The following is a 144,179-nucleotide window of genomic DNA, read 5'->3' on the forward strand; positions in this document are numbered from 1 at the left end:
TAACTAAAAGGCAGGGGTTTTAATCCATTAAGGATTCTTGTGGCTCTTCTATGAACCCTCTCCAAGTTATCAACATCCTTCTTGAATTGTGGACACCAGAACTGGACACAGTATTCCAGCAGCAGTTGCACCAGTGCCAAATATAAAAGTAAAATTAATTTCTCTATTCTTACTTGAGATTCCCCTGTTTATGCATTCCAGGATCACATTAGCTCTTTTGGCCACAGCATCACACTGAGAGCTCATGTTCACTGATTATCGATCACAACCCCCAAATCTTTTTAAAAGTCACTGCTTCCCAGGAGAGAGTCTCACATCCTGTAAGTAAGGTCTACATTCTCTGTTCTGAGGTGTAGATATTTACATTTAGCTGTGTTTAAATGCATATTGTTGCATTTCCCCACCTCTGCAGCTCAGAGGTATGATATAGCAGACTGATGTAGCTCTATTGCTTGCGGGCAAAGGGGTGTTATTTGTGGATCCCCTACAGGTAGACCACACCTCCTTTTTGCCATGGAGCATAGCTCCACAAGGGATTCCTGTATGACCCCCCACAAGTGAGCAGGACTAGTGGATCTGCTGCTATCCATCCACCCACCCACCCACCTTGCAATCCATCCACTCACTTGCAATCCATCCACTCACCCACCCTTCCCCAGCAGAAGTGGTGGAAGCTTTCTCAAGAATTCATCCCCTTGTACCACTGGCCAACCCTCCTTGCATTAAGCTCAGCTTCTTTGCCAGGGTAAAAGGCAGAGGAATTAGTCATCGGTGCCTCAGTTTCTTCATCAGTAAAATGGGGATAATATTTACCTCACAGGGGTGTTGTATGAGTACATTAATAATAATAATAATTAATAATAAATTATTATTAATGTATTCATACATATTGAGATCCTTGAATGGAATGTATTATGGGAGGACAAAATATTCTTATATTTTGAAGGCAATGCACAGAAGCAACATTCCACTAACTGGCTTATCTCAGAACGAGATTCTAGGGCATACTTCCCATGTACCTTTTAAAAATACAACAACAGTTTTATCTTGCATGCCAAAGAAAGTGTGTTTATCCTTGCCTGACACTGTTTTTTAAAGTGTTGGGTGTTAATGAAATTCCTTAGCCCTAAGCCCTTCTGAAACATCAAATGTTGATTTAAAAAATATTTTTTCTGCAGTCTTTAAAGCAGCATCAAAACTGTAAAGGTTTAAAAACAAGAGAGAGAAAGAAAAGAAACTTCCAGGTGAACAAATGCTTTAACATGATCTCATATGCAAAATGGGGTGGGAGGAAGGATTATACTTTATTTACATGTGTATTTACATTTGGAACTCATTGTAATCATAATACTTTTGGCCAAAACCTGTTCACATTATTCACAAAAGAAAGCTTGTTGATTTTAAAATCCTTTCAGTTTTAGTAATATAGGGAAGCAAATCTAAATATTTTAAAATATGGAGTTAAATTCTGGCTCTGCTGAAATCAGTGACAAAACTCCCATTGACTTCAATAGGATGAGGATTTCACCCATGATTGGTAACCTCTGTCTTTCTTACAACTGTTTTATGAACTATTAGCTTTGTTAGAGTTGCTACATAGATGGAAAATAAATTACATATTTTAGGCCTGATCTACGCTGCACAGTTAGGTTGACATAAGCTGCCTTGCATCGACGTAGCTGTGGAAAAGTCATCACTTAAATTTAACGTAAGTGCCTTTTTATGCTGATTTAGTCACACCACCTTCTCAAGCTGCGTAGAGTCATGGTTGATGTAATTAGGTCGACACAGTGTCAGTGTAGATACTGCATTGCTTATGTCAACTGTTACTGGCTTTCAGGAGCCATACCACAATGCCCCACACTGACAATGCAATTGAAACAAGCGCTTCTGGTGAAGACGCGCACCGCTGACACAAGGAGCTTGGCTTAACAGAGAAATCTTCGGTGAGCTTAAATACAAAAAGGAAGCTTACAAGAAGTGGAAACTTGGACAGATGACTAAGGAGGAGTATAAAAATATTGCTCGAGCATGCAGGGTTGTAATCAGGAAGGCCAAAGCACAATTGGAGTTGCAGCTAGCAAGAGATGTGAAGGGTAACAAGAAGGGTTTCTACAGATATGTTAGCAACAAAAAGGTCAGGGAAAGTGTGGGACCCTTGCTGAATGGGGGAGGCAACCTAATGACAGATGATGTGGAAAAAACTGAAGTACTCGATGCTTTTTTTGCCTCAGTCTTCACAGACAAGGTCAGCTTCCAGACTGTTGCACTGGGCAGCACAGTATGGGGAGGAGGTGAGCAGCCCTCAGTGGTGAAAGAACAGGTTATGGACTATTTAGAAAAGCTGGACGTTCACAAGTCCCTGGGGCCAGATCTAATGCATCTGAGGGTGCTGAGGGAGTTGGCTGATGTGATTGCAGAGCCATTGGACATTATCTTTGAAAACTCGTGGCAATCAGGGGAGGTCCCAGACGATTGGAAAAAGGCAAATATAGTGCCCATCTTTAAAAAGGGGAAGAAGGAGAATCCAGGGAACTACAGACTGGTCAGCCTCACCTCAGTCCCTAGAAAAGCTCATGAAAGCTTATGCTCAAATAAATTCCTTAGTCTCTAAGGTGCCACAAGTACTCCTTTTCTTTTTGCGAATACAGAGTAACATGGCTGCTACTCTGAAACCTAGAAAAGTCATGGAGCAGGTCCTCAAGGAATCCATTTTGAAGCACTTGGAGGAGAGGAAGGTGATCAGGAACAGTCAACATGGATTCACCAAGGGCAAGTCATGCCTGACCAACCTGATTGCCTTCTATGATGAGATAACTGGCTCTGTGAATATGGGGAAAGCGGTGGATGAGATATGTCTTGACTTTAGCAAAGCTTTTGATACAGTCTCCCACAGTATCCTTGCCAGCAAGTTAAAAAAGCATGGATTGGATGAATGGACTATAAGGTGGATAGAGAGCTGGTTAGACTGTCGGGCTCAATGGGTAGTGATCAATGGCTCGATATCTAGTTGGCAGCCGGTATCAAGCGAAGTGCCCCAGGGGTCAGTCCTGAAGCCGGTTTTGTTCAACATCTTCATTAATGATCTGGATGATGGGATGGATTGCACCCTCAGCAAGTTCGCAGATGACACTAAGATGGGGGGAGAGGTAGATATGCTGGAGGGTAGGGATAGGGTCCAGAGTGACCAAGATAAACTGGAGGATTCAGCTAAAAGAAATTTGATGAGGTTCAACAAGGACAAGTGCAGAGTCCTGCACTTAGGATGGAAGAATCCCATGCACTGCTACAGGCTGGGGACTGACTGGCTGAGTGGCAGTTCTGCAGAAAAGGACCTGGGGATTACAGTGGACGAGAAGCTGGATATGAGTCAGCAGTGGGCCCTTGTTGCCAAGAAGGCTAACGACATATTGGGCTGCATTAGTCGGAGCATTGCCAGCAGATCAAGTGAAGTGATTATTCCCCTCTATTCAGCACTGTAAGGCCACATTTGGAGTATTGCATCCAGTTTTGGGCCCCCCACTACAGAAAGGATGTGGACAAATTGGAGAGAGTCCAGCGGAGGGCAACAAAAATTATTAGGGGGCTGGGGCACATGACTTATGAGGAGAGGCTGAGAGAAGAGTGAGGGGGGATTTGATAGCTGCCTTCAACTATGTGAAGGGGGATTCCAAAGAGGATGGCGCTAGGTTGTTGTCAGTGGTGGCAGGTGACAGCGGTCTTGGTTGGATATTAGGAAAAACTATTTCACTTGGAGGGTGGTGAAGCACTGGAATGGGTTACCTAGGGAAGTGGTGGAATCTCCATCCTTAGAAGTTTTTAAGGCCTGGCTTGACAAAGCCCTGGCTGGGATGCTTTAGTTGGGGTTGGTCCTGCTTTGAGCAGGGGGATGGACTAGATGACCTCCTGAGGTCTCTTCCAATCCTAATCTTCTATGATTCTAGGTGTGCACACACACACACAAGCAATTTAATAAGTACAGTGGCTCTATGCTATTGTAAATTAAGTTGACATAATTTTGTAGTGTAGACGTGGCCTTAGTGTGGGCTAGTTTAAAGCAGTCCTATGACCTGGAGAATTTTGCTTATTTATATAACACTTAAAAGATATGTATGCCTGGGCAAATGTTATGGAAAGATAAAGTTATAGCTGACTTGCAGGATGAGCAGAGTCCTACATCTGGTGGCTATGTTCACTGGGCTAACTGCTATATTGATTTACACCTTGTCCAACCCCACAGAAACAACAACAATTGACGTCCCAATGGATTTGTACAGGTATAACTCTGCTGATTTTTGCCTACTTTGGGGGCTGGGGGGGGGAGGGGCATACTCACTTAAGACTGAAACCTAGACCTTAAGGATTTGTAGACAATTTATCTATCAGGGTCTTTGCCAATGGCAAAACTACCATTCACTTTAATGGGAGCAGGAATTCTATGACTCAGAAAGGATCTTTCCTCTGTACTAAGCTTGTCTCTGCTGGAAGGCACTCTTTGCATGTTACAGAGTATGTTATATCATGCATACCTCCCTCTTTTTTAATTGCTTTAGAGTTATTTCACAATGTGATTTAGGGTTATTTACCAGACTCTAATAGAGAGCAAATCTTACAAATTCTGACTCCTGTGAGTAACCCCTACTGATGCAAGTCAACGGAACTAACAAAGGTCCTGTTATTGCAAAACATGCATGTGAGTAGTCCCCTCTCAAGTGTGCAAAGCTAAGCATATTCAGAAAATTTTGCCAAATTGGAGCCCAAATTAATAAGTGTTTACAGGACTGGGTTGTGTGATTGTACAGTCCACAGAGAATAAACACCAAGAAGTTGTAAGTGGCAATCTGTAATGAAAGGTAAAAATAAGACTGATAAGTGCTGAAAATCACATTGTTTGCATTGTCCCATAGGTGTAAATGAATGGCAGAGCCACAGGCATAGTGGCCACATGCTTGTTCAGACTCCATAATGGCATTCAGCAATGCAGTAGATCAAATGCGGAAGTTGTGTACATTGGAGCCATGTATAGGGATAGATTATAGATCTTTTCCATAGTACCATTTCTGAGCCAAATTCTACTGAATTTACTCACCAGTGTGATCCCATTGACTTCAACAGCATGGGGAAAGTGAATGCATTTGGCCCTTTGTTGTTGTCACTTATTTGTTTTGCAGTAGCGCCGAGGAAGCCCTAGCCATAGACCAGGACCTAAGTTCCCTCTAAGCTGTGCAGCAGCCTATTAAGTGCCATGCAGGCACTCAGGGCTGCGGTGGGGAGAGATTCCTCTCCCCCAGCCACGGCCCCAATCCACATCCCCCTCCCCCGGCCCCAATCCAGCCTGGCCCGGATCTACCGCAGCCATGGGAGAAGTGCCTCTCCCCTGATCCTAACCCAGCCCCGGCCTGGACTTGCTGCGGCCGTGGGAAAAGTGCCTATCCTGTGGCCCTAGCCCCGGAGCTGCTGCGGTAGGGAGAGGTGCCCCTCCCCCCCAGCCCAGGTGCTGCTGCTGGGAGAGAGAGCTGGGGGCAGTTCTCTCTCCCCATCACAACCCCAGGGCAGTCTGCACCCCAAACTCCTCCCCCCACCCTAGACCCTGCACCCCAGCCAGAGTCCTCCCCCCAACCCCAATCCTCTGCCCCAACCCTGAGCCCCTCATCCTTGGCCCAACCCCAGAGCTCTCACCCCACCACACCCCAACACTCTGCCCCAGCCCTAAACCCCTCAATCCCGGTCCCGCCCCAGAGCCCGCACCCCCAGCCAGAGCCATCACCCCCTGCATCCCAGCCCCCTCCCACACTCCAAACCCCTGGGCCCCATGCCCGCCATATGAATTTTGCTATGTGCACCTATATGGAGGTGATGTGTCACATATCACCTCCATATAGGTGCACATACAAAATTCATTCCACACATGGGTGGGAAAAGTTGGAGGGAACACTGATCAGGACCCCACTGTACAAACACAGAACAAAAAGATTGTGTCTGTCTCAAAGATCTGACAATCTGAGTTTAAGACAAGAGACAACCAGTAGTTATAGACAGGAAGGTACAAGGAAACAATAATCTTTTGCTTGGATTACACTGATAGGAACCTCTAACATCAAAAATTTTCTTTTAAAAGATGAGGCTAAGACAAAGAGTTACACAGAAAATGTTCTCTTTAGTTATTGTAAACACGTAGGGTTGGGGAGGTTGGTTTTTGTTTGTTTGTTTTTTTAAGATTTAGTAATTTTCTTTATCGTAGCCTTGAGATCATAATTGAGTTCTGACAGCCAGCTTCATCTGGCCAAGATAATAAAGGGAATGTTCTTATAATATGAAATATTCCCATCCCTTTGCTGATTCTTGTAGTTCTTCCTTGAAATTAATATTTTGAAAAAATTTCTCTTTTTTGAGAGAGATGGGCAATTAAGAATTTGAAAATCTTGTGATGTAGCTGTCAGCAGGATTTCACACTTTTAGATAAAAAGATTCAGAAATATTTTAAATTAAAGAAAGAAAGAAAAAATATTAATTAGGCCTTGATATCATAAACATTTATGGATATGTATTACTTTATGCATGTGTCAAGGGGGCTACTCAGTTAAGCATGTCCCTAAGCATTTGCAGAATTGGAGCCTTAGTGAAGTAATGTTTTAAGTGCACGATAAAAAATCACTGAGAACATTTACAAGTTTTGGTTCAGAATATTATTCTGGATATTTTAAAAAAAATAAAACAAATCCTGAATCAGCAAAAAGCTTCACTTATTATAGATAACTTATGTGCAGTCCAAGGGGTAGATCTAGGAGCAATGACATGAACTTGAGCAAAGGAAATTCAGGCTCGATACAGGAAGGCATTTTCAAACAGAATAACCTTATTAGACTGTGGTCCAATATTCCAAGAAACATGGTAGAAGCCTCATCGCCTAGGACATTTAAAACTGGACTGTAGAAAATACTTAAGCATACACCATGGAAACAATTCTGTATCGGCTAGGGGAATTGACTAGCTGAGCTTAGCAGGCTACAGCTCACTTCATCAGCTACTGTAGCTCGCGAAAGCTTATGCTCAAATAAATTTGGTAGTCTCTAAGGTGCCACAAGTCCTCCTTTTGTTTTTGCGGATACAGACTGACACGGCTGCCACTCTGAAACCTGAGCTTAGCAGGTATTTTTCCACTTCTTATTTATGAGATCCTGTGAAAATGCTATTGTGGTAGGTGCACTACAAACACAGAACAAAAAGACGCTCTCTGCCCCCAAGGAGTTTACAACCGAATAAAGGACAAGGGACAACAAATGGATACAGACCAGGGGGCACACGGAGACAATATTGGTGATAGGTAACGGTTTCAGCACGCCAGCAGCCCAACTCCTCAAGTTTTTATGGGCATACTGGCAAAGCAGAGTTTTGAGTGGGGATTTGAAGTTGGATGATGAGGTTTCTTTGCAGATGTTTCTGGGGCTGCCTCCCGAGCAAAAGAGGCAGCATGGTAGAAAGAACCCAGGTGATTTTTAAAAACTCAAGTTTTCCTCAACTCCAGCTGTTTTATTTGTAATATGATCTGACTAAACAGCATAATTAACACATGCAATGAGGAGGAGCACCTTGTGCATGCTTAGGGCCCAGTTTAGCGATGGTCAGGGAGCGGAAAGCCCTGTTGACTTCAGGGGAAGTTCCCAGCCCAAAGGGTTTGCAGAATGGGGTCCAACGCTGCCCTAGGTTGTAGTCGCAGGGACCGCCTGAATACGGGGAAGTCGAGGTGTGCATCTTTGACATCCTCTTTCCCCTCCTCTTTTTAATTTCCCTGAAAGATAATAAGCGACACATGTAAAGATCAAGCCCCTCTGATCCCCCCGGGATGTCTCCATGTGCCGCACAGACCCCTAGCGCCCGCTGCCCCCCCGCGTGACCCTATCGCTGGGCTCCGTGGGGCACCCGCGTGCCGGGCTGGCTGCGGGGCGGGTCTGGCAGCGGCATCCCCTGCCCAGGGCATGTCACGACAGGGGGAACGGGCGACGCGAGCGCCAGCCCCGGGGTTAGGGAGGCCCCGGCCCCGGCCCGGGGAGCGCCCGGCGCGGCGCGGCAGGAGGCAGCTCCCCGGAGCTGGCTGGCAGCCGGGCAAAGCCTGAGGCGCCGGCAGGGCCAGGGCGCCGCCAGCCGGCTCCGGCCCCGCTGTGCCCAGGGTCCGGCTGGCCTGGGCCCGCGATCAGCCCCGCGCCGCGCCCCGCCCCGGCCCGGCCCGGCCCGGCCGGCTGCCTGGCTGCGGCGCTCGGCGCTGCTGGGCGAGGTCAGGGAAAGTCCATGTGAGGAGCCGCTGGAATCACTTCCTGCCGCCGAGCCGGCCAGCGCCGCTAGGCCCGAGGGAGCCGCCGCGCGTCCATGGGGCAGCGAGCCCCGCAGGTAACCGCCGCCGGCCGGCCCGCCGGGAGCCGGCCCTGCCCCGGGGCCCCTGCCGCCGACACGCGCCCCGCCCGCGTTCGCCCCCCCGAGTCGCCCCCCTCGCCCCACTGGGTGTCGCCCCCCCGAGTCGCCCCCCGGGGTTCACTCCCCCCGCCCCCCCGAGTCGCCCCTCTCGCCCCACTGGGTGTCGCCCCCCCGGGGTTCGCTCCCCCCGCCCCCCCGAGTCGCCCCTCTCGCCCCACTGGGTGTCGCTCCCTCTAACTCCTCCCAGTCACCCCCCGGGGTTCGCTCCCCCTAATCCCCCTGCCCCCCCCGAGTCACCCCCCGGGGTTCGCTCCCCCGCCCCCCCGAGTCACCCCCCTCGCCCCACTCGGTGTCGCCCCCCCCGAGTCACCCCCCGGGGTTTGCTCCCCCTGCCCCCCCGAGTCACCCCCCTCACCCCACTGGGTGTTGCTCCCTCTAACCCCCCCAGTCACCCCCCGGGGTTCGCTCCCCCTAATCCCCCTGCCCCCCCGAGTCACCCCCGGGGTTCGCTCCCCCTGCCCCCCCCCGAGTCACTCCCCTTGCCCCACTGGGTGTCGCCCCCCCCGAGTCACCCCCCGGGGTTCGCTCCCCCTGCCCCCTCCGAGTCGCCCCCTCGCCCTACCGGGTGTTGCTCCCTCTAACCCCCCCAGTCACCCCCTGGGGTTTGCTCCCCCTGCCCCCCAAGTCACCCCCCTCGCCCCACTGGGTGTCGCCCCCCCCGAGTCACCCCCTGGGGTTCGCTCCCCTACCCTCGTCTCACCCGCTGTTGTTCCTGTGCTTCCCACGGGGCTCGCCCCAACCTCGTCCCCTCATTTCCCTTGCCCCACTGGTGTTCGCCCCCTCCTACTCCCCCCAGAGTCATCCTCCCCCGGTGCTCGCCCCCTGAGTCATCCCCCTCCCCTTCTCCCCAACCTACCCCCAGTCACCCTGCTTGCCCCACCACTGTTCACTCCATCCTACTCCCACACGGAGTTATCCTCCCCTGGGGCTGTCACCCCCACCCCTAGGGCTAGGGCCACCTCCCCTGAGGCTCTCGCACCCCATCCTGCTCCCCCCCCCGTGTTTACCTCCCTCCCCTGGGGCTCACACCCCATCCTACACCCACCCCCACAAGTCACCCCCTTGCCTGGGGTTACCTTCCATCCTCTCCTCTGAAGAATCAACCCCTTTTTTCCTCAAGGGAGACTTGACCCCTAGCTTATTAGTTGCAGGAACTCCCCACCCCTAATCTACAAACTTGCCCCCGGAGAGTCACCCACACCCCCAAAGGGGGGTGTCATATTCCTACCGCTGCTAAAGGGGGATTCATCCCTCCCCTGCTCACCCTATTCAGCAGACTTGCCTCCTCTATCCTCTCTCCGTATCTCCCCCAAGAGGGCAGCCATCCCACACCTATTCCCTGGTCCGTCTCTCTCTAAAGGGACTAACCCCCCGGCCTGGTGCTCTCTTCCTAACCTACATCCCAGAGGGGATTCACCCACCTCCCACAGAGACTCAGTCCCCACCTACCCTTCTCGTAATCCACAGCAGACTCATCATGAACACCTCCCCACAGTCATCCAGAGGACTTGCCTCTTCCCCCTCTGATGTTCTCTCCCACCCATAGGGGACTCGCCCCTGCTTGTCTCCCAACATGGGGATCACACCCTCCTCATTCTGCCCCTTCTAACAGGGAACTTGCCCCACCCACCTCTCTCCTGTACCAGAGGATCTCCCTCCGCCCCCCCATGCTACCTCGGGGGGGAAGAGCTCCCTCCCAAATGGGACTCAACCCCAACATGTTCAGTCCACTCACAGGGGAATTGGCCCCACCGATTGCACCCAAGTGCAGTACTTTAACAGCAGACTAACCCTTACCTGTCTGCACACAATCACTTCTCCCAGTCACCCCGGGGGAATTAACCACCTTAGAGGTGACTCTGCCTGCTCCTCCAACAGGGACAATAACCCTCCCATTCCCCAAGAAGGGATTCATCCTTACCTCTCCACCCAACATGGTAGCACTTGCCTCAGCCCTCTCACCCTCAGTCCATGGGTCTCAGTCCCAGCCTACTCCCGCATATGGCTGTCACCCCTTATTCCTCCTCATCCAATGGAGTCACCTGCCCAGCATACGCCCTTACACACAGCAGAGTCATCCCAATCCTCATTCCAGGGGACTCGTCCCAATTCTCCTGACACCCTATCTTATTGGAGTCCCCCCCATTTCCCCTGATCTCATTGGACTTGCCTCTGTCCTAACCCTAGGAATTTACCCTCCCACAACCTTTACCCAGAGAAAGCATCTCCTGTCATCTCCCACACCCTACCCCTGACAAGCCACTCTCCAATACTATATAGCTGAGGCACCCCCACATGCTCCATCCTCTCACTGTTGCTGGGGATTTCTCCCCACCTCCTCTTCCCATCTGATTCACCTATCCTCCCCAGGGAATAAACCCGGTTCTGAATCCCTGTCCTTCCCCCACATCCTCCCTGGGGAATTCCTCCTGCCCAAGAAACAGCACAGAGACCATTTTTTTTCACCCTGTCCATTGGTAGTGGTTGTTTTTTTCCCCCTCTTCACACCACATTCCTCTTCTCTAGGGGTATTGTCTTCTCCTTCCTTCCGCCCTGCCCTCAAAAGAACTGATAGTCCTTTGGTGCCTTTGATAAAAGGATTGTGTCCAGTTGTACATAGTAATTCATTGTTCTGTACAATGCCTAGCACTCTGCTAATGTTTAACAAATAGTTACGAGAGGTATTTTAATCCACTCTCTAATATGGGGGAAACATATCGTGGACTTTGTCTCTCAACCTCCCCCAAAAATTCCTTTGAGGTTTTGCGGCTGTTTCCTGCTGCTGGCAGGTCCAGCTTTTAATACAGTTAGTTTATTGAGTCAATAAAATATAAAACAGTCTTCTGCCCCATGTCGCTAATTCAGTGAGCATTCAGTAAACAGGTTTTTCTTTCCCAATTTTTTTTTAATATGACAAATACAATAGATTTTAGCCCTGATACTGAAGGAACAGGCACAGTAAATATTATCACAAACCCCCTTAACCTTTCATGGAGTCAGAGACACAAACATAAATTGATTGCTTCAAATAACATGATGAGCTGTGCTGTCTTTTTCTTAATTTCAACTTGCAGTTATTTGGGGATCTAGATAAGGAAGTGTTTTGTGTAACAAGGGGTAAAGCATCCATTAGGGTAAGAAGGTGGTATTTATTTTTTCTTTTTTTTTTTGTTTGGCTGGGGATAGGGGAAGAAGTTACTGGGAGAGGAGGGGTGCTTTGGGAAGTATTGGAGCTTTCCTGGAAAAGATGCTGATTGTGGTAGAATTTGATTAGGTCGTTTGGTCTTTCCAAGTCCTATTCACCTAGCAAAATGGATTTGAGAAATAGGTTATAATTAGAAACATGTTAATGAAGTGGCTGCAGTGCTTAGTTGATTTTAATTTCTAAGTGTTTGTATAGATGTTTGCACTCTTTCTTGGTATTGGAGGATTATATGGCCTGAAGGAAAGGGATTTTTTTAAAAAAATGAACACCCAAATGAATAGTTTATGAATAATGGTATAACATCATTTTTGCGAAGGATGCTATAATTCAAATGACTGCAGTTGTGGGTTTTGGGGGGGGTGTCGCAGAGCAGAAATGCTTTATAATATTCCAGTATTATTTTATGCTATATCACGTGGTCAGCAAGAGGCAGGATGTTAAGCAGCATGTTGATGTATAAATGTGGAAAATATAGTGGTATTGGGGGTTTTTTGAAGGGAGATAAGTGCCTTTCCGAATGCTGGTGTGTTATGGTACGTACTGCAGTAGGCAGCATGTTGTAGTTAAAGTACATTTGCTCTGTTCAAGGACTTCTCCGAACATCGCCACTGCTATAGGAAAATAAAATGACAGTGGTACATTCTGTACTTCAGTGGTGAGACTCACCCATATGTATTAACAGGAAAAGTATGGGAACACTTAAAATGAAGTCTCCATTACATGCTGCTTCATTAATTTGAATTTTTACTTGTGTGTTTCCTCCTTTCAAAAGGCATTTGTGAGATTGTGGGTAGTTTGATGCACTTCATGCTTGCCAAGTGTTTGTCTTGTGTCCGGAGTAATTGATGAACTGGCACACAGTTTTACCTTTTCAAACTAAAATATTAAACAGTAGTAGAAGTTGAAATCGGTAAGCAAAACTGAATTATTGCTGTCCTCTGTTGCATATTGGCTTCTACAAGTTAAAATTCCAGTGCATGAAGAGTGGGTTTCTGGAATCATGCATCAAATGTGATTGTTTCAAGAATCTAGTCATACTTCATACAAAGTGTTAGGATCCTGATGCTGTGAGATGCTGAGCACCCTCCAGGCCTATTAGATTTCAGTAAGAGCAAACAATGTTCAACACTATCCAGAAGCAATGTTAAAATGTATATATGAATATAGTTAAAATGAAACAAAAATACAAGCCCATTCAGCTGCTGAATATCTACTTTTAAATAGCTTTAAACAGACTAAGGCTAAACCTTTTGCTTGAATATATGTTGTTAGCCAGGCCTGGGACAGACAGCACATATCCTCAAGCTATGAACAATAGAGGTAATAATAGCTCAACCTCTAGTGAGAGGCTTTTATTAGGGATCTTGCCCCTATATTCCTGGGAATAAATGTCATTCCATGGTCCACTGAAGATTTCATGCCATTGTGTAAAAACAACAAATATTCTCACAATCGAGCTTTCATACAGGGTTATGTGAAAAAGGGGTGGTGGAATTGGAATGCCCAAGGGAAAGAATGAACTTGCGGGAGTTGAAATCTTTCTTCTTCGCAAATTTTAGCAACTTTTTAAAGTAATACATTTTCTTAAATGAACTGTGAATTTTTTTCTTTAGTTCAAAAATAGACAAAGGGGCATAGAACAGTATTAAAGGGACATTCAGGTTAATATATAATGTATATTTCAGGTAAACATAATTTTACAAAACAAATTTAATTATCCTAGTTAATAAAACACTATGGATTCTAAAATCTCACTTAATTTTGCACCATTAAGGTTTATGCTTTGAACTTCTCTTAAATTGGACTGTTGCAATAAACAAACAACTGACCCAGTCTATAGGAAGTTTTGTCTTCTGGTTCTCCTGCACTTGCACAATACTACAGTGTTTGTTTTGCAAATACTATAGAGGAGCACTGGAAACCAAACAAAAACATTTCCATTAGAATTTAAAGAAGAAAATGCCAGACATACAGACATTTCTATTAATCGAACCTTTTGAGAAACATTGTTTCTATAAGATTTAAATTTGTGGCATAAATTCACTTCATGGCCGCTCTTTAATGGATTTTGAATTGTGATATATTAGAATATATAGTGTCTGAAATGTAAGATCTTGCTGTGGATAAGAGATGGATGAAAACTTCCAGTAGTAGAGTCCAATTTAAAGTTAGCTTAATAATTTTGTTCATAGAGTTTAAGCTCCGTTGTTCCAGCTTCCCAGAGTTTGATCTTGGAAGAAGCCTTTCTGTGATTGTGTTGCTTATTACTAGGTACACTAATTCTCTCTCTTTTTTTAAGGGTATAGAAGACATGTAAGTTAAAATCATAGTTAGCATGTTGACAACATGTGTTTATATATATAAAGAGTACTCCTGCAAGTGATGGGGACCACTTCACACTTACATATTTTTCAGGCTATGACAATGCCTTCCTGCAAAATGAAAGCAACTTCACTCCACAATTTAATAATAAATGTGATCTGCCTGGATTTTCCTTACCCTGGGAATCTTTTAGGCCTCGGACAGATTTCAGTTTATATGAAATGGTGCCATTAGCACCAACTTCACATCGGGCTCTAATTCTGTACTCTGTGAGCCTGAAGATGTGAAGAGCACTGTCTTACTGCATTAATTGGCCTTTTCATGTGGACTTTAATCATGGATGTTTAAACTGGTTTGGAGAAGATAAGAATGCTCCTTCCCTCCGAATCTTTGTCCATTTCTAGGCCTGGACTCAAAACAAACCTCTCTGTAAAGTTCAGATTTTAGCACCAGGTTTCAGTTAGGACCAGGCAGCAAAGTGCCGAGAGACAAGATGCTGTTTTGTGGTATTTCCAGTTGGTTTTCGGAGAAGTGCCAGAAATATCACAAGAGAGTTTGTTCAACTCCGTGTTGCACCCCTGAAGAAATATGAGTAGCTTCAGAGAAACTCCCATGCTTGTGTGTGCTTATCCAAATCAGATTGCAGCCCATCACTGTGTGGAATGGAAATATTTATTTTAGACCATTTTCTTATGAAGTATGATTTCCCTGCCAGGTCTCCTGGACGGTTTCTGCTCTGCTGTGTACGTCTGCAGATATGTACTTTATTTGAAAGCTGGCTGTATTGACACAATAGTATTTAAATTGGGACATGGCTCTCTGACACAATAGGCTGGTGTGTTGCTCAGTGTTGTGTGGAGCCATTGGATTGCGGATAAACTTAGCAAAGCGATCTTACAAAATGATGATGTGACTTTACCACTGGCTGTCTCCCTACAGTGCTTGTGTTTAAAAATACCCAGGCCTGACAAAATGAGGTTAGAATGGAGATTCAGCTATAATGTTGAATTTTCCCGCATTTTGAGTTTAGCAGTAGCTTTCGGTGGGGTGAAAATAGAGGGGTTTTAGTGAGGTAGAAAGGAGTAATTGCTTCAGAGAGCTCTAGCGATGATATAAGTCACAAACCACTTCAAGGCACAGTTAAACATTTCAGATTGATTTGACCAAACTCACGCAGAGGTAGAAGAAAATGGAAGGTTAAAGGCACGTAATTTCTTCTTCCCATTTACTGATATCTTTGTTATTTATTGTTTCTTTTGATTATTTAAGCTTTCTGTAACACCTGATGGCCTGGGAAAGTGCTATGCATTGCTGTTGTTCAGTCCCTTAATCTCTGCTAAAAGAACAGGAGGACTCATGGCACCTTAGAGACTAGCATATTTATCTGAGCATAAGCTTTCGTGGGCTACAGCTCCCTTCTATAATGCCAGCAGAGCAACTCCTGTGAATTGCAGCCTTACAGTCACTCAGGGGCCATCTCTTCTGCGTTGCTTAGGGTAGTTCTGTGAAGTCTTAGCAATTCAGTTAGCCTTTGCCCTTTATCAGAGCTTCACTAACTAGGGGGCTTGTCCACACTGGCAATTTACAGCATGGCAACTTTCTGGCTCAGGGGTGTGAAAAAACAAGCAGCAAGTTTCAGCGCTATAAAGCACCGGTGTAGCCAGTGCCCTGGTAGCCGCACCCCTTGTGGAGGTGGGTTTTTTAGAGCGCTGGGAGAGCTCTCTCCACGCGCTGCGCCGCGACCACACAAGCCACGTTAAAGCGCTGCCGTGTAGACTAGCCCGAGGTTTGATGGAAACACCTGCAGTGTTTTTTTTCTCAAGCACATTGAGAAGTAGGTTAACCATGCTAAAGGGGTGAGGCTCTTTGTTTTCTTTCTACCTGACTTTATTTGCAAAGTGACAGGAATTTTGACAACCTTGTGTCTTTTTTAGCAAATCAAGTGTCATGCCACGTTTGCCTGTGGATGAGATCATTTGCGAAATATGTTTCCCAGCTTGCTTCAGGCATAATTCATTGTCAGCTGTAATTGCTCATTTGCTGGGAACTGTGATTTGTTAGCAAGTTTTAAGTTCAACTCGTTTTTATTTAAAAAAAAAAGTTAAGCAAATGTTTGAAGGTAGAGATTTTAAAAATATTAAATCGTGCACTGTATTTGTCCATAGCTGCTGTTCTTAACTTGTTAAATGACATGATCTGACAGAGGAGTAAAGAATCATGCCAAGACTTCAGGTGTGAGGTATTGCACTCGTTTTGTCATGTGGTTTCTCTTAAATGGGGACAGAGGTAATAAAATTTCCTACTGCTCAGCCAGATCATGTGACATAAATCAGTTCACAAAGGGAACTCTCTGAGCTTGGGTCTCCCCCTTCCTTATGGAGGGAGACTCTGGGCATGTCTACACATGCAGTGCTGCAGCAGTGAAGACGCTCTGTGCTGACGGGAAAGAACTCTTCCGTCGGCATAGTAAAACCACCGAACAAGTGGCAGTAGCTGTGTTGGTGGGAGAAGCTCTCCCGCCATCATAGGGCTGTCCACACTGGCGCTTATGTCAGTGTAACGTATGTTGCTCACGGGGATGGTTTATTCACACCCCTGAGCAACATAAGTTACGCCTACATAAGCTGTAGTGTAGACATAGCCTCAGCCACCTCTGGAATATCATGCCCTGTCTCTCCCTCCCACATCATTCCAGACTGGGTGGAGGTTTCTTCCCAGAATACAGGGTCTGTGTAAAGGGAAGGGTGGAAACTTGAAGGCCTGATGTGAGGAGTGGAGGAAGGGCTGCTTGGGAAACGGGGTGTGCGTGTGCACATTTTCTCCCCCAGCCCCTCCTCGACTTTAAGGCCAGGAGGAGTCGTCATGATCATATAGTGTGACCTGTACATTGCAGGTCACAGAACTTCACCCACCCACTCCTGTAATAGATCCATAACCTCTGGCTGAGTTACTGAAGTCCTCAAATCTTGATTTAAAGACTTGAAGTTACAAAGAATCCACCATTTACTCTCGTTCAGACCAGCAAGTGACCCATGTCCCACACTTCAGAGGAAGGCGAAAAACCTTAGGGTCTCTGCCAATCTGACCTAGGGGAAAATTCTTTCCTGAATACAAATACTAGACCCTGAGCTCTCCAGTGTCATGGAAATTAGGAAAGATAAAGCAGCCTAGAACTGTTATATTTTCCATGTGGCTTATCTACTTGGGGGTTCTAGGGACAGGACGGGCAGAGAGGAGGCGCTGGCAATGTGCCTGCAAAGGAGTTACACTGCTTGGGAGTGCTTGGGGTAGGATATGGTAGGAAAGTACTGGACTTCTATGTCAAAGGCCATGGCTTCCCATATATTTCTGGAGATCTGCAGGGGAAATGCCCCCGGTACCACACTGCTGCCTCACATGGTTTTCACCATATGGGGATATGATTTGGGACAGTGATGGGCTGTCAGTGACTCTGATTCATGGGCAGAAAAAGGTTTTTTGGTACACTTACTAAGACTTAAAATACCTTGCAACCTTATTGAAATACTGTGTAGATAATAGTACTTGGTATGTATTTTGTGCTTTCCATGTTCAGAGTACTGTCCAAATTAAAAATCATTTTCTTAATCCTCTAAATGGTCTAGAAATTTTACTTTTTAGAAACTTGCACTCAAAGTAAATTTTTATGTTTCCCTTCCAAACGGGACAAAAATGTTTCAGATCACTGACACCAGTCCAGGAGTCACAAGCAACCCTATAATAACAAACCAGTTTGCAGGCTCAGTAAATTAGCACACTTTTCAGGAGCAAGAGAGGCTGATTTTAAACTTCCAAGAGATTATAATAAAATCTACATTTAAACAAAAGTAACTTGTTACTTTTTTCTTTTATGTAATGACTTCAAAGTACTTTTAAAAAGTTTCTCTTTGTGTATCTTTTCAAAATCTTGCCAACTTTAAGGGGTGTTTAAAAGCATTAACTGGAAAAGGGGGGAGTTCATGGTAACATTGGGAGTCTGCTGACTTCTGGTTTAGTGGCACAGTTCCCAAATACTGCCAGTTTGCTTTGGAAGTAAGTGCCAGGAGTTAAGGGCATCAGAATGTAGGGGGAGGGGGTGACTCCATCAAAGTGACCATATATAGTCATTGGGATGAGATTAAATACTTTACCTCACAGTGACATCCCAACAGCAATAAAGCCAATATGGGGACCTATTAATCATTTGTAAAAACAGCAAAAAATTCACCTCACTTTGTAGCAACTAATTTGTAGCAATCAGGGCTCTTTGAGGATTCTGTTGGTTTAGGGAGAGGAGCCAGATGATTTCCATCCTTGGGAGCCTGGAGGCAAAAATTCAGCAGCAAACTGAAGAATAGCATGTGCAAAGAATTGTAAGTTAAATATGACCGAGCCTGTGCTCTCTCAGGCTAGTGGGTTTGAACACTTGTATGGAGTTGTGTCGCCCAGTGCCAGCAATGATTTCTTTCCATAAAGGCTTTAACACCACAATATTCGTTAGAGAGACATGTGACAGCCTAAAGCTACGTAGTTTGTGTGTGGATATGTGTTTCACATGCCAGTTCCCTATGCCACAGGATACTCTAGTTATGTGATGCATTAGAAAAACAGGAGTTAAGCTTGACTATATAACCCCTTGTAGAGGGGTCATAAAGAACATATTGTAGTGTCAATGTAACAATGCCAAAGTTACGGTGGGACAGCATTTCTCTTGTGAGTTCCTGTCCCTGCAAGGTGCTGAGTCCCTTATTCAAATTATGATATGACAGATACAGTACCACACAGGTGCATTAATAAATCATTGGAATTACAGAAACTTCTGTTTGAAAGACAACAGCTGTGTGCTTGAAAGACTTGGTGTGTTATGTTGGTTTGATAATGCTTAACATCACTTGATTTTAAAAGCTAGACGTAAGTAGGTTTGGCAAGTACTTGGATTAAATACCTCCAAGGGGAAAAAGGTCTATGGAGTGTTGTGTGCCAGCCTGCTGTTTACAAGATGAGGCTAGTCATTTTAGGGAGAGAATAAGCATATATTCTCCTTTCTGTCGCATGCAGAGGTTCGTGCTTCAGTTCCTTGATGAAATGGAATCCTCACAAATAAGGATAATCCTTCATTAGATGTTTGCTTACTTGGAAACCTTTCTGTATTTTACACTGAGCACATCAAGCTTTGCAACCTATATTTATTCCTGTGTAATGAACTTATGCATACCTGTTTTTATTATAGTTGTTGTTGAGATGGCACTTTTCTTGAAAACCTGTATTTTCACAGCTTACACACAATTATAGTTTGTGCTGAAAATTTCTCCTGCTGATTCTCACCCTAGATGACTTTTGTTCTGGGGGCTGGACATTCAGGTAAAGATGCATCTCTGAAAGTTTTGCACCATTTGTATTGCTCCCATGCAGCTCCACTTGCACTATCAAACATCGGTATAAATACCTGTTCCTGCTCTACGCTACTGTATCATCTAACCTTGGTTGTACAATGGAGAAAAGTCACCTAAGTGTGTGTGACTTTTATCTTCACATACTTATATGATCATATACAACAGGGAGAAATACTCAATTTACTGAAAAGCATCATGTAATAGACAATAATAATAATAGAACTCTCATCCTAAGATGCTGCTCTGTAAATAAATTAAACTGAACATTGGCATGTTTTAACTGTCCCTTTTTTTACCTTAGGTGTACATGTTGTAATACGACATGTTCTGTTGTCTTATAATGAAAGACTTTATTGTAGTGTGTCTGTGAAAGGGACAGCCTTAAAGTTGCAACCTTAACTTCGTTTTCATGGAAGAGTCAAGAAATTCAATCTCTACTTTAATGCAACATTAACATAGTTTTCAACATCTAATTCATTTCCCATTACAGCACTAAGTTCCTTCTGTTAAATTTTGCATGTTGATTTTTTGTTGTTGTCAGCAGTTTTTTTATTCTGTGTTTCTTTTCTTTTCTCATATAAAACCATTAGTGTGAAAGAAGATTAAAAAGATATACATTACAATTAAAATGTTAATGAAATCTACATTGTACTACTTTTGAAACCATGTAGACATTAATCTTTGTTGGTCTTGTGTTTGTTAACTTTGGTGATTTTTATTCTATACTGACTCCTGCTGAGAAAGTTGTTCTATAATTTGATTTTTTTTTTTAAAAAAAAAAAGAGCAAAGCTTTTAAAAAAATAGTTGAGTGTATTACTTTGGCTTTCTATATTGCTCTCCACAGAAGGTAAACAAAGAGAAAACAGCTTCATAGCCAGTTAGGTTACTAAAAAAACATATTTTGTGAGAGGTATTTTCTATTTCTGTCTCTTAACTCTTCCTCAGCTCAGTGTTTTTCATTCTCTCCTTATGAATACGAGCTGTACCCACTACTTTACCAAGTGTGCTTTTAATGAATGGGGCTATTATGACTTCTTCACTAACTTCTGATTAAGAGAGAAAGCTTTGACTTTTGTTTTAATTCAGATTTTTAAAAAAAACCAGAAATAATCATGTTTTGAAATGTAGCAGAGGGAAGGAAAAACCTTGAAAATGTTGTATAGCTTGAGATAATAGGTTAAATTTTGTTTACTAATTACTTGAGTCTGATAGACATTGCTCACCCACAACTCCTGTTAATCGCAATGGGAGATGCAGATGCCAGGTGCTTCTTGGGCAAGGCCTACGTATCCCACCAGTAAGTGTACAGCTCTTTGGCGGGGGGGTGGGAGGGGGAGTGGGGTTCAGTGGCTAGAACAGAGGACTTGAAGTCAGAATCCTAGGGTTCTGTTCTTGTCTCTGTTGCTGACTCTCTGACAAGATGTGGATCACTACTCCTGAGAATAGTAATATGGATTATTGTGCAGATTGTTTGTAAATTGTTTTAAGGTCTATGGGGGAAGGTTATAATAGAATGGCAAAGAATTATTTGCAGTAATTACCTCATCTTTTCCTCCAGAATAGTGAGGAGTGTCAGTGTTTCTTGAGGTTTTACAAGAGCCGTGTTAAGTGATTATTAGGGTTTCTGCAGAGTACACGGTATTTGGAATGGAGCCATCTTTTTTCCTGTTCTCCAGAATAGACTAAGGAGTAGGACTGACTAATTTTTAGGCTGCGTAATGAATCGAATCACAGAACTTCTTGACTTACCAGACAGTTCCTAGGAATCTTGCCATGTCCTCATCAGTATAGCAGACTGTACTTGTTCGGTTTAACATTATCAAGCCTCTAGATCATCCAGAACACTCTATTGTTTAGTCCCAAATTTAAACGTATTAAATTCTTTGAAGTTCTTTTGTGAAGTTTTGTTTTATATAATTAAGTCTTGAGTCATCTACACCTGCTACAGGATATTAGAGAAGTAGTAAATACAGATCCTTTGCTAAAGAACTGAACTGTCATTCTCAGCATCATGGCAGAGTATTGAATTGATAGGATGGGTGTGCTGCTTAATGAGGCAACAATGCAGTTCACGAGTGAATAAACTACAGAGTCAAAGGATGAATACGTCCTGATGAGGGAGCTGGATTATTGTAGAGTAAAATGGAACACTCAGCCCTGTTACCATTTATGCTGCAAGCATGAGTAAAACATTCTAAGACGAAATCTGCAAACCACAGAAGAGGAGAACTCGTTATCCCATCTGCTTCGGGTGAAGCAGGAGAATCTCCTCACTGTTCCTTCAAAAGCTTGTTTTGCTGCAGAAATAAATCTACATTGAAGACTTTAAGGTTGTGTATGTTACTGTGTAGTCCTCCAAATTAGGTGAGCAGCCATCTTGGATTTGTATGAGGCCTGTGACATCTTCAGGCCTTCTGAAGAAAACTTCAGTGATTTCTTGGAGGAGCGATCGCATCTGTCTTGTGTGTTGTAATATAATGACCACATTGTTGGCATTTAATCCCCAGTGCATTTCGTTTGTTAGGTGTGAGGCACTGGCGAGTTTGGACTCCAGCAAAGAGACCTGATTGCCCAAAACCAGCTCTTCAGATACAACACTTAGACATTTTTTAATCTAAAAAAGGGGGTAGAGAATTCATTCATGTTAATTGGTCTCAAGGGCCAAATAGAAGACGTGGGGAATTTGTCTAGTAATCTGTAATTTAAGGATTATGGGTATAAAAGAGAATTTGGGATCTTGAGGCTGCTTGTATTTCTTGAGTGTTTGAGACCTTAATGGAATAAGGGAAGTTGTTCACTTCATACCCACTAATAGCAAGGGTGCAAAAAGGGGTAAGGAACAGGTACAGTTATTTGTTACATGTTCTGCATCAATAGTGCAAAATATAATATGAAAAGCAACAGGAATTGCAAGCAGAGTTCTGATACAAGAAATTCTCAGTTTGCATTGTGCCCAGCCTATGTAGCTCAGCTGTTTAATTTTAGGCTTGCCTTTGAGGATGGCCAAAAATGTTTATCAGGATTTGAAATTGGCTTATGCCTGTTGTACCTGCTAAGGTTCTGGGGGGATGGTTGATGGTCAAGGGAATTTATTTCCCTAACTGATTCTGAAGATGATACAGGCAGGCTCTGAGGACGCTTGATTTCAAGAGTATTTGTTGGAATTGTATCATTTTAAATTCTGCAGAATACAGTCTTCATAGTAAATTGAGTCTGTGGTCATTATATCGTACATACAGTTAGAAATATATTTGTCCTGCTTTGCTAATAGTAGTGTGTGATTTTATGTAGGTTAGTCTGAGGTAAGATTTAGCTTTTGATGTCTTTCTGAGTGTGTATTTAGATTTTTACTTTTGACCAGGGAAGGTTGATTCATTTTTAAAGTACTGGTTATGGTTATTAAATCTTAGTCTAACATTATGCATTTAACATGAGAATGTATTAGCTTCCTGTTGGTGTGGGTTGACAGAAATACTTGGTCTATACCCACATCTGAATGGGATGTTATCCTGTATATGTGGTTAAAGAGCATCCTTCTAGGACTCTTCTTTTTAGGTTAAGTTCCTAACCTAATGAGGTACATAACCATGGTGCTGGTAAGAAGTGTTGAGGTCTTTTGTGACTGGATAAGATACACCTAACCCTTACAAAGAGGGTTGTGAAGCTATTTGTGGTCAGAGAACATATCTTTTTTTCCTGCACATGTTGTTTGTAGTATGCATTTACACATGAGAGCAGGTTCATTCAGTCGGAGGAAAGTGGTGGTAGGTCATAGAATCATAGCATATCAGGTTGGAAGGGACCTCAGGAGGTCATCTAGTCCAACCCCCTATTCAAAGCAGGACCAATCCCCCACTAAATCTTCCCAGCCAGGGCTTTGTCAAGCCTGACCTTAAAAACCTCTAAGGAAGGAGATTCCACCACCTCCCTAGGTAACCCATTCCAGTGCTTCACCACCCTACTAGTGAAAAAGTTTTTCCTAATATCCAACCTAAACCTCCCCCACTGCAACTTGAGACCATTACTCCTTGTTCTGTCATCTGGTACCACTGAGAACAGTCTAGATCCATCCTCTTTGGAACCCCCTTTCAGGTAGCTGAAAAGCAGCTGTCAAATCCCCCCTCATTCTTCTCTTCTGCAGACTAAATAATCCCAGTTCCCTCAGCCTCTCCACATAAGTCATGTGCTCCAGCGCCTTAATCATTTTTGTTGCCCTCCGCTAAACTCTTTCCAGTTTTTCCACATCCTTCTTGTAGTGTGGGCCCCAAATCTGGACACAGTACTCCAGATGAGGCCTCACCAATGCCGAATAGAGGGGAATAATCACGTCCCTCGATCTGCTGGCAGTGCTCTCACTTATACAGCCCAAAATGTCATTAGCCTTCTTGGCAACAAGGGCACACTGTTGACTCATATCCAGCTTCTCGTCCACTGTAACCCCTAGGTCCTTTTCTGCAGAACTGCTGCCTAGCCACTTGGTCCCTAGTCTGTAGCAGTGCTTGGGATTCTTCCGTCCTAAGTGCAGGACTCTGCACTTGTCCTTGCTGAACCTCATCAGATTTCTTTTGGCCCAGTCCTCTAATTTGTCTAGGTCCCTTTGTATCCTGTCCCTACCCTCCAGCATATCTACCTTTCCTCCCAGTTTAGTGTCATCTGCAAACTTGCTGAGGGTGCAATCCACACCATCCTCCAGATCATTAATGAAGATATTGAACAAAACCGGTCCCAGCACCAACCCTTGGGGCACTCCGCTTGATACCGGCTGCCAACTAGACATGGAGCCATTGATCACTACACGTTGAGCCCGATGACCTAGCCAGCTTTCTATCCACCTTATAGTCCATACATCCAGCCCATACTTCTTTAACTTGCTGGCAAGAATACTGTGGGCGATGGTATGAAAAGTTTTGCTAGAGTCAAGGAATAACACATCCACTGCTTTCCCCTCATCCACAGAGCCAGTTATCTCATCATAGAAGGCAATCAGGTTAGTCAAGCATGACTTGCCCTTGGTGAATCCATGCTGACAGTTCCTGATCACTTTCCTCTTCTCTAAGTTGTGAAGTTTTAATTTCTTGTACTCTGGAAATGGTTTCATGATCAATTATTTGGTGCTTAGTCACATTGTCCACATTTACTAAGATGGTTTATTACACATGAAGAAATCTAAGGGACAGTGGTGAGATAAAACCACCTGGTTGATAGCAAGCAACATAGGTCTAGATTCTGCCTCACTTATTCAGGTTGAAGAGTAGACTGATTTAGAAGCAGTCCCATTTAGATCAGTGGTAAGGTACTACTCAACATGAGCAGGGATGGAAGAATCTGGGCCTTAGTTGATATGGCCTTGTATTAGAACTTAAGTTCTTGATCTTCCATTAATTTATACAGTATGTCAGAAGCTCTTGTGAAATCTAATGTGCAGTAGCATCAACACAGGAAAAAGCTCTGCCTTCTGTGAAGCCAGACTGTTGCAGTATAATTTGTTTTGTAAGATTTTGAAAGCCAGTGTTGCAATGTGTAACAGTAGAATAGTGGGAAGATGGTCAGGTGGTTCTTAGGGCTTCAACAGACAGATTTCATGTCTGTGTGTTTTTGCAACACCTTTCTATAAAGGGAAACATAATTTAAAATATGATTACTTAGTGTTGTAACAGTCTTCTCAAACGTTTTTGCATTTTGCAGCGATCATTATCAGAGGCTGATATTAACTTGCAAAGAATATTATGCAAATCATTCTCCTGTTCTTCTAAAAAGAAATTTCCTTCATAATGCAAAGCGTGACACAAAAAATGTGCACAAGCTTTTGGCAAAATTACATTTAGAAGATGTAGCAGGTTTTCTGCTTACCAGCACAATCCATTTGTGCCTTTCTGCTGGATTTCTTCAACCCCAAATGATAAAGTATGAATTTTAAAATAGCGGGGGTTGGGATATTGCACCTCTTGGAGCTGATAATGGACAGGAAGTTTTTCCAGGCGGTTGTTCTGAATCCAGCCCAAGTTGGTTATGACCCAAAGTTGTTAGTTATCATTTAATGCAGTGGTGGGTAGCCCGCGGGCTGCACGCTGCCCATCAGGGTAATCTGCTGGTGGGCCGCGAGGCAGTTTGTTTACATTGACATCTGCAGGTACGGCCACGGGCAGCTCCCAGTGGCTGCGGTTCACCGTTCCCGGCCAATGGGAGCTGCAGGAAGCGGCATTGGTCTCATTGAAGTCATTGGGAGTTTTTCTGTTGATTTCAGTGGATCAGGTTTTCACACCTTATATTTTACTATAAATTAGCATTGTTCAGAGTTACTCCCTTTCATGGTACATGAACAAGAGTCTTTACTAAAATGAAAGTCTTTACTATTCGACATTGGTGAGGCCTCATCTGGAGTACTGTGTCCAGTTTTGGGCCCCACACTTCAAGAAGGATGTGGATAAATTGGAGAGAGTCCAGCGAAGGGCAACAAAAATGATTAGGGGCCTGGAACACATGAGTTATGAGGAGAGGCTGAGGGAGCTGGGATTGTTTAGCCTGCAGAAGAGAAGAATGAGGGGGGATTTGATAGCTGCTTTCAACTACCTGAAAGGGGGTTCCAAAGAGGATGGCTCTAGACTGTTCTCAATGGTAGCAGATGACAGAACGAGGAGTAATGGTCTCAAGTTGCAGTGGGGGAGGTTTAGATTGGATATTAGGAAAAACTTTTTCACTAAGAGGGTGGTGAAACACTGGAATGCGTTACCTAGGGAGGTGGTAGAATCTCCTTCCTTAGAGGTTTTTAAGGTCAGGCTTGACAAAGCCCTGGCTGGGATGATTTAACTGGGAATTGGTCCTGCTTTGAGCAGGGGGTTGGACTAGATGACCTTCTGGGGTCCCTTCCAACCCTGATATTCTATGATTCTATGATTCTATGAAAGCAGAGTATCATTTTAGGAACCAGACACAGAGTTTGCCTGAACAATAGATTAATGGCTGATTAAAACAGATTCTTTTAAACAAACACTATATAAACCACAGGTTTCAGAGTAGCAGCCGTGTTAGTCTGTATTTGCGAAAAGAAAAGGAGGACTTGTGGCACCTTAGAGACTAACCAATTTATTTGAGCATGAGCTTTCGTGAGCTACGGCTCACTTCATCGGATGCATAAAGTGGAAAATACAGTGAGGAGATTTATGTACACACAGACCATGAAAAAATGGGTGTTTATCATACACATTGTAAGGAGAGTGATCACTTAAAATGAGCTATTACCAGCAGGAGAGTGGGGTGGAGGGAGAGAAAACCTTTTGAAGTGATAATCAAGGTGGGCCATTTCCAGCACATTTCCAGGAGTTAACAAGAACATCTGAGGAACAGTGGACCACTTAAATAACTAAAATCTCTATAGGCTTACGAATTACAGTGGAGACTGAGAAGATATTTTCACTGTAAGACCCAGTTTCTCAGGCACTTAAAACTATTTTGAAAAACTGTAGCGTTTGGATTGAAATTTCAAAGGCTATTTCTCAGCACATAAGTGACCGAGAAAGATCAGTAAAATTCTGATTGGCCATTGAATTACCACATCATGAAAAAAGGAGTGTTTTTTCACCTGCCAAGAAACGTTTCACACTATTTTTGTGCATATGGCTAGATAACTTGATGTTTTAAAATCAAACTAACTCAAATAAATAGCCCAGAAATGATATCATCAAGCAATTTCAGCTGAATGTTTAGACATTGACAGGAGGTAGCTCTAGCTGCAGAGTTTTTCTTGTTGTTAATGGATGAATACTAAACCTGGTTTATTTTCTGCTTTACTATACAAAGAAATAGGCAGATACATCTGTGTTTGTATGTTTAAAAGAAACTCTTATTGTGAGAGCATCTGGATTGACTGAGGGACATTCTGTATGAACCACAGAGTTTGGCTGGTTATGTGCACTTATGCCTTTTGCCAACATGGAATACATATTTTGGTAGCACAGAAGAGAACTTTAGTACCCTAAAAGTGGCCCCAGGGTGTGGATGTGATGTGCTAATTACACTAGTGAGTGATTACAACAATTGGCTCTGCCTCATGCTTCCTATGGCCTGCCTTGGGCACCTCATGATAACAAATGCACCCCTTGTAATGCATCACTGATTGAATAGTTAGATATACAGTGGGACCTCCATAATTAATTACTGTGAAGGGAATAAATCCAGTTTTAAAAAAACTTTGTGTAGCAGAATGAATTAAGGTAGTGAGGTGTTTTAACCTTAATACGGTGGCAGAGATGAATTTTTTATCTTCTGGGTCTGTGTGCTGCATAAATGTTTCCTTTTATAGACTTTAAAGGAACACTGTTAAGCATATTTTAAGAGTTGAACTTTAATTCTCTCGTGGCACGCTTGTTGAAATGTTACATATACATTCCATTTTCAATGTGACAAACTGTAAATCTCCCCTCTTTCTCTGCTTCCAGTCACACTTTCGACTCTGCATTCGTTTACTTCTGTAACACTGATAAGCAATCCTGGATATGACTGGCAGCCATACCATCAACTGCTTTTACCTTTTCAGATCATAACTTAAGTGAGGTTTAGATGGAAGGCCTCCAAGGAAGTTCTGCAGCAGGTGCTAGAGGAAGTGGTTTTCATGATTCTTTAGGTGGTGCGCTTTCCTCTGAATCAGTACTGAACCAGTGCCGCATCACTGTGCAAGGATGTGCGATGTGGTTGGAATTGCTGTCTTCTCAGCTAATACATACTGAGGACCTGACCGTTACCTATCCCTTTGCATTTAGTTCCTGGCTAACTTCTCACTTAGGCAGATGATTTCTGCCTTCCTAAATTTCCTGTGCATTTTCAGTTGGATACAAAAGTCCCCTTTACTTTTCATAAGCTGTTGCTGTACTTGTGCAATGTGGCATTAAACAGCTGCTTGTGCTGCACCCCAGAGGTAGTTACATTTCAGTGCTGGGTACTTTGAGCCCGGCGTGTCCTTCAAAGTTTGTTCCTTCTAACTGTGCTGAAGCACCAGATCACAAAATGCCGTTCCTGCAGACAGTAGCTGTTTTTCTAATTTTCAAATGACAGTCATTTAAAATAAAAGTTATTCAGAATATTAGATTATAACAAATTCTGACGTTCAGTGTTGACCTAAAATACTGAACTTTTTTCACTTTTAGGGCAATCTGAAAATGTGCCAAGGCCCTTGACCTGTATGAGGAAAAAGTGACTGCTCAGTTGAGATGCTTAGTGAGACATCACATTCTTTTAGTCTAAATAATGTAGTCATATTATCAAACATGGGAAGTGGGAGAAGCAAAACACTCACCCAACCATCCTTGGTAGCCAAGGAAGATGTTTCAAAATTCTTTAAAAATACAGGTGGTATTTCCTAGATTCCAAATTACAGTTTTTATAGGTGAGGCAAATATCTGTACCAAAGTCTGCAGCATATAGAAATAAAGTTTAACTTACACTATTTCTGAGAAGTTTCAGAGTAACAGCCGTGTTAGTCTGTATTCGCAAAAAGAAAAGGAGTACTTGTGGCACCTTAGAGACTAACCAATTTATTTGAGCATGAGCTTTCGTGAGCTACAGCTCACTTCATCGGATGCATACCGTGGAAACTGCAGCAGACTTTATATACACACAGAGAATATGAAACAATACCTCCTCCCACCCCACTGTCCTGCTGGTAATAGCTTATCTAAAGTGATCATCAAGTTGGGCCATTTCCAGCACAAATCCAGGTTTTCTCACCCCCCCCCCCCAAATTTACTCTCCTGCTGGTGATAGCCCATCCAAAGTGACAACTCTCTATACAATGTGCATGATAATCAAGTTGGGCCATTTCCTGCACAAATCCAGGTTCTCTCACCCCCTCACCCTCCTCCCAAAAACCACACACACAAACTCACTATCCTGCTGCTAATAGCTCATCCAAAGTGACCACTCTCCTTACAATGTGCATGATAATCAAGGTGGGCCATTTCCTGCACAAATCCAGGTTTTCTCACCTTCCCCACCCCCATACACACACAAACTCACTCTCCTGCTGGTAATAGCTCATCCAAACTGACCACTCTCCAAGTTTAAATCCAAGTTAAACCAGAACATCTGGGGGGGGGGTAGGAAAAAACAAGGGGAAATAGGCTACCTTGCATAATGACTTAGCCACTCCCAGTCTCTATTTAAGCCTAAATTAATAGTATCCAATTTGCAAATGAATTCCAATTCAGCAGTTTCTCGCTGGAGTCTGGATTTGAAGTTTTTTTGTTTTAAGATAGCGACCTTCATGTCTGTGATTGCGTGACCAGAGAGATTGAAGTGTTCTCCGACTGGTTTATGAATGTTATAATTCTTGACATCTGATTTGTGTCCATTTATTCTTTTACGTAGAGACTGTCCAGTTTGACCAATGTAAATGGCAGAGGGGCATTGCTGGCACAAGATGGCATATATCACATTGGTGGATGTGCAGGTGAACGAGCCTCTGATAGTGTGGCTGATGTTATTAGGCCCTGTGATGGTGTCCCCTGAATAGATATGTGGGCACAATTGGCAACGGGCTTTGTTGCAAGGATAAGTTCCTGGGTTAGTGGTTCTGTTGTGTGGTATGTGGTTGTTGGTGAGTATTTGCTTCAGGTTGCGGGGCTGTCTGTAGGCAAGGACTGGCCTGTCTCCCAAGATTTGTGAGAGTGTTGGGTCATCCTTTAGGATAGGTTGTAGATCCTTAATAATGCGTTGGAGGGGTTTTAGTTGGGGGCTGAAGGTGACGGCTAGTGGCGTTCTGTTATTTTCTTTGTTAGGCCTGTCCTGTAGTAGGTAACTTCTGGGAACTCTTCTGGCTCTATCAATCTGTTTCTTTACTTCCGCAGGTGGGTATTGTAGTTGTAAGAAAGCTTGTAAGTGTGGTGTGGTCAGGGTGAAAGCTGGAGGCATGCAGGTAGGAATAGCGGTCAGTAGGTTTCCGGTATAGGGTGGTGTTTATGTGACCATTGTTTATTAGCACTGTAGTGTCCAGGAAGTGGATCTCTTGTGTGGACTGGACCAGGCTGAGGTTGATGGTGGGATGGAAATTGTTGAAATCATGGTGGAATTCCTCACCACGATCCATCGTCTACAGCCAAGCTCTGCGATACAACCGCATTTGCTCCAACCCCTCAGACAGAGACAAACACCTACAAGATCTCTGTCAAGCTTTCTTACAACTACCCCCCCCCCCCAGATGTTCTGGTTTAACTTGGATTTAAACTTGGAGAGTGGTCAGTTTGGATGAGCTATTACCAGCAGGATAGTGAGTTTGTGTGTGTGGTTTTTGGGAGGAGGGTGAGGGGGTGAGAGAACCTGGATTTGTGCAGGAAATGGCCCAACTTGATTATCATGCACATTGTATAGAGAGTTGTCACTTTGGATGGGCTATCACCAGCAGGAGAGTGAATTTGTGTGGGGGGTGGAGGGTGAGAAAACCTGGATTTGTGCTGGAAATGGCCCAACTTGATGATCACTTTAGATAAGCTATTACCAGCAGGACAGTGGGGTGGGAGGAGGTATTGTTTCATATTCTCTGTGTGTATATAAAGTCTGCTGCAGTTTCCACGGTATGCATCCGATGAAGTGAGCTGTAGCTCACGAAAGCTCATGCTCAAATAAATTGGTTAGTCTCTAAGGTGCCACAAGTACTCCTTTTCTATTTCTGAGAAGGGCACTTGCAGTGTTAATCATCAAACTCTCTCCCTTTGTTGTTCCCTATTTATGCTCCCCCATTACGCAGTTTGCCAACACACAGGCTAATAATAAGCTTAGTAGCCACACGTACTTTGTTGCAGGGAAAATCGTTCCACACCTGAGAAAACACGCTTCCAAGGACGGGTTGTTACCATGCATCCGCGAAGGCCCGGTGATCCATAACAAAATATTTTGTTTGTGGATGCAAGGTGCTTCAATGGTAAATATCTCAACTTGACCCACAACAAAACTGAAGTGTAGACAAGCCCTTGGCTACTATACTGTTGATTATAAATCCCTACCACACCTGCATTACAACTGTACATTTTAGATGCAGTGCTATCTAGCATACATCTGAAAAACTGAGGTTACAATGAGAATTTTTTTTTTCCTTTTGTGCAGGGAGGCAGGAAAAGTTTTTCCTGACTAACAGAGTCCGAATCTCAATTGTTTATGCAAATTCTGAGCAAGATAAATAATTATTCCAGAGCAGTTTAATTTGTGAGTATGTGAAATAAAAGGTGTCTTGGAAATGAGTTATAATAATGTTTGGCACAGGGTTATTATATAATGAATTACAGCATGATGCTTCTAGAAGAATGTAGTTACTTTAGTAATTTTGGAATACTTTTGTCCCTGCCTTTTGGAGTCCTCCTTTCTGGTCAGATAAATCAAGAAAAATATATATATTTCACCATTGAAGTCAATGTGTTATTTGTAGTTGTCGAAAATTGCAGTTAAATTAACAGGACGACTACTGTAGGTTCCATGTGAGATGATGATATGAGGGTTCCACAATCCACTATGAATAATGGTGACATGGAAAAATAGGTCTTTGCCCAGATTCAGTGAAATTCTACTGTGGTGGCCCACCCTGTGAGCTGTGTCTGCTCTGTTGTCTTCTCAGTTCTCCAACTGATCTTCGAATGGGAGTCACACATACTACTCCCTTGCGCTGTATCGAATGAACAGTATATTGCACTTTGTTTCTAAACAGCATAGAAAAATAGCTAGGAATTCATAAATCTTTACTTAAGAAACTAACCTCCAAATGGACTATTAAAGATCAGCCCAAAGAAGGTATTAAAACCTTGAAGACTTGCCTATGACTTATAGAAAATAAAGTTTCAAGAAAAAAATGATCTCATATCTGGCATGATGGGGATATTTTGTTTAGTATAAAATGTCTTCATTTCTTTTGCAAAGAATTAGATGAAACCCTTGGTTGTGGGTTTTTTAATATGTATTCTTGAAGTTATTCTTGAAGCATTAGAAAATAATTGAGTAAAATAAAATCCACAAGGTTTAAAATTACCTCTAGCTTAATGTTTTATTTAAAAGATTTTCTAACTGACATTGTGTTTAATGAATTAGGTCACACAGCTCTGAAGAGTGTTGTTTTTTTCCTTCTCTTTACATTTAAATTTGGGATTGCTTTCCTCAGCCTTCGAAATTCAGACGTTGCTCTTGTGAACCATTGTACAACATTACCGTCTCCATTTGCTTTGTCACTCCTTGTCTCCTGAGCTCGGAGAATCTCACTCTAATTATTCTAAATCACACTAGTGCAAATGAATATCCATGTTTGGAGGATTGAGACTGTGTTGTCATGGCAATCGCTGTAAGGTCATGAGAAACTCATTGATATTGTTCACTGCCTCTCCCAGGAGACTTCTGATACACTTGCAAAACTATGAATTTTGGTGTTTTGTGCATCTACTTTTCAAGTAGTTTTGAGATAATTCTGTTCAAATGATTCTTTGATGAATAACATGCTTATGTCTTGAAATAATTTGTGTCAAAACCAGTTCTAGTGTCTGGGAATGCGCTTACAGCAGTGTTCCCAAAACAATTGCCATATTTCAACAATCGGGTGCCCAGTTATGTCTACTCAAGATTATACAAATTGTGCTCTTTACTACTTGGTAACTGAAAGGTTTACAAGATCAGGTGAAATTAAATTTTTGGCTGGTTATCGTATGTCATGTGCTGACTTGTGATCTTTCTTTGTAAAGTAGAACTGGCCAGAGGTTGATACAAGTAAATGTTTTAGACTTTGTATATTAGGTGACCTTTTGAAAGAATACACTGTGCTTTGTTTTGGTTGGGAGAGGCCTGGTTTAGGCACTTCCTTTTTTAATGCAACTTTTTAAATGACCCCAACCTATATCACTTTTTCATCAACTGCTTTTTGCCCAGTTTAAAAGGGCTTTAAAGGCGCTCCATGGACAGTAAGCTTTAAAATGACCTTTTTAAAAAAATTAGGTAGATAATGGCTGTGGGAGTTTGTAGTGGACCAGAGGTCCAATCCTGAATGTACTATGATTATCAGACCACTATTGTTTTAAAATTACTTATAATTAAGCTGCTGGCAAATGCAAGGAAGCCAAAGGCTAAAACTCCATGAGTTCTCACTCCTGGCCCGAGGTTTACAATATTCCTAGATACCATTTGCAAGTTCCTAAATTCCCAAACACAATAAGGTGAATTAAGGTTAAAGTTTCAGCCTTGAATCCCCATTTCCTGACTTCTGTGCCTTTAAGACACCTTCAAAGTTAGAGTGTGTAAGAAATGACACTGTTGAGTAATGTAGCCATCATAGACTAATGCAAACAAGATTTTAGACAACATTAAATACATTTTATTATACTGGACTCTAATCATGCAGATGCTTCCTACAGTTTTAACATGATGCCTCAATGTAATAGTGGAGCTATTTAAACTTTTTAAATTGTAAACGCTCAAAGTACAGAAATAAGTGGCAAGACAATTAAAAAATCCCTCACAGTCTGTGATTGGAGATATTCCTTCTCATTGAAATCGGAAGATGGTGAAGCCACAAAACGTTTGATATTGAATGGTGTCCCAATAATAGAGCTAAAAGAGAAGAAAAATAGATGGAAGCAAAGAACAAGCAGGAGTGCGGAACCAGGGTAAAAAGGAGGTTCTGGAGAAGTGTGTACCAGTCTCCAAATCTGGGTGGACTTTTAGTAGGAAAGGCTAGAGTTCAAAATTTCCCCCATTTCAAAATGTATTTTAAAATAAATTTAAAAAAAAATTGCTTGAGTCCAAAAAGGTATTCAAAACAGTTTTACATTTTTATATACTACACTAGTTATAAATCTTATGCAAACTTTTCCATAAGATTTTGAAATGCTAAGAGCAGCAATGACTTTCAAATGTCTTTATAGTTATAAGACTGGAAGAAGATACCACTTTAAACGTACAAAATGAATCACAGCAGGTTCTTACACTGCGAGAGCTTGGTGAACGGCTCGTGAAGAAGAATGAGGATGCTGAAGAGGACATAGTTCTAGTGGTGCAGCCTGCCGGCTGTGTCTGCAGCTCAGTGGGGAAGAGTATCAGGATCCGAAGCTAGAAGCACCACTTCAGCGTTTATTCTATCAAGCTTGGAAGAGTGGAGGAAAGGTCAAGTTGAAAACTAAGCTTCCTTTCTCAACTGAACTTTTGACCTAAAAGGCTCTCTAATTTACTGCTGACCTTTGATACTGATACTAGACACAAACTCTGTGTTTAAAGGAGACTATGTCTGAAATAGCGCAGGTGGGAGTTCTAATGGCTGAAAGATGACTTCCCAAAGAGGAGGGTTCTTCGTGCTGGAATATGATTTAGTTTCTCCCTTCTGATGGCTGCCTCCTCCCGCTCTTTGTTTTTGTGGGAGGTTTTTTAAATTGTAGATCGAAGTCCTCCTCCAAACCTTGGGAATAAGCTGCCTCTGACGTTGTTTTCCAGTGCAAAAAATTACTTTTATGCAGGCAGCTGATTCAGAACTGCAGAATCTATTGGGATGACAGTAGCTCATGAAAGCTTATGCTCAAATAAATTTCAGAGTAACAGCCGTGTTAGTCTGTATTCGCAAAAAGAAAAGGAGTACTTGTTGCACCTTAGAGACTAACCAATTTATTTGAGCATAAGCTTTCCTCAAATAAAGCTCATGCTCAAATAAATTGGTTAGTCTCTAAGGTGCCACAAGTACTCCTTTTCTTTTTTCAAATAAATTTGTTACTCTCTAAGGTGCCACAAGTACTCCTTTTCTTTTAGCCTAATCCTACTTTACTGAAGAATTAGTTAACTGACCATGTTCCACATAGGAGCCTATCTGAGTCAGGACCTCTGGAAAGTGTGAGATCAGTCCCCCAGTTTGAGCCCTCCATGTGTCCATTTATACTTCCATGTCTTCAACAGTGCAGCATAGGCTCTTGAGGAGAGCTCCTAGCTGGAATGAATTCTGCGTCATAAACTTTATCCCCTTCTCCATTTGATCTTATTCCCCTTCTCATAGTGAAATACTTTTATTTTTAAAGGCAGAGAATTGAGTTGCTATATTGTATAAGGAGATCATTGTTTCTTTGTAGGTAAGAGGAATAATGGAGCCCTTGATCCTGGAAAAACCATTAATTGCATCTTCTGTAATGTCTGCATTTCTTTGTAAACCTCAAATTATTCCTTGCATTGTCTTTTGCTGATCCTTTGGTTGACTAATATGTTCCTTTCTGCTTTAGTGAAAATAACATGTGAGTAAGCAGAGTGCCCAAATTTCTGAGCTATGTCTTGTGTTGATTTCCTAATTTCCTGAGTTGAGTGCAAGGTTCTTGGGGTTTTCAGTCCTGTGCCAGAAAGACTATTTGCTCATACAGAGTTCTTCATTGTAACGGGAAAAATTCAGTTTGATTACTTTCATGTCAGCATGCATGTCTAATGGCTTAGAAGTTATTGCAGCCATAAAATATACAGTATCATTTCTCTCTCTCTCTCTCTGAAATTTGACAGGATTAATATAGTCAGCATGAAATCTTAGTCATAAAGTTGACCATAAGTGATAGTAAAATTAGCTGCTGAAATCCTCTGCTTATGGAAAGCATCTTCTGTTTTTCCTTCTGGGAAAAAATATCAAGGGAATGGCATGAGAATTAGAATGGTAGTTTTCTGCATTTCAAACTCTAATACAAATATGTCTGTTTCATCTCCCTCTAGAAATTAGAAAGATAGCAAATGCTTTTAAGCTCTGAGAATAGAATAGCCTGGAGTACAATGGGTTTCTACAGTAGTTAGGATTGAGTATCCAATGAAATGAACAGTGGTGATGGTGATGATCTAATTTCATTTTCATTGGCAGGCTGGAGTCTGTAATGTCAAGAACAGTGATACTGTTAAGATCTTGATTCCCTCCTTTCCTCCTCCTCCCTCCACCTCCCTCCCCCCGGTTTAAATCATTCTAATGCTTCTCTGTAACAGCATAAGATAGGTTGTCAGGCTAAATTGGAATGTATAAAAACATCTCCTCCTCCTTCAAAGGCAAACAGAATTTGGTATTAGCAAATGGGAGTCTACTGGCTGGAGCTCTGAAAGAATTCAGTGTACAGTAGCAAGGATATTTTGCTGCATGGAGATCCTCTCCTGGAGTGAATGATGCTCCAATTTACCTCCTGGCATGCTGGTTCTTCTTTATCAAAAGCAGTGTCTTTCCAAGCACCAGAGGTTGAAAGGAGTTAAGGTCCAAGTGAGTTGAGCTGTGAAAAAACCCCTTTCGAAAGGTAACTTAATTGCCCATTTTCATGGTGGTTTGGAGAAGTGTTGTTCTCCCTACTGTAAAGGGCAGCCTTCTGCTTTTGATTCAGTAGCTTGTTCTACCATTCTCTTCCACCTTTTCGGGAGACATAATGATCAGATTTATTAGGCATGAAGATGCAGCAGAAAATTGGAGTAGAAAACAGCATTCCTCCTAGCTGAGATGCGGAAATTCTCTGAAGTTGAATTTCCTTCTGAGTGGGTGCACTGCACTTACAAAAAGGTTACAGTGCCGTGCTAAGTAGCTGGCCTTACAAGCCAGTCCAGCTTCCTTTTGGTCCCCCTTCCATCAGACTCCATCAGAATTGTTCTGGGAAGTTAAGGCACGTTGCCCAGTTTGACCAGTTCTGAATCTGATTATACAAAGAGATGTAATCTTTTATCAGCTCAACTTTAAAACTCCTCACCTATGTTTTTGTTTAATAGTTTCTTGTGTAATACAGAACACTGTATATCAATTGTAACTAGTTTTTCCTCTTCAAAGGTCTATTTCTGTAAATAATATAACGGTTCTTGGAAACCAGTAAGAAGCTAGGGGGCTTTAACATCTCTGTTATAAATCATAAAGTTAAAAGCAGGGAAGAGAGAGACTCTAGGTGACCTAGTAACTACTATGTCCCCCTACCATGTAGTAAATTTTCCAACGCTTTGTCCTGTCTGTTAGATGCTGTAGTTGCATCAGTGATTATCAGGAAATGCTTAAAAGGACCCATAGCAATGTTATGAGGCTACACATTTAATCTACTAATGGCTCTATCCTGCAGTTCTCACACACAGAACACTAACTGAGCACATTATGGATTAACTTCTCTACATGTTTCTTTAAGGAAAATAGAACACTCAACCAGCTTGTAGGCAATGCAAATCTCTTTAAAAATGCAATTCTTGTAAGTAGTAGAATTTTGAAATGTTGTTTAAAAAATAAAGATCCTATGCCAAAGTTCAGCCCAGAACAGGAGTAATATGGGTACATTAATTCACAGAAATAGAAGAATTTCAGGAAAAACATTCATAGGTTAAGATCTATTGAGAACCACTGCTGCAGAGAGCAATCCTGCATTGGCCAGGATGCACAAAAATATGCGATGTCATTTCCTTTTCTGATTTCTGTCCTCCTTTCAACTTAGTTATCAAAAAAGTGGGTATCTTCACTGAAAGAATTCAAGGGTCTGATAGTTCTTAAAACAATGTGAGAAATACAAATTTGTAGTATTGTTGATTTTTCTGCTTCCTAATCCATGTTGGGAATACATTTCCTTGAAATATCAGTCTGTGAACTGTATTGTGACTACGAACTTCATTTGAAACCAAGGCAATTTCTCTGTCCGGGTACTATGTAATAAACAGGTGGACGTGACTTCACACTGTAGCTATCATAGAAATGGTGGTGAACTTGGGAAGAGTTCATTACAGAATTGTCAAAGAATAAGGTTTTTCCAGAAGGATGTGTTGTATAGCTCTAGTAAATGGTTACTGTCTGAAGAATGTATGAAATGTGTGGTACCTCAGACTTCAGTCCTACAAATGTTCCCTTCCCTCTTAAAAGAGGAAAAATTGCTGTAGGACTGTTTTTGAAATGTAGCTGCTATAATTTTTAAATTTTAATAATAAATTACCATTAGTATGAGGCTTATATAATACACACCTCATTATTGCTTACTCAGAATAATTTCACAGCCTCCTTATAGAACCTTGGAACTTTATTTGCTGAGTATAAAATATGCAGAAATGCATGAATAGTTTTAAGACTTGGTACCCTAAACTAATACAGTGTGCTTTTTTTTCTAAACCATGATTGAAGTCAAATTAACATATTTACCTTCAGTGCTCCCAGGAGCAGCATTAAAAAATTCAAGAGGTGATTCAGAATAGTCTCCCATTTACTATATTTAAAGCTGGATTTCATTTCTCAATTAAAACCATGCAAACACTTGACTCCCTTTCAATTTAGCAGTCTGTTTTCTTCTTTTGTAATTCTTTGGACACTTGTAGCATTATTGGTAGCCTTATTATTGTCCCCCAAGTTCCCAAAAGGTAGTGTGTGTGGGTGGGGGGAGTGATTTAATGGAAATATCGTTTGAACCCTTTATTATTAATGTATGTATGTATTTATTATTTTAACTCAGAACAAGGGAATGAGAGTCAGGGCCACCTGGGTTTCAATCGTGACTCTGATTCAGGGTGTGACCTTGGATAAATTACTTAACCACTCTCTGCTTCGATTTTATCCTTAGGTGGATACCTACTTCCCAGAGGGTTAATTATTGTTTCTAAACCACTTTGAGATCCTCAAAAGAAAGGTGCTGTGTAAATGAAACATAAGGTGATGTAAGTTTATTAAAACAATTTTTAATAGTTTTACAACTAAATATGGACTCTAATAATTCCATTATTCTTCCTAAACATTGCCCAGAAGACACTAGTTGTCTTGCTTTTGCTGTGACTTATTTAGAAAGCTACAGAGTGAAGTTTAGTGGTGGAAATTGACACATCTAAGGCAGAGTTTCCACGAAGAAGCCAATAAGAAAGATGTTGGGGGAATGAGTGCTGAAAAGGTAGCCTGCACCAGCAAGACAATTCAAGGTCCATGCCTGAGAGTATAAAAAGGCAGAGGGGACCAGGGAAATCATCAATGTCTCTTACGTGACTGGAGAAGATTGTGAGGAGCTGACCTACATTACAGACATATCCTTAGCTGGTGTAAATTAATGGAGCTATGCTGAAAGAAGCTATTGTGATGTACACCAGCTGAGGATCTTTCTCACCATGTGCTAGAAATGTTGCTATTTCTTTTTTCCATTCCTTCTGCCAAGCTGACATGCCTCAGCTTTGGAACCTATTTTAGCAGACTTTCTTAAAAAGTGGGTTGTTAATAAGTGGTAAGAATTGTGTGGCAAAAAAGAACTTATTTTTGTGGGTTTTTTTGGCTAATTGCCTTGTAAGTATTACACAGTGTTGCAGCAAACTTTCCTGGATTTCACAACTGCAATGGGTCTTGTCTAACTGGCCAGGAAGATTTAAAAAATAAATAAGAGAGACAAATCACTCCTACTTCTGTTTTTTGCAGTGATAATGGTTTCTTTTGTGGTGAAAAGACTCCTCGCATCCAGGCTTTACCCTTCCTTCATTGACCCACATTAAAATTCTTTGCCTCTTGATCTAAGGATCTCAAAATGTGTCATCACCTTTAATAAATTAAAGCCAAGCAGCCCTCTGAGGTAGGTCGCTATTTTAGAAATGAGTAAATTGAGGCACAGTGAAGTGATTTGCATAAGGTCACACAGGGTGCATCCCAATGCTTGTTGAAGTCAGAGAGTCGGTGTCAGCAGGGGGTTGAACACAGTAGTCCTGACTCTTAGTCTCTGCTACAACCACTAGACTAGACTCCCTAGTACATTTATGAAATGATCAATGTTAAAACAGGCTGCCCCTGCATAAATGAAAGTGCCCAAAAGAAAATTCCAGTACAGGAGTAATTGCATACTACTAGGAATATATATTCTTTTTTCTGACAGTTAAGAGGGAAATGGGACATCTTTATAAGGCAAAGCCCTGATCATGTCATAGGAGAAGTTAAGAATATTACCACTGATCAGTTAAAATGGATGTGATCTCAACCCTATCTTAGAAGTTGTGCTCTTTCTAGGGATGCAAAATAATTTAGACCACATGTTCCGAGCTTATGTTTTTATCATGAAGTGAATATTCAGCATCTGTCTGAGCTTGTTCTAATTGTATTGAATTTTGTGCTGAGAACGATTTTGTACTAAAGATTTAGAAGCAGCATCTGCTTAGCAGCTTCAAGTCTGATTCTAATGAGTCAGTCCAGTGGCATGACGTATTCCAGATCAAAAGTACATTTGTCATTGTTCGGTCTCCCCCTTTCACACTGTTCCATAATAAAAGACCAAGATTTACTCTAAGTTAATGGGCAATAAATATAAATCAAATTAAAGGAAATAAATGTTTTCGTGCACAGGTAGTGTATCTGTGGAACTCACTGGTGCAGTAATCAGAGTCAGTGTGGTTGGACTGAGAGAAGCAAAGGATAATTTTATGATCAATAATATTTGTATAGTTATTCTTCCTACTATATAATAGGATAGTAAAATTGCATATCTTATAGTATACTCTGATCTCTCCGATTTCAAAAGTAACTATGCCTACTGCCAGTATACTACATCCTAACAACTAGCCATAGCCATTAGGATTGCTTTTTCACCTTCTTTGGAAGCCTCAATTATTGATTGCTGTTGAACATAGGATTACTGGGCTTGGACGACCATTGGTCTGCATTGGAAAATAGGATTTGTCGTGTGCGCCAGCAATTCGACAAGCAAGACATACATTCTAGCAAATAGGAAACAAGGCCTTTTTTGGTGTTAATAATATGGGCATGGTAAGATTTTACGGTGCTGAAATACAATAATTTGAGTGTTGGCTACTAAAAGCTGTTGATTGGATGATGAATGAAAGATCTTTGAATTTTTACTGAATACCTTTATACTCTCTGGCTGTGAAATGAGATGTCAGTTTCATGGTTCTGACATACTTAAGACCATTCTGGGGAGAAAAAGGGGTTCAAGCAGCTGATGTTTGGCTTTGGGGTTTTGTTCTTAGCAATCCCATTTGTCCAACACATAGTTCAGAGAAAGCACTTAGTTCTGAGGAACCCCACACCCCGTTCCCTCTTACTTTTGAGGATGGTTGCCCTATCGGAGTGAGGACCTAAAAATGTATGTTTGAGAAAGGGCAGGGAATAGAGGGCTATCACTGTCTTGTGGTAATCTGTATCCCAGATAAACAGGATAATGGCTGGAAAATCAGCAAACTAGAACAAAATTGCTTGTTTGTTCACTTGAGACACAAGTTGGCCTAGCTAAAATTTGGTGGGCTGTGTGGCTGACCGGCACTGAATTCTCACTCCACTGTTTAAATTGCTAATTAGATTGCATCTGAGAAGCAACATAAAATAGGAGTAAACGGACTTGGCTTCACAAATTTAGTGGTTTAAATATTTTCCCAGGCAGGAAAAAACATTTGCTGTTCAAGCAAAACCTATAAATCTTGGAAAGTGTCCCAGAGTGACATGTTTACCTGTTTGGATCAGTGCATTTTGTAGAGTAGAAAAACACTTTAATCCCCTGCATAATTATTTTACTTTTTTAAAGGGAATTTTAAACTAATGTAAGGGAGACCTAGTAAGTGACGGTTGGGGACGAACCACAGTGAAGAGGGATCCATGTGTAATGATGATTGCTTCATTTTGTATCATATTCATCTGAAAAACAGCCCCTTTCCTTATCCCCACAGTCCAGGGGGGCTAACCACAATTATAGCTTTTGCTGACACATATAGCTGGTTGCTAATCTCTCCTCAAAACTTACTAACTTTAGATATTGCTCAGTTGATTTGATAGGATCTTTGAATATTTAAAACTATGGCCATTGTGTTAATATATATTTCTAAAGTCCCTAGTGCAAATGTTTATTGTAATTTACTTATCAGGGAGTTGCAGCCATCTTTATTTTATGAGAAACAGTAAGAAGGGATAACTCCATACTGAAGGTTCCTTGATGTGGATGTGATTAAAGCTTTGAAAATAGCGTCCTTGGAACTGCCACCCTGTTATAATGTGTCATGGAATGCAAGTCTCCTCTGTTGAGCTGAAGGCCTAGAGCTCAGTTGATTTACTGGTAGGTAGATCTTGTAAAATTCAGTCAGATTGTAAGAGTGGTTGGGGATTCCCCCTTAAACAGAGAGAATGAGGGACTGGGATGGAGGAGGTCCTGGAGGAATTCCTTAGGAGCAGCCAAACATCAGGAAAAGACTTAGTCTGGGGTTTGTTTGGTTTGGTTAAAAACAAGTAAAGCCAAATCCAGTAGGTGATACATTCGGATTTATTACGAGGTATGTTTACTGTGTTTGAAGCAGGATCAGAACTCACGTGACTTACACATGTGCATTACAAACTGAAGCAACCATGTGACCTTACTACTGTTACCCTCCTCTCTTGTCAAGATATGTCTTAAATTAGAGCAGAATCCTGGTCACTTACTCAACTAGTTGGTAGGTATGTCCACACTGCAACGTAAGCCCGGCCTTGAGCTCAGGCTCAAGACTAACCCACCTTATGTCTACACTGCAATTGTGCTAACTCAGGGCTTGGGCCCAGAGTCCCAGGACTCTGCAGAAGTGGAGGGTCCAAGCTCGAGTTAAGCTGGGACGCAGGCTCCAAGCCCTATTGCTTTGCAGCATAGATGCAGCCTCACTAGACTCAGGTCCCAGGGGTCAGCAGGAAGTATCCCACAATTCCTTGGGACAGCTTCGCTAGTCCTGTCTATCCCAATAACCTGCAATCTGCTCTATTGAAGATGGAAGTCATGCCCGCCCTTTGCAAATGGCAGCAGCTCAGGTCAGCGTTAACTTATTCTCTTCTCATCATCAATCTGCAAACACGCTGTCGGAGAGCCTCCTGGGTTTGCAATGGACAGCAAACCAATCAAGCCTTTTGCAAAGCAAGCTGCTTTCTGGTAATGTCAGGGGCGGGAAGGAAAGTTTTCCCACAGTGCATCATGGTTCTAGGGCTAGAGAGGCCATGTTTAGGGGGGAACTTTGGGATATGATTACTTTGACTCAGGTCTGCACACTGCAGGGTGGACACCAGAGCCATAGGTTCAAGCATAGTTTAGAAAAAGTCTTAACATAGGGTTAAAATACAATGTAGATTCTTAAGCCCAGAGTTCCATAACATGGTCAACTGACTGGAGTCAAACTAAGCCTGGGCTTATGTTGCAAAGTAGACATTCACAGTGAGACTGCTCGCATGAATAAGGCAAGCAGGGTGTGGCTTACATAGGGTGACCATCTTTTTAAAAGGAAAAAGCGGGACACATGCAGGAGCCCTGCCGTTTGACCAGGCTGGAAGCTGGAGCTAAGCCATGATAAGAGCTGCTGAGGGAGTCCAGGCCCCTCCGCCTGCCCTGTGAGGCCCCTGGACCATGTCCCTGGCCCGCTCCCTGGGCAGCTCTTACTAGTGCCTGGCTCCTGCTTTTGGCCTGGCCAGGAGGCAAGATCTTGGTGGGGGGAGAAAGAGGAGGAGCAGGGGGTGGGGCCTTGTGGAAGGGTGGGGCTAAGGCCCACCTCAGTCCCCACACACACACACACACACACACACACAAGAAAGAGGCTTGCCACTGCTCCTGAGCCTCGGGCAGGTGCGGCACAGCACCGCAGGGAACCTGGGACAAATGCTGTCCTGGAGTCATTCAGCCTGGGACCGGGACTTGAACTCTGCATTTTAGGACTGCCTCACCCAATTTGGGATGGGTGGTCACCCTAGGCCTATAAATTAGTTTGAAAATCCTTTGGGGCAGAGTCCATGTTTGAACACATATGGAGCTCTATATAGATATCATTAAGCGGTTTTGCAGCTGCTCCAAATGTTTCTGTGCCTCCTTGCATACGTTTATCTCCTACTAGAGTCACAAGGTTCAGTAGAACCTTTTTATTATACATATGAATATGATTTTGTCACAGTAAAATTAGGCAAAATTCACAGGACAGTCATGGTAAAAATGTACAAAATCCGGGTATGGTCATGGCAGGGCTGAAGCCAGCTCCCAGTCATGGAGATCTGTTAAAGGCATGGAATCCGTGACCTCCATGACCAAATCATATCCTTAATTAAACATATGCCGGCCCTGGCCAATTCTTGTTTAGAATGTAGTATAATGGTAGTTAGACTGGTGTTCGTTTCTTATGACTGGACTTTCATATGCTGGAGATTCAAGGGGTGTTTTTTTAATAGAACTAGTAGAATTATTTTCCTTAATGCAGTATCAGACTTGTTAGTGCCTAATAAAGTTTTATTTCTTACATGAAGATGTGAAGAAGAGCTCTGTGTAAGCTCGAAAGCTTGTCTCTCTCACCAACACAAGTTGGTCCAATAAAAGATACTACCTCACCCACTTTGTGCGTCTCATACCATGGGACCAACACGGCTACAACAACTCTGCGTAAATCCAATTGAGGGCATTTTGTAGAAATTGGGGTGGGGAGCACCAGGAACTCGCCCCTCTCGCAGATAAGTTCTTCAGATCACTTTTTTTCTTCACGTTCTTTTTACTGCATTCAGTCACAACACGATGATGTAATGACACATCACCGTATGACATCTAGATTTGTCATAATAGCCACCATTGTGCACAGTTCTCCTTTTATATTTTACTATAACAACTGCTTATGGATTAGTATCTGCAGCTGACTGCAAGGCAAGTAGTGGCAGTGAACCAAGCCTCAACACTGTGACTTAGCCCCAGTAAGGAGGTGGCAGGTAGTATGGTGTGGCTACAGGGAAGAAACAAAAGAGATCATTGATACAACCCAGTATTCACTTAATGAACTGGTTGATGCGAGAGGTTCCATCAGAGAGGTGCCTGACTTAAAATCCTGGTTTTATGTACAAGTGAAATGAATTTAGTGGTCTCGTTATTTGCCATGTGGGTAGCAAGTCAAAACAGAAGAATATTTGGTACGATTTGTTCCGTCTCTCAGCACTGGAATAGCAAGGAATGCGGGACCGGACTGTGCTGAGCAGTATGAGGGAAGCGGGTATAGAATGTTGTCGTGCCATTGCAGACTTTAACTAGTACTTGTTGGGCTTTTATGAGCAATTTTAACTTACATTTTGAAAGAAACTAGAAAATAAAAATACATGGCAGTCTCCTGTGTGGAGAAAAATACTGCAATAGCTATTCTAAAGCTTCTCTGTATGAGCCCATTCTGCATGTCTCGCTGTCATTAACAATAACCATTCATGAGCTATAGATATTTAGCTTATTTGTGTTCTCTTAACACCTTTCCGTTTCATAACAGTAATTACCTTTTACAGTTTTAGCTTAAAGGCATATTGAACTAAGCGGTGGTGTCTGCCATCATTCCTTGTAATCCTGTAGCGAATCAAAGCAACTTTTCACAAAACAAGATTCTCTTACTATTGCAAAAGAGCTTTGGGGAAATCTGGTTTTTGTGGTTAAGGATCTTACTCTGATGCACAAGGAAAATTATGTGTAGCTTTTATTTGGCCCAAAGGATTCTTACAACATTATCCGTATTTCCTTTAATTTGTGGGATTTCTAGTAAATGGGCTTAAAAATAGGTCTGGGCAAAATGCCAGGGTACATTTGAACAGCAAAAAAGCTTTGTACACTCTGAGCAGCTTGCTTTCACTTCTCTCTACACGCAGATTGTATTAACTGCGAAAAAAGGGGTAAATGGTCACCTTTCGGAGTGACTTGTGATTTCTCTTCTGCAACTCCTTTAAGGTAGAAACTATGAAAAAGATGTTCTGACTGACAAATGTTCTGTACCATTTTTGACTATACTTCAGTTGAAATGGAAACAGAAGTTCCAGAAGGAGGCAGAAGGTGGTTACTAGTAATAATCATAACACAAGAACTTTGCGGGACTCACTGGCATCAACGTCTAACACCCCCACGGTCGATGAGGTTTCTTTGCCCTGGAAACAACATAACATTGAGAAAATAGAAGAAAAATGTAATGAGTTTTTTTCATCTGTTCATTCTCAGCAGTGTCTTCTATCTTTTTGTCTAAGGGTTTGTCTGCACGAGTATTTAGTTCATGACAAGCTGGGATGGTATGAATCTAGTCTGCTGTGCATTAATTGTCGGTGTGACGCTTGGTCACGCGCACTGTGGTGTGCTTTTATCTACTCCCAGTTCCAAGCAGGGTAGCACATTGACAAACTACTGTAGTGTGTCGGCAGGGTCCACAAGGATAGATAGCATTTGGTAGGCTAATGCAGAGTAGTTTTACACTTCAGCTTGCTGAGAACTAAATGTTCATGTAGACAAGCCCTAAGACAGGGAAACATAGTGATGGTGATTATGTTGCATAGATTCAATAGCAGTATGACTTGAAAATCTGATTACCTTTCTCCCTTTGGTGATATTTAGCTTGCTCTTTGCTTAGAATCAGTTAGTTGAGTTCAGATGATTGCAAAATGCTTTTTTTCTTGAGGACAGCCACCCAAAAAGCCTAAAATAATGGCATGGTGCACCAGTGAGTGGAGTCCCAGTGGTAAAATAAAGAAACGTGGAAAAAGTTGCAAAGAATATAGATAACAGTAAACCATCTTTCCTTCACCTTGATCTGTCATGTAGCTCACGCGTTCTGCTGTTTCCTAAAATTTGTCTTGTGGGAAGTTATTTTTGTCCTAGTTACTGAGATTTGGTTGATTTGATTTTTAACTGGAGCTTTGAACATAGCTCTGTAAAAACATATTTTACTTTGCGTGCCCTGGACGCTTTCCTCTCCTATTGCTACTTACCTTTGTGGACATTGAGGAGGAAGGTTTTGAGCTTCTTCAGAGCAGAAATGTGCTATTAGAGTGCCTCAATCACAGGAGCATTATGAGCCCCTACATAGTAGCAAAGATAAAAATGTCACTTTGGGGTCAGGTCTGTGGAGATAGGATTATGTCTTTGTTTTATGGGTCACAGTTGCCAAGGAACTCTGCTTCTGGTGCTTTATATGGACAAGAGTATGGGTAAAAAGCATAGATATCTGGGTCCCTGAGGTCATTGTTGTGCTAAAATCTATGCTTTTGTCAGTGATGGTCTTGGCCTTCCATAAAAACTTGTGCCTGATAAAGGAGTAAGCTTTTAAAGAGAAATTATTTATGCCGTCGACAGTAATGTAGTAATAATATTTTCTATCCAAGGATCTTGAACTGCTTTATGGATATTAACCCTCACAGCATGCCTGTAAGATAGGAAAGTATTGTTAATTCTCTTTTACAGATGGGCAAATCACTTCACCTCTCTTCCTTGGGCTACGTCTACGCTACAAAGTTAAGTCAACTTAAGTTATGTCGATGTACAGCCACCGCTACAATTAAACCGCTGTTGCATGTCCACACTATGCTCCTTGTCGCAGCTCTTGCATCGACACAGAGAGCAATGCACCCACTATGCAACTGGCCATGGGGTGTTTTGGGAAGGGTTTTAGCCACTTTTCAACTGCCCTGGTAACTTGTGAGCCAGCCATCTCTGTCAGAAAGCATGGATCCTGCAATGCTCTTCAGTATTGTGCTGTGTGCTATGAACACAAGGCTATAAGAGGAGCTCAGTGGGGGGCTATTTGGCTGACGGGGACCTTGAAGGAACAGTTTAACACTGAGCCACAGTAATGTGTGTTGCTGTAGTGTGCTGAGCCTGGCATTGTTTGTTTGTACTGTATTCTGAACCTCGTAATGATTGCTGTGTGTATCCAACTATAACAATGCACGGGCACCTATTACTATTGTCTTGAATGTTAGCAGCAGCCACCATGTGATGGAGAATAATAAAGATAAATTCAGTTTCCATAATTAGATTTTTATTGCACATCCATGCAAACATACCTATGTCATGCTGAGGTAAACTTCAAACACGCAGGGGGAAAGTATTTTTGAAGGGGATGAAACAGGGAATTCACAAGCACATACACCCAGCTGTGAGAGCATCGTTAGTGTATGCGCGGCTGTTGAGTTTAGTCACCCACGGGGTGGTGTTAGGATTGCCAGGTGTCTGGTTTTCAACTGGAACGCCCAGTCGAAAAGGGACCCTGGCAACTCCAGTTGGCATTGCAGACCGGACCGTTAAAAGTCTGGTCGGCGGCGCAGCAGAGGCGCAGAGCTAAGGCAGGCCTGCCCTAGCTCCACGCGGCTCCTAGAAGCGGCTGCCAGGTCCTTGTGATCCCTAGGCACGTGGGCAGCCAGGGAGGCTCTGCGCTTTGCCCCCTCCTCAGTGCCGTCTCTGCAGCTCCCATTGGCCGTGAATCGCAAGCAGTGGGAGCTGTGAGGGCCGACCCTTTCCATTGAACAGGATACTTACCCAGTTAGATACTCATATTTAACTTGTTTTGAAAGACTTTGTCATATCTTTTACCATTGGTGGGTACCTGCAACATCCATTTGTGTTAACTGAGCTCTGCAGCTCCAGAACTCCATGCAGGAGCACTGGATTGACCTGATCCCACATGAGTGAGAGGCTAGAGCACTAGTTGTATCCAGATCCCATCATCTCTATCTGGAATTCCCAGTCTCTCTTCCTGGCTATGGATTGAATCACAGGAGCACATTCCTCCTGCTCAGTGAGAAGAGGAAAAATTTGAAATTAAATGTTTTGTGTAAAATGCAGAAAAAAATAGAGAGGAAAAATGGAACATGTTGTATCTGCAGAGTCTCAGTAACTTAGTGGAAGTGTTTTTCCTCTCACTCTCGCAGAGCTGAGAACCATAGAATCTAGCAATCTAGGATACTGTTTTCCCCTGAATCTCTTGCCTCTTTTGGTTTCAGTGAACTTGGCTTAGCAGCTTCAAAGATCTTGGAGATAAAAAATTCTTCCATTTCTGGGACTAACTTTTCAGTCAGGTGATTTCTTTTCACACAGTCCTGTAATGCCAGGCTGGCAACCTTCAGAGCTCTAAAGCTTTAGCTGAATCCCAAATTCTAGCTGTTCTTCAAATTTACTTCCCTCACCTAAGATATAGTTCCCAGCTGCCCTGAAGAAAAAGGCTCCTAGCCCAAGGTTAAATTAGCAACTGCAGCTCACTATAGTAGTGATAATCCGCTCGATTTTTTTAAAATAGTTAGCATGATGATCTGCTTGCCATGGTGTTGGCTATTAGTAGATGAAGGAACTCCTTAACTGTTTTAACACCAGTGAGTATGAACTGTTATAGCAGTGAAGGACCATCATAGGTGCATCTGGGGCTACTCTGTGCTGGTTGAGGTCTGTCTTGGAAGAAAGAAAAGGAGTACTTGTGGCACCTTAGAGACTAACCAATTTATTTGAGCATGAGCTTTCACGAAAGCTCATGCTCAAATAAATTGGTTAGTCTCTAAGATGCCACAAGTACTCCTTTTCTTTTTGCGAATACAGACTAACACGGCTGTTACTCTGAAACCTGTCTTGGAAGAGGATGCCACAGAGGTTCCAGTTTGAAGCGAAACCCAGGCTCCAATGTTGTGGCATGCACACATGCCATTGTTCTCTTCCTCCCCAATCCCCAGAGCTCAGTGTGGACATGAACCATTTCAGCAAAATCACAGAAAATCCTGGGTTGAAATTTCAGTGTCGTAGCTGGTTCTTGGCTGTATGTTTCCTGTCCTTTGAGCCTGGCTCTGTTGGATGCCAGTCTGGAAGCTGGGTAGATGCATGAGTTGCTACTGTCAATTTACTATGCTTCCCTAAATTCGCTCTCCTCAACAAGCTACATCTTAGTTATCATCTTCTCACCTGAAAAAAGAAAAGGAGTACTTGTGGCACCTTAGAGACTAACCAATTTATTTGAGCATGAGCTTTCGTGAGCTACAGCTCACTTCATCGGATGCATACCGTGGAAACTGCAGCAGACTTTATATATACACAGAGAATATGAAACAATACCTCCTCCCACCCCACTGTCCTGCTGGTAATAGCTTATCTAAAGTGATCATCAGATGGGCCATTTCTAGCACAAATCCAGGTTTTCTCACCCTCCACCCCCCCACACACAAATTCACTCTCCTGCTGGTGATAGCCCATCCAAAGTGACAACTCTTTACACAATGTGCATGATAATTAGGTTGGGCTATTTCCCTCACAAATCCAGGTTTTCTCACATCCCCCCACCCCCATACACACACAAACTCACTCTCCTGCTGGTAATAGCTCATCCAAACTGACCACTCTCCAAGTTTAAATCCAAGTTAAACCAGAACATCTGGGGGCGGGGGGGTAGGAAAAAACAAGAGGAAACAGGCTACCTTGCATAATGACTTAGCCACTCCCAGTCTCTATTTAAGCCTAAATTAATAGTATCCAATTTGCAAATGAATTCCAATTCAGCAGTTTCTCGCTGGAGTCTGGATTTGAAGTTTTTTTGTTTTAAGATAGCGACCTTCATGTCTGTGATTGCGTGACCAGAGAGATTGAAGTGTTCTCCGACTGGTTTATGAATGTTATAATTCTTGACATCTGATTTGTGTCCATTTATTCTTTTACGTAGAGACTGTCCAGTTTGACCAATGTACATGGCAGAGGGGCATTGCTGGCACATGATCGCATATATCACATTGGTGGATGTGCAGGTAAACGAGCCTCTGATAGTGTGGCTGATGTGATTAGGCCCTGTGATGGTGTCCCCTGAATAGATATGTGGGCACAATTGGCAACGGGCTTTGTTGCAAGGATAAGTTCCTAGGTTAGTGGTTCTGTTGTGTTGTATGTGGTTGTTGGTGAGTATTTGCTTCAGGTTGCGGGGCTGTCTGTAGGCAAGGACTGGCCTGTCTCCCAAGATTTGTGAGAGTGTTGGGTCATCCTTTAGGATAGGTTGTAGATCCTTAATAATGCGTTGGAGGGGTTTTAGTTGGGGGCTGAAGGTGACGGCTAGTGGCGTTCTGTTATTTTCTTTGTTAGGCCTGTCCTGTAGTAGGTAACTTCTGGGAACTCTTCTGGCTCTATCAATCTGTTTCTTTACTTCCGCAGGTGGGTATTGTAGTTGTAAGAAAGCTTGACAGAGATCTTGTAGGTGTTTGTCTCTGTCTGAGGGGTTGGAGCAAATGCGGTTGTATCGCAGAGCTTGGCTGTAGACGATGGATCGTGTGGTGTGGTCAGGGTGAAAGCTGGAGGCATGCAGGTAGGAATAGCGGTCAGTAGGTTTCCGGTATAGGGTGGTGTTTATGTGACCATTGTTTATTAGCACTGTAGTGTCCAGGAAGTGGATCTCTTGTGTGGACTGGACCAGGCTGAGGTTGGTGGTGGGATGGAAATTGTTGAAATCATGGTGGAATTCCTCAAGGGCTTCTTTTCCATGGGTCCAGATGATGAAGATGTCATCAATATAGCGCAAGTAGAGTAGGGGCTTTAGGGGACGAGAGCTGAGGAAGCGTTGTTCTAAATCAGCCATAAAAATGTTGGCATACTGTGGGGCCATGCGGGTACCCATAGCAGTGCCGCTGATCTGAAGGTATACATTGTCCCCAAATGTGAAATAGTTATGGGTAAGGACAAAGTCACAAAGTTCAGCCACCAGGTTAGCCGTGACATTATCGGGGATAGTGTTCTTGACGGCTTGTAGTCCATCTTTGTGTGGAATGTTGGTGTAGAGGGCTTCTACATCCATAGTGGCCAGGATGGTGTTATCAGGAGCAGGTGAGCACCTGAGTTAGCAATCTGTCTGTACTGGAGATGAGGAAGAGGTTGGCAGAGATAGCTTTTGGAACTGAGAAGAGAGATTTATGGTTCTTCTATAATTAAATGTACTCAGTTTTACTTTCCAGCTAGCAGTGTCAGTGCAGTAAACCAGTGGTTTTCAAACTGCGGGTTGCAACCTTTACTGAGTCGTGGAATGTAAGGCACTGGGTCGCAGCAGCTCTGGTCAGCCCTGCTGACCAAGCTGTTAAAAGTCCCATCAGCTGTGCTGCCTGGCTAAGGCAGGCTAGTTCCTACCTGTTCTGACACCACGCTGCCCCTCCCCCCCCGCCCCTGAAGCACTGGATCCGCACTTCCATTGGCTAGTTCCTGGTCAATAGGAGCTGGAGGGGCGGTGCCTGCAGGCGGGATCCGCTTGTGCGCCTCCGCCTAGGAGCCGGACCTGCTGCTGGCCACTTCCGGGGTGTGGTCTGTGATGCCAGGACAGGCAGGAAGCCTGCCTTAGAACCCCCGCTGCGCCGCTGACCGGGAGCCGCCCAAGGTAAGCCCGTGCCCCAATCCGCAGCCCTGAGTTCCCCCCAAACCCGGAACCCCTTCCTGTACCCCAAACCCCTCATGCCCAGCCTCACGCCAGAGCCTGCACCCAGAACCCTGACGCCACCCCAACCCTCTGCCCCATCCCTGAGTCGTCCCCGTCCCCCCCGACTCGGAGCCCCCTCCTGAAGCCCAAGCCCCTCATCCCTGGCCCCAGCCCAGAGCCCTGACCCCCACCCCTATGCCCGCCCCCCAGACCCAGAGCCCCCTCCTGCACCCCAAACCCCTCATTCCTGGCCTCAGCCCAGAGCCCTGTCCCCCTTCCACACCTTTGCCCCAGCCCAGAGCCCCCTCTCACATTGTGTACCCCTCATTCTCAGCCCTCTGCCCCAGCCCTGAGCCCCTCATCCCGAGCTCCGCTGGGTCGCGGGCATCAACAGTTTTTTTCAACTGGGTCACCAGAGAAAAAGTTTGAAAACCACTGCAGTAAACAGATATGCCCACATTGGGTGATGGGAGAAGACGCAAGTGGCTAACAAATGGCACCAACTGTCACCACTCTCCAAGTCTGTTTTTGGCAGAAGGTACAAGTCATTGGGTCTTTCTCCTGCTTTGGTGACTACTGATGTGGAACTTTATGGGATAACCAGAGAAAATATCTAAAAAACAGAAAAGGGGAAACATCTTTTGTTTTTCCAAGTGTACTGATGAAATTTGGCAAGGACGCCGCAATATTGTTTACAGAAAAGAGTTCTGCAGTAGTACCTTAAATATGAACAGAACTTCCTTTATTCTCCTCTTGAAAACAAGCAGCCGGTTAGCAGCAAGCATTGTAAATGGCAATAGCAAAGGTTGCTTGACAATGGAAGGTTTGGCACCTTGGTAACCTTCAGCCTGAAGAATTGACAGTAACTACTAGGTAATTGAGTCCAACTGTGTAGTTGCACATCTTTTTCCTCTTGGTAACTGGCAACGTAAGCCAATACAATCCCTCGTGAACGTACATAGAACCCCCTTTGATTCTTCCTTTTACAGATAATTGGTTTTATAAAAAAAGACTTTAACTGCAAGACAGCAAATTTAATATTTTCAGTATCTTGGATGTGTTATGATTTACATTTGATTTTAGGCATAATTAGAAATGCAAGTAGAGCGCTTTGTGTTTTACCTCTGCTTCAACTATTTATGGCATGATATGCAAATTAACTAAGCTATGAATATTAAAGATTAGAGTATGTTACAAAGTATCGCTGTCTTTAATGAGTTCAGTAATGGGCACAGGGCTCTGCACACATTTTAATATGGGCGTATTTTATCTTTGTACTGTATTCTCTGCTCTGCAGCTATTCATTCCACGTTTGGTTACATCCCAAGAGACCATGACCATTATTTAAAACATATCAAGCCCTGTATCAGCTGCAGTACGTAGGTACTATTTTCAAATGTGCCTGTGACAAACACTGCTGCAGCTACAAAAGAGTTTAGATGGATTATTTCATAGAGGCTGTTTCAGTTCTTGTATAGGTCAATCCGTTTCATCTACTGCAGTGTTGTAGATGGATCTCTGAGAATATAAAAGTGCTTGCTGACCTTTCAAGGTGCTTTGCAGTAGTGGAAGGGAATCTTAAACATGTTTCAGCTAAAATGAAACTGCTTCATACAAAAATCACACTTACCAGAAAAAAATAATTAGCTGTTTTTTGACAATCAGACTCATCTGCATAACATTCTTATGGTCTTGTACACACACCATAGTCGTTGGAGAGAAAGTCTTGTCTAGTGGTTAGTGTGGGACTGGGAGCTAGGACTCAGGGGGCTTAACTCTTGGTTTAACCACTTACTTGCTAAATGGCCTTGGACAACTCAGTTAACATCTTTTTGTCTTGAAAATTGGTATCATAGTTATACCAAAGGAGTTCTGTGAGGCTTCATTAATATCTAATGGCTTTGAGATCCTCAGATGTATTGTGTTATACAGATGAAAATTATTAACTGCAAACACAGGAAGTGCACTTTGAAGAACAAATTTAGGAACATTAAAAGTGTAAAAATTTTGGCCCTGATTCTGCAAGCTCTTTTGCGTGGACAGTCTCCTGTGTGATGTGGTGTATCATTGAGCCATTTGGGCACCAGGGTCCAGCCACACATAGCAGTTTGCAGCATTGAGTCCTTAATAAGGAAGGGGGGCTAGGAAAATACTGAGATACTCAGAAAAGCTTCATTTTTCATCGAGAATGGGAGGGGTGAGTCAAATATGCCACAGGGAGAGTGCTTTTCAAATTAAGGTATTTAAATTACAAATTTGGGTGAGGAAGATTGTCAGCAGTATTCAAAACAGCACTTAAATTCTTTTGAAATATTGTCGAGCAGTACTGTAGTTAGTTAAGAAGTTTGGCACACAAGGATTTGGCCCAGAGGCAATTTACATTTAAAATAAATCAATTCATCTGTATTTGAATAATCGCACATGTTTTGGAAAAAAAAAAAACCCACTAGGATTATACTGTTTTAAGATACTTTTATGTTTAGGTAAAATTGGTCCATAATGGTTTTTGGGGTTTTTTTTGATTGTTGACATTCAGTTAATAGCTACTTAGCTTTTCCTACAAAAGTGTAATAGGAATGTACAGTGCTTTAACTTGCACCTGCTCTTAAAACAATAAAAAGCTTATTTAGAACATTATTATGATCCATTGGATTATTAATCCATGTTCAATCATCTATAAACCAAACATGATTTTTTTAAATAGGAGGTCAAATTAATGTATGCAGGTAATCTATTTACAATGTGAAAATGAAAACCCAGAGATTTCCTTACCATTCTCCCTCCAATCTCCAGGTTTTTCTCTGCTACTTAGGGATAAAAAATAAAAAGTATACAAATCTGATTTCAAAAATATTAGGAAAATGTATCTTGTGCTTTAAGTAAATCTGGGCAGTTGTAGGGCTTGCTCTGTCATTGTCTATGTAGGTTTTCTCCTTCCCCCTTTATAATATTCACTAACACTTTTCATGGTGACAGGGCTTGTGGTCTTGGCATCTGTGGCACACCACAAAAAGTTCTCAGACTCTAGGATTGCCTCCAAAATCCTGTAATTTCCCTGTGCCTCTTAGTAGTTACCCTGTGGACTGTAATTATTGTTGTTTCAAGGCTGCCTATGGGGTGCATTGCAGGTATGTGTATTGAAAATTAGTTCACTGAAATTCTGAAGGAGCCATTGTGTTCTGTTGGGTCAGTAGAATGTAGATAACAAAGGCCAATGCTTATTCAAAACATGTAAGTGTTGTATACTCAAAACACAGAGGTTTGTAACATGAACAGAAAAGTCAAAAATTGAAAGTTAAAGGTGACTCTCCCACCTCTACTCCTTGCCACTTTTACCTTGATCTTGCAGCTCACATGATTCAAAACCACACTATGGTGATCCTTACAGTAACTAGACACAGTAAATGGGAATATTAATCTTACTTCTCCTAGCTTTTGTGTGTGGCATATATACATCTGTACCTCTCTACACGTCTTCAACAGAGGCAATGTTTGTCTGTTACCAGAGTATCGGGGCTCCTGGGTTCTGTTGTTCATGTAACTGGCAAATGACCTAACTTCTCGTCACCTGTTTTGCCATATAGAGGATGTAGATCATGTGAATGGCGCAATAATGTACAAAGGCTTTTAAAAACTCTGAGATCATCTGACTAAATGCAGTACATGATGCGTGAGGTTTTTGGTTGGATCTCCACTCCCAAAAATCAGTACAGAGGGATCCAAGAGAGCTGAACTCCTGTACTGTGGCATCAATATTTCATCCCACATTCAGTTAAAAATACCATTCTTGGAGGCAAACATTTGGATGTGTATAAAAAAGGTGTTGTAATTAACACTGTTCTAATAAGCTTTTCATGTGGTGCTTTGCAAACTTGCTGTAATTTTGTACAAGGGTGTGTCATAAAAAAGCTTTCATAACGTGGGTGGAAAGCACTGTATGTTCATCAAGTGCTTAATACCTCACCTAAAATTTGGCACATGTTTCACCATGTTTGCTATCAACTTAAATGCCTTTGATCAACAACCAGATGCAAGAACAGTCTTTGAAATAGCTCTCATATGACCATGGATGCTGGATATGCATTTAAATTCCTGTAGAGTTTAACTTCCCTTATGTGAACCTTTAAAGGCAAGCCTATATTTCCATTAATGATCAAGCTCATATGCAGTTGTAGCTTCACTTTATAGAGCATATTAAAAGTGTAATGTATAAATGCCTTCATTGGCCAAAACTTTTTGGCAGTGTTGTCTGCTTACACTGGAAATGGTACAAAAAGAGACAGTCTTAATAGCTTCAAAGAGATTTCTGCCCTTGAAGGGTTAATTATATTATGCCTAGTTGCTTTTTTTTAGCACAGAAAATAAACTGTAGCCAGAAGTAAGAAGTGATTAATTCAGACACATATGTAAGCAAAGTTCCCTTCTTTTATGCAGTTTGGTAACAGTAGACTATGCAGTAATTGAAAAGTAAAGGCAATTGAATTACAGGCTCCTGTCCAAACAGAGTGCACTTTTTTTTTTTTATACAACCTCCATTGCATCAGAACTAGGCAGTATTCCTGATGTTCTCATGTGTGTTAATGCTGACTCACAGACTAACTTGCACAAGAAAAAAAAACACACAGGCAGCTCCACCATACTAGGTAATGAGCTCAAGCAAGAAGCAGCGTCTGATGTTTTGTAAGATCTCTTATTTGACCTTTTAAGATGTACTTATTTTAAGGTTTTTTGTTCCGTATTGCCATGATGGTAGAACTGAGTCATGCAGGATATATACTGCTAGCAAATACTGTTGTGCAGAAGGAGTGAGGGTAATAAAATTCAGCATGACACTTGTCTTTGATGTGTTATGGATATGAATTAATGTCTGTAATGGAATGCAGGAAAGGCACACTTTTGCAGAAAGCATGAGAATAGTAGACCGTGTTCTCTCTGGAGATGCTTATAGTTGTAAGTTAGCCTGGGACTTCAGAAGCTTTTATTAGATGGTTAAAATTAAATTTTGCAAAATATTTGTATTTATTTTTGTATCTATGCCTCACCCTCTCCTTTGTAGCAACCTGCAAAAATTAAATGTTTTGTTCTCCAGATTTGCTTGTCCTTGATTTGATAAGCTCTTAAAATCTGCGGTGAATAAGAAAAAAAATAATTACAAAATAATGGAAATAGCATGCTTTGCCTTCATGAAATTACTGTACTTTTTTGAGACAGAATCCAGTGTGAGTGTATGACCTCGAGCGCTAGTGTTTCATTGAGGCTGTGTAAGTGACTCACCTTGCAGCATGACAGATCTCTTGGTAAATCTAATGCATGGGTGTCAGAGGCTGCTGCTGGAGTGCTTTGTAATTTCGGGAGGAAAGCTCCAAGTAACTGTTATCTTGGGCTTCTTTAATAAAGGATTTGTGCCCACTTTGTTAGGCTAGATTACCAGCATTAATTTAATTAACTTCATCTTTCCCCTCTTCCCCTGAAGGTATGTGAACATCTAATGCATTCCTTTCTGTGCTCATTTTTTAAAATCATAAACCAAGTATATCTGTACTGCATGTGCTGTTTGTACGCTACTTATTAATATTTGCAAAATTAGTTTCCACTATTTTAGTAAACCAGAATTAATCCTATTCACCAATTGTCACTTTGCTGCTACACTAAAAATAGGGTGGATTAGCATTGGTTACTGCTTCCAACTCAGCATTTCAAAATAAATCATTACTCCTTTTTAATGCTTTGAAGCAACAGAAACAAATGCAGCAAAAAAAAAAAAAAAAAAAAAAAGATTCTCAGTATGACTGTCAGTTGATTACTGAAGATAACCTTGTTTTCCTTCTCCTGACAGGGACTGGCATTTGCACAATTTCATGTTTGTGATTGAGTTCTTCGCACCGTCTTTGCTGAAAAGACAGTGACTTGTAATTCGTGTTCTTTGGGGGAGGAGAAAAACAAAAATATGCAATGCTGTATTTATTTCCTTATTGTGGAGAGTGGTATCTCTGACCCTCTTTTGTATCCCTACTGCCCCCGCCTACACAATACTTTTGATTTTGCTATTCCCTTTTTGGTGGAGTTATAATGATTAGGTACTTAGAGACTGTAATTCAACCGCCAAGTGGTGTAGTGAACTGTTGCATATTTTTCCTTAGTCCTGTATGAAAGGTGTATTTCCTCAGAAACAGTGGGGAGAAGGGTCCATCCTTCTGTTAACCATAAGTACCTCTCCAGTTCCCTTGTGGCTTTCCTGAGGAATTTAAGAGTAAGGAAACCTTACACAGTTAATTGGTTGAGGATGAGCCAAAGGAGAACCATGTATTTTGGTGACCAAGTTTTAAAAGGGAATTAGGCATCTTGCTCCTGTACCATTCTGTTTTTGGCAGAGAAAATTCTGTTCATTTTTTCCTTCTGAAGCTAGTTCTATTGTTCCTTTCAAATGTGCCTCTTCCATGTTAGAAATCCCCTAGCAGCCTTAAATCGAAGGGTGTGATTTTCTTTCTCTCTCCTCATTTACAGAAGAAAGAGAAGTTTCTTTTGACCCATTGGGGCCTTCAAGGGCAGGACTTTTCAGCTATTTTCTTTTGATGAGAGTTTTGGCTGGGAATAACTGTGAAAGCTTTTCTGTAGAGTTTTGTTTACAGCCCTCTGAGGGTCACTGAATCTTTTATTTTTCTGAAGTCCAGCTGCTTTTCAGTACTCCTTCCTTTTAAGAAAGCAATTATGATAAGGACCTTTCTTTTACAATAAATAAGTTTGTTTTTGGTTGTCTCTGAGCTGTCTAAGGAAAAGACAATTTAAATACATTATTTAATTACTTATGCTTCTTAAAGGAGCTGTGATGGTAGCATCTTGTTCTAGATAGATAACTTTTTTCCCTCAGGAAAAGTTAGTGTGGTCCAGACCACTCGGGCATTTAAACAAACAAGACATTTAGAAGAAGCAAGCCTCCAGCATCCAAAGTGCATGTGTAGCTTCAACAGAGCAGTATTGGGATATTCACAAAACTGTAAAATGCCTTATGTCAAATAATGCCTAAGCTTTTTAGGAATGTGTTAAGACAAGGACTATGGCTTTCCTAAAAACATGTTTTAATGTAAACTTGTTTTGATAGATGCCTAAAAGTTCCCAACAAGGGGTTTTCAGCAAGAAAAGAAAATTATCTTTTTTTTCAGTTGACTTTTAATGCATCTTAATTCTTTATTTAAAAAAAAAAATCAAATTTAGTTAAATTTTTCCCATTTGAGCTAAAGTGTGCATAGGAGGTGGGGAGACTTTCTTGGTCTGATTGACTTTTATTTAAAAAAAGTTTAATCTAAAAGAGAGAAAACTCTGACCGCGTGAAGAAGAAACTGTATTGCCCTATATACAGTGACTAGGACTTGGTTACACAGAAGTAGCTTCATTTGGTGCAGTATTGTGAACCAGTAATTTACACATTTAACTTCTAAGGGCATTTTCCTTCTATTTCAGCACAGGGAACTCAGAAGTGAGCTGTAGCTCACAAAAGCTTATGCTCAAATAAATGTATTAGTCTCTAAGATACCACAAGTACTCCTTTTCTTTTTGCGAATACAGACTAACACGGCTGCTTCTCTGAAACCAAGGTTAATATAGTATAAACCAAATTTTAAACAATTCAAAGTGCTTATTTGTCCTCTTTCTCCAAACTCTTTGTTCTGAAAAAGACTAGCAGGTTAAGACCTGTCAGGTATAAGACCATGTTACAGTTATCAGAAACTCTCAGCAATTTCTTCAGGCGTGTACAGTGTCAAATAGTGTTTGTGGTTTTTATTCAGTCTTCCAAGATTACTTTATGTTCGCGCTCTGTCCACCAGTTGGATTCACCATGGTAGAACATGGGCCATAAAAGGGTGGAAGAAAGATAGCCAAGAACCAGAAAAACATTTTCTGAACACTGGGCCAGGACTAGTGCTTTGAAAAGCTTCCTGGTCCCGACAGCGTTTGCTTTGGTTTTCTCTTAGTGTTTCTAGACCTGGCAGGATGTGAAATATCAGAAATTAAAATTGTCATTTTGATTACTATCTTGCCTTTTTTCCACTTCAGTTTGAATTTGATTTCAGAAGCTTTTATCTCCTGAAAATCTAGAAGTAGAAACTATTATTTTATACTGTCTCAAAGACTGAGTCCTAACTCTAGTGGTTTGTGAGAGTTGTAGCTGCTACAATAGGTAGACGTGGAGAAAAGGCAAGATAGTAATCAGAATGGTGTGATTTTTAAATTTGGATCCTTCATGAAACATCATAGCAACAAATGAATATTGTATATAGAATGCCACTGGAAGTCCAGGTTCTCAGTTGCTTTCTAAGGGCTTGTCTGTATTGCCCCACAGTTTGGACAATGGAGGTGTGAATATCTGTGCTCATCAAAGTGCTGCACTGCAATTCCCTCTCGTGGACACTGCGGTGCAAACGAAAACCGCCCACAGCACGTGCACGAGAAAATCACAGCACAGCACAACCCCATAGTCTGAACTGCTGGGCAGTGCAGACATGCCTTAAAAACTGTTTCAAGCTCTGGCGGTTCATGGGGGTTTAAGGTAAAGTCTGGTAGTACTCCTTGTGTCTAGTTGTGTTCTTTTGGTACTCATTAAGGAGTGTAGCCTGGACCATTGTGACTAATTTCTGGGGATAACAGTGTGATGGTATCTTCTTGGCAGGACTTCTTTATTTTAAGGGAAAATACAAATTAAATCCTATTCCATCGTATGTAAACCCACCCAGCATTTCTAAGAGGTAACAAATATATTTTGAATTAAAATGGGGAGCAGACAGTAGGTTGATATCTTTAACAGGCTTGACATAGAAGATGATATTCTAGAATTTCATTGGAAGAGTGCTGATGTTAACTTCTTTTATTTTGCACCACTAAAAGAAGTTACTTCCAACTGATGTTATGGTAGATACAAAAGGTGAGTAGGCAACTGGGTGAGGTGGTAGATGAGGAAAGTTGCATGTAAATGTAAAGCTTTCAATGCTGTACTCCAAATCTGACTTGTGCTCTGTTGATTTTTTTTTTAAAGGAAACCGCGTTGTAAGTTTCCCCGTAAGATGTTTTTGTGTATTAAGTTCATTCCATTTTCCATGCAAAATAATCTTTGTCTGATATCCCCATTGACTCCGTTAATTAATTAACCTAATAGTAGTGTTAAAGGAAAACAAAGCTTAATCTACTCTACAGTACCTTTTCTTGGCTACTTCTGTTTCTGAAGATCAGCAGTCTTTACCTCTTTCCATTCATGTTACGTTGTCTAATTTTCAGAAGCAGGGGGATTGTGATTGAGTACCCTCCCACACACACAAAATAAATAAAAGTACCATCTGGTACTTCCCTAATCTCTCATATATCTCTGAGAGCTCTTACTATAAGAAAAGAGAGATCATTTTTGACCCAGGATTGGCTTTCCATATAGCAGTGGCTTCCTTCCTAGAAGGTTGAGTGGTAAACTTTTTTGCTTTTCGTTTTCCATTGCATGAGGACCCTGGGTTTGATACCATCCACTGCGATGTAATTCTGCTCAGGTTTCTTCTAGCAAGTGGGCAACAACATCAAGAGCAGCTGTTTTGCTTCCCTGGGTTAAGGTTGCTGTATAGTAATGAAATCTCTTGTGAGACCATGATCCCAAGCGTTTCCTCTTCTCCTTTAGTCCCAGTAGAGGTGATGACAAAAGAGAACCTGAAATACAATCAGTAATTTAGAGAGAATAACTGGTATGGGGAAAATCTCCATTTTTTCAGGTATGATTGTTTTACTTTTAAAGCGATGGACAATTCTTGGAAGGCAAGATGGGGACAGTGTGGTTAGCGCATGGGACTAGGAGCCAGGAGGTGTGGTGTCTGCTCCCAGCTGTGCACAGAATTGTTGTGTGACCTTGGGCACCACTCTGTGCCTTAGTTTCCTCATCAGCAAAATAGGGAAAACTTGCCTCATGATGTGTTCAGATTAAATTGTTAATGTCTTCTCAATGCGCTCTGAGATCCTTGGTTGGAAGGTTTAGACTAGAGGACTGCCAAGTATTGTTATGAGGTCGCTAGTCCTGTAAATGTGTTAGTGTCTTTTGCTGGAAGGAAAAGAAAAGCCAGGCTTGCTTCCAACCCCTGTAATCTCAAAAGTGGCAGTGTTTTGCTTTGATTCTGCACAGTTGAATTTCGTGCACCAAATATACATATGAACAGTAAAAACCAGGCATGCACACGCTAAATAAGAAGTGAGTGCGGAGACCCCACATATTTGCATTATTTATAGCTACTTTTGACAAAAGGTGGCCTGATTTAATCTTTATTTTTTTTAAGTTTTGAATTTTATCTATGACACCATATGAGCAGAGGAATTGGAACCAGCCACAGAGCATTAATTGAAATAAAAAATGGTCTGTGCAGGGAACAAGTAAGAAAAGCCAGACCCCACCCTCTTTCCCAGAAAAAGCACCAGCATGCTCAATAAATGTTAAGGTAATTTAAAATCTGAATCTGGGAGACAATGTGACTAGGATTTCATTACTTAAGCAAATGGATTTGCTTTTAGTGGATGCAGCCACAGACTGAGAAGGGTTCCCAAGGGGTAAATGTTTTCCTGTGTTTGAAAAGCTTTCTTGTGTGTTAAGGAAGGGGGAGGGGGCCATGAACGTTGCCCCATATGCACTTAGGACTCTGGAGCATCTTTATTTAGTACTGATTTGGGCACCCCCAAATATACATTTTTGGATGCTTGTTGTAGGGTGATTATTGTATAGGTTTTAAACCTTTCATCTGTGGTGGTGGGGCAGAGAGATTTGAGCCAGCGGGAAGAAACGAGGAGCCGCCTTGTCGGGATGGGTAGTTTTTTTTCTGGAGCAGATGTGCTTCCTTTGACTAATTTCGTCCTCACGCTGGAGGAGTTAAACAGCAGCAGTGCCAGCTCCGCAGCCTGTTTGGAATAGTTGAGATGCTTGGACTCTCTGGATGGACTGGATGGCAGAGGAGGCAGTTTACAGCGTAATTCATATGCAAAACTGCACTATAAATTTAAAACCTGTCTCAGTTGCTGTGGCACCACTAAGCATTTCATCAGCATACAGTACAGGGTTTCTGCCATCTTTGTTTGCATTGCAGTGACTCATCAAAAGTCTGTCTTGTACCAACACTGAGAGCATTCCTCTGGCACTGATATTTCTCTGTTTTTAAAGCTTCGGTTTGAAACTGGCATTTACTTCAGGTCCCTAATCAAAGGGCTCTATTCATTGCAGAGAGCAGCCTGAATGTTAATCTGCATCCGGCCTATTCATTTAGATGCTATGCACTGCCGTCGAGATTTGACTTGGTAAAAGCTTGAGCTACAGCAGATACAAACGGAGGTTTTGATACTATTTTCTCCCCCCCACCCCCTGAACGATCTTGGTTGCTGCAGTTAGTGTAGCAGACGGAGGCGATAAAAAGGGACTTAAGAGATCCTTCATTGAGCAGCAGTACCTTGGATCATTCGTTGTTTAAGGTATGTTCGCATGGTATCAGATGAGGGGGCATAGAAGTTCCTTGCTTTGAAGAATTCTCTCTTAAACCATGCAGATACAATTAAATTGGCTTTGTGCGTGTTCTCTTTTCTTCCTGTTCCTCAGTGGCTTTGCAGATAGGACTTTTTTCCAACAGTGTGAACAGAGAAGTTCTTTGTAGGTTATTTTTCTTTTCAGAAGAGATTTAAAAAAAAATTTCAGGTAAATTTCTTTTTATGCCATTGTCATGAGGATTTGGTACTAGTTAAACACAGTTTACTCAGTACCGTCAAGTGCAAACATAATTTGAAATCTTCTGTTCTCTTAAGGGGGGGAGGGTTGGGTGATGGTGGGCAGGAGATTCTTGGGGTGTAGCCTTTATTTGGGCTAATAAGCACTGACTGGCTTTTCTGGAGTTTTATGCACTAAAATTACCTAATTTAATTTTACTGCTCCTATGGGCTTGTTTCAGAGCTTGCCTCTTTCTGTACAGAAAAGGAGAAATTATTCTCATCCCCAAAAGGTGCCAATGTCCTAAAACAGTACACTCTGTGCTGTTGTTTGATGCAAAGTCGAAAGCCGTATAGACTGTAGTTGTATTTTTTTCATTTGAGATTGTTCAGAGGCGTTCTTGATAGTACTGTTTCTGATTTCAGAAGATGGGGTTGTTCCTATTATGGGGTGCGTGTCTTGCCTTGGATTAGGCTTGCACTATGTCACCTATAGAATCCCTTTTTAATATGACCAGGAACAGAACATAGGGCACTTGCCACAGGGGGACGTATGTGGACACTCTCTTGCCCTAGTCTGTATTTACAATTAAAAACAAATGACTTGATGTTAAGTTTACTGCAGTACCTTGGTTTTGTTTGTTTGGGCTCAATTACCTGTCTTAATTTTGATTCATTTAAAATAAATGGCTCTTATAATTCCACTTAAAAGTAGTTTGACTCTGAATAGTTTCTTTTTTAAAACAAGTGTAGGGGCATCATCTAGGATCATTAAAATAGGGTTTTGTTACAGTAACTGCTTCGATAGAATGCTATATTTATTTCAGACAAAATGGCACATCATTTTGTAACTATTTCATCTCGAGTTTCAGCAGGTTTTTTTTATCCATTTCCAAAGGTCTGTTGAATATTAATAGGGCTACCTTACTATTCATTCCCACTCTGTTACCATCCATATTATCCTGTTTACTTTAAACTCCAGAGGAAAGAACCAATGATAATTAAAAAATTTTTTTTTGAGAATATTTGAATATTTAAATACGTTTTTTTAAAAAAAATTTTTAAAATGCATTAAGTAATTTTATAAACACTTGGTGTTATACATCAGCCCTTAGGGTTTAGTTTTGAGTCATGTTAGGTTGTTTGATTTTGTTTTTATTTGTTTGTTGCAGAGAACTGTCTAAAAATGCTGTTTCTTTCTCCCTGCCTTCTTCATTTTTCAGATGTGCCCTACTTTGGATACTTCTGCATTGCATGTCTAAGGAGCTCCAACTAATCCTGAGCCATGTCACAGATGTTGCACATAGAAATTCCCAACTTTGGGAACACCGTCTTGGGCTGCCTGAATGAGCAGAGGCTGCTGGGGCTTTACTGTGATGTGTCCATAGTTGTCAAGGGCCAAGCCTTCAAGGCACATCGTGCGGTGTTAGCAGCCAGCAGCCTGTACTTCAGAGACTTGTTTAGCGGGAACAGCAAAAGTGCATTTGAGCTCCCAGGTACCGTGCCACCAGCCTGCTTCCAGCAAATCCTTTCATTTTGTTACACTGGGAAACTCACAATGGCTGCGAGTGAACAGCTGGTAGTGATGTACACTGCAGGTTTCCTACAGATCCAACATATCGTAGAAAAAGGGACAGACTTGATGTTCAAAGTGAGTTCTCCCCACTGTGACTCTCAAACCACCATGATCGAAGATCCTAGTTCGGAACCTCAGAGCCCTTGTAACCAATTGCAGTCTGCTTCTGTGCCCTACGTCATGTCCCCTTCCATGCCCATCCCGCTCCTGACCCGGGTGAAACACGAAAATCTCGAGCTGCAACCCACAGCTGTGTCAGGCCTTCCTGCCAAGCGACCCTTGGAAGCCAGCACTCGGGATAGTACAGGAGGGAGCGTTTCTAATGCTGCTCCGCTAAAGTTGTCTCGTGTTTCATACTATGGAATGCCCAGTTTAGCTACTCTCATCCCAAACATACAGCAAGTGCAGTACTCCCAGGGGGAGCGGACGAGCCCAGGAGCCAGCAGCATTCCAACTACTGATAGTCCCACTTCCTACCACAATGAGGAGGATGAGGAAGATGATGAGGCTTATGATACCATGGTAGAAGAACAGTATGGGCAGATGTATATCAAATCCTCAGGAGGATATTCAGGTAATAAACCAAAACCTTCCCTTTCTCTAACCCCTTTGTTTTTCTCTTCCTCTTAAATCTTTTCTCCTTTGTCTAGAATATATTTTTTGGACTTTTCATCAGGTTTTTCTATATCCTGTTTGTTTACACATGAAGATTTGTGTTTGTGAATTTAATGCTGTTGAAAATTGCTGGCCTGACAGCCCAGGAAACTTGAATTCTCTGTCCACAGAACAGGTACAGCATGGGCATAGGACAGTACAAACTTCACCACCACTCCACTACTGTGCCGCTTCTCGGAACTGGAGAGACCACATGTAGGGGTGAGAGTGCAGTGCAGTGACCATAGTCTATTTAATCCTTAGCCGCCTCCTGTTGGCAGTCTCAGCCACGGACTCCATTTGTTTTGTGTTTTTGCAACATGGACACCTATCCATTAACTGCTGAACTGAGAGTGCCAACTAATTTCACATACAGTAGGTCATCCAAGAGCTACCTCAGCCACTACCCATCTCGGTTTGGATTAGAACAGGCAATCTGAAGGTGAAAGGCTTTGTATCCAATTGCAAATCACCTCATCCATTTATTTCCCCACTACTCCCTCCCTTTTTTACAAAAATCAATTACAGTGTATGTCTTGCTCTCTCCATCCAAATACTTCAAATAAATCAGATTTCTGGTATATCAGAAAGAATTTAAACAAACCTTTCTCCCCCATCCCTAACATATATGTCCTTATTTTTATCTTGTACGCTGTCAGGTAAGTTCCCTTTTTCCCTTCAGAAATAATTGATAGGACTAGTTAAGTCCTCATTAACCTAACTCATCACCTGGTAGTACTGCACTGTGAAAGCATTAGCTAAAGGAGAAGATTGCTCCAGCAATGAATTGCTAGACAAGGAACTGCTGGGTGCTTCCACCAAGGACACACAGGTGTTTTGATTTTTCAGTATGAGTATATGAGGGGACATTTTCTTTTCCGCTTCCCTTGCAAGCGATAAACTTTTCTGAAAAAGAACCGTTTTGGCCTTGTTCATCTTCAAGATTTTGAACTGACGTTTGGAAATGTCTCTGGTGCCTGTCGTGTTTTGGCTTTTTTGGAGGGCTAGAGACGAGGGTAGAGGCTATGTGGTAGCAAACACTTGGGGAATCTAATCTCAACAGCTAGTATTTCTCAATGAGAGGCATTTCAAAAGAACATATATGAGGAGGTGTATGTTCTTTCTGCATTCCAAAAAGAGGCTCCTGGATGAACACAGTGGACTCTTAATTGGTGCTGCAGGTGTTTGAGAATGCAGCTTTGATTTGTATTCAGTTCCTGGGTGGAAACATATTTCATGGTTTTCTTGAGATTTGTCAAGCTGGCAACGCAGAATTTTCTTTAGTCTGTGCTTAGTTTTCACTGTTACTATTTCCCGTTGTAATTGCTGGATCAGAAATGACTAATTTGAAAATATTAACTCCCTCACATATGCTGAAAAGTTGGCTTTCTTTCCTTGGACCCATTTTATTTTTAGAGATGGGTAGAAAATGTTGCATTAACAACCTCTGTTTGATCCAGGTATGTAATTCATGGTGGTGGTAATTCTCAACACCAAGACACTCCCATGTGTGGCTTTCCAACCCTCTCCATAAAAACAGAACCCCAAACTTCTGTTTGAACAGTAATGTCCTTTCTGTACAAGTCTGTAAGTAGATAGAGGAGAAGAAATCATTGCCATGTGTTTTACTGGAGGGGCAAGGGAAACTGTCGTGTTTAAACTAGCCTTTCCATTCTCACAGCAAATACTGCTAATGGCAAATTTTGAGGGTTTTTTTTTTTTTAAATATTAGAACGGTCTCTAAAAAGCGGTCTGCTTTTTCAGTTGCTGTTTCTGAGGAAAGAGTCCAAATTCCTCATACTGACAGTAAACTTTCAGAAAGGAGTAGACTATTCTAGGGAATGGTGCGTGATTACTATAAAGTCCTTGCCTGGCTAGCTAGTTGGTGGGATGGAGTGTGATGCATAGGATGTGTTTTAAAATGTCCATCTAACTGGACAGAGCTGAGGCTGTTTGCATGGATATTTGTTTTCCCCCCACACTACAGAGCATTATGACTGAGTAGTGTTTGTCTTCACAGTGTTGAGCATTTCTAACATTGTTCTTTAGAGAAACGGGATTATACCCTTGTATACAATATTTTCTTTCTCAGCCATGGGGCCTATTTATATAATAGCAGAACAGAACAAATTCAATAGAAACATAGAAGACTATCATAGGAAAAACTATAGGATGGTATGGTATGCGACTACTAAGCAAGCAGGCTATTGCATATAACTCTTATTACTGTGTAAGATTAAAACAGAGCTGCTCCACTCAGAAAATTGAAAATGTGAACAGCTGACTTGGTGGCTTTGATAATTTTTCAGTTGTCCAGCCTTTAGGTTGGATCTGATGATCCAGAAGAAGAGTAATATTTTCTTTCTCCCTATGCAGATTGTGAGTAGGCTTCTGAATTGCTGGGTGAGGCATAGCCATGGGTAGTTGTTTGGGGAGGTAAGGGAAATGACGGAGCTCGCACCAAGTAGGAGCTCGCATTGTGTCACCATTCTGTCCAACTTGAAGGGCCAGCCAACGAACGCCCCCTCCCCCAGGGTTATAATCTATACAGTTCTAGCTAAAACATGTCTCTCCTGCACAAGCACATTGAAAAAGGGTTTTCTGTTTTAACCACAGGCATAGTCTCAGGGTTCCCCAAAATCTGGGGATGAGAGGGGGAAAGATTTAAAAAAGAAAATGAAAATCGAGGCTAATCCATCCTAGTATGGACTTGTGTAACTCTCACTGTGTTTTCATGACTCTGAATAAACCCTTCCTTCAAAAGACACAGAACAAAAAACCCTACAACATGGAAGAGCAAGGAAAAGCTAATCCTGCTCCTGCCACGTAGATCTTGACAATCTCACAAAAGACGGGGAAACAGTGTAAAATAGTGATTGCCAAAGTTTCTGAGAGCCTTTTGAGTCAAAACAAAAACAAAGCCAAAAAAGAGCACACAGCCAGATCATGCATTGAATCTCATGGGAAGCTTCCCTCCTCCCCCCTTTTTTATTTCTCTCCTTGCACAGCTTAGTGTCATTCAGAATGGTGCCAGGTATCCATTGTTAGGGACGTTTGTCTGGTTCATTGTAAGGCGACATTTTAAGCTGAAACTCAAGTTTTTGTTCAGTGTCCTCTGTCGTCTTCCATCTCCATGTCGGGGCCTGGTTCTGCAAGGTGCTGAATGTCAGCGCTGAAGGCTTGTAGGATGGTCCAGGCCATTGTTCATTAGGTCTGTTCTGAAAGCATTTGGGTGTTGTAGATTCTTATTTATTTTTGTTTTCTCCTATATAAAAGCCTTTCTGAAAAACCAGACTAAATCTCTGAAACTTGGCACAAACCAAAGAAATTCATGACCTTGGCAAAGGGCTTTGATGGTAGAAAGTCAGAGTAAAGCTTAAGCGTCATTAAGTAGCTGACTTAGAAAACAATGGCACGGTGTGGTGAACCATAAGGAATACTGAAGTGCAAAAGAAACTGAAAATAAATCCAGGGGAAGGCTAACTCCCCTTCTAAAACACATTGCAGATGTAAGAATTAAGTTTAGCTGTCGTGAAAGAAGTCCCTAATTTACGGAGGGAAATATGGGAATTGCCATTATGGATCAGACCAGACTTCAGAAACTGGCCATTCCTCACATCACGTTTCAGTATAGAGTCAGAGGATGTTAGGATTGTGTGTGTGCTTTTGGCTTTGGATGATATTAGTATCATCATCATCAGGATTTGCATAACTTTTGTGTGTGCATTAATAGCATTTCCATATGGTGGCTCTTTATTCTGTAAATAGGTCTAGACTTGGAGAACATTTAGGCCTTAAAGAAACTAGTTGGTCTTCATATGGGCTCTAGTATTTGATCTGAGAAGTATGCAGCTAGGTAGGATATTAAACAAAAGCAGAGTACTTATCGCTTTACCTGTAGCACCATGGGCCTGATCCTGAAAGGATTTCAGTGGAACTTGCAGATGCTCATCATCTTTCAATATCAAACCATATTCTTTTCAGTCACCTTACTATTTAGCAGGTGTATTTGATTTTATTCCGTTTCAACAGGCACAAGTGAAATTGCACCAAGTGTCTTTAAATCCTCATGCAACAAATTGCTGGAGTATAAAGGCTGGACCTGAAAGTTATGAAATACCAAACTGACACATGGACATTTTCATTAAAAATTCATCTAAAATAGCTGTTATAGGATACAATTGCAGTAATTAGCTAAGAGAATAGTTTTCTCTCCTGGCTCTCTGATTTCTTGACAGTAAGTAAAGAGGGCAAGAAACAATCCAAAATCTTTAGTGAGAGGATACATGGCATATTGTATGAAGATGATCCCAGACCAAGCTTAGAAAAGATATGTTACAATTTAAACCACAGCCAGTAGCAATGATCCCGTGAACATCTTGAAACCAAATAATTGCAATCTTTTTAAAACTGCTTGTTTTAACTGCAGTCATGGTTCTTTGAGTCAGTTGCCTCTGATACAGATCAATGAGTAGTCTGATCCTTAGGATCAGGCAGGAGGCAGTCAATAGAAGCCAAGAATGAATATATTTTCCAGGAAATATAAAAGAACGCCAAACTAGGTACAAACATAGAGGAAATGGAGAAAAATGTGTCTGAAATGAACAGAGCGTCACACTCATCAGACAGAGCTGGTCTTATCTGCTTCTTATTGTAAAAGTGGGAATCCTCTAATGGCTGCGAGGGAAAAAGGGGGAAGGTATAATGCTGACTAGAGGGGAAATCTTTAGCTTCATTGGCTGCCTCCTGTCTAATCAATGTGAATTGTTCTGAACTTATATCAACCACAGAAAACAACTTGCAAGCAAGAAATTCTCTTTCTTATTAAAGACCCAGCAGCGTAAGGAAACTTAAGATCCACATGGGTGTCACTCTGCTTCAGACCTTTTTTGGCATTACATTTCTAGTCCCTGTTTCTTCACAGTAAAACACAGATGTTTAATTTTAGACTGGCAGATGTTTCACTCCTGACTGAGATGTGAAACAAAGGCAAGATGTGGGCATTTATAAACCAGTAATATTGTTCCTGCACTTCCAGATTAATTCTGTGTATAAATAGGACACGCATCATATCTCTACATTTGAGTATACTGTTGCAAATAGCACTATTAGTAAAATATGTATAGTTCAATGGTGGACTATATTACCATTTTTTCTTCTTGTGTGCACGCATGCGTGTGTGTATTTTTCTGTAAACATACATACCATTTGCCAGTAAATCTACTAAGAATCTGTGAAAATAGCTGCAGATGCTGGGTTCTGTTTTCATGTCCGCTCCCTACCAAGTGTGAGATAAGGATTCTTGTAAACTCTTTGTTTGAAAGGAAAAGTCTGACTCTTTGGGAAAGGGAGGGCAATTAGGTGTATGCTTCCAAACTCCAGTCATCCATGATAGTTGAGAAGAGGGTAATTTTGTGGATAAGGCAATGGACTAGGACCCAAGACTTCTGGGTTCACACTTCCTGTGTGACCAGGGTCAAGTAACTTCAGCTGCTCTCTCTTTTCTCTGTCTGTAACATAGGAACAATAATACTTCCCTACCCTGTAGAATAGTGAATGAGAAGAATAAGAAGAGAATCCAAATGAAAACCTCTGGAATTGTGAACTTCCAAGGGGGAATTGGTATTTCTGCTCTTTGAGTTGGCAAGAGCCAAGAAGATATTAAAGCAACTGGCCTTTAGGGAGTACAGTCAACAGTTTCAAATTTGGATGCCTGAAATTAGATATCAAAATCTTGGCACTGATATTCAGAGGTGCTGGGCACTCACAATGCTCATTAAAATCATTGGGAGACCTGGGTGCTCAGCACCTCTGAAAATGAGGTCACCTATTTAGGTACCCAAGTAAGCGCCTAACTGCATGATTTGGGCACCCCAGTGTGAAAATGTTGGCCACTGACATATTACTGTCATTCTTTCTGAACTGATGCGTGTCCACGAGCCCCATTAACAGCCTGTCAAGAGAAATTTGAGGCCCTGGTACATTGTTTGCTGGGGCTGCAGCCCCTCCCTTTTCACCCAGTTACAGACATGGGAAGGGGGCTGAGCTTGGGGTTCAGGTACAATTGTCCCCCTTTTACCTTTCTTGTCAGCCCTGCCAGTTAACCTGTTCTTCATTGTCTAGGTAATCAGAATTTCATTTTTGCTGATAACTTCTACTTTTTTTAAGGTTTTTATATGTACACAAATTAATTTGTATTAGTTTTTTTTTAACATCATACGCATAATATTTACAAATGTATAGCCAGTCGGATTATTGCTTCTTACAACTGTGTAGTAAAAGGTAATAATAAAATACTTCTTAAGATCTAATGGTTTGTAACAGCCCATTGTCAACTAAAACAGTGATACTTAGAAATGGAGGACCTCATGTAACTGACCTCTGCAAAGCAGAGCGCATCTTAAGAGCGTGTGGATCAAAGGCACTCAGCACCACCAAGCAGATGCTGGAAGGGTCCAATGCCACAAGTTGTTGAGTGCCAGTAATTTCTATTAATTTCAGCACTTCCCACGATTTGGCACGAAGTTTTCACCTAATCAGGTAGCTCTGAGGTAGTCTTCCATACTCCAGTCCTGGATGTGTCCTCTTGTAGGTCAGTTGTTGCTTGTTATGAAACCCTTCCAAGTTTCAGACCCAAATACGTGTGTGTGTGTGTGTGTGTGTAAATAAAATACATGGGTGCAGCCGCATAGCTCCTACTGCCTTTTTAATTATTTCTTCTTTTCCTCTGCGTTAGCTGGTAAGCTGCTTTCTTAGTCTAGTACAAAACTATGTGAGACAATACTTCACATTGTTTGCCATTTCATTCAAAGGAAGAGGAGCAGCTGCCCTCTGAAGATACAAATTAATTAGAAGTGAATACTATCCTGTTCTGTAGAGCATAAAGGCCAAACAGACTTGCTTTCTTTGAAAACATGGGACCCCGAAGTGTTTTGTACCCTGGTTTTTTTTTATGCTAAAGTTCTGTGTGCAGTAATTTAATATATGTTGAATTGAAGTAGCGTTAAAAAGACCTAAATCTTTGGTAAAGTTTGTTTAATCTTGTTTGAGTTGTACTAATTCTTTAACCAAAACAAAATCCACCAATGAGGTAAGTGTCCATATATAAATGAGAATTTTTATAGACAGAGGCAATAAGCAAGCGAAACAGTATTTAATTATATTAGAACGGATTAATCTGGATTGTACTGTGTGGGGTTTTTTTCTAGCACAAATTTGGCTGAGGTCACATGCGATGTTTAGCTTCAGAAAAGAGAATGCTATGACCTTGTTGTTGGTTCCTATGTTTAAACACAGGGCACTTCAAAATAAATCAGAAGAATATTTTTTTCTGCCAAAACGTCACTGACGTTTCCCAATATTGTGTGTGCATGTATCTCCAAAAACACAATTTGGGTAGGTCAGTGTTGTCTGTACTATTAAAGTTGTTTTTCAGAGCAAGTAGCAGGATTTCAGGAAATGGAACTTGACACCAGCTTCAGCTGGAATTAGTTACTTTAGGAAGTTACCAAATACCAGGGCAGTACAGTCACTTGACTGCGTTATGTTGCTTTCTTTGCATTATTTATTATTGCAGTATCAAGACTGGCTGGCCCAAAAATTGATGTACCTTCAGAGTCACTCTGTGTGACGTGCACAGAAATTTACAATCCACTGTCTGTCATCTGGTGCAGTTTGTTTGCTGGTCTGAGTGTTGTGTATATTGTTTGACTTCCTGCAATTACAATAATAGTTTGAAAAAGAAATGCATAAAAGCTAATGGTGCAATGTACAAAATATAAGAGCGGGAGAACAAGGGCTTGGTTCTATTCCCAAACTTGTTGTATGACTTTAGGAAAGTCACTTAACCATCGTATGCCTCAGTTTTCCATGTAACCAACCTTTGTAAAATGCTTTGAAATATATGGATGAAAAGCATTCTATACGTGCAAATAATTATTGTTTCTTAATTCATTTATGGGGGGATCATTTTTTAGCTCTGCCTACTTTTAAAGCTGTTAACAAACTTTATCTAACAAGATAAATTAAAATCACATCTATGTGATTATGAAAAATAGTAATTAACCACAATCTCTGTCTAAATGTTTTTGTTTAGAATATATGAGTATTTAGATGTATGAGAGAAACCACAGTTTCTGTTGTGAAATGTTTCTGTTTTTGCTCTGTTGGCTGCAACTGTTCAAGGATACTTTCTCTGCAGTTACACCAGCTTTTTAACCTTACTTTAATTTTATTTTTTATAAAGACACTAACATGGAATCATTTTAAAAGCCCTTGTGAAAATTAATGCCACTATGCACAACTTTTTGTTCTGACCCTTTTAACAGCTTACAATCTACCATTTTTTAAAGTGGAAATAAATAGTTTTTACATTTTTCACGCAAAGCCATTAATTAAAATTAAAATTGCAGCTTTGAACAAATAGTGCAGGGAATTTTGGTTTTGTGTTTTGGTACTTCACGCCTTTGCTCAGCAGTATAAACCATGACTGTGTAGAAAGAATTGACAAGCTGCTGGAACACTTTCTCTGGCACGCTTGCCCACAATTAACACAAGCAATATGAAATAATATGGCCTAATCTTTATCCCTTACTGTGGCTCTTGCATTTCAAAAACATTGTGGCTTCACTAAAAAAATCTGCTGCCCTGTTTTGAAATCTGTTGACTCCTAAACATATGCTGTCCTTTTCTTGAACAGCATCTGTTAAGGACATCAGACATCTAACCTAAGTGACCCACGTATCCCCTAATATTGTGTGTGGTATTTGTGCTATACCTGAATGCTTCCCTGTCATAGGGAGACATGCAAAGGTGTACAGTATATATGTGCTCTCATGGGCTCTAAATGGGAAGAACTGAAAGCAAGCAGTGTCCCCGAACCGGTCCCCAGGATATATTTTTGAAGTGGCAGTTGTGATATTGGTATGTGTTTATCTGAGCAATTTTGGCAAAACCAAAGGGACTGTAAGGAGACTAGGGTAGCTTTTGTCTGAATGTTAGTGCTGGATAATATGCTCTCCAGTTCTTGATTTATTTAAATTAAATACTTTAAATATTTTTCAGTTTAATATCCTTCCCGTCTCAATGTCCAAAAGCACCAGCAAGATACCAGCCCCTTTAGATACTTCCACTGCAAGAATGAGCAATTTCATTCTAAAAAAGTGCATTTGAATATTTGGAAATTCTCCTTATAGGAGCTTAGAAATAGAGAATTATTTCTGTTGTTGAAAATTTGTTATGTAAGCGAGCTGCGCATCAGCATTACAAAATACTTCTACTTTGCATAGGCCATACTGGTAGGAGAAATTATGCTTTAAAATGTCATCTGGATTGTTCTTCCACAATTTGTTCCTCATCCATTCAGGGTAATGCCAGGCTGTTGTTCTGGGTGTACTGGTACATTGAGATGATCTTGTTTTAGGAAATACTTGCTGATGCCATGATTCTTAAAACAAAACCACACACCTCATACAAACAAAAACTTTCCATTTTAAAAGGCTTCTCACCTAAGAATAATATTGCAATACATTGGTACTCAATATAGCCTTACATTTTGTTGGCTTTTACAACTTTTTGTCCTATAATGTGCTGTCACATAATAATAGAACGTAGCAGGATATGTCCTAGTTAGAACACAAATTTCTTTGTAAAAGAGACCTTTCTGTTGTGGTAACTGTAGCAACATCTATACAAAAGTCCCCAGATTTGCTATTCTACCTGAAGAATGGGAAACACCAAAATAATGAGAGTAAGATACATTTAAGAGGCTAAGTGATTGCATGTTTGATCCAATGCTTTTGTCTAACTATTTTTTTTTTTAGAATTCATAAATCTACACCCAATTGTACTAAGGCTGTATTTATCCTTTTCAAGGAGCAGTCCTGATCATATGTATAGAGTTTGACATATGTTATAAAAACTTGTTGATCAAGGTGTAGAGCATTATACAATTGGATGTATTTTTATAATTGCCTAAAATATATTGTAGATGATGCGGTTGGCACCTATGCACACTTGTATGAGTCCTCGTTTGCTGTGATAGGTAATTTTAAGCATGATAATGGACTTCCATTACAAATACGTTTTAGAAAGCTAATCCTCTGTATGTTCACAAAACCTAGCATTGTGCAGTGTTTGTTCATAGTAAAACTAATTTGTTTTAGCTTTTCAGTATTAACATCTGCTAATAGGCAGTGGTAGGCCCCATCAATTCTATATAAGCCAATTTTTTAAGGGAAATCACAGCAATATCCTAGTATTTCAGTGTAGTTTTTTTTTTTTTTTTAAGCTAAAGCTTAATAAAACCTTGGGAAAGCTTAATAAAACCTTGGGTTTTTTGGTGGCGTTGAGATAAATTTTATGCACTTAGAAGTGGGAATGGGAGAGGAAAGGAAACCTAGGAATCACATTTTGATTTAGAAAAAGTGAGTGCTGACGGATAATACTGAGTTGCTAAGATTAACTTTTGTTAGTTCAGCATGTATATAAGGTTTTTCAGCAGCGGAAGATTAAAGAAAAGAAGTTATAATAGGGAAGTAGCTACTAACCTAATCGGACAATTTATGACCTATTTGGGAAACCTCTAATAGATGTGCATAACATTTTATTTTTGGTTAGTTGCGTACAATAGTTTGTGTCTTCTCTTTAGAAAGCTGATTCTGTATACTTGTCCACATTTAGACAGTGATCTCAGATGTTCAGAAATAGCAATTTTTCTAAATGATTAACATTTAAAAAAAAATAAATGAAAGCACTATTAGGTTACATTAATCCCTCTCCCAGAATCCATTCAAGGCAAAGCTCCTGTAGGAGCTCTTCTTTCCGAAAGAGAGCGGGAAAAAAGGAAGGCCTTAGGTTTAAACTTCAGGACAAGAGAAGCTTCATTCTGAAGATCACAGATATTAGCCCTGGCTCCAGCATAACGGTGCCCATTGCCTCCACGTATAAAATGATCATGCTTTTTGAGTAGATGACTGTTTTCAAGAGCAATGTTGTGAAAAATATCTTGAATCATCAAAATCTAGCTGTGTTCATTTGGATCCTGCTCCTTGAAAACATTTAATGATTCTCCCTGTTAATTCTTTTTAAAGTGGCTCAAGAGAAGCCAGAGCAGATTCCACTAGAGAGTCGTTCCTGTGTCCTCATTCGACGTGATTTAGTTGCTCTCCCAGCAAGTCTTATCAGTCAAATTGGATATCGGTGCCACCCAAAACTCTACTCGGAGGGAGATCCCGGAGAAAAACTTGAACTTGTTGCAGGTAATAACTTTTATTTCTTTTTTACATTAGAATGATTGAAGATCAGCCATTTTTCTTTTTAGAATTTACCCCTTATCTCCCTTGAACCTTAGTTTCAATCATACATATTGGATGCAAATTTTCCCTTTTTGTGTATTACTATGAACAAATGTACCCATCGCTAATCGGTGGGGGGGAAAAGATAGAACATCTTAAATTTCATTTAATTCACTGTTAGAAGAATGTGTCATTAGCAGGAGTTATTCAATTGAATTAATTTAGCATTTAATTGAATTCCGTAAACTTGTATTCTCCCTGATTGGTATGGGCTATATTACAACTGTGTTTTAATTTCGCTTCACAGATGAAAAAAATTAGACTTTTTTTTACCTATCAAATTTTAAGATTTACAGAGCAGGGGATTAGGATTTATAGAAATGAATACAAATTTAGACATTTTAAAATATAATTAAAACAACAAAAACTTTAATAGTGGGTAAAAAAATTATACTCTTGGGCTTGTGGGTTTCTCCCTAGATATGAATGGCAAGAATCGATCCCTAGTGACATATTTGGTGTATCTGTGGCAAGGATGAGGCTGTAATCTTCTGGCTAGTCACAGATGGAATTGGTCCCTTTTTGCAAGCAGTAAGGCAGTAGGACCCCAAGGCTGGAAACCAATTTAACAGCTCGGGGGGGAGGGATAACTCAGTGGTTTGAGCATTGGCCTGCTAAACCCAGGCTTGTAAATTCAATCCTTGAGGGCGCCATTTAGGGATCTAGGACAAAAATTGGGGATTGGTCCTGCTTTGAGCAGGGGGTTGGACTAGATGACCTCCTGAGGTCCCTTCCAACCCTCATATTCTATGATTCTATGATTCTAAGGACAGATACCCTTGATATTGGGGGATGTTCGAGAGGAGGCAAGGTTTTTAGAAGCATTTCCCTCTTTTCACCAGATTATTCTCAGTCTTCTCGAGGTTCAGCCGAATCCAGCTATTGTTTATCCGGATACATATTTTCGCTAGGCATTCAGAAAGCTGGGAGATGGTACTGTTTACGTTTGATATATTGGAGTTGTAGACGGATATAAAATATGCAAGACTTAAAACTGTAGTCCTGTCCTTTAGTGGCCATTAAACATCTCATGGCACTGTATGTAAGAGGGGTGTGTTGACCTTGATGATCAGACCAAATTCCAATTTGCGTAATTACAGTCTACCTCCCTAAATGCACATTGCAGTTTCAGTTGGATATGCCCTCCACTGTATAGCGTTATGAACTGCTGTCTTCTACCCCAGAAGTGACTCTGTTCGGGTGATGTGAATCCGATATAATGGTCCTTACTAACTTCACAGGTTGTTGTGAGGATTAATTAATACCTGTCAAGTGCTTTGAGTTCCTCTGACGGAAAATGTTACAGAGGGAAAAAGTGAGTGAGCACGATCTATCCAAACCAGTTGTCCTTTCTTTCTAACCATTTTATATCTTAGATACAATGTTATGAATAGCACACGTTTATTCTCAGCCTGTAGTAGGAATGTTAATTTCAAAAATTAGCTGGACAGGTTTCTCTCTGATCAAGGACATATATTTTCTTCACTGGAAGGCAGAAATAAAACGCACCCACTGTACAATAGCATAAAACCACAAGTATTTATTTTGTAGCTGGAATATTCATTTTGCATCTGCTAACATTTTATGCAAGACTTAAAAACACCAACTTACTTTCACAGTGAGAGCTGCAAATTGACTCGGGGCATCTTTGCTCGATTTACATTTTTCAGTCTGGAAAAAAGTAGATTAACACCGGCAGCCACTGTCAGAGAGATTGTTTTTTATTTATTAAAGTGAAGTTACCCTTGGTGGCATCTGACTTGCTCTCTGATGGCTTATCCCTTAAAATGCTGTGACTGGATAAAGGCTCAGCGGCTCATTACAGTTTCAAACTTAGCCAAAAACCGATGGGGGTTGGTTCTGCCCAAAGTACATAAGAAAAATCTTTCAGTGAAAGTTTAGTAACCTCCATACACTAAATACTTTCTTTCATCTCAGATTTTTCATGCCATAATTGATTCTGAAAACTTTGACAGATTTCTCTGGAAATGATCATCGTAAAGTGGATTGATAGATATAGTGCACCGAGCATGGAGAGAAGCTGCAAGGTTCAGAAATCCCACAGTGCCACTTGCTCTTCTCCCCTCCTTACCCTTATATTCAACAAATGTGTGTAAGAGGAAAGGAGCTAACCATCACCTGGTGAAAGATCAAGCAGTCATCTTACCGCCTGCGCTAGGACAGCACAGATGATGTTTAGTTCTCCATTTCCCCACAGAGGAAAAGGGTCAAACTCTGATCTTCTACACTGTAAATTGGGAGTTATTCTATAGAGCTCAATGCAGTTGCTTCAGATTTACTCAGAGTCTGTCCCACTCATTTTTTAACTATTCTTTTATTCTTCATTTTAAAGGTAAGTATAGAACTAGTCATGCGTAGGCTTTCCTGGAAATGCAAGAAGTAATTTTATTTCTCTGTATATCTCCGCTTCTGCAAGAACTTAGTCTGTTACAGCTCTAGATATGACCTACTATTTAAGCTTTATTTAAAAAAAACAACTTTTATATTGTAACTGTGCTTGGAAAGAAAATATGCACGTCCACATCTTTGTGTAAGCAGGCAGATTCTGAGGCATACAGTAGGTTTTACTTTTGCAAGCTATGTGCTGTATAAAAGTGTTTGATAATGAAAGGGTAAGAGACCTACTATAAAACACTGACAGTCTGTTTCTAAACCTCTGGACATGTAAAGCTTCCTTAGCAAGGTTGATTTCTCACCTGCAAACATACTCTAAGCCAATATATTTGCATACTTCAAGCCAATATATTTGAGACCCAGCAATTCCTAGGCACTAGAAACTAAATTCCCAGCTCACCAAAATTACCAGTGGGGGTTGTGCTGTGTTTCTTGGAAATAAATGCATTTGTAAAATAAATATATATCTTTTCCATGCCAGCCTTCTTTTTTTAGTCTAAACGTGTATTCTACAGCTCTTTCCTTGACAGAAGGAAAGGCCAAATGGATGGTTGCTCTGGAAGGATGGTAGTAGTCTGCTATGGATCATTTTTAAAATAAAATAAATCATAGCACTGTGTGTCTTTTACATAACTAGATCATTTTACCAGACTGCAGTGGATCTTCTTTCTGTTTGGATAAAATCAGGAGATTATTAGTATGGGCTGTGATTCTCACTAGACCCCAACGGAGTGAGTGCCCAGATCCCATAGACCCCTAACTCACTTAGGCTTCTTTGAAAATCCCAGCCATGATTACTGTTGTTTATATGCATTACAGTAGTCCCTTGAGGATGCAACTGAGATCATGGCCCTGTTGTGCTAGGCACTGTATAAGAACAGCCACACTGGGTCAGACCAAAGGTCCATCTAGCCCAGTATCCTGTCTGCCTACAGTGGCCAATGCCAGATGCCCCAGAGGGAATGAACAGAACAGGCAAATGATCAAGTGATCCAGCCTGTCGCCCATTCCCAGCTTCTAGCAAACAGAGGCTAGGGACACCATCCCTGCCCATCCTGGCTAATAGCCATTGATGGACCTATCCTCCATGAATTTATCTAATTCTTTTTTGAACCCTGTTATAGTCTTGGCCTTCACAACATCCTCTGGCAAAGAGTTCCACAGGTTGACTATGCGTTGTGTTAAAAAATACTTTCTTTTATTTGTTTTAAACCTGCTGCCTCTTAATTTCATTTGGTGAGCCATAGTTCTGGTATTATGAGAAGGAATAAATAACTCTTCCTAATTTACTGTCTCCACACCAGTCATGATTTTATAGACGTCTGTCATATCCCCCCTTAGTCGTCTCTTTTCCAAGCTGAAAAGTCCTAGTTTTATTAATCTCTCCTCATACGGAAGCCGTTCCATACCCCTAATAATTTTTGTTGCCCTTTTCCCAACCTTTTCCAATTCCAATATATCTTTTTTGAGATGGGGCGACTATTTCTGCACGCAGTATTCAAGATGTGGGCATACCATGGATTTCTATAGAGGCAATATGATATTTTCTGTCTTTATTATCTGTCCCTTTCTTAATGATTCCCAACATTCTGTTCGCTTTTTTGACTGCCGCGGCACACTGAGTGGATGTTTTCAGAGAACTATCCACAATGACTCCAAGATCTCTTTTCTGAGTGGGAACAGCTAATTTAGACCCCATCATTGTATATGGGTAATTAGGATTATGTTTTCCAGTGTGTATTACTTTGCATTTATCAACACTGAATTTCATCTGCCATTTTATAGCCCAGTCACTTAGTTGTGAGATCCTTTTGTACCTCTTCGCAGTCTGCCTGGGACTTAAACATCTTGAGTTGTTTTGTATCATCTGCAAATTTTGCCACCTCACTGTTTATCCCTTTTTCCAGATCATTTATAAACACATAGTAGGAGACTGCCCCTCCCCTGAAGAGTTTGCAGTCTAAATAGGAAAGCAGAAATATTTTGTGTTGCATTCTGTAGTGGGATTTACACCTTTAGGGAAAATAAGGGTGTGGATTTTAAACTCTGTACACTTTAACTCTTGCAGGCTCAGGTGTTTATATCACCCGGGGGCAGCTCATGAATTGTCATCTATGCGCAGGTGTCAAACATAAGGTTCTTCTGAGACGTCTTCTAGCCACGTTTTTTGACCGGTATGTTCCTTTTTGAGTTTATATCAGGTATTAAGGACCTCAGAGTGGTTTCTGTATTTTAAATGTACTTTACAAAAAAAATAATTTGAGCCTTTTTTCCCCATACTTGTTTTTGCTTTTCTGCTTTATGGTGGGTTAGTCTGGAGCACGGTCGCTGACTGTTGTTTTTGCCAGTGGCTGCATTTGAAGAGGTGTGTGTGTTTGGGGGGTGGGGGAGCTCTGCTAGTTTTGGAGGGAAGGTTATTTTCAGCATATTTGTACACTTCTTTCATATTCCAGTTATTGAATATGTGTCTCTCATTGGTATCGTAACAATTTAATCATTATTAAAATAGTAATGAACTACATAATTACAGTATCATGAATTACAGTATATTAAAATCATGCACTCACCTACAAGTTGTCTTCACTAATGTCCCAGTTTAAAGATATTATGTCTCCTGTAGCTTTTTGGATGGGAAACTGTCAGCAACACTGTGGCTCATGGGTGCTCAGTACCGGGTTTACAGTGGTGCTGTGGCACCAGGCCCACACACAGAAGGGGCCCCAGTGCCAGGATTGTGTCCCTTCCACCCGCGCTCTGCCCTGAAGCCTTTTCCCCCCAAGGCCCCGTCCACCACTTACTCCTCTCCACCCCCTCCTCCCGCTCGTTCCTCTCCGCCCCCTCCTACTCCCGGGAAAGCCATGCGGGGCCTCAGGGAGAGGAGGCTGAGCAGGGTTTGGGTAGAGTTGGGAGCGGTGCCAACAAAAAATTAATCCAGCCCTGCACATGCAAAGCACCCCCTGGTTTTTTGTGGTGGGTGCTTGAGTCTCAGAGCACGCAAGAAGTCAGCACCTATGAGCTGAAGTGCCAGCTTTTCTGATTCCTCAACTGAAAAATATACAGTTCGGTTGCTATCTGAAAGAGAATAATCTCGACCAGACAGTATCTCTCTGCATCACTGTAAGCTTTCACTCTTACCTGAAATCCTGGATATAAGATCTGCATTTCTCTCCCTTTCTTGCAGGAACACACTTGCCAATAGCTGTGGAACTGGAATTCGGTCCTCCACTAGTGATCCCAGCAGGAAGCCCCTGGACAGCAGGGTTCTTAATGCAGTGAAATGTAAGGGGGGAGTGATTTACTGCTGCTGTGTTAGAACAGTCTGGCAAAAACAAAAGCCTAGGAAAGAGCTGAAATTTAAACAGGGCAAGGCCATCAAGAGTGTATAATAATTGTGAATATATACATTGAAATCGGTTATGTGAACATTCAGATCTTTTCACTTAAACATTTGATATTTTTTAAAAAAATACTTTAAAGTTTTGTCCAAAGTTAGTACTTTGTGTTTGACAATATCACAGTGTGAAACCGAACATTATTGTTCACATTATCTTGAATTTTGTTTGGTATTTTTTTAAATCGCTAATTTTGCAGTACAATGCTTTTATCACTAGATGAGATTTTTGATCCTGGCCATAGCTGTGCCTGAAAGTTGCAGTGCTTTATGGCAGTGGTTCTCAACCTTTCCAGACAACTGTACCCCTTTCAGGAGTCTGATTTGTCTTGAGTACCCCCAGTTTCACCTTGCCTAAAAACGACTTGTTTACAAAATCAGACATAAAAATACAAAAGTGTCACAGCACACTTACTGAAAAATGGCTTGCTTATTTTTACCATATAATTATAAAATAAATCCATTGGATAGAAGTATTGTACTGACATTTCAGTAAGTACAATACTCATGGAAAGAGTATCCAGGGGAAATATTTGATCACTTGTAAAAGAAATCCTTTCGATGCCCTTACATTTCAGTGTGATACTGAGGCTGTTTTTCACTTGTGAGCCTTGTTTGAAGCCCAAAATCTGCCACCAGGGCTGAAGCATGTAACTTAGCTTTCCGGGGGCCCCCTATGGCATGGGATCCCAGGCAATTGCCCTATTTGCCACTTGTTAATGCCAGTCCTGGATTTGCCACCCCCCTAAACCCGTCCCAGAGGACCTTTGGGTACCCCCAGGGGTACCTGTACCCCTGGTTCAGAGCCACTGCTTTATGGCACACAGTTTTTTGTTCTTAATGAGTAAATTGGCGAGTGATCATTAGAAATTATGCAGTCTGCATCAGAACTTAATTGTGGATTAATCTGTTTCATCATCTGGGTATAAGCATTTGTGATTCACAGCCTATTTCCATGAAAATGCTTGTTTATAAATCTTTTTTTTATTATTATTTGGTGAGTAAAGAAGGGAGTCTTTCTGCAAATAATTACATTTTAACAGGGATATACATAAACAATAATAGCTTTTTTTAAAAATCATTTTTTAAACTTGGAAACTGACCAAGGTTCTGTATAATATCAAGCAGTTTATCCAGTCCGTACATAGAGGATCTAAAATCCATTTAGAGCTGATAGTGTAATAGGATCAAGTGTTTCAAAAACTGAAACTGTCCCAAAAGGCCATAAGGTAAGAGACTGTACATTTTAACTAATAAATAATGCTCTTTAACGTCAGTGATTCAATGTCGGAGATGCTAAAAACTAATTCCTGTGTTTGTGATCTCTAAATGCGTAGTGCCAGCCCCTGGAGCTCTGCTGATTTATACTAGCTGGCCCATTTTTTGTGTTCTGAATATGGGAAAACTAATGATCACAATATAGAAATCCTAATAGAATTATCATCCTAAAAAAAAAAATGAATTTTTATACTTAAAAATATGTCCCTACAAGGCACAAAACAAGTGGTTAAAAATTTGCCTATTACAGTACTTCTTTTGAATAAAAGAAGCATATTAGTAGAGCAAATGGTGCTTGGTGTCGAGTGCGAGTGAGGAACTCTGTGGTTTAGAAAAAGCTGGTGTTTCAGTACAGTGAAGCCCACTTAATATATGCTTGATGTACAGTGCAAGCCAATGTCCTCTCATACTTCCCCCTCAGTGGATTCTGTCTGGATAGTAAATATTTATGTAAATATCTCACTACAAGATGAAAGTGGAGTGAATTTTTTTTTTTTTTTTGGATCTGTTAAATCTTTCCTCGCCCTAATTGTTGTTCTGCTGCTGAACTCTGAGGGCCTTCTAGCCCCAATTGCAGATCTGTAGGGCGTGGAGGGAGGCAAAGAGGTAGCAAAAGACATTGATCTGTAAAAGTCAGAAATATTGGACTGCATTAATTATTACCTGGGCCATAGATTGTTTGTGGTGCTTTACAAAGCAAAGCCCAAGTCCCTGAGAAGGAAGAACCTTCCTACTAAAGGCTCAGTCTTGCAAGGTGCTGAGCACCTCCCAAGAGGCACTGAGCACCCTCCACTACTGCTGTAGGAGATGACAGCACCTTCCAGGGGAATTTTAATAAATAGCCATGGATGCCCTGAAATCATAGTACAGGGCCACATGGATTCCGGACAATAGGGCAAGACCCTATGTCCAGAAAAATCCTGGGGTTTTTAATCTGTATATTACCCATTTAATTACTCATAGTTAAATGAAGGAATGAGTTGAATACCCCAAATATACAGTGAGATCTGAATGAAGTGACCACCAAGAAGTAGTCACCTGGTACAGAGACTGATGGTGTACCTTTACTGTCCTGATAACATCTCATTCATCACTGCTGCAGAACTCTCTCCTTCTGCCCACAACATATTTAGTGATGATTTTCCTCTAAATAAACGTCTAGTAAACTCCTACTCGAAAATTTGGGAGCAATTTAAGGCATGAACTTCCCTATTGGATAGTAGTGATACCATCTGGAATACAAACTCTCGTGTTTCAGTGTGTAAGCCAGCTGGTAACTGCCTGGGTTTTAGCAATAAACTTCCCCTATGGATAAGTTGTCCCATAATTGTCCATCAAGGGATTTCTTGTACCTTCCTCTATAGCATCTGGTACAACTACTGGAAACAGGATATTGGATTAGATGAACCAGTGGTCTCATCCAGTGTAATAACTATGTTCTTGTGATAAAACCATATATTTTCTGTCAGATATAACCGTAGCTGCATGTTATTGATATCTTGTGGTACAGTTCTGAGATGGGACAAAGGCTGTGATCACACAAACTTCTTTGTGTTGCTTACTGTAGTAGTCCTCAGTGATATGTATCCCTGTCTTTGCAGTGTATTGTCAGAATTTTGCCCCAAGTTTTAAGGAAAGCGAGATGAATGTTATCGCAGCCGATATGTGCACCAACGCCCGACGAGTCCGCAAGCGCTGGCTTCCGAAGATTAAGTCCATGTTGCCAGAGGGGATGGAGATGTACCGCACAGTCATGGGCTCCACAACAAACAGTGTCCCCCTGGATCCGGAATTCCAGCCCAGCACTGCTCAAGTCTTTGAGCAGCGAATCTATGCAGAAAGGAGGAGTGATTCGGGAACTATCGTAGCTTTGAGAACTAACGCAGTAAATGTCGATCTAAGCAATGGATCCAACCAATCATTTGAACAGAGTGAGGATGCCGAAGGGGCTGGCTCTGTTATACAGGAGGCAGCTGGAACAGATGCCATGGCATCAGATACCCAAAGCACTCCACAGCCTTTTGAACAAGGTGCCGGTTCCACTAGCCGGCCAGAAACTCCCGTGAGAAGACAAGATGGTACTTATGGAGGGACTTTATAAAAGAGTTTGTGACCTATAAGGGATCTGTAATACTAAAGCTGCTTGCATGCATTACTAATACAAAAAAATGTGATCAAGCCACTTACCTACTGAACTGCTACTGTTGCCTGAAAAAAATGTGATTTTTATTCTGCTTATATTTAAAATTTATGAAGGAAATAATCGCATTCGTTACACTGTAAATGACTAGGTCTCTGCCGACCTACTGAAGAAAAATATTGGACTCCTTTTTGATATTCCTGAGATTAGCCTGTAAGATTGTAGCTTTTTTTTTTTTAAAGAAGGGGAGGAAAAAGCTTGACACTCCCTGCTGCTGCGCCACATCATCACCCCCTGCCCCCCCATGCATTATTCAGCTCCGTAGTAAAACCATCATTAACTTCTGCCTCTAGAGAAAGTTTTACCGTCACTTAACAGGAAAGAAAGATGTGTTAAGGTAGAAGTCATCTGACTTAGTCATTTTTGTCTATACAATTGGCTCTAACAAGGCAGGGTGGGGTGGGGAGAGGAATTGCTAAAAAAAAACCTTCTGTTAAATGATCAGAGAACAGATTCTTAACATTAGTCTTACTAAGTGTGATGCTGTAACCAAGTTCGGAGGGCTCTTCAGTGTCTGTCCAATGATATATATATTTTTTTTAGTTGCTATAGGATAGGGGTGGCCACACCTTTTATTTTATATTTGTATGAGTCGGGAGGACTGCGTGGTACTTGCAGATTGAGACCCTGGGTGTGATATTCTTCCACAGTATGACTGCTGTCTTTCTCTCCCAGAGCTACTCCTTTTTCCCCACCCTCCCTTGCCAGAACGTGGTGTAGCTTTATACTACTGGCCTTCTTGATTTAATCAGCTTCTACAACCTGACTTCCAGCTGCCACCTCTTTTACCTTGTGGCAATGACGAGAGCGAACAGTCAGTCAACTGGCCCACTTACCGGGCAACCCCTTGGCCACCTCTTTACTAGGCTAATACTCAATATTTTATATCAGTCCAATCGCTGAGACAGATTGTAACAGTTTCAAAGAGAAACTGAACTGCAGAAATGGGAAAATAGATCTAGATCTACATAGATATGTTGTTTTTTTCCTTTAAAAAGGTATACGCAAAGGTTGTAGGGGAATGATACTTGGAAGTAAGTGTAGCAGGCAGATGGAGTGAGCCTCAGTGAGAATTCAGCTATACCTGGTAATGGTTTGAATGAACTTAGCTTCCAGTGGTGTGCTTGTTACATGGCTTGGAGTGAGGGAGCGATCTGATTTAACTTGTAGGCATGCACTAATAACAGCTATCCACTGGCTGGAATGCACCATTGATCACACCCTCCCTCACATTTAGGTGCACGAGATAGGGTTAAAGAAAATGAAGATTCCCCAACCACCTACCCACCTCTTTTAAAATTTAACTGGGCCCTGCAGGAGCCAAGTCTACAGTAGCTTTCAGGAACCTGGTTTTCGCCAAGCCACACAGCAGAATGTAGTTGTCAGCTTAAGAGGATGCATTCAGCCCCTCCAAAAGCAGTATTACTAGCAACAGGAACAGAAAGCCACCTCGCTCTTTTTACTCTAAACAACAGAAAACTTTGCTCCAAAGAGACCATACTTGCTTGAAATAGCAGCTCTTCCTCCAAAGATGTCTGTCAAAGTCAGACTGGCCTAGGTTGAAACACTTGGTTTCCTTGACAGCTGCCACAGTCTGTAAGCTCCTAAAGAGGCCTATAACCTGCCCTGTGCTTTTAACATTTAAAGTATATTAAATACAAAGGGAAAAATCAGATTTGTTTCCATAATGTTTGGTTCTATCCTTCCATGAAGTGCTTTTTCCTTCTGCATTCTCACTCCAAATACCTCTTCATGGAAAGGGTATCCAGGGGAAATATTTGATCACTTATAAAATAAATCTTTTCGATGCCCTTCTGGGTACATTTTATGGCACTTTGCCTTCTTGGCCATGTGTCTAACAAGACACTTAGGCATGCATTCTTATGCAATAACACACACTGTGTTACATCTGACTGTTAGAACCGTGTGCTAAGTGAAGGGGCAGCTGGTATGTATGTAGGTATATGAGCAAGTCGTAATGGAAGTTTTGTCCTCCAGAGCTATGGGTGGACATGTGTGCTCTCTCTATGTTGACTTCTTCTGAGTGCTTTCATTTTTGAAACCGAAGGTCAGACGAGATCAGAAAATCTCCAGAGTGACAGTAAACCTTTCCTGAAAGTAACGACATCCCCACAACTTCTGAAAACATACCGAGTGCAAAGCATGGCACGCAGTTCCCGGATTGCGCTTCTCATTACCATGCTTCTTGCGTGAGTTCCATGATTAAGTTTGTACTACTTGCAGAGGCGAGAGAGGATTGCAAGGTTACCTGGATGGGAGTCAGGGAGTCTGTGAGTATGTGCTGAGAGCCAGCATGGAGACAGTGGTGTATGTAGAAAAGGGAAATACCAGGTGCTCATCGGCATGACGCTGATGCTTGATAATGCCAAGCTTGGAATGCTTTTAAGATTCAGGGAGAGGGGGAGTGATATAAAAGCCAAATACGGCTTGTTTTTGTTTGTTTTTCATTTGTTTTTACTGTGACTAAAATGCCTCCTTTAAAGTTATTTACAATTCCTTGTAAAAACAAAGTTTGAAACTATGAACAAGTGCAAAGTGCACAAATAGTCGTCATTTACAAAGGCTATTGATGGCTATTTAGAGTTGGTTTTGGTAACTGAATTCACAGACAGCGCTTTGCTCAGGGGTTTACTCCTCTCTGTATGTAAAAGCGGAGAATGGGGGTGACCCAGCCTTTGGCCATTTTTTTCTTCAATACTTGAAGCTGTGTTTGCATCTTACTAGCTAAATTCTCCAACACTTAAGGTGTTCCAACCTCCTTCTCAATTTGCCCTGAATAAAATACACAGCGGGGTCTATTCTACCTTACATCTTGTGTAGCTCTGAATTGTGTATGATTTGAATCTGGCTCTCTTGAGATGTAACTGAGCTGGTATTCTGCCCTCTCCAGTCACATGGATTGGTGCCCTTAAGACCTATGCAAAGTTGTGTGGCTGAGTGGGTATTGTTTGTGTGTATTAAAGAGCAGGGCATTTGTGGGCCTCACTTTGCCCAACTCTGCAAATTAAAATTTTCCTCTTGCTATGTTTGAAATGCCCATTCTCTCCTACACGCAGTGCCCAGAGCTCACCATGTGCTCTGTTTGCATGGTTTATCCAAGTGGCTGGCAGAATATCACACAGAGTATGTACCTTCTGAGCTGCATAGTAGATTGGTGCTTATGTACCACTTGTTAAGATATGGCCCTTGGAACAAATCTTATTAGGAACCATAGAACGAGACTTGCATGGGGCTGCTTTTTTCAGGGAATTGACTGGTCCAGTTCTTTAGCCATTTCACTGTTGCCCCAGATTAATGCTGGGAATCTGTCTCGAATAGACTGACCCAAAACCTCATGGTAGCACGTCCCATATGAAATGAGGGTTGGTGGGTCAGCAGTGTTCACCGTAAGCCTCCGTTCTCACTGCAAATCCTTCAGCTACTTGGCAGAGTTCATTGCAAGTCAGCAACTTTCCTAAATCTGAGATTAAATGAGCTGGGAAATAGAGATACAAGATTTAAGTCTCTGCTTTACATACCTGCCCTGTGGAGTTCAGTCCTATAATCAGAATGACAGTTTAAGTACTGACTATCCCTTTATATATTTTTTCAGAATGATACTAAAAATCCCCACCTTTTGTGTGGCATTTTTAGTGTTTGATAAATTTACTGAACCCTCCAACTGAGATTCACAGTTGGCTAAAGCTTCTCTGGACCAACCTGACTGCAAAACAAATGCATCTAATGCCCTGAACTGGGAGACCCTAGCCTGAATTAGCAGCAGAAGTACTTGAATGATTTAGAATGGCTTAGGACAGAGAATCAGAAGAGAGTCAAGTTGCACAGTGAAAAAATATATATTTTTATATCTAGCACAACTTCCTGTAATTTCTTTTTATTTTTTTTTTATTATTATTTTTTAAATTAGGAAGGCAAACTTTTAAAATGTGAAGGGTGGAGGTTTTTTTCCTTATCTGGTAGATGAGGGCAAGCATTTTGCACTAATGTTTCCTGTGTGTGGAGGATTAATGATATGTTTGAAAATGTATATGGATGATGATTGTATTCTTTGGGGGAAAATAATCCCTTTAAAATACTGAATGTAAAGTGATAACAGAGCAGTCCATTGATTGTATGGGGCTTTCCTGAGTGCCTTAGAATTTTTTGATCATTTTTTCCCAGGAAAACCGATTAAGAAAATCAGATCATAACCAAATCCTCCCTCCTCTTTGTTTACGACACCCTTTTAAATCATAGAATTTGGGGCTGCTTTATAATGTGAATATGAAACTGCATTCATCTAGATCTGGTAGTACAAATCAAAGCATCAGTATTTATGGGATGTCTGCACCTTTATTCATATGCTTGACTATTAGCAATATTACATGTATATTCTATATCTAAAGTTATATCAAGCACCTTTTGAAAAAACTGAATGGCGTTCAAGCTTACAAGTTATATGCAGTTGCCATATGGTGTAGATCCTGGACTCTCTCCTCCTTGCTAGCTCAAATTAAAGAACAATGTCCAGATTACAGTTGCTGTGTAGAAGGGTAGCATGACCTTCTATTGTACTTCTATCTCTGTGTGTTAATAGTGTGCGATTCCAGTTTTAGCTAAGATTCGTAACGAAAATGTTATCAGCATGTGATGGATTTAATGCACTGATAGGCAGTCCCACCGTGCCCCTTCTTACTGCAGGGTTGACTCAATGCCAAGCCTTCAGTTTATTGGAGGTTGCCCAGTCTTTCTGGACCTGACCTCCTCACCTACGCAGGTGGGAATCAGTAGTAAGGTCAGTGGAGTTACACTGCTGGAAGTCCCGTGAAAGTGAGAAGAAAAACAGGCCCCCTGTACTTTCCTAAGAATGCTGCTTTCACCGACTGGAGAGGGGGAGACTAGGGAAAACTCATGAAGAAATTCACCTTCGATTCTCCAAAAGCAAAACATGGGTCCACTTTGCCCTGTGTTGTAGACTGTTTGCTTTGATACTTCCTTAGTGAGTGTAACCTTTTTGCAGTCTGTTCTAACTGAAGACTCTCCTAAGGGGGCTAGAATTATTGCTGTGTAAATTCCCAATGGATTCACGCCCAATTGCATACACTTTAATCTTTCTCTTTCCTCTTATTCATTCTCTTGCATAGTGCAGCGCTTTAATATGGAAAGAGAAGCAAAGAATTAAGCTCATCTTATTACAGTCTTTTTTTGAACAGCGACACAAAACTGGAATTGTTCCCTATTTAACACATGTTTAAAGTACCATAGCATTCTAGACATGGTATCCTGGAGAGGACGGATGCATTTCCTCAGTCATTTTACTGCTAAGGTTTTGTTCAGATTGCTTATTTTTATGGAAATATCTTGCTGCAAGTGGAGAAGGGTGTATGGCCCATTAACCAACTGAAAACTTATAGACAACCCCTGTTTGCTTCTCCTGGCAGTAAATTCTAAACAGAAAATTGAGAGTTCATAGCTGTCTTGGGCTTCAACTACTGTTTCAAAGTGTTCCTGCTGTATAAATTCGTCATTATGTCAACAAGCAAGCTCCAGACATGATTATTACCATGCCCAAGGTATTCATGGCTTGCTATGATATGGTTATAAAAATGAGGGTTTAAAAAAAAAAAAAGTAAATATAAAGAAAAATGTTGAAGTCTAAAGCACTCAAATTGGAAAACCTTCAAGTGTTCTGATCAGTTTCTTCCATTCTAAGCATTTTGCACACGATTGTGATTTTTATGTCAAAATAAAAGCCAAAACTTGCAATACTATTTTTAGCAGACAAAAAACAAAACAAAAAAAACCTAAGTATAAATGTATAAATATTTTTGACTTGAACATGTGGATGGCACTTGATTCAAATAGAACATTAATCCTTTGGACAGAATGTTTGGAAAAAAGACTTAAAGTACCAGGTTGTTTTTAAAGAGTCTGTATAGGGTATTAAGTAGTACTGTAATTCATGACTGTTTAAAAAAAACAACTTTCTGTTCTGTAAGAAAAATTTCACAGTATCACTGAGTTACGTTTCTCAACTGTCTCAGCCACGAAAGATGCTAGCTTTTTTAAATTGTGCATTATTCACTAGTATTTATGTGCTGTTACTCCGTATAGTTAAGACTGTTATTTTGTAGCCATGGCTGACACAATATATCAGTAACTAAAAAAATAAATAAACCCCAAGAGTTCGGAGTGTGCTCATAGCTGTTTTCATATGATGAGAAATCCATTAAAAAGAACCAGATGTGATCATTAATTGTAAAATTCACATTTACAAAATAATAAATTAAATTAAATTAAAAGCTCTTCTGTGCCTTATTTCCCCCTCCCCTTTTGGAATACGGACTCTAAGGATGGTTAGTAATCATGAGTGGGTGGCTTGGAGGTAGAGAGATGAGAAATCTCTGATGACTGGACGAGGCGGCACGGTGGTCTTCAGTGAATTTTGGCTTTGAAAAAATGACTGAGATGTTGCGCTGAGAGGCAAGGTGGGGGGGTTAGGAGCTAATCAAAACTGCAAACAAACATCGCAGAAGAGCAGCAAAATGACTGCCAGTTTTCTATGCCTGGGTCTAAGTGTCTGATGCAAATCCATTGAAGTCAATGGAAAGATTCCCATTGACTTTGTATCCATCCCATAACATCCTGCAGTAAGAAAAACAGTTCTACATTTTAACCTCTGCCCGGTTCTTGTAATATGCCTAATACTCGTCTAAATGGTCCATTCTTAGAATTAAAACAAAACAAACCGGTATGTCGTCTTCACAAAGGCAGTGACTGCTAATTGCCTGGAGTTGCAAAAACCCCAGGTGTGTACACTCTAGCATTTCTGTGGCCCCACAGGAATTTTATAGAGTTGGACATTTGAATGGGTGTCTGAGCCCTGCTTTGCACTATGCAGGCTAATGTGGATGGGTGTATGTAGACTTGTTTAACTGCTTGTTTGCCAGGAGGCAACTGGCCAGCAAGAAGGGTTTCAGAAGTCTCGAGTAAAGATGACTAACGTTGCTCGGTAAAGGCCTATGACGTTGGTGTATATAGTATTGACTGCATGTTTTATTTTTTTTAATGGACATTACAGTATCAAATTCAGCACAGCTGGTATGTAAATGGGTTCTATTGGTATAGTACTAATAGAAAATACCTGTGCAAACCAGTTCCATAAATAGTATTACATGCATACTTTGAAATCCTAGCTAGACATTTCCAAAAGTAGCACGGTGTGAATCACGTTTTTGGATACACTCCCTTGTTAGTATTTATTATTTGTATTGTACAGTCTGGGAGCCCCAGTCATGTCCTGAGACCCCATTGTACTCAGTATAAAAGGGCAGTTCATGCCCCAAAGAGATTACAAAGTATAAGACCAAATACAACAAATGGACATACGCTGGGGGGAGGTACAAGAAAACGATGAGAAAATATTGGTCAGCACAATAGAGAGTGCACGCAAGCCATCTACATGTCACGTTTGATGTAGGCAACACAGCAAAGAAGAGTTTTAAGACACAATTTGGAGGTGAATGTAGAGGTAGCTTTCCCGATGTTTAGGAGGAGCTCCTCCCAAACGGGAGGGTCAGCGTGGGAGAAAGCACAAGGGGGGGAGCTTGTTTGAAAATGTAACAAGTGGGTGATGGAGGCTAGGATCGTGAGCTGATCTGTGTTCCCAGTCAGTTTATATGGAGACCTTATCAATAAAGGGTCAATCTTTCCTTGCATACACACAAAGGAGTCAGACAATTCAGGGACTTCTGCTTCATAGAGCCTCTGAGGCTTGTTTTTGTACTGCACAGACAGGTACATGGATAACTTCAGCTGACCGCAAACCGTGCCCAGAAATTTCACCACTTCAGCAGCATTGTGAATTAGAGCTGAAGCTTCCATTGCCCCAGGGGGTAGAGGGCTCCCATGATGTGTAGAGCGGTGCACACCCACCCTGCTTCCTTGTACCAGCAAGCTGAACTCCATTGCATTTGTCCAACGTGCTGCTGTCTCTATCGCAGATTTGCCTCCTCCGCTGTTCCAATGCCAGATTCAGATGGGTATGCCCGCTGCATACCGTACCTGCCATTCCTTGTCCCGTATGGCTAATGCGTTATTAGAATAACGTATTCATGGTACCATCCATCTTCATTTGCCAAAGAGTGAGCCAAAAGGAACCCCCAGCGTCCACAGAACTGAGAGTGTGCACAATGAAGTCCCCCCAACCAACCCTAAATGAATACATTAAATTAAGGAAATTAATTTCATCTAAAAAATCAAAAAGAGAAGTACCACAGGCTTCGATATTGCTATTGGCTTCACATGGAAGGTACCCAGATACCATGGTGATGGGCAGTAGTATAAAATTAAGATAAATGGATGGGAGATAGCAATACGGGAAAGCTGAGAAAACAAATTAAAGCTTTTCCCCCATACAGCTGAGCTTATGTTGAAAGCAAAAAAAGGTTTCATTGATTAAAGTACTCAGCAGGTGGTAGCACTCCAGGAGTGTCTCTTCTCCACAGGGACCCAAGATACGGCACTTTAGATGAGTAACAGAGCCTGGCAAAAGTTAGAAGGAGGCATATCTCCCCCCCTCCATGTGGTTGGGCTTATGGAGAGATTCAAAGATAGAAAATAACCGGCTGGGAGTGTGGTCATGGGAGTCAATAATGCTGGAGAAATAGTGCTCTTTGGCAAGGAGGGTGGTAGAACTGGAGGAGGAGAGAACAAATTTGTCTCTGAGGAAGTCTGCATGGTCATGGGGCTTTTAGACGTTGAATGCCCTGCCCTCTGCCTCCAGCTGTATGAGAAGACAGTAAATCACATCTCAGGAGCTGCGTTCTGCGGGGGCATGTGAGAACTGCCTCCTAGAACACACACTTTTTCATCTGGTTTCTTTCAGGACAATGTGTAGCTTGGTAAGATCATCTTTACTCCTGCCTGCTTTCAAAACCTGTTAGGGAAGAGAGGGCAGAGCCTGCCATGCACTTCACATTCTGGAGGAAACCCACTTTTGCGCAGAGCACCAATATAAGGTATATGCACCACATCAGCCCTCAAAATGGGACTTACATGGGTGAATTTCACCCACAGTGCACAAAACAAAGAATACAGGAGAGGTCATTTTCCTAGTCCATCACTTTGACCATGTCACCCCCTCTTTTAGTCCTTCCACTGGCTCCCCCTTCTGTGGCTCGCAATCAAGCTGTTGATACTCTCCTCCGATCTCTTCTGAAAGTGAATGGGTTCCACCTTCAATCCCCATATAAGAGGGTATTTTCCAGTGAATCAAATGAGCTAGTGAGATGTTGCATTCAGCCTCTGAAAGTGAAGTATTAATGCTATGTAACCTGTCAGCTGTCTCCCTTTGCCCACCATAGCAAACCCAAATACTACTAAGTCTTACCCAACCAGCCTCCAGGGTAGACACGATGATGGGCAGTTCACTACCCGACGCACATTGGAGCAAATCTTATTGGTCCTGCTATGGCAGAGCCTTTGCCGGGTGCATCTCGCATCCTACCGCCGGGCTGTTTGAGAGTGATGTACCATCCAGTGGGAGGTGCCTGAAAGGGTTGCCATAGAGATGCATACCTGTGAGGAGGGGCTTGGAAGGAGACGGAGAGCCATATTGGGCATTCGATCAGCTTAGACCAACACCAGAGAGAGCAGCTGAGGAATTCTGTCTCCTGGGGAAGAGTTTTCAGGACATGCTGGGGTCTCGCTAACTTCATTTTTCTTTCATGTTGCTGCCTGTGTCCTGCTCACTGCTGCTTTCCCTAGATTTCTTCCCAGTGCTACTGGAGAAAAGGTTGGTATTTTTCCTTATAGCTGCTCTCTGCCTCCCTCCCGAATCTGCCACTGATTCAGTGTGTGCCTGTTAACCTCTGTGTGCCTCAGTTTACCCATCTGTAAGTGATGCTTCCTTTTCAAACAGGGTGTTTTAGGATTGTTTCTAAAGTACCTCTGTTGGAAACGGGTAGAAATGCAATATTGCTATAACTTCCAACAGAAAGAGTGGCTTCTGGATAACATATCCTTCCCGAATTCCGTCAGTCTCTTTGCTGTCTGCTCCTGGAGGAGTTTGCAATGATTATCTGCACCACAAATGCCTTCTCTGTGACATCACAATGCAGCAGTGATTGCAATATTGAACTTTAAATTGCACCACTGCTAGTAACTGCTGAGATTTTGTATTTTCCAGGGGGCGGCTTTTAGGATCCAGTACATGTGTGTGCCTGCCTCCGGGAAATGGGTTTATAGATTCATTTACAGGAGTTGCAAAGGTGAGTGAACTACATGGTGAGAACCGATAAATGGGTTGTGTGTGGTGGTTTTATATAGATTCCAGCTATGAGAAACATCACCACAAAAATTAGCATTTGTCAGGGCAACGTTTCTCCAGACTTGGTTTTACTGAAGAGCCTCTCCAGCTCCCCTCCACATTACCATCTTTTTTTTTTTATTTGCTGCACCAGTTTCTATGGAAATAACTTAAGCCTCAGAATCAATTTATTTTTTTTAAAGAAGAAAAGAAGTCACAACCCCCAAACCCGCTCTCCGGCTCTTTGTCAGAGTCAAGTGCTGAGGTCCAAAAGGCTGCAATGTCAGCCAAAAAATGTGGCTTCCTTGCTTCGCTGAGCGCTTTATGCAGCTTCATAAAGGAAAATGTGAAACATTTTCCAAAAATACAGGCACCTCAATTACTTTTGTTGGGGCAGGAGCAGCTTTTGGAGTCCCCTTAACTCCTCCATTGTCTCAGACACTGGATACATGTGCAGTGCAGAGCAGGGTTTTACTGGATCAGTGGTGGAGAATACAACAGAGTCAAACTCAGAAAATCTGGAAACAGAGGGTTCCCTCCTAGGTCCTTGCCTTGAATTCTGGTCCAGGTTGGTAGTGTCAGAAAGCCTTTACCGGTCAATAGCTCAGTGTGCCCTGTGTGAAATGAATTTGCTGGGTCTCAGTCCAGTTGCCTAGTGCAGTGGTTCTCAACCAGGGTTGCGTATACCTCTGGGGGTACACAGAGGTCTTCCGGGGGTACCTCAACTCATCTAGAGATTTGCCTAGTTGTACAACAAGCTACATAAAAAGCACTAGCAAAGTCAGTACAAACTAAAATTTCATACAGTGACTTGTTTATACTGCTCTACACACTGAAATGTAAGTACAATATTTATATTCCAATCTGTTTATTTTATAATTATATGGTAAAAATGAGAAAGTCGGCCATTAGTAACAGTGCACTGTGATGCTTTTTTGTATTTTTAGGACTGATTTTATAAGCAAGTAGTTTTTAAGTGAGGTGAAACTTGGGGTTACGCAAGACCAATCAGACTCCTGAAAGGAGTACAGTCGTCTGGAAAGGTTGAGAACCACTGGCCTAGGGTATAGGTAGTACACAATCACCCGTTCATATCATACCAGATTCAAATGCGGCAGGCTGTAGCAACTGTGTATTAGCAATGGGTGGCACAACGGAGATTCCTGCGATTGATGGCACTTGTGAATGCAACTCAGGCCCCCTCACACTGCCTTGGGCATGGGAACCAGAGGTCTAGGTACCCGATGCTGACATGAAGGGTGTTCTTGCTGTGAAAGATTAGGAGTTGGGAGATCTGGGATATGTCCCCAGCTTTGCCATGGCCCATGTGTTTTTCCTAGGATTTTCTACAGTACCCAGCTCCGTGCCTTAGTTTCCCTATCTGTAAAATTGGGATAATGATAACAATCTTCATGGATGTGGGTGCAGCTTAACTCTTTAATCATAGAGTCAGAGACTTTAAGGCCAGAAGGGACCACCAGATCATCTAGTCTGACCTCCCGTATATCACTGGCCACCAACCCCACCCAATGTGCTAACGCTTGGAGAGCTTTCTGTGAACCTGGCAGGAGGGCAAAGCATCATGGTGCTGCTTGGGGGATACGGGATGGAGAATGTGTCAGGGTTTCACACTGTTACTATAAAAATGTTCTCCCATTGCTCTTTCCAAGCCTCTAATGTGGAATCCTCTGGATTGTCTCACCGTTTCTCAGGGAGGAGGGTTAAAAGTGGATTCCTATAATGACAGGGAATCAACCCAATCTGTCTGCGGCTGATCCCGTTAAAAAGACTACTAAGCACCATTTATCATTGCTCATTGTCCATCAGTGTTAGATGCAGTTAGCATTTACAGTTCTACTGCTACAGTAAACGCATGTGTGGGTGCTTCCTTGGCAAGGCATTCTATGTTAGTCACGTTGCTTAATGCACTGCTGAAAGGTGCTCGGACATTACAGTGATCATGATGGTGGGAGAAAGAATAGAATAGAATGGAGACTGAGCCAACTGAGAATCTTGATCATTGCATTTGCTTTTCATGGGTTCATTTGTTTGCATTTCTCTCAGCTAAGACAATCGTGTCACTTTTGTTTATAGTCAGATGCATTTTCTGGCTCTTACTATTGCAGACAATGGAGGAGGAAATATTCATTTGTTTTCAAAAACATCTGTTTGATGCTGGAATTGTGAAAAGCCATTCCAAAGTTTCCATTGATCTTAGGGTTTTGTATAAGTCTTTTTAAAAACAAGATCTATATTTCACAGTCTCTATATGGATGGAGTTCTTAGCAGACTAATACTTCAGCAGCTGCCTAGGAAGTTATTTTAATCCTGCTTGAATTAAATTTGCCGTAGCAATGAAGCACACAGGTACAGCAGTGCATGCAGTGCCCGGGTGATGTTTTACCTTGAAGGTCATGCAGTAAATGGATGTGAATTATCACAATCAGACTGTATCACAAGCGTCTACAGAAATATTTTGGCCGCCACTTTTGTCTAAGCCCCTAATTCTGCAAACGTTCTGAAGCCAGTGTGTAACAGGATGGTTTGCCTGAGAGCTGGAGAGACTGAGGCTAAGCTGGCCCTGATTACAGGACCAGCCGCACCTGGGTGAATCGGGTGATTTCCCCATATAAAAAGAGCAGGAAATTTCTGTTAAAGGGGGGAAGCCCAGGAGACTGCACTATGTTTGGAGACACTGCAGGGAGCAAGACAGCCCCTGCAGGGCCCGGAGTCAACAGAGGAAAGCTGAAAGAGGGGGAGTGAGTGGGAGAAAGCTCTCCAGGTAGGTAGGCCTGGGAGAGATGGTAATAGTCAGATGGGCTGGAAAATGTGTGTTTGATTAGCCCCAAACAACATACAGCACAGAGAGAGAGAGAGAGAGACTAAACTGAGTTTGGGACCTAGAGGGCTTGTATGCACCAGAGGACTCAATACCTTGGACCCCAACAGAGGACTGTTTGAACTATTGTTGTTATGAGTGAGTTCTTAAAGGCCCTCAAGAGGGGGAAAACTTGGGTTTACAACTTTCTAATTGCACAAAACCGAACACTCTTGCCCCGCCCCTTCTCCAAGGTCCTGCCCCCACTCACTCTGTCCCCCCTCCCTCCATCTCTCGCTTTCCCTCACCCTCACTCACTTTCACTGGGCTGGGGCAGGCAGTTGGGATGTGGGAGGGGATGAGGGCTCCGGCTGGGGGTCCGGGCTCTGGGGTGGGGCTGGAGATTAGGGGTTTGAGGGGAAGAGGGTGCTCAGGGCTGGGGCAGGGGGTTGGGGTGTGGAAAGGGTTGTGGGCTCTGGGAGGGAATTTGGGTGTGGAAGGGGGCTCAGGGCTGGGATTGAGGTGCAGGAGGAGGTGCAGGCTCTGGCTAGGGGTGTGGACTCTGGGGTGGAGCAGGGGATGAGGGGCTTGGGGTGGAAGAGGGGGCTCAGGGCTGGGGCAGGGGGTTGGGGTGTGGTAAGGGTTGTGGGGTGTGGGCTCTGGGAGGGAGTTTGGGTGCAGGACGGGGCTCAGGGCTGGGGCATGGGGATGGGGTGCAGGATCTGGGAGGGAGGGGGTTCTGACCTGGGGCTGGGGCTTGGGATGTGTCAGGGTTCCCTGCCCACTCTGAACTCTAGGGTACAGATGTGGGGAGCCATATGAAAGACCCTCTAAGCTTATTTCTACCAGCTTAGGTTAAAAACTTCCACAAGGCACAAATCCTTCCTTGTCCTTGGATGAGTACTGCTGCCACCACCAAGTGAGTTAGACAAAGATTCAGGAAAAGGACCACTTGGAGTTCCTGTTTCCCCCAAATATTCCCCCAAGTCCCTTCACCCCCTTTCCTGGGGAGGCTTGAGAATAATCTACCAACCAGATAGGTAAACCAGGTGAACACAGACCAGACCCTTGGGTTTTTAGGACACTAAAAACCAATCAGATTATTAAAAAACAGAACTTTATTATAAAGAAAAAATGTAAAAGAAGCACCTCTGTAAAATCAGGGTGGAAGGTAATTTTACAGGGTAATAAGGCTTAAAACACAGAGGATTCCCCTGTAGGCAAAACTTCAAAGTTACAAAAAACAGGGATAAACCTCCCTCTTAGCATAGGGAAAATTCACAAGCTAAAACAAAAGATAATCTAATACATTCCTTGCTATTACTTACTATTTCTGTAATATTATATGTATCATTTCAGTAGGAGCTGGATTACTTGCTTGGTCTCTTTCTTTGTCTCGGAGAGAACACACACAGAGCACAAAAACAAAGCCTCCTCCCCCCCTTACCCCCCGATTTGAAAGTATCTTCTTTCCCCATTGGTCCTTCTGGTCAGGTGCCAACTAGGTTAATTGAACTGATTAACCCCTTACAGGTAAGGAAATTCTGTACCTCTGGCCAAGAGGGATTTTATATTACTGCATACATAAAGGTTGTTACCCTTCCCTTTATATTTATGACAGGGTGCAGGAGGGAGTTCGGGGGGCGGGCTCCAGCCAGGCTGCACTTACCTCAGGCAGCTCCCAGTTGGCGGTGCAGTGGAGTTAAGGCAGGCGCCCTGCCTGCTCTGGATCCACACGGCTCCTGGAAGCAGCCGGCATGCCCGGCTCCTAAGCACAGGGGCAGCCAGGCAGCTCTGTGCACATGGGCGTCACCCATTCAGTTCCCATTGGCCACAGTTCCTGGCCAATAGAAGCTGTGGAGCTGGTACTTGGGGCGGGGGCAACGCGTGGAATTTCCCTGATCACCCCTGCACCTAGGGGCCACAGGGACATGCCGGCCACTTCTGAGAGCCACACAGGGCCAGGACAAGCGGTGCTGACCGGAGCTGCCAGGGTCCCTTTTCAACCAGGCATTCCAGTCAAAAACCAGATGCTTGGCAATCCTAGAAAAACAGAGGCAGGGTGCTGCAGACCGATCTCCAGCCATGAGGGGGCACTTGGGAGAAAGTTGGTATAGTACTAAAGTTACACAAAGGAATAAGTCTTTGCAGGATTTGGGGCCTAAGAGTGCAAACTAGTAATGGTGTGTAAAATACCATTTATCGGGGAGTGGGATAACGTGGCATTAAAATCATAAGCAAGAGCAGGAAAAAATAGACTCAAATTTCAGTCTAGCTCTTGAAAAATGATTACTAAATCAAGGAAAGAGTGAGCAGGAGAGGCTGTGAGGACTAGAATTCTGCTCTCTGTAAATTTTGTCTTGTTTTCTCCTCCCTCGCCCAACTGGCCACAAAATTGCTGAAATGCTGGATTTCCTCTAGTTATAAATATATAGATATATTAAAATTCAAACCCACCCAAACGCACTGGCATTTGGGATTTCATTTAATCTCATCTCTGCGAAGGGAGAACACAAGCTTGGATTCTTATGTACAACACATCCCGCTGAGTTATATAAACCGTTTCAAACTGATTTATTCTAAATGGGTTGTTATAATCAGAATTTTCCTTATGAGCAGCTTTCTTGCAAACGTCAGTATTTCAGAAAAACCATCATGTGGCTGCTCTAGAATTTCAAACTGATTACATATAAACACCATTTCTAAAATTAGGTCTTTGGTGTACGCTTTTGTCAGAGTGGGTGTATTATGATCTGCAGAGTATAAAAAGAGAAATGAGTTATTTAACCAAGTAAACGATGTCACTGGAGAAATGCGGAGAGGGAAAAGGGGGGGAGGGATGGCCTCTTTTAAACAGCGATACAATGTTTGTTTCATTATACTGTAGAAATTCTAGAAGCTTGAAATGGGCTAGGCCAGCAATCCCTAGCCCACCCCAGACAAACTGGTGGAACCAACCCAGTGCAAATAGGAAGAAGCTTTCTTCCATTTAGTATTATTATTATGAAATGTCTGGCCTTCCTCTGCCTGTCCCAGGGAGACTGAAGAGCTGTGATTTATGTAGACTGTGTAAAATTGTCAATATCGTACCTAGTACCAGTGAAAGGAGCAGATGGCAAGACTACAGGCAAATGGCCTCTTGTTTTTTAAATTTGCATTTCAGCAGCACCTGAAGGGTCCTGCCTAGATCAGAGCCCCACTGAACTAGGCCCTATGCAGATATAGGCCCTGCCTTGAGGCGCTTACAGTCTACGTAGACAAAGACACAGTGGGAAGGCAACTTGCCCAAGAGCACAGAGCAGGTCAGGGGCAGAGCTGGGATTAGAACTCAGGTCTCCTGAATGCCAGTCTAGTGCCTTGTCTCCTGGACTTTGATCTCAACAGGGGCACTGGGAGCCATATGAAACTCTTCCCATACATGGAGTTGCCAACATTATAATATTTAAAAACTGGACACTCCAGCAGGCATGCCAGAGCCTCCCCTTCCACACCCCTTCCACCTGAGGACCCACCACTGCCCCGCCCCTTCCCTCCAGGCCTCACCCCTGCCCTGCCTCTTCCCCCAAGGTCTCACCCTAGCCCTGCCCCTTTCCCCTGAGGCCCCGGCCCTGTTCACTTTTGTTTCACCCTCCTCTCGCTCGCTGCTCTTCCCCTCCCTGCGTGGGTCGGGAGGGACTCACCTGCAAAGCCAGGGCTGGGAGCTGCAGCTACCTGGTGCAGGTAGGAGGCGGCCCTGGCTGAGTAGGGGCTGGCGTGGGTGATGACTTAGCGCCTCCCCTCCTCCCCTGCCTATAGTAACTGGACTTTAGGTGTCCGGTCAGCAGATCTGACCGGACACTGTCAGGTCCCCTTTTTCAACCAGACTTTCCAGTTGAAAACCAAACACTTGGCCACCCAGTTTGTAGAACTTGGGGCAAACTTTTTCGATTTCCTTTTCCCTAACTTGCCATCCCCGGAGCATTGGGAGAAACATGCCACCCACACCCCCAGTGTAAATTAAATTGAGCCTCCATCCATGTTAATTTAGCCCCATGGGACTGAGTGGAAGGATGATGCCAAAGGGAATATCTGCTGCCAAATCCCCTCCCCACCTGTAGACTTGATCCTTGCAGATCACCCACAGCAGGATGCCCTGGAGTTGGAGGGGCTGAGGCTCTGCATTTGGGCTTGAAGGATTTTCCCAGGAAACATGAGCTCCTGGCCTAATAATTCTGCAGAACACTGCAAATATTTTCTACTATCACAATCAATGTCTGCTTGAATATGTATGATGTCACATTAAAATGATTCCCATGAATAAATTAAGCGCAGGCGGATGACTTACGAGGGAGCCCGACTTAAAGCTGTTCACTTGCAAATCCTGTGTTTTAGTCATTAGACGTTTTTGGCACGGATGCTAGAAAGAGCAGATAGTTTATAACTTGGCCTGTCCCAAAAGTTTATCTCTGTGTCCATGAGGCCACAAGTTCATAATGTTCCATCCAGTGGGCTGGGTTTTACATTTTCCTCATGAGAAGTTATTGCTCAGCGTCAAGACTCTATGATCCGCTTGTTTTTCATGTTAAAAGTCCCTTCAGACAACAAAACGTCCTCCCCACGGACTGAATCATGTTTTCATGTGGACACTTTCAAGTGCTACTGCGGGCAGAAAAGGTCATGTAAAGGCGGCTGCCTCTTACCCAGCCAGTGTGCTCATTCTGTGCAGTCGGAGTCATGTTCACTGACGTCAATGACCAAAATTAGTTTTTATTCCTATTAACCCTGCAGAGGCAAAATTGCTACTGGAGGGGGAGCTGGATTCTATTCTGGCTCGGCAACATTGTGACAAAATTGACTAAGTTCCAGATGCAGAATCTTTACCTTCAGATATGCAGCCACATGCACACTAACTCCCCCTGTGATATACCCCCTCTTCCTTGCTAAATCGGTGAGAAGTCTTGTACGCCATGCAGATGGACCGCCTGTGTTTCACAGGACTCTTCCCTACCTCATCCCATTGACATCTCCTCTAAACTTTTCTTGGTGACTTGATCAACTCTACGTCTGTCGCCTGGCCCACTTGCTGTCACGGCGATGGAACTCTCTCCTAATATTTCACTTTAAAACACTGCCTCCCTTAGCATCAGGCCACTGCTGCTTTTCCAGTTCGACCAGTGAAAACCAGCTTTTCAACCAATAGGAAAATTTTCATGGGTAACTCTTGTTTTGATCAAAACGTTTCTGATTTTTGAGGAAAAAACCAAACCCCTTTTGAGTAAACGTTTTAAAAAAAAATGGTTTTTTTTGGACATTTGAAACTTCTTACTTGAAAACTGATTTTTTTTTGTTATTGAAAAGGTTGTTGGAAAACATTATTTATCAGGTTTGGGTCTCATTTTTCGTGTCAAAAAACATACATTTTTTTCAGGACATTAAAAAATATACAGTTTTCAAAATGTCCTAAGCAGAATCATTGGTGTTTTTCAACTTGCTCTAACCCCAGCTTGGCTGGGTCAGGTTTGCGGGTGATGCCGCGCGACAGAGAAAGGCAGAGCTCAGTTTGCAATACTCAGGCTGCTCACAGGGCCGGCCGGCAGCGGAAACATTGTCACGTGTAAGCTGAACATGTGTGATTGTGACTCATTGATGGAGCCTCAGAGTGCCCCACAAGGCCAAGCACTTTCCATGTACCACAGTTGATGGGCCTGATCCTGAGCAATATCAGGGCTGGATCCTCCCCCCTGCATGGGCTTGTCTATACAGGGAAATTCACCAGCACAACTGTTCTGGTATCATTATACATCTGTCATCCCCTCTTATCGCTTTTTTCGGTTTAGCTTATACTGCTTCCAAAGGGACACATGGCCTGTTCAGTCCTGTCCGAGATCACCAGTTACAATGGAGCTTGTGGTCTGGGCTTTAGTTCCTAGTGGACATCAATCAGTGACTGCCCACTGTGGTACAATTCAATAGGATGGGCACTTTGCAGTGTCAGCTCCCCAGAAAGCTAGGTCTATTGTAATAGATGGTAGTGCAGGTCAGCACTGAAGCGCATTGGCGGAGCTGGGGTAGTGTAGCAGAACAGTGCTGCAGGTCAGGACTGAGGTCCATCAGCAGAGCCGTGTAGGGCTAAGGGGTAGAATAGCAGAAGGGTAGGTTACTGCATGCCTTCAGAGAGGTGTGCGGGGACGTTCGTGCAGTATTTGGCTCATGGCTATGCTAATATTACTCCTCGCTTTCTGTAGCACCAAATTCTGCTATAGATTTGAGGGCGGATTCTTTTTTTTTTAAGTGCTTTGCCGCAATCGCAGTTAATTTACAGAAGGAAGGATCTGAAGGTTAAAGGCCCTACTTCAGCAAGTCTTCAGTTTCTTGAGAATCCTTCCTGAAGGAAACATGGTAGAGGAACTTCATCCACTAAAACTTTACACTGTCAGTTAACTTAGTTCTTCCACCACATCACTTTAGGCTTTTAATCACTGGAATCATTACCGATCTATTCTAGATGCTGTTCGGTGTCCCTCTTTTAATACATTCAATAATGATAATGTAGTATTACAGCCATGTCTGAAATTACCGTGCACTGTGCTCCCGAGAGAACTCTGTAATTGACTAACAACTTGAGATGAAAGATGAGGAGAGATAGACCTGACATTCTGGAGATAAATTAGAGAGCTAAAGATTCTTGAATTTCCAGGAAAAAAAAATCATATTCTCAAGGCTTGGCAATGACCAGTCATTTCCTCCCACCCCCCAAAAGTAAAACTGATTGGCAATTGTTCCATCCATTACAGCCTCTGCTGAATTGCAAAGATTCTGGCGGCCTCTTGTTTCTTTATTGATGGGTGCTCATCTTTTTGCCCAGCGAGGTGCAAAATCAGAGAGCAGTTTTGGTTTTGCAGAAGTGTTGGCTTTGCAAAAGCCCAGGGTTGTCTTAGACCCAGATCCTTCTATGTCCTGAATGTCTAGCGCTGGGGATAGTTCTGATAAATGGACCTATCCCTAACTCTCTTGATGGTTCAATCATCCAAAATATGTATCCGCTTGCTGAGTAGACAGTTTCTTAAAGAAGCTGATAGGCTGAGTTCACATGGAGAAAATTGTTCCAGATCAGTTAATTCACCTAAAAATATGATCCCCTTCTACACTTCCCAGGTCTGTGATATCTAGGGTGATGTGTAAATGTATAGACATCCCTTGCAATCCCTCTTTGGGAGACGAGGTGATGTAATACATAGGAAAGTTAAGCTGGGGAACTTCTCGCTGTTATAAGGATGCTGGCCAGTGAAGAAACTGCAATGGCTGCCTTGCGTCAGATGTCGTCTTTTCTGCACCAACCTGCTCCCTCGCACACCACAGCATACCTGGAGCAGTTGACCTCCATCAGATTTCACATGCCCACTCCAGTTACCCCAAAGTTCCCAAAAATCTTAGCTGAGAGGATATCTGGTACCTTCATTTGTTCCTCTCTCCCACTTGTCTTGGGCTGTGACATCTCCATTTGACCCCGTTGTCTCTAGGTCTCCCCTCCATTACACACACTCCCCTGACATGAAGAGAGGGTGACAGCCATTTGCCTTTTTTTTCCACTCTGAATTTTGCCAGTCGCTCCCTTCCCCCGATACATTCAGATCCCTCTTTGTGTCACCGGTGAGTGATGGAGTCCGCATAGCTCATGAATATCAAACAGGCCTGACGCTGGAAGCGGCTGTGAATTCTCAGAGAGGCGCCAGCAGGTCCCTTGTTACATTGTTATAGATACATTATTTATTTAAATGTGACTTATAGGCCTTACTTTTTTTTAATGCCCAACTGATATTTTATTAACCTACTATAAATGTCTTATTTAATCTAAATTAAATCCTTGTTTGAGATACTTCCTAGAAAGTGTGAATAAATTTGATTATATTTCAATTAATATTTACTTTGGCCCATCTCATTCTTGAGAACCAGATTTAAAATATGGGAGTGGCTAAACGATCTATAACAGCCCTGTCTGTTATACGCCCAGACAGAAAATGGCCAAGCAGCCAGTCTGAAAAGAGACCAAAAAAATGGATCTTTCTTCTGATCACTGCCTGGCATCTTCCTGCAGATTAGACCTTTTGGAAAACACTGAGACTCTTTGCAGTTTATTCTATGATATAAGCTCTGCTGTAATTATCTGGGGTTCCTTGTAGGGCTCAGGAACCCCAGCTGTGGCCTCACTGTGCTAAGCACTGTACAGACCAGTAAAAACAGACAGTCCCTGCCCCAGAGAGCTCACAATCTAGGTATTGCACAGGATCCGACAGGTGGATGAAACTGACAAACAGGATGAGAATGGGTAGAAGACAAGGTAATAAAACAGGTGTGGGCAAACTATGGCCCAGGGGCTGCATCCAGCCTTTCAGATGTTTTAATCCAGCCCTCGAGCTCCTGCTGGGGAGCAGAGTCTGAGGCTTGCCCCATTCTGCGTGTGCTGTGGCCCCGCGCGGCTCCTGGAAGCAGCGGCCTGTCCCCCCTCTGGCTCCTACACATAGGGGCAGCCAGGGGGCTCTGCATGCTGTCCCTGCCCCAAACGCCACCCCCGCAGCTCCCATTGGCTGGGAACCAAGGCCAATGGAAGCTGCAGGGATGGCACCTGCGAACGGGGTAGTGAGCAGAGCTGCCTGGCCATGCCTCCGCATAGGAGCCAGAGGGGAGGACATGCCGCTGCTTTCAGGAACTGCTTGAGGTAAGTGCCATCCAGAGCCTGCACCCCCTGCCCCAGCCCTGATCTCCCTCTCACCCTCCGAACCTCTCAGTCCCAGCCCGGAGCACCCTCCTACACCCCAAACCCCTCATCCCCAGCCACACCCCAGAGCTTGCACCCCCAGCCAGAGCCCTGCCGCCCTCCCCCCGCATTCCAACTCCTTGCCCCAGCCTGGGGCCCCCTCCCACACCCTGAACTCCTCATTTCTGGCCCCACCCCAGAGCCTGCACCCGCAGCCAGAGCCCTCACCCCCTCCAGCACTCCAACCCAATTTCATGAACATTTGTGGCCCGCCATATAATTTCCATACCCAGATGTGGCCCTCGGGCCAAAAAGTTTGCCCACCCCTGTAATAAAATAAACAGCATTTAACAGAAAACCAGGAGCCTCAGCCATTAGCTTGCTTAATCAATGCCAGCTGGGAGTGAATAGGAGGTATCATGGTCACAGGCCTGTTTTAAGGAGGTGTTTAGAAAAGGACAGGGTGATTTCTAGAGTTGTAGAAACACTGGTTTCTGTAACTCTCTTCCTTAAGGGTCTGATCCTATTCCCATTTAAGTCGCTGGGAAAAAATGAACGGGACTAGGATCGGACCTCTCAGTAGCCATTAAAACTTTATTTTTTAAAAATGGCTTTTTTGCTCCTTGGCACATAAGAAGTGATAAGAACGTTGCGGAAAAGGAAAAGCTATAAATAGCAACATGTTAGACGTACTCTGAGCTCTGGCTCCTGTAACATGCTGAGTATTTGTAAAAATATATAAACAAATGCAGTTCTTCTAGTGTTACCTTCGGCTTTGTGGCTTAAAAGATGCAGACTGTTTGAATGGCAGAAAGGGGTCAGGGTGACCCGGGGTGGGAGGTTGGAGAAGCGACATAGGCAGCGCCAGAACTGACTCTTTGTCTTTAGAAACCACTTGGCGGAAGGGGAGGGACAGGACAAGAGTATATCCCAGGAAGCCCACTAATGCTACAGTGCTGGGAGGTCACACAGGTAGCGTGCGTGCAGTTACACCTGCCAGCAATGCCCTACAGAGGGCAGGCTTTGCTAGCCCAAGTCATTGCTGTTGGCGTCTATTGTTTGGGGATGGTTATTTTTTCCTCTCCTAATATTGTGATTGTTGGCTGTCCGTAGCTTTACTTAACACGGTCCTGGTTACGTAGGTCTTGGCTCTAGATAGGGGGGTAAAAAAAAAAATGGCTAGTTAGTCAGACCAGTGGATGAATTTTGTTTATCACGTTGAGGAAACAATGAGTTTGTTCTAAGAATCACGGAATCAGAGAAATTTCTCAAGGTCCTATCTGGCAGTTGAAAGAGATTAAGGGCAATTCCCAATACAGAACAGAGTATTTGGTCCATATCCGCGGCTGGTGTAAAGCGGGTTAGCCATTGGAGCTGCGGTAACCCACACCAGCAGAGGTGCTGTCTCTTTTAAAACACAGCTGTACTCGCTGTTCCCAAGCCAGGCTGAGTGGCCCATCCCCTGCCAAGTGTGCGTGACCCCGGGACAGTAGCTCTTTGTGGGCAAGATTGCAAGGTTGAGACGGATTCTTCTCACTTTGATCCGTGATGTATCATCTGCAGCATAGACCTTTGTTGTCACAGGACTTTATCCGCCCAGAAAAGGGGAGCCGTTCTGCACTCAAGGCGTGCTTCTTTTCTTTTTTACAATGCTGTGCATATTGATGAGAGACTACATAGCTCTGGGGGGAGCCAAGCGTGGTGTGGGCCGATATATGGGTCAGCTCTGCCAGGGTGCTTCAATCCTGACCAACAACTCTCTGCTATTCGAATCCCAGACTTTCTCCTAGCTCTGCTGATGCCCCTCAGTCCTGAACTGCAGTGCCCCCAGCTGTTCCCATCCTTGGTATTCACGCCGCACTGCCAGGGCATCTCGCTCTCCACCTCTCCCCCAGTAATCCCAGTCCGCGGCCTCTCCTAAGTAAATGCTAACTGTGGTGCCCCATCATACATGTGATGTGCTTTGTTCCACAGAGAGGCCCCCGTTACTGCCGCAGGTGAGATACCAGCATGCTTTCCCTGGGTCCTCATTGGACTAGGATCTGAAGGCAGGTCCCGGCAGGTAACAGGGTCATACACCAAACTATCTCCAGCCCTAACGTTCCATTCGTGAGCAGGACAGAGAGTAGCTCGGCCTCTTGGAGAACCTTTGCGAGCCAGGGCTGGAAAGTGCATTTGCAAATTGCAAATCCGCTGCCCTCTGTTCAGTATCGATGGAAAGCAATATCAGCATCTCAGTTCCTCCTTTGTGCTGGAGCTCACGAAAACGTCCTAGCTCCTGTCGAAACCAGGTCTGAGCATCAAATGTTGCCCTATATAAGACGGTGGCTCTTTTTAACACTTCCCCAAACAGTCTTTTTTGGAGACAGGTTGGTTTCTTAATGAAGAATCCATGTTATAAGGAGCCAGGGAGGTTAAGTGTCTCCTTAAATTCAATGACTTTATTTGGGCTTCTACATGCAAATCCTGATTGTTTAGCCGCCATCATTAACAGAAATGAAAGTGGCTGTGTCTAGTGACACTCGGCTGTGAAATCTCACTCTCTCTCCACCCCATTATGGCCTTGGCAAAGACAATCCTCAACCACTGTACAAAATTGAGGGCAAGTTCATTTGGCACATTTGATCCAGAGTGCGGGCCCTTTTATGTGATACTCTGCATGTGCATATAGCTGGATTTGCCAACTCAGGAGCCTGACTTGGAAAGAGAGCTCCCAGTGCTAGGGTTTCCATTATCTTCTCACAAAATGGCTGTTTTCTTGGGTTACAGTTTTTACAGCACAAGCTGGCCTGGGCAGGAGAGAACCATTCTTAGCTCTAGCATGGGAAATCCTTGGAGCTGTAGCCAGCACGTTGTTAATGATTCAAATAGCACATTCTGATTCCTGTGTTGGCACAGACCAGCAGTCAATCCTCTCCGGCATCCAGGCTCCATCTTGAGAAGAGCACAACCCTTCTCCCCCACAATAATGCCTGTCATTGTTCAGCGCTATGCTGGGTGGAAGAATTCTTACTCGCCTTCTTGATTACTTTTAGAGAGATGGTTGGAATTTTTTATTTGAAACTTTTTTTTTAAACAAAAAATGCCTTTTTGGGGGCTAAAATGGAAATTGCCACAGGAGATGTCTCTGCTTAACCAAGTTTTTTGGGGGTTTTCATTGAAAAAATGAAAAGCAAAACGATTCGGCTGAAAAGTAAAAATATTTCCATGTTTAGCAACCAAAACCAGATTTTTGTTGTTGCCAAAACTCAAACAAGTTTGGTTTTCTGCCACCATTTTTAAATCACTGAAAACAGATTATTTTGGGTCTGCATTTTTTCAATAAAAATATGAAAACTTTTTTTTTTAACCCAAACAAAAAGTGGTCATTTTCATTAAATTTTTTCAAAGGAACAAAAGACATTTCCCAAACGACCCTACCTGGCTTATGCCCTGGTGTTATGAGAATCACTGGCCCTTTTCATTTTTCTGATCCTATGAGCCAGAACCTCAGATGGTATAAATGAGCACAGTTCCACTGGCTTCAATGGAGCTACGCTGATTTGCATCAGCTGAGGATATAGCCCTAAAATTAAATGTTGTTCTTTTTTCATATGAATGTCTATTCCTTTTCAAACATGTGCTAAGCTATTTGCCTTCGGAATATCTTACAGCTGTGAGTTCCAGAAGTTAATTTTACACAGATCAAAATAGTGTTTACTCTCAGCCATTTAAAATACTTTGCCTTTTAATTTAATCTCTTGACCCTTTGGCAAAGAGCAAATAGTGGCACGGAAAAGGATTTTCCGTTTAGTTTTCATTGGGCCTCCTTAATGTCTTGTCACCGTTCAGTGGTTCATCAGCTTCTGTGACTTCCAAGAGCATAAAACAGCTGCAGTGGCGCTAGAAGTAGGGGTTGTGGGGGGTGCTGCCGCAGCCCCTGGCCTGAAGCAGTAATAACAAACACCAAACTCATGGTTTCCATCATCAGCACCCCCACTAGAAAAATTGTTCCAGCGCCCCGGGCTGCAACTAGAGTAATAGATTCCAAATAAAATAAATTAAAACCCTGAAAACCTGATGGAAATTTGGGGTTAAAAGGATATATTGGGGAAAAAAGGAAAATCTGTCTCTTTAAAGCTCTTTGTGAACCTCATCACTTCCCAAGTTAACAATTAGTTAAGAAGACTGGTCCTGCAAAGACATATCCATGCGTTGAACTTCAGTCAATGGAGCTACGTGTGTGTGTAAAGTTAAGCACATGTCCAAGTCTCTGCAGGATTGGGGCCCGGCTTTGGAATCTGGACTGACTGTAGAGGCATGTTCTGTTTTCTGAGAGCTCATATTGTGCCAACCCGTTGGTGATGAGCTCAGCAACTTCACAGCACCTGGCCTGAGGGGAAAAAAAAAGAGAGAGAGAGGAGATGACAGATTTGGAGTCTGATGTCCCCAGAGATGGCCGAAGTGGCAATAAACCTAAGGGAGAGGGAACATTAATATTTTCATTGATATTTATAATACAATATAATCCAAGTACTGTACTATAAAAGTCTGATTGCAACAATTAGTCAAAGGTAAACCACTAGATCAGTAAGACAACCCCAGCAAACGTTCTGTCTGAAAGATAGTGCTGGCAATGGGCATGAGATCATTGGAGAGTCTGGATTTTGGATGAGATCAGGCTTCTTATCACTATTGGTATCACAATAGCACCTAGATGCCTCAACCAAGAGTTGGTGCCCACTGTGCAAGGTGCTGTACAGTACAGATCCTGCCCCAAAGAGCTCAAAGTCTAATTAGACAAAAAAACAGGGAGGAGCCATGGTAGCTGCCTGTTACAGCTGGGGAACTGAGGCTAAGCAACTTGCCCCATGGCATTTTTTGCCTCCATGGCTAGTTAATCTCCCAGTAGCAATGAGGAGTCCAAAAGAACCTCGGCGCTGCTGACCAACTTCGCGGAAGCCAGAGGCCCTTGAGGATGGGACATGCCAATGCATTAAAGTGCTTCCTGGGGACAATAATACTTAGCCACCTTTGTAAAGTGCTTCAAGATCCATGAAAGAAAAGCGCCATGTAAGTGCTGAGCATTGTGGGCCAGATCCTTAGATGCTGTAAATCAACACTGATTCAGTGGAATCACACTGAGTGACACCAGCCACACAGCTGTTCCTAGAATTATTCAGGATTTGGTATTTCCGAGCTCTTTCTTTCTTTGGTTTCCTTCTGCAGAACTTGTTTTCTTGAGTATCCTTGTCAAACGAGGCCCAGTCCTTCCTTGATATCTCAGCTAATGGTGAATCCAGTACCAACATAAACAGATATGATCCAGAGGCAGAAGCATGTGTACCTTTGACACTAAACGCTCCCTAAGGGAGGATGCTCAACTGCAAATCATAGCCTCAGGATCTGGAGGTATCTGCTTCCTGCTTTCCTTATTTCTTTACATATGAACGAATTGTGAGATTTATGTCAGAAAGGAACATTGCGCAGATGCCATAAATCACTGCAGAAGAACATTCACTGTATCAAAGGCTGGGGAACACTTCATGGAGTTCCTTATTTATATGCATCTTTTGCACCCGGCCATTTTATAATAGACTGTGGAGCGGCACTCCAGCACTAGGGATGGCTGATATATACCGCTCGTGACAGAAAATACAAATAAAGGGTGATGGGTAGGAGCCGCAGCATTTCCTAACGCACACAATTATGCCAATATTGTTCTAAGGCTGTGACTTGGACCCGTCAAAGCATTGAATTAGGATTGCCAGAGCTCCTTGTGCAGACAACACCGCTCCGACGCTATTGTAGGGCTGCTTGTAATAATAATACCATGACTTTTGGTAACAAACAGGCGTGCACATCTCAGTGACCATGACATATGCATACCTACAGTCACAAGCCATCAGTACTCACCATGAGCAATGCTACAATAACAAATGGGATCTGCTGCTAATTATGAAATTGTCTGAGCAACCCTACAAAAACAAACCAGCGAATGCACACACGTTTTGGGAAGGCGAACAGTGATCAGCATTAATGGAATAATTGCAAAGAGCAAGCAAAACTGATCATTTGATAAATTATAGAATGTTTCTATACAATGTCTTTCTAATAGCTGTTTTTAACAGCTGTTGGACAAGTAGTTAATAAACAACTTTGCCCTTTCTTCCTAGCAACTCTTTGAGATGCTGAATCTCACCATGTAAAGTTGCAGCGAGCACTGTCTCATTTCTACCCCAGGTCCAGAGCCCACTGCAACAGTTCTAATCAAATAGAATCTCTAGACCCCCCATAAGCCATCCAAACCACCCTGCCATCCTGACTTGTCTGATCCAACACTGGGCAGCAAGACGTTCAGATCTGGCATACTGTTAGATTAAGGGAAATTTGGAGAATGCGACTGTCTGAGCGAGGTATGGGTTGTAACCCGCCATCTGCCCTGGTCTGTGTCCCTTCCCTCGGGGCGCACCACCCGGGGCAGGTGGAGGGTCCAGGGCTCCCCACAGCAGCCTGGACTCCCTGGGCAGCTCTTACTACTGCCCACCTCTGGCTTCTGGCCTGGCCAAGGGCGGGGCCTCGGGGAGCAGAAAAGAAGCAGCGAGTTGGGACTCAGGGGAAGAGGAGGGGTAGGGGCAGGGCCACAGCAGGGGCCCAGGCTCTTATATGTGTCTTGCTTTTGCCTTTTGAAGAGGTGGTCACCCTACAATTACATCACATACCTCAGACAGCCACTTTCTTCTGTCGACCTGGCTGCATCCACACAGGGTTTAGGTCAGCCTAGCGCTGGAGTGCTGGGTGTGCATTTTTCACACCCCTGAGCCCTGTAGCTATGGCAATCTAACTTTTAAGCACAGACCAGGCCCCGGTCAAGTGGCACTAATGCTGCGAAAGCTAACGCCATTCGCTGGAGTGGGAAGGGCCAGTGTTTTTGAAGCAGGCACCGATGAGGGTGAAGTAGGGGTGCGGGGGAGGGGGGCGTAGGGGTGGAGAGGGGCAGCTCTCTTCCAAGAGTAATCTGGGACTTACATGCACTTACCAAGGGGGAAATAAAACCTTCACCGTTCATTCTCTCCCAAGCAGAGTGCAGCCTGCGGCATCAATCAATGGACTTTGGAAACAAAAAGAAGGCAAACAGGAAGCGTGGGCATATACTAGGCCCTATTGGCACATATAGGACTGCTGGCCCACCCACCGCCCCACCCCGTGCTAAGACTGCCAGCTCTGTGTGGGGAGGACCGCTCTTGGTTATGCTTGTGTACAGCCTTGAACCCTGATGGGGGCCTCCAGCTGCTACCGCCTTACAAATAATTAATGCCGGTAATTAACTATTGTCCTGCCCAGAATTCTGCAGACAGTTTGTAGCACCCCCATGGTGCATGGCTTTGCTGGGAAAGGGAATTAAATTGACATGCTGAAACCATGAAGCTCTTCATTAGAAATTCAAACACATTCATTTTCAAAAGGAAACTAACCAGCAATTTCAGCAGCTTGATTTAGAGGAGAGGTTTGAGTGGGAGTAGTAAGGTGCAAATACCATGAGGTTATAGACAGTCCTGTGTCCTCACCGGAGGGGGCAGGTTGTGGGTGCCAGGCAGGGTGTTCACGCCACTCAAGCTTAATTAAACAAAGCAAGACAGGGGACAGGAGTGATTAAACAAGCATTGTTTGTTTGAAATTTCAGGTGCACGTTTTTATGTTTGCTTTAAGTCATCAGAACGGGGAGAGCAAGACAACTTTAATCGGCTCCCCTTTGGTTATTCCGTTACTGGCACTCCGTGCTGGTAAGAGAGGTGGCTTCTGGGATCTAGTTAAAAAAATTAGTCTGTGGTTTGCTCCTGCCTTTCTCCAGCCCGGGATATTGATCCCCACCAGGAAGACAGAGCCAATAATGAGGGAGAGTTCCTCAGAAGAAGCCCCGGTAATGGCCACGTCCTCAGGTAGATGCAAGAACCCATGAAGCAAGCAGTGGCATGACAACAACTAACAAATTTATGAAGCAGATCTGCAGCCAGAATTAAGGTAATTAACTTGTGGTCTTTCTCTAAGTGTCTCACACGGACGGATGCTTCACGGATGGGATTTAAAAGACTGAGCCATGTAATTTCTGGCTGCACGTGACCTTTTCTCCTCTCAGGGCTTGATGGCAGCTTCCAGCTGTGCTCGTGGGGAGGGGTTTGGTGGAAGGAGAGGGAACACATGGACAGCTGTGCGCTCCCCCGGATCCTGATCCCACAAAAGCCCCTTGGCTCTGTTGCGCTCTGAGGTCAGACAGGTGGGGAGAGTGGCTAGAGGGGGGCAGATGGGTGCTACTGTCCTACCTCTACCTTCAAAGTTTCCGAGCCTGTATTACTTTAGGAAGCTTTCACCTCTGCACCATGAACCATCCCTAAAGGTGGGGCTTTGAGGGCAGCAGGTGGCCAGGAAGCCATGGCACCTGGTTCTCGAGGGAAGTAGGCATGGGGAACATTGTGGGGGCAGGGGGCCTCTGCACGAATGCCCCAGCCCTGCACAGCTGTTAGCAAAGTGCATGACATTTCCCCGTCTCTGAAGATGTCTTCCGGCTTGAAGGGTCTAGCTCCCTAGGTGTGGAGGATGGGAAAGGAGACTCTTCTTCACCCCTCTGGAGCCATCAGCTGGAAGCTTTGCAAGGAGGAGCCTGGTTTCCTGACATGGTGCATTTGAAGCAATTTCCACTATCAGAACAACAATGGATGGCAATCAAGGACAGCACATGGGTATTGTGGAAACCTGGCTCTGCTAAGCCAGGCCTGAAAGGGGTCAGACGTCAGCTGACCCACTGTCGGTTTGCTTGCTGAAGATGCAGCCACTGCATTTTGGTGCCTTGTCTGCAATATGGCTCGAGACCGAGGCAAATTAAATCCATGTGCTGATTAAGGAGATACAAAGGCGCCTTTGAAATGTGGGGAAGGGTTCTTTCTTTGCACTGTTACCAAATCCTGCTCGGCTTTCCCAGCCCAGCAGCTCTCAGTGAGTTAGAGTCAGGTGCGAGACATCATCTACCTTTCTGCTGGTTTATGGACCTAGTTACTGAAGGCCAAATCCCCCTTCCTCTTTCAGCCTTCTTCCTCTTCTTGCCTCTTGCCTTCTAACTACTTAATAGTCTCCATCACCAGAGTATCTGAGCGCCTCTCAATCCTTACAGGATATTATCCTCATAATATCCCTGTGTGAGAAGGACGTAGCACAGGGTAGATTAAATGACTTGCTCAAGGTCACCCAGGAAATCTGTGGTAGATCCTAGGTCTCCCAAATCCCACTCTGGACCATCCTTCCTACACCCTTTTTCACTCAACCTAACAAAGTCTGTGCTGCTGGTTTCTCCCTAAATTCTGCCCTGGCCTCTGCATTCGGGGGAGGGATTGCTGGTTGCCTTGCACAACCCAGCCAGTGAAAATAAGACATTCTCCGTAGAGGAAATAAAATGAGTCAATGTACAGAAGCAATTCAATTCTGCAATAGAAAAGTGGCAATTCTTCAAAAGGAAAGAGCATTTTTGTGTCAAGGATAAGACTTCAGCTGTGGCTAAGGAAGGGGGTTTTTCTGACCTGATTATGTCTAACTTCTCTGTGATAGCTGCCTACACCAGGCTTTCTCCAGCACATTTAGCATTCCAAACCCCAAATGAAGTTTGCTTCCACTTCGAAAAGAAATTAGATCAGTCTAATTCAATGCAATGGGAAAAGAATGCTGAGCCGCAAATTAAGAAAACAGATAAATCCGGGAGGGGATTTGATCCTGTGGCCCGATACAGAAGTTACAATACATAAATTATTGCGCCTAAAAGCTTCTATAATTTAACTTCTATTTGATTCACCATAAAGTACCACAATGCCCTCTGCATCTCATCGTTTGATTATACATTTGTGCCAAGACACAGCCTATGCTTAAAATAACATTACTGGAATAGAGATGGACAAGAGAATTCATCTGAATGGAAATCAATCTGATTAGAAAAGTAAATTATCCAGAGTATATGAGCAGCATGTTGCAGCTCTGAACATTAAAAAAAAAAAAGTGACAGCAAAGTTTTTAAAACATTTTTTTAAAAAAGACTCACTTCCGGCAATGAATGATCAGTGTTTGTCTCAGAATAAGCGATCGGGTCTGATCTTCCACTCCTAGTCACCTACACCCATGCCACATGCGATCAGCTCAGAACGTATTCACATGGATGGGAGTGTCACACATCCACTTTGCACAGACGTCAGTGTTTCTGCAGGTGCCAGGCAATGGAGCAACGGGTTCTAGATATGCCAAATGGCCTGACATCTTCTGCAGACCTGTACCAAAATGGGGATTTTTGTTGACAGTGCTGCTCTAGTCCCCAAAATGACCCCTTGCTCATTGAGCAGATCTGCTTCCAGTGGGTACCAGAGTCAGAGCCGCTGACCTGACTGACTAAACTACGCTCTTAGGGCTAGTTCCCCAAGGGGGAGGATTGCAGCAGCTCATTATAAGGCAGTCTGCTGCTACATGGAATTCACAGCCCCGAGTTAGGCACCCAGGCTCCCGGTAAGTGGGTGTCCGGTGCCTAAAAACGGGATTTGTGGAAGCCAGCACGCTGAGTGGGGAGCCGCCCAAGCTAGCCAGTAGGAAATGTTGGGGCCTAAGCCCCACCCCTCCAACATAGTTAGGTGACTAACTCTGCACTAGGCACTGTACACACGCATACTGGAGCACACCCCTTGTGCCCCAAAAAGCCTGTGCTCTGAAATACACAAGGTAAAGAACGGGCGGGGAAACAGAAACCCAGAGATTGTCGTCCTCCATCTGATGAAACACCCGCCTATCTCCAGTGATCTTAATAGAGTGTGACCCACTGCCCTGTTCCCTGTGCTTTGCAGGCACCTGCTCCATCAGTAATCTTGGCCTAGCTCTTGAAGTGCTCTTTGCTAGTCAGCTAGCTAAGGTAGTGTCGGACCATGGCATGTTGTTTCATGTAGGTCCCGCTAATACATGTTGTTTCATGTAGGTCCCGCTAATACGGTAGCTAATATTTTTTACATTTTTCAATGAGCAGTTGTGGGTATTTTTTAAAGGGGCAGTTTAATGCAGAAAGAACATTTTATAGTTATAGCCAGTGTAAAATGGGCTTCATGTAGGGTTCTTAACTAGCTGATCCTGTCTCCATAGCTAAGAGACCTGTGATATGAAAGGGCTCTTCTGTAAGTGCTAATGATGTTATAAGTTAACATGAAGGGGGTCCCTTCCTGCTTCCCAAGCAGGCGTTGGGTATGATGAGTGATGTATGACTGACATAATCGCCTAGGGCAACAGAACTGACACTTACTTGTGGTACAGGCAACGAGGGAAAGTTTAACTGCAGCAAGTGGCACAAGAACAAGGACTCACATGGAAGATCAAAATGAAATTCCCCGACAGGTCCAAACTTTTCCCTCTGCTTCACCCATGCAGCCAAATGGCTGAATATCAGATTAATCAATGATTGTATAATGTAAGGGACTTTGTCTACAGGCACTAGTATATACTTCTAGGCAAATAAATAAATGAACAAGGAATCTTCCTTTCAGTGTGGTGCTGTCTGTCTAAGGAATCCCTGCTGGGAAGACACCCTGGGATGAGAATCAAGGTTCTCTTCAGCAGATGAAAACCTGCTGGCCTCTCAAACTTTAGCATTCTTCAAACCCCTTTGTGCTAGGTTAGATACCTGCTGTCCTAGGGACAGAACATCCGCTGGTGTGAATCAACCTAGCTCCCTTGAAGTCAATGGAGCTTGTCTAGCTACATCAGCTGAGGTTCTGGTGTGTGTGTCCCTGATATTGCTCAGGGCGAGAGGAGGAGAGAAGCAGTAACTCCGTGTCAGGATGAAATTGCTGGGATGCAAACTGTAAAACGCAAAATAATCTGATGCACTAAAGGAATAAGCCTGGAGTGGAGTTCTTCCTGTGCAGCAAAGCAAATTGTGTATGCCATGCAGGGAAATGGATGACTCTCTTAGAGGGAAGCATTTTCAACTACTGCCCTATGTCAATGACACTGCCATTTCACAGGCATCTTTGGGGCAGAGGAAATACATGGGTGCAGAACTGCTGCTTTATCTGGTGGGGCAGCAGGATCAGGCTTGACAGGCCTCATTGGAGGCCAGGTCAGGTCACACGCAGTTCTGTGCTGTACTGGTTAGCTGTGGGATCTGCGAACTACCTTTCCTTGCCTGTCTGGGCTTGAAGTGGCCTCTTTCTTCTGAACTTTGAGGACTATCTTAAGCACTGCCTGAGAATTGATGAATACCCTCCCAGCTTCTGCCAGCTTTTTGGCTGGTAAGGCACTTAACACATAAGGCTAATCACAGGAATTACTGGTGAATTAATCACATTAATTCTATGTGAATCATGCTAGCAGTTTCCCACAGCCCCGAGTGTCATTGACCTGCATTCCCACGCTGGAAATCGGGGTTTGAATCCTGGTTCCAAATTTCTCTCGCTGCCTGAGCTGAGCAGGCTGAGGAAGGCAGCTTGTGAGGAGAGCGAGGCAGTGTCATCCCCTGCTCAGTAGCGGCCCCTCTGGGCAGCATCCTCAGCTAGGAAGATGGCAGTGGTGTGTGGCAAGATGGCCCAGTTGGGAGTGGTGGTTAGTCCATGGGGCACTGATGCACTCAGCTGGGCCTGCTGTCACTTTCACTGGCTCATCTGGCTAGTGACTCCTTCAGGTCTGCTAAGCACCAGTCTGGGATGTTGGGATGGGCCCTGAAATCTGGGTAATTCCCACTTTTCAGTCACCACATGGTTAACCCCATTGTAGGCGGAGTAGGCAAAGAGGGATAAACCAGGCTTTGACAAGGCTGCAGAAGATGCCCCAGTGAGAAATGAGCTCACACAGGCTTGAGAAACCACGTAATCTGGCTGTATGGTTGATGTACAGTCCTGAGCAGAAAGAGAACAGGGCTCAGATATCATGTGGAAGAGGGTGAGTTAAGAGGCTTGGGGCTTAATTTCCAACATATGCCGCTATCCTATGAAAATGAACCTTGGGCTTGAATAAAGACTGCGTGTTACATCAATAGCAGCTGATTATTAAAAGTGTGTTTATTCCATGTCAGTTATCATGTAATTAGATGGTCGAGTTGCACCATTTGCTGAGCTGCAATATATTTTATAAATGATCAATTGGTGTTTAAATCCCATGTGATAACTGTCTTATTACATCTAAATTTAATGTGTATTTGGGAAACCCTAATTTAAAGTGTTTCTGCAGGCACCAGCTGGTGTGCTTTCTAAATACAAATGCAATCACATAATTCAGAATTACATCATAAAAGTAAGTTATAAGAGATTAAAATGCACAACTATGTTCTTCAGTCAAGGCAGCTTTTATGTTTTTTCTCCTTATTCAGACACAAATCAGAGCAGAGCATCTAGTCCCTGATTAAGTGATACACTGGGGGGATTTTTTTTAATGGCAAACAGGCATTCACTTCAGGGAAGTTATAGCAGATCAAAAACAGGCAGTTGTTCCTTCTTTGCTCCGCTGTGAGGGACAAGTTAAAACCTTAAAACATCCCTGGAATTATTTGTGCACTCATTGAACTTTGATTGCATAGTGGTACTGTAAGTACTTTAATGAACTGGTTAGTGTATATATGTGCTCATCACTCCTCCACCATGTGCCATAGGCACTATACTGCTAACGTCGGTGAAGATTCTCCTGACCTCAGGTGGGAGGGGGCTTTGGCTTTTGGAGTAGGAGGAACTGATTTCTAAACCTATGCCACAATATAAGCCACAAATGAGAAGCTCTGAGGTAACAATGGAATTGTTATAATGCTGTTCCAACCTCATGTCAGTTTGACTTTGTATTCACACTGGAATCCTTTTTTCTACATTTGCCTGAAGAAAAACAGTCCTGCATTTAGGTCCCCTCCTTTCCTCGGTGCGGGATGCACAGTATTTCTGGACAATTGTGGGAGTTGGCTGCATTTCAGTGATGGGTGAAGAGCGCCCAATAATATGACAAGTTAGATCATCTTCCCTCCCAAAGCATTTTGAAACAACCAGTGTAAATGTATATATTGCAATTGCATCCGCATAGACGAAGAAGTTAGGCATGTCAGTCTTACTCATTCGATAGCTGAGGGAAGGGCATTGTGCAAGTTCGTGAGGGAGCTAGGCAGCGCTCGCAGATACGTGCAGCCAGCAAATATGCCACCTACATCTTCCTACTGGCCACAGCAGCAAAGGGGAGTCAGGAAAGCCCCATTTACAGTCATCAGCGACACATCTGACCACTCCACAGCTGAAGTGATTGACCTTTCCCCACAGATGGCGTGGAAGGTCAAAACCAGGGGGCTAGACTGTTGGATATGTCACAAGACAGGCACTGGTTATGTTTGAAGCTTGTTCTTGCCACCTCATTCACCATCTGGAGTATAAGTGATTCTTTGCTATGGAAAATCTTCAACAGTATGTCAGTTCCACAGTCACTTACCCAGGGAGCCTATGGACAAGCTACCATCCCACTATGGCGAGCTCACAGCTCTGGAATTAGAGGAATAGATGTGACAATGGTACGCACCAAACCAACTTTTCTTTAAAACCCAGTCAAATATAAAACATACTTAAGTGCATGAATGGTCTTTTATAGCTGCAATAAATCTAATATCTTTACAAAGACCAGTATTTTCTCTCTACATTGAATGAAACATGAGATTCCTTAATAGAGAGGGAAATTAAAATCTAGTTTTATTGCAGTTCCCGTAACTGGTATCTAAGCTATTAATAATCAATCCATTCTTGCTTAAAAGCTAACATTTATCATGCCAGCTAAGACGAGCTGACAGGCACGGGGGGGAAAGCACAATTGTCTGCATTTACACTTTGAAAAATGTGATCTGTGCTACTGACCACCCGGGATAAATGATGAGAGTGAGTTTGTTTTTTCAAGGGGGAGATTTGGATTTTTTTCTTTTCCTATAGATTGTTTAGATGCCAAGCTAATCAATACAAACATTTGCCATAAAGGCGCTACCCAACACTGGGTCTGTGCCCAGGAAAAAGATGGATGCCCATTTGAGCTGTGCTGCTGAATAGTCCTGAGTTTTATCTTCAGTCAACAGAAGTTAGGGTTGTTGTTTTTTTTAAGGAGAGAGTTGCAGCTCTTGGAAGCTGTCTCAGCTGGAGGTTACAATGAGTCCCTTCTCCTGAAAGGGTATCCACAGAAAGCATGCTCAGAAGCCAGCATTTTCCACACTTTAGATTCTATTCACAACATCAGATAAAAGCTCTCCAAGCAACCTGTCCAGCTCAGAGGATTCTGAGCGCTGAGTTTATAGATTGTGTTAACTTGGCTGGTAAGCTATGTGCCTGGAGCGGGGTTTTTTTAACCACTTGGCATAGTGCAGCAGGAGTCTACCCAGATGGGCTGCGTTAGGGATTTTCCTTTTCTGTTCCCACTTGAGTTTGACACTTGTGGATGTGGGGAACAAAGCTAGAGCCAGATGTTTCACAGCCAGATGCTCTGAAACCTTCCCCATGCAGCTCTACCAAAGAGTTTCACTCCTGGTACACACCTCCTCCTGCTATTCCAGTCCTGGGCCCCCAGGCAGCTCTGCCAACGCATTGCCCCAGGCCCAGCCTGCGGTACGTCCTCCGATTCCTATTTGGGAAACCAGGCAGCTCTGCCAAAACACCTCTGGCCTGACCCGCAGCCCTCTAGGGTGTTTCCTCCTCAGCCCCCCCCCCCCTCACCCCACACACACACGCTGGCAATTTACCAGCATCCTGACCTGCAACCGTCCGTCCTTTGCTGGCTTTTAACCCCCGACATGGCAGCTCTTCCAATGCATTTGGGTCTCACTCTGCCTGTGTAGCTCTGTCCTGATCTCCAGCAGCCCCTGACATTTGATCTGAGTGCTGGGCCCTGTACACAGGTTTTCTAATGCACTTCATTCCTGACTTGCAGCAGGCATCCCTTTGCCAGTGCAGATTCTGTGATGTGGCCAGAACTCTATCATGGATCAAAATATGACCCCGGCACTCTTTTTCCCGTGTGAGCATAGACTGGATTTGAGCACTGGTTTCTAGTGGTGAAAAGCAACTCTATTCGAACCACTGCATGCTCTAATGGCCGTATGATCTCCTACAGCAAGAAGGAAAGACACCCACAGATATATGATAGTGCTAAATGGTCTCATGTACAACCTTTCTGTAAGGTCAGTATTATCAGCACTATTGAACAGATGGAGAAACTGAGACAAAGAAAAGGGAAGTGACATGCTCAAATGCAACAGAGAGAGTCAGTGTCAGAGCCCAGATTGGAACTCAGGAGTTCCTGGTGCCCTGGTATATGATCTCTGGTCACTAGCCTGCATCCTTCACAGCTGTTGGCTTCAGAAATCACCATGTTGCATTTCACTAAAGACTCTGGCTCCTGGCTGTATGCAGATATTAATGTGCTTGAAAGTGTTGAATTAATTCTGCAGGCATCGCTGCTGCACAGTGTAAGGTGAATGAGGTAACCGTGGGAAATAGGTACACAGAGACCCGGATCAACACAGGTGTCCTGCCTAAGCAATAGTACCTTCTTGCAGGGCATAGATATGGGGCACTTGACTTGTGTGTCCCAGGAGCACGCTCCAAAATGAGGCAGAATTCTCTCCCCTTCACCGCTTCATGCAAGTGAACCTGGGCACTGCTCACTTATGTTTCCAGCCATGGAGCTCTCAGCCGAAAGCTGTCTGCAGCACTCTGTAAACACCCACGGATCCGTGCAGCGTCAGCACCTTCTGCCAAGATCCTCTAATCCTTCAACAGCTTTCTTTGCAGCTTGGCAGGTGTGAGCTGCTGGAGCTGGACGAGCACCAACACGGGCTCCTGATTCTTGTGGCAGCGATGAACAGTACAGAGATCAGGCTGGCTGGAAGAACGGTGGAGGGACGCTTCCTGGGGAGACCAATCCCTCCCACCCACTCACGCCCTTCAGGAATCCTGTGCAAGGTCACACATGCAGATGGGTTTGAAGTCCTGGTACTGGGTCGCTTGCTAAGCTGGGCCAACCGGAAAGAAGCTGCATGTCCCAGGAATGAGCAAGGCGCCAGACTCTGGGCAAGTGCCACGCTGCCCATTGGAGAGTTCTCTTGGCTTAAGGAGGAAGAAACACACAGAAGTCCCAGTGCATTGTGGCCCAGTGGAGTTAGTTCTCTGAGGGTCTGTAACTCTAGGCTGTGCGAGGCTCTGGCCTCCCAGGTCTTTGCTGTCTGTGCTCCTTGCTCCCATGGCCAGCATCTAACCAGCAGAGCTAGGGCTAAGTGCTTCCCCTTCCACCTCTCCCTACTTCCATCCAACACTCCCGCTTAGCAGCCCACCCCTCTATGCTCTGTCTTCTCCTCATTTCTGCCTGGGCATGAGTAACAAGGAGATGCAGACACCCTGTGTTGGGAGCGAGCTTTGGAACTGGACTGTCAGTGAGTGCCCATGAAATCCTTGTGTTAAGGCGTAAGAACATAAGAACAGCCACACTGGGTCAGACCAAAGGTCCATCTAGCTCAGTATCCTGTCTTTCGCCAGTAGCCAATGCCAGGTGCCCCAGAGGAAATGAACAGAACAGGTAATCATCAAGTGATCCATCCCTTCTCGCTCATTCCCAACTTCTGGCAAACAGAGGCTAGGGACACCATCCCTGTCCATCCTGCCTCATAGCCATTGATGGACCCATCCTCCATGAACTTATCTAGTTCTTTTTTGAACCCTGTTATAGTCTTGGCCTTCACAGCATCCTCTGGCAAAGAGTTCCACAGGTTGACTGTGTGTTGTGTGAAAAAATACTTCCTTTTGTTTGTTTTAAACATTAAATGTCATTTGGTGACCCCTAGTTCTTGTGTTATGAGAAGGAGTAAATAACACTTCCTTATTTACTTTCTCCACACCAGTCATGATTTTATAGACCTCAATCATATCCCCCCTTAGTCATTTCTTTTCCAAGCTGAAAAGTCCCAGTCTTATTAATCTCTCCTCATATGGCAGCTGTTCCATACCCCTAATAATTTTTGTTGGCCTTTTCCGAAGCTTTTCCAATTCCAATATATCTTTTTTGAGATGGGGTGACCACATCTGCATACCAGGGATTTATATAGAGGCAATATGATATTTTCTGTCTTCTTATCTGTCCCTTTCTTAATGATTCCCAACATTCTGTTCGCTTTTTTGACTGCCGCTGCACACTGAGTGGATATTTTCAGAGAACTATCCACAATGACTCCAGAATCTCTTTCTTGAGTGGGAACAGCTAATTTAGACCCCATCATTTTATATGTATAGTTGGGATTATGTTTTCCAAGGTGCATTACTTTGCATTTGTCAAAATTGAATTTCATCTGCCATGTTGTTGCCCAATCACCTAGTTTTGAGAGATCCTGTTGTAGCTCTTTCCAGTCTGCTTGGGACTTAACTATCTTAAGTAGTTTTGTATTATATGCAAATTTTGCCAACTCACTGTTTACCCCTTTTTCTAGATCATTTATGAATATGTTGAACAGGACTGGTCCCAATACAGACCCCTGGTGGACACCACTATTTACCTCTCTCCTTTCTGAAAACTGATAATTTATTCCTACATTTTGTTTCCTATCTTTTAACCAGTCACCAATCCATGAGAGAACCTTCCCTCTTTTTCCATGACAGCTTACTTTGCTTAAAAGTCTTTGGTGAGGGACCTTGTCAAAGGCTTTCTGAAAATCTAAGCACACTATATTCACTGGATCCCCCTTGTCCACATGCTTGTTGACCCCCCACAAAGAATTCTAGTAGATTGGTGAGGCATGATTTCCCTTTACAAAAAAAACCTGTTGACTCTTCCCCAACAAATTATGTTAATCTATGTGTCTGACAATTTTGTGCTTTACTATAGTTTCAGCAAGTTTGACCGGTACTGAAGTCAGGCTTACCGGCCTGTAATTGCCGGGAACACCCCTGGAGCCCTTTTTAAAAATTGGCGTCACATTAGCTTCCTCCAGTCATCTGGTACAGAAGCTGATTTAAATGATAGGTTACAAACTACAGGTAGTAGTTCTGCAATTTCACATCTGAGTTCCTTCAGAACTCTTGGGTGAATCCCATCTGGTCCTGGTGATTTATTACTGTTTAATTTATCAGTTTGTTCCAAAACCTCCTCTAATGACACCTCAGTCTGGGACAGTTCCTCAGACTTGTCACCTAAAAAGAATGGCTCAGGTTTGGGAATCTTCCCTCACATCCTCAGCTGTGAAGACTGATGCAAAGAATTCATTTAGTTTCTCCGCAATGGCCTTATCATCCTTGAGTGCTCCTTTAGCATCTAGATCGTCCAGTGTCCCCACTGGTTGTTTAGCCGGCTTCCTGCTTCTGATGTACTTTAAAAAAAATTGGCTATCACTTTTTGAGTCTTTGGTAGCAGCCTTTTCAGTGCGCCTCCCTAGGTGGCGGGTAGCTGTGCCTAAGATCGCCGCTGGGTATCGTTAAAGGAGTTTGTATGTGGTGCCTGTGACTGGAGACAGAGTGTCAGAAGCTGCCAGCATGCCAGTGTCGGCTCTGCTTACTCTTGAGTACTCAGTCCTGATACCATTTATTGGCACCACAATTCTATTGCTTGCAGCGGGCCAGATCCACCCTGCTAATATGGGGGTGGGCTGGGGGGGATTTGCACCTCTTGCTATTCACAGGCAAAGCTGCATCAGCGAGAGCATCACCTTGAGGTTCCACCCAGTTTAAAATTTGCTTCAAGTTCCATCAGCGTCCTGCTGGTGGAGGCTGCCCTCTAAAACAGCTCATCTCCAGCCCGGCCCAACCTTCTCCCAGGCCAGTCTGGCTCCATCCCTCCCAGGCCAGGATGGCTCATGCTGCCAGCTGCAGAGTAGCTTACACAACACACAATTTAAGTGACTTTACCATCATGAACCAAGCAGAGCATCCATGTCTGCAAATTGCTCACCACATTTTCTGCTGTGTCCAGTATCCCACTGGCAGGTTATGGGACATGCCACTTGCCAAGAGCAAAGAAAATCTCTCCAGCTGCATCACTAAAGACATTACTGGTCAGAGACAAAGTGACACTCAGCATCCAGCACCTCCTTGGCTATCACAGTGGAATGAAATATTGCATTTTACTTTCTAGTTATAACCACCCGGGGCTGCATGCAATTTTTCAAGGGGCCGAGGGTGTCTGACTTTAATGCGATAATAGTTCTTCACAAGGAGAGGCTCAGAATGTATCACACGGTCATGGGAACCTAACGTGACATTTAAAACATAACCCAGGAAGCCATGTTAAGGTAAAGCAACTGCATAGCACAGCGGAGGTTCGGTCAGCATGTTAGATGGCCCACTGTGACTTGCCTTAATAGCGGTTGTGCACTTTACTTAAGAGCACTTTCAAAATCTCCCCTATATGTGGCGAATGCTCACTTGAGCAGCTGAGGTTATAGCACCCCCTTCTGGAATGCTCTCATACAGCCTGGGGCAGCAGAGCAGCCACCCTGATGTGTATCAATCTATCAGATTCACTTCCAGGTACTAACCGGCTGAGACGGGTGTCCATACTAGGGCTGGAGGTCAATCTATTTATCTGTGGGGTTGTTCTTTCATTTGTCTGAGCAGAGTGGCTCCCCCAGGCTAGAGCTGACCATGCTGGGATTTCATTAGGTCCATGTTGAACCATGCATTTGTTTGGTAAAACAATTAAAAACCTGTGGGCATCTTGCTGCTATCCTTAAAGATCCTAGAGTCAACGGGTGAAATCCTGCCCCTGTTGAACTCAATAGCACAACTCTCATTGACTTCAGAAGGGCCAGGATTTCACCCAGTACATCTCCACAGGAAAAGGTGGGACTGGTCCCTTCAGAACATTTCCAGGGCCTAGGTTTGAATAATTCCGCAAGAGAGATTCTGCATCTGCATTGTGAGACTATCCTCACAGAACACTTGTATGATAAAACTTGGTTATTCCATGGCATTTTTCATCCAAAGAACACAAAGCAAACAGAAGTAAGTCAGGATTATTATCTCCTCTTCACAGGTGTGGAAACTGAGGCACAGAGTGCCATGACTTGCCCAAGGACACACAGCAGATTAGTGGCAGGGCTGGGACTAGATTCCAGCTCTCCTGACTCATTCCAGTGCCCCAACTACTGGACCACATGTTCAGTGGCAAGTCATCTTGCTCAAGTCCATCACAATACCCTCTAGCTTTTCCTTCTGAGCCCACAATCTACAACTTGGTCTTACTCTTGAGTTGCAGACTGCTACCATATCCACTCTTAGCTGTCACTTAGCTAGGCAATATATGTTTAGCCTTTCCTCAGCAGGTCCGTATCTGCAAGCTCTTAACAATTATTTTTTTATCCTAGGTAGGCAGCAATTTAATACTACAATCAAGCATCAGAATCATGGGCTCAGCTGGAAAACCCAGAAAAGCCACATGGACAAGAGACTGCAGGTAAGCGTCAGTCTTCCACATATTACATTGGCCTTGCTGAATTTGAAAATACCATGTTGCTTTTTCTGCTGCATGGCACAAAGATGATGCACACATGATTAACGTGATGCTGGTACTTAAATTTGAGCTTATTATAAAAGCGTCTACAGAGTTTTAAAAAAAATTAACACCCCCCCAAGTTCCTTTATCCACTTATCACACTAAAACTAAACTAAGATACTATCATTCTTGAAAGGTCCCTATTGTATTTACCCGTTATGCATTGATTAATGAGCTTCCAAGTCACTCAGTAATTTGTTTGTACAGGTGTTAGAGTGCTTTGTTTATAGCTGACAAAGAAGATCCAAACCAAAGTTTCTGGCTTTAGGTCTATTAGTTTTAATTCTTTTTTTACAGGGGGCAGGAGGGGAGAGGGGTAGGAATTGATTTGCTTGATGTAGTGGTATTCATGAAGCATCTGACCATAGATCTCCAGCCATGATATTAACTTGCCGTGACAATTCTCCAGACTCCAAACTTTTCAAATGAGTTTTTTGCCATTTAAAATTAATAATTGTTCTGTCTAGAACAAGGATAATTAAACGCCTGCTCATCCTCATTATCGTCAGCCTTGTGATTTGTTGTATTCTCTGTAATAAAATTAACCAGTTTAACTAATGGATGCCAAAACTTGATTAGAGCTAAGCAAAGAATTTGCAACAACTAATTTACCCATTGGCTTTGGCTTTTTTTTTTTAAACTTGCTTCGGGCTAAATTGAGGCTTACCCATAAGCCCCATATAAAGGGCAGCACATTGTTGTTCTGCTCCAGGACCAAACCAGGAACCAGATTGTGACTCCAAGAACTCAATGACAGGAGTGTGGATGCTGGTTCCAAAGACTCCATAGTGCAACACATGTCACATCACTACATGGCATGTCCCTCTTCGTGCCTGACCCAATTCCCACTGAAGCCAATAGAAAGATTCCCATTGACTTTAATAGGTGTTGGACCTAGCCCCTAGATTGACGTCCATTGCTCACATCCATTGGATATACCTCTGTCCATCTAGTTTTTTTTTTTTTTACACCACATATAATTAACCTGTGGGATTATTATAAAGGGTGTTTTCCCCTCCTTACAAGGAGGAAGTTTATTAAACAAAGTTGCAGCCTGCTGGCTTTACTGTGGCAGGCTGATGGAGGTAAACGGCACACATTGGCTCTAATCTGATGGAGGCAAGAGATAGAACAACTAATAATACTTCCACATCAATGCCAATATTTTGAAACAAAGTCATATTTCTTAACAACTGTGCTTGCATTTATGCTTGGAGAAAAACCATTCAAAATCTGACAGTGACCTTGGATTGATATCGCACCTTTCATCCAAATAGTTTTTCATCCAAAATCCTTTACAGATGCGGGCCCTTGATTCAGCAGAGCACTTAAGCACATGCTTAGCTTTAAGCTTAAAGTCAATGAGGTGTAAGCACATGCTGCTTAAATGCATTGCTGAGTAGGGGCCTGTTTCTCAACCTTTTCATGCTGGTGACTCCCTTTGGACTTAAAAAAAAAAGGGACTTCCTTATATTAAGACTTGAAAAAATGTTGACCCCCGACCTTAAATATAAGTAAGTAAATTAGGACTAATGCTGGCCCATCGGCGTTAATAAACTAATATTTCAAACCTACGCAAATATAGTGCGTCATTTCAGTTCCTATACAGTTTTATGTTAGCAGAGATTTCTTCCCCCCCCAGAATATTGTGTCATCAATAGTACCGGTCTTCCCGCAGCCATGTGACTTCCCGCAACCATGTGAGCTCACTGCTGCTTCCTGTCCAGCCAGTGTTGTTGTTTTTCGTGGCTAGCAAATAGTGTATGCATTTTTCTTCTTGCACAGTGGGTACATTTTTAGAGAGAGCTCAAGCAAGTACTTCACGGAATGAAGGAGCAAGGAAGGCAAAATGCTGCAAGTACGACTGCAGCTATTTAATCGACGGCCTTACAACAATCGAAAACAAACCGCGCTGTGTTGTGTGCCATGAAGTAATAAGTGTTGAAAGCATGAAACCTTCTAAATTAATTCGGCATTTGGAAAGGAAACATCCGCAGTTAAAGAGCAAACCTCTTGAGTTCTTTAAGAGACATTTGAACAGCTTGAATAGCAGTCGAACGCAAGTAATGTCAGTAAGAATGCTCTCGAAGCTTCAGCTCTCATGTTGCCCAAACATGTAAGGCACATACGATAGCTGAGAATCTCAGACTTCCTGCAGCACAAGACATGGTCACAAGCATGCTCGGCCAGGAAGAGACAAATAAGCTTCAAGCTATCCCTTTATCAAACTATACGGTTTTGAGGCGTATGAATAGAATAGCTGATGACATTCGTGAGCAGTTGAAAGCAAAGTTAAAACAGTGTGAATTCCTAGCTGTTCAGTTTCAACAGGCTCAGCAGTCCTTAGCTTTCGTTCGATATAATTCAGATGCTCCTGTTGAGGAAAACATGCTCTTCTGTAAAGCGCAGCCTAGCCACATGACTGGTGAATGTCTCTTTACTGTGTTTGTTGAAGCTGCCGAATATTTTGAAATTGGTTGGGGAAAATGTATTGCTATCTGCAGTGACGATGCCACAGCAAGGACTGGCAAGAACAGAGGGCTTGTTGCAAGATTAAAAACAATTATGCCACATGCAATGTGGACCTATTGCTTCTTACAGTCGCAAGGACTAGCTGCAAAAGGAATGCCTTCTGGGTTGCGTCAGGTGCTTGCTGACTCTGTAGAAGTTGTGAATTTCATAAAACGCAGCTGTATGTGATGAAATGGTGCACTTCATAAAAGTCTTCTCTTGCACACTGAAGTGAGGTGGCTCTCCTGGGGAAAAGTGTTAAGCAGGCTTTTTCAACTGTGAGCTGAAGTACTTATGTTCCTACAGCATCAAGGGTCTCCTTTTGCTAAATTGTTCAGCGGCCCATCACAGCTTCTTCAGCTGGCTTACTTAGCAGATGTCTTCAGTCATCTGGATTAGTTGAGTATGAGTTTTCATGGACGACACAAAAACATAACAGTGTTGGGAGACAAAGTGAGAGCCTTTGGAAAGAAGCTTGGTACCTGGTCCACTTGGCTTCAGAGTGGAAACTTTGAGTCATTTCCCCTGAGTTGCAAGTTTATGAAATTGATTGCCGATGACGAGTGTGAACAATTAAAAAACATTATGACTGAACATATATTTGAACTTAAAAAGCAGTTCCAGAATTACTTCCTGCCGGACAACGAAGAATTTGGCAAGAGGTAGTTAATTAATCTGTTCAACAAAAGAGTAGTCGAGTTTGCCGAACTTACAGGAAGCCTGCAAGATAAACTGATCGAGCTTTCATCTGATAAAACGCTTCAGTGTTCATTTTGTTCAGAAGGTGGGTGCACGTTTTGGATGGCGCAGAAGCATGAGTCTCTTGAAGCTTTGAAAGTTTCAATCCCGTTCACAACTTATGGGATTCTCGTCTATGGTTGCGATAAAAACAAAGCGATGAAATACATGATGTGTGGAGAGTAACCTGCTGCGGAGTGTTTCTCCAATTCAGTCCAACATACAGAAAATGTGCCTGTACAAAACAAGCACAAGTGTCTCACTGGAGGACTCTGTAAGACTCGTCATTTGTAAAAAGTGAACCTATAGTTTGTTTCTGTGTAAAAATAAACTTTGATCTGGCACACAAATGTGCCTTCACTTCTGATCCCCCCCTCCCGAAACCAGTCCCACAACCCACAACCCCCAGGTTGAGAAACACTAGCCCTAATCCAAAACTCATTGAAACAACTGAAAGATTCCTATGGACTTCAGTGATCTTTGGATCAGTCCGTATGGGTCAGTGGGACTCCATGTTGGGGTAAAGGTCTGCATGCATGTATCTGCTATAGCATCAGATCCCATATATCTAAGTCTCTATCTACAGAGATTACTGCTGTGTTAACAAGTGGGCAATAAGGGTGGATATCCTGGATGTCTATTATTGTTCTTCGTGATAGTGTGTTTCACATCTCCATGCCCACTCATCTTTGCATATTATTTGCTGCTATCAACATGAATGAACCCTGGAGCCATTACAGCTATAATTAGCATGGTACATTCCAACAGGCCATGTGTAATAGAATACGCTGCACTAGCTGGGACTGCACAGCAATTACAGCGATGCAAAACTCAGCACTTTCTGCTCACTGGGGGTTGTATTGGTTTCAGTTAATGTTCAAAAAGTGCTTTGCCGATGAAAAGTGCTCTCGGTCAGATCCAGATCCCCTTACATGGAGAAGCCCTTTAATCCCCAGTAGATCTGTTCACTTCAGTGCGACAACTGGTGAACTAAGGTGCTAATCACCAGGACCAATGATACAGTATCACAGTCGACCCCTGTATAAGTGCTAATTATTAATTATTATTATTATTTTATTTTAACCATTAATATCCAGATAGTCAAACTCAGGCTTGAGAGAGGAAGGACAGTCCAGTGGTTAGGGTGCTAGTCAGGGACTTAGGATACCCTGGTTTAATTCCCTGCTCTGCCACAGACTCTCTGTGTGACCATGAGCAAACCACTTAGACTCTCTGTGCCTCAGTTTCCCACCTGTAAACTGCAGATAATAGCACTGCCCACCTCACAGTGGTGTTGTGAGGATAAATACATTAAAGACTGAGAAGTGCTCAGATACTCCAGTGATGGGGACCAGATAAATACCTAAGATAGACAGGTTTCATGGATGAATTTATCCTTGCTGTAACTCCATCAAATTCAACAGAGTTACAGCAGAGATGAATCCGGTGCCTTTGATCTAGAAAGTGTTTAAACTTGCTTAACTACCCCCTAGAGAGTAAACACCTCCACTGCACACTGCAGAGCCCTGTCGCATGGTCTGTGTGTGGTATTTTCATTGAGGTCAAGGGGGTCTCAGTGAGAATGGAATATGCATTAGGAATCAGCACTGTGAACTGGATAGGAGAAATGTGTCTGTAATGAAGATTTGAAAGTACAAAATCATGGAGTAAATTGTCCAAAGGGGAGAGTCACCTGTCAGCATTCTGTTTATCAAATTAACATCCTCAAACTGAGAACTGCACTGCAGATCTCCTGTACACCAGGAGAGAGGAGCATTTTGCTGGATGTAAGAGTTCCTAGCTTTTCATAGCATGCAGCAATTAGAAGGAAGGAGAGATTAAATTAGCACTCCTGAATCACTCTCACTGGATATGATTGAACTAAATAAGATTAGTGAAATAATGCTACCCACATTAGGGTTCTGTGATTATTCTTTGTTCATGTACAGCGTGCTAAAAACAGGAGACAAATTTTATACTTAGCCACCAAAAATCTTTTTTTTCCCGTGGTGTAACTCACTGATTTCAGTGGTGTTACCCTGAGGATGAATTTGTCCCACTTATGTCCTGGTATCACTCAGCATGGGCTTTCATAGGGCCAGCAAAAGGCACCTCTTTAATCCATGGACTGTCCGTCTGCCAACTCCCAATGTCATGTGCAAGTAATGAAGGTGCAAGTGCTCTTCAAAAAATTATCTGAAGGATTATTATATTATAAAGTGTAAGGCTTCTTTACACTTTACAGGGTCACTGCCATTCACCCCCAGATAGAACCTATATCCTCCTAGCATCACATCCTCCACAGAGATGAATAAGCAACATATTGTTAAACTTTGGTGTGTCTCAGTGACAGAAGATGTTCTTCCGCTTAACAGTTAGTTGATGATTCTCAGAGCAATCAGTGCTGCTGCTCACTTCTCTTTCCTGACGATTTTTGCAAGCAGTCCTGCAACCAGCCAACCTCCGTTTTCCATTTGAATTGCATCATGAATTTTGCATTGAGTCTGACATTTCAGCCAGGAAGCCTGATGTAAGGAAGGCAAACCTAGCACACACTGATAAAATGGCAGAAATTAACCAGAGGAGCAACATGCCCTAGGCACAGTCACTGAACAGGACTGAAATGCCGACAGCACAGCCAGATAATGTTTTCCAGTAGCAAACTCCTGGGTAAGTAAAGAAAAACTTAGCAAGAAAACTTTTTAAAAAGGCCACAGGTAAAACACAATTGGTTTAAGAAAACTATCTTGTCTGTTTCAAAGTTTTGCGAAATTTCACCTACTGGGCCTGACTTTCCCTGCAGTACCAGGGTGTGATCTGTACTTGACTTCATCGGAGTCCATCTGGATTTACGCCAGTGTAAATGAATCCATCAATAAATCACTATAAATATGAAGCCAGGGCTGTAGATTTAGTTTTCTATCTTTCAAGAGTTACCCTATGGTATCTTTGATGAAGTGCTAACAGATGAGTAACCAAAGCTAGCAAGTCACTTCCTCACTTTTCTTGAGATACTTCTAATTATAAATTTTTTAAATTTACTTATTTAATTATTTTATATATAATTTCTAAGAGAAGAGATTTCCTAAAAGGACTTTTCACTCATGAAGAGCACGAGATCAGTTGCTCATCAGCTGACACGTTGTAGGGTTGTCAGTAGATTAGGAATGCTCACCAGAAGTGACAATTACTCTTAAATAAATTCCAAAAGACGATATGTAAATACTCTAAACTTGGCAAATACCTAGGGAGGGGGACATTAAAATAATGAGCTAACAAAAGACATTTGGTCAGGCACAATCTTTTAACAGGAATGGACTTTAAAATTAGGGTTATTAGCACTGTTTCATTCCATCAGCAGTTAAAAAAGCTTCAGAAGGTGATGCAATTAATTTTTAAGTTTATATTACACATTAGAACACAAGAGGCCATTAACAAGGCAGTGATATTAAATTTAATGTACTTGGAAAATTGGACAGTGTGTCTCTCCCTACTGAGTATATTCCTAGGTGGCAGACAGGGGCAATAATGATAGAGGTATATCTCATCATGTCAAAGAGAAGTAATGGTCATTATTCTATGTTTGAGGGACAGGCAAACATAACTTTGTAGGGAAGATATTAGTCATCCATAAACTGGGTGGACATATGGGAAATTGTTAAAATTCCCAGGCACCATAAAAAATAGAGGGTGGAGCAGTGGGCCGATTGCATCATTGGAGAACCATGCAAGGAGAGCAAAGTAAGAGATACAAAGACATCTCACTGAAATATTGCACTCTCCTCGGGTGTGCCTTCACTAATGAGAAAAAAGATGAGTTCTCACCTCCTGTTAACTAACACGAGGCAAAACCCTAATAATGACCAGGCAGTTTGTAGCTTTCACGTGGGTTAGCAGGTGGAGGTAAAGACTATGGGGGACCCTAGGTTTACTTCAGTCTGCCAACTCATGTTAAACTACAACTGCCTTGTCTTCACTTGGATTTTACGTTATGTTGGTGACCGTATGTTAACAAATATGAGGTAAGAACACAGCTTTTTTTCATGGTGAAGACAAGGCCCTAATCACGTAATGAGACTTCAGGTCTGAAGCAGACAAGAACAAAAGATATGTGGTTGTGAGTGGGCTTGTTGGAATAGGGGGAGGATCAACAGGAAGCAGAAGGACTGAGGTAATCTCCTATAAGAAGACAAAAAGCAGAACATGGAGATGCAGAAGATCTCATGCTGAAATAATCCTGGTAGCTTTCTGACTGCTGCTACTTATTCTGGTGCCTGTGCTAGAAACCACCTCCCTTAAGCAAACCCCCTGCTTTAAATTCAGCACCCTAAAATGTTCTCTGTGCTCCCCAACGTTTGATCATTAAACCCCAACTCAACCAGTCAACACATTTTTCTTCCCTGGTCCCTTGTTTGAGTGACAGTGGCAGACAACTTTTGCTGCATTGAACAGGTAGGTTCATTGATCGGTTAGTTCAGCCCTGCATGGGATCAAGGGGAGGTGGGATGCAGGATCCGGTCAAATCGAACAGTTGAGACGTGAAATCACCCATCCTTGAGATGAAAGGCAACTTGGAAAGTCCTTTGGAATGCAGACCAGAAGGGTGGTCTCGTGTAGACCAATGGCTGTGAGCAGAGTATCGGAGGAAGTGTAGCAGGATTATGGAAAAGACAATATTTAATGAGATGCTATGACAGTGTAATAGTGAGAGATGTGGGGGAGAGAGGAAGAGATTGCTAAACACACAGCTATGCACGGAAAAGATAAAGGAGGATGTCTGAAAGTAGAGCATCAATATAATTCAGACCCTCCTGAGGGAATATATAGTTACACAAAGAGAAACTGGCTGGTAATGAGAGAGTGCGGGTCGTCCTCTAGGAAAGTGACAGAACACAACCTGCTGAATGTTGATCCGCATCCGGAGGCGGGTAGCAGGGATCACTGACTGTCGGTAGCAGGGATCTCAGTCTCAGGTCAGGTGCAGGGACAGAGATGGAAGGTGTCGGCCACGGAAGCAGAAAGGAGAAGGCTGTAAAGGTGTCATGGAAGGCCCCTGGATCAGGTGGGCAGCACGTCTCACATGTAGAGGGGATGGGCATGGCGAGTGCTGGAGGAGAGGGCTCATCTGTCTGTGGACAAGGTTTGGACAATCCAAACTCCCTGCACCCAGGGATTTAAATCCCTCCAGGACCAGCTCAGCCCTTCTTCCTTTGTGTGGCTATTGCAGGAGGGACCTCAAAACCAGCATCCCTATCTGCTCTGTGTGGACTTTCCAGATCCCATGGCACTTTTTCTAAGAGTTATACCTTGCCCTGCTGCGTCCCCTTTCGCTCAGGGTTATGCAGGAAGCAAGGCATGAGTTAGCTGCTGTTCTCCATTCCAGATGTGGGTTTTTTCCCTGGAACTGAATGCACATGTGGCCATAATAATCTTCCTCTGCAGACTCTTTGCACAGAACTGCGGAGAACAATGGGGACTCCAGAATGTAGCCCCGGACTTGCCAATCATTTTGCGATCAGCCATTGCAGAGGGGACATGTTGGCCAACTGCTCTGCAAACATCTGTTGCACTAGTGCTTGCAAACCTGCAAGACAAGGTGAACTCTGTCAACCAAAGGGAAGGGCTGACTCCAGTGCCTAGAGTACCATAGAGACAAATGTAATCACACACAACTGGAGTGGCATGGGATCCAATGCCCTGAAGTTTCCCACGGGTGCTTTTCTCAAGGGGATGAAAAATCTCTCTTTGCCTCAGGCCACTTTGTAGTTCTCACACAGGTAGATGAAAGTGTTGAACTCAGGGATGGCCAGCCAAATTCTGCGCTTGCTCACACTCATGCAAATCCTGAGTAACTCTGCGGGTATCAACTGAGGTACTCCATATTCGCAAAGGAGTGGGAATGACAACGGAAGCTGGCCTTGAGATCCAGCAGTTATGTGCCCCCACTCTAGAAAGCTAACGGATGACATTGTGTTAAGGGGAGCAATGACAAGAACCTAACTTCTCAGCCCCAAATCTGCACCGCAGCAAATGAGAGTCAGATGAATATAGGAAGAGTATGAAGTGACTCCTACCTATAACTTTAAATTAAAAAAGCAATGTACTGTTTATTGGTTCTTCCAAGTGTCTCTGCAGCGGCAGGCTCATAAAGATCATATTATAGTACAAGCCATTATGCAAAGAGTTTACTATATATACATTTCTAAATGCTGCAGCAAACAGCAGCCTTCTTACAAGCAGAGAAGGATAACTGGTTCGTTTAAGGTAACAAATGATCCTTGATTTGATTTTAAATGCAATGACAGCAAAATTTATTTCTTATTTAATCACTTTCCTGAGCTGTTGAGGATGTGATGGTATTAAACTGCACAATGCAGTATATGACTACTGAATCAGTTGAAATAGGCATAAGAATATATTATGTTTATAGGGTAGAAAAAGATTGTACAGCAATGCATATAACTAAAATGGGTATTTTTGTCATTTATACAGTAGCTTATATCATTATTTCTTCCTGCTTCCAATTTTTCAGTAATAAAAATACAGGGGATGTGATTCTCTTTGCATTACAGACAAACCATCTTGATTCTTTATTAAATATTTTTATTAATCTGAAGTACCACAAAGCTTTTGAACAGATAAATCAGGCTCTGAATAGTCATTTCCTCTCTGCTATGGCTCTATAAAGTGGATTCATTTATGAGTGCGCAATACCAGGAAAGAAGGCTTCCATATTCATGACTATGCTCCCCTGTGTTCTTTTTTTATACCCCTGTGCACTGTACTAACGAGATAGTTGTTCCCCAAAATAATACAGGTCTTGGTAATCTGTTCCATAATCCCTTCCTGCTTTTGTGTCCAGTTTAATTAGGAATTACTGTATAGATATCATTGAAACAGTCCTTACTTTGAGAATGCAGTTGCTTTTTATAGGCTTCCATGGCTAGAAATATTGCTCTGTCTTTCAGTGCAGCAATCCCGAGTACTGATGGGATTGAAAAACCTTTGTCTTCTGACTGCGCATCAAAGACAGTCTAATCTACATAGCCTTGCGCTGCAAAGGAGCCTTGGTAATGCAGGGCCGTATCCTGCACTGATTTTCACACCCTCACTACTTCAGTGGGGCAAAGAGGTAAGTAAGTCAGCACTGAAATGGCCCTTCAGGGACGTGTTAATGCTGGAGTCATTCCAGTAGGGACTACAGCCCCATTCAGTTCCACCGTGGGCTGTGTTGTACTCAACTGTATATTTCATAAGCAGAAAGACAGCCAATAAAGGGTCCCTCATCATCTGGAAGGATGTTTTCTTCAGGCCGCCGGTCCCATCTCTATAGCCCGGCCCCATGGTAGGTAGCACTCAGGTATTTTATTAGAGATGATCCGAAGCGTTTGTGCAGGATTCCGAGACGTTGACACAGAGTGGGTGAGTAGGTGCAGTGTGTTTCCACAGAATCATGTGCAGCGGAGATGCGAAACATTCATGGGCTCAGCTAATCCATCCACCTAGGCAGTGCAGGATTGTTCCCACTGTTATTTTCTTTCCTGCTGTGTGCAGGTTGGACGGTGACTACAGTAATTTGCAGATGGATTTATTTGCAGAGAAATCACTTGTATCCTGCTGTAGGGGATACAGGGGAACCTTCTCAATGAATATTTTTTGAAAATATCTGCCTTGTAGTGCCATTTGGTAAATTCCAAAGGCACAGTGTTCAGAAACAGCGTCATAAAGGGGGTAAAAGATCTGTCTCCCTGGGAGGCATGGCTTAGCAGTATCCAGGGAGAGATATGAAGTCCATCTGAAGTAGGAAATTCACACCCCCTGCCAGCAGTCTCCTCAGTTTGAACACTAAGGGCTAAAACAAACTTCAGGTAAGGGTAACAGTGACTCTCAGAAAGGAATTTGCCTTTGAGCATAGCTTTAAATGACCCAAGCAATGGATCTTTCACCACTTTCATTGGTGTACAACTATTCAGCCCAATACCACTCAGCATTAGGACAGTTCCTCTGATGCTCACCCTAAATTCTGCATGTGTCACTACTAATTTCCTGCTAAGGGCATTGGACGTAGTTTTGCTATCCGGGTCCCTTTAAGTACCATGCAGAAGGCAGTTAATCTTACGAACATTACTTAGCATAAAAGAGACTGTATTTTGGTGCAAGTTTTAGGCTCCATTGTCCTGATCTCATTTCCCTTTCACATTGCCCTCTGCCTTTGCTTGTTCTCACCAGCCACACCCATGTCATAGGTTCACCATATTTCCATGAGTTGTCTCCTAAATTACAAGGCTACCAAGGGAGGCGAGCTGGGCAAAATATTTTGGATGAATATTTTATTCACTGAAAAATGCTGTTGTAGGTCAATGAAAACTATTCGTGAATCTGGGTTGAATTTCACTGAAGAGTTTCCACTGAAAAAATTGGGAGAAAGTATTTAAAACATTTAAAAAAAATCTTGACTTTTCATTTTGAAATGAGATTTCATTTCAAAATTTAGCTAGATTTTCTTTTTAAGAAAAAAAAACAAAATAAAGGGTAAATAAACATCTGAAACGAATTAAAAAATAGTTTTGGGTCAAATGAAACATTTTGTTTGACCCAAAATAAATTTTTTTTTGGATTAGCCACAGAATTGAAAAATCAGTGAAAATTTACTCAGGTCTATTCGGGAGTTCTTTCAATGAAAGTTTAACCGAGCAGCACTCAGCCTTTAACAACTGATGAGTCATTAGTCATCAAAGAAAGCTGCAGAGAGCCACAAAATAATTAAACCTATTTAAAATACAGCCAGGTGTGTAAACAAGTTTATTCTATTTTAACAGTTAATGCCCAAATCAAATGGACTAAATGAAGGTTACAGTAGAAGCGGTGTTATTTAGGCTCCTTGGGAGACCTGGCATTTTGGAGTCTGGCTCTGTTAATGTTTACACAAACCACTAATCTGTCTGGTTTCTTTTCACTTGCTGTTTTTCCCCTGAGGCAGCTGCCATATTGACATCCATGTCAGAAAGGCTCAGAACTTATTGGTTTTGCTTCATAACGGGTGCAAATGCTCCTTGCTGACTTGTGAAGGTTTCTGCTATCTCTGCACCAAGGGGATTTGAGTTCAACTTATAATTTTAATGCAGCAGCTGACTAACATGTGTTTGCTTTTCAGAAACAAGAATTGCAGAGTTCAGCTAAAGACAGCATTCCTCGGGGAACTCTCGACTGCAACTGATGTGGTGGCCATCCCCTCTTACCAAGTGTGATAAGCTCAGCCAGTCTAAGGCTTTGTCTTCACTGCCACTTTGTTGGCAAAACTTTAGTAGTTCAGGGATGTTAAAAAACTACACGCCCCAAACGACAAAAGTTTTACCAACGAAAAGCGCCAGCGTGATGAGCGCTTTGTTGGCAGGAGCGCTCTCATGCCGGCAAAGCCGCTGCCACTCATGGAGGGTGGCATCTTTTTGTCGGCAGGAGAGTGCCTTTTAGCGGCATGGCTGTAGCTAAAAACCTTGCTGTGTAGCCATAAGCCTAAGATCCCAAAGCTGCACCCTGTTACTTGTATTGCATGGGGCCTTTTGCAATGAACCTGAAATTATGCAACATAATTTAGCGTAACACCCCCGGTCCTTGGTGGGTAGGATCAAACCTGGGACCTCTGGAGCTGAGTGCATGAGCCTCTACTGCATGAGCTAAAAGCCAGCTGAGTATTACCTAAGGCTGGAGAGCAGACTCCTCTCTCTCTCCCTCGCCCTCTCCCCCCACCCACCCAGTGGTCTCGGTGCCACTAGATGGGACGGAACACCACACCCACAAGGTGTATGGGTTACATTAGCACCTAGAACTTCATGCCTCTCCATATAGAAGAGTGCTGGAAAATATGCTTGTGTCGTGGATTTAGCCATATGACTCTGTTTCTGTTCACTGCACCTTTACATTTCTACTGTCTGCAGAAAACCATTCGGTTTTCGTGCAGCACCTAGCGTAATGGGGTCCCAGGCCATGACTGGTGCTCCTAGGTGCTCCCACAATACAAACTAATAATAATAATATTGTGTTCAGATGCCACCTACTACAGAGGAGTCACACATGGTGCAGTCTCTTACAGAGAACTCCTGTTCACTCTTAATTTGCTTTTCTCTTAACATAAAATAAAGGGGAATATAGACAAGAAAGCATCTGGATGGCAAAACATAACAGGCCAGCTCCACAGCTGATTTAAACTGGCATCTTTCCAGTGATTTAGTTAGCGTTTTGCTGATCTCACACCAGCTGCAGCTCAAAACCAGCATCTTCCAGTTTCAACTAACAGTGTGTACAGGTGAAAAGGGCTTGAACTGACTTCTGCTGGTTCAAGTTTGGCGAGAAAGCCCAAAACTAGACATATTCTGCAGCCATATTCTGATAACACCCTTGAGAAGCACCTTACTCCAGGAAGGGTTCCATTGATTTCAGGCAGGAGGAAGGTACTAAGAGGCTACATATAGCACAAGATCAAGAACCATTGGTTGAAAATCACTGGGTTTGTTACAGAAAGGAAACAGTGCTAT

At 42.7% G+C, this 144,179-nt stretch overlaps 1 protein-coding gene across 4 annotated transcripts; it reads left to right on the forward strand.

Annotated features, from left to right (window-relative positions):
• Positions 1-7,800: 7,800 nt before the first annotated feature.
• NACC2 (NACC family member 2) lies at positions 7,801-93,259 on the forward strand. Of its 4 annotated transcripts, none has more exons than XM_084650470.1 (6): positions 7,801-8,385; positions 65,371-66,297; positions 77,468-77,635; positions 82,215-82,320; positions 83,328-83,425; positions 86,417-93,259. In XM_084650470.1, exons 2-6 carry the CDS (start codon positions 65,433-65,435, stop codon positions 86,914-86,916), a joined length of 1,737 nt encoding a protein of 578 aa, XP_084506596.1. In that variant the 5' UTR covers positions 7,801-8,385; positions 65,371-65,432; the 3' UTR covers positions 86,917-93,259. The 4 variants fall into 4 exon arrangements, with proteins under 4 accessions (XP_084506596.1, XP_084506599.1, XP_084506598.1 ...); XM_084650473.1 differs by lacking the exon at positions 7,801-8,385 and adding an exon at positions 38,955-38,992; XM_084650472.1 differs by lacking the exon at positions 7,801-8,385 and adding an exon at positions 57,083-57,124.
• Positions 93,260-144,179: the final 50,920 nt, after the last annotated feature.

The sequence above is a fragment of the Lepidochelys olivacea genome (assembly GCF_965140295.1).
Source record: "Lepidochelys olivacea isolate rLepOli2 genome assembly, chromosome: 16".
NCBI lineage: Eukaryota > Metazoa > Chordata > Testudines > Cheloniidae > Lepidochelys > Lepidochelys olivacea.

Excerpts from the sequence above, each read along its gene's own strand:
- NACC2 (XM_084650470.1), top strand. The coding sequence starts at position 65,433 with ATGTCACAGATGTTGCACATAGAAATTCCCAACTTTGGGAACACCGTC. Across the intron at positions 82,321-83,327 it reads CTAGCCACGTTTTTTGACCG|GAACACACTTGCCAATAGCT; the intron begins GTATGTTCCTTT and ends CCTTTCTTGCAG. Across the intron at positions 83,426-86,416 it reads GGTTCTTAATGCAGTGAAAT|TGTATTGTCAGAATTTTGCC; the intron begins GTAAGGGGGGAG and ends CTGTCTTTGCAG.